Source organism: Haematobia irritans, chromosome 2 (assembly GCF_050003625.1).
Source record: "Haematobia irritans isolate KBUSLIRL chromosome 2, ASM5000362v1, whole genome shotgun sequence".
Lineage (NCBI taxonomy): Eukaryota > Metazoa > Arthropoda > Insecta > Diptera > Muscidae > Haematobia > Haematobia irritans.
In genome coordinates this window covers 125,732,154-125,854,049 of record NC_134398.1, presented here as the reverse complement: position 1 = coordinate 125,854,049, position 121,896 = coordinate 125,732,154, and the positions used below count along the sequence as shown (strand labels likewise).

The 121,896-nt window shown below is 34.7% G+C and overlaps 1 protein-coding gene across 1 annotated transcript; it reads right to left on the bottom strand.

Moving 5' to 3' along the window:
• Nucleotides 1-787: 787 nt before the first annotated feature.
• On the bottom strand, nt 788-73,292 carry LOC142226215 (uncharacterized). The gene is made up of 6 exons (XM_075296108.1): nt 72,523-73,292; nt 44,767-45,357; nt 19,894-20,229; nt 15,157-15,237; nt 12,687-15,080; nt 788-7,389 (listed from the first exon to the last, which is right to left on the bottom strand). Exons 2-6 carry the CDS (start codon nt 44,864-44,866, stop codon nt 5,513-5,515), a joined length of 4,788 nt encoding a protein of 1,595 aa, XP_075152223.1. The 5' UTR covers nt 44,867-45,357; nt 72,523-73,292; the 3' UTR covers nt 788-5,512.
• Nucleotides 73,293-121,896: the final 48,604 nt, after the last annotated feature.

The window sequence follows — 121,896 nt, the reverse complement described above, 5'->3', positions numbered from 1 at the left end:
TAATTACAGTTTCGAATCATTTCAGCAATCTATACTTTTATAGTATAGTGCTGAACTTTTAGACTTTATAGTTATTGAATAGCTAAGTGAGAACTGTTCCATAAATTGAAAAGGCGTCATCCTGTAGACATTTAAAAAATGGGTTTTAAGACTTCATAATTTTCTAACTTTTCTTCATCATCTACCTTTTTTATTCTCTCTCGCTCTCTCTGACGTTTCTAAACATATATATGTTTATACGAAATTTTTAAATTAATATATGTTTGCATCCAGAGATGTTATATTTAATAACATGTGGTGTTACAAACATAATATGTTCTAACATATTTACCTATGTGCACAAAACATGTTATACTTATTTATGAACATTATGTGCTTGCACATAAAAATAATGTGCTAAAATTTAGAGTTCCAAACATATAATTTTTATAACCAAACATATGAAAAACAGTCTTTTTTCATCCGCGTGGTGATGATCATTCATGATTCGGGCTGGCCGAACTTTCGGTTCTATATACATGTACCGTTTTTATTTATCTTCGATAGCACTGTGGATATTCGTTAGTTTTGCGTAACGAAGGTTCCGGGTCCATTTTTCGTAAACAAATTAACGAGTGAAATGAAACAACATATTTAAAAATTATTATTTTATTTATTTTTGATCGAACTTAGAAAATAAGTATAAAAAATATTTAAAATTTACATCTTAATAATTATATTGAATTTCTTCTATAGTTTTATTTTCGTATATATAAAACTATCAAATTGATTTGAGATTGATGCATTGAGATATTAAGAACTTATAAGTTCCAAAGCATGAAAATAGTAATGTCTAAATAGAATAATATTAAAATAATTTAATTAAATCACTTAGAATATTTGTTTCACAAAAATTATTTAGGTTTCCGACAAATCAATAATTGTAATTAATTTCATACTTATTGCTAATTTTCATCGAACTATAAATGCATATCACTAACATAATCTATTCTATTCTACTTTGTAATATAAATATTATATTAATTCTTAAAGCATTCGTATTCAATAACTTAAAATAGCAATATCCGCCTGCATCAAAAACCCCCTCTCCTATTTCAAATGTTTGATAATACTTGGTGGATGGAATCTCTGCACTTTGCAGAATATCAATGGTTCTTATTTATAGAGTATAAAAAAATGTTAACTTAGAGTGAAAATGGTATACGTCTCATTTTAATAAATATGTGTTTGGGATGAAGTTTTCAAATCGATAGTAAACCTATATAATATTTAAAGATGATATTCCATATGAACCCTAATAATTAATTAACCATTAGATTTGAAGGGTATCATTGAAGAGATTTAAATATGTGAAGATTTAAAAATTGGTTTCAAAAGAGTATTCTACACAGAAAAAAGTAGTAAAAAAAGAACTTACTGACGGTAAAGTTGTCTTAAGGGCCAAATCATGATCATTTTTACTACAATTTAAAAAAAATTATCAATAAGTTTTATAAAATTGAACTGACTGGTTTGAAATAAAATTTGTAATACGTGTAAGTAAAAATTTCGTTACTGGCGGGAAAAAATAACCAAATCTTTGTAATTTCATATTATATCGGAGTACACAAATATAATAATTATTACGAGATTTTCATAAAATTTTAGAAATTTGAACTAATTGGTTAGAAATGCGCTTACCTAAATTGAAGTTCAAAATTTGCAATAAATTACGATGTACTTTTATTCAGTGTATGTGGTACCTTGTGCCACATAATATACTGAAAGCAAACGCTTGCCCGGCTCCAAAGATTTTGTCATTACACTAATGATTTGGATCGTGGTGAAATTCTGAGTTGATCTAGCTATGTCCGTCCGTCTGTGGAAATCACGCTGACTTCCGAACGAAACAAGTTATCGACTTGAAACTTGGCACAAGTAGTTGTTGTTTATGTAGGTCGGATGGTATTACAAATGGGTCGGATACGTATAGCCCCCATATAAACCGATACGCAGATTTGGCTTGCGGACGCTCTACGAGGAGCAAATTTCATCAGATCTGGTTGAAAGTTTGTACGTGGTGTTAGTATATGACCTCTAACACCCATGCAAAAATTGGTCTATATCGGTCTGTTATTATATATATAATAATACCGATCCTTAGATTTTGATTGCGGATCTTCTAGGAGGAGCACATTTCATTCGATCCGGTTGAAATATGGTACATGGTGTTAGTCTGTGATCTATAACATTCATGCTAAAATTGGTCAATATAAGTACATACTTATTTATAGCCCTCATATAAACCGATCCCAAAACCTCCGGAACTTCTTGGTGGAGCAAAATTCATATACGATCCGGTTGATATTAGTTACGTGGTGTTAGTATATGGTCTCTAACAACCATGCAAAAATTTATTCATATCGGTCCATAGTTATATATAGCCCCTATATAAACCGATCCCCAAATTTGACCTCCGGGGCCTCTTGGAGGAGAAAATTTCATTCCATCCGGTTGAAATTTGGTACGTGGTTATAGTATATGGTCTCTAACAACCATGAAAAAATTGGTCCATATCGGACTATAATTATATATAGGTCCCATATAAACCGATTCCCAAATTTGTCTTCGGGAGGCTCTTGAAGGATCAAATTTCTTCGAGGCGCAAATTTCATCCGATTCGGCTGAAATTTGGTATTTTGTGTTAGTATATGGTCATATATAGCCCACAGATAAGCCGATCCCCAGATTTTACAGATATGATCTTGTTAAAATTTGGTACTAATCACACAAAAATGGTTCATAATTGTGTATAGCCCTCGTATAAAACGACCCCCATTTTCACCTCTGCCTCTTTTTTACCACGCAAAATTTCATACCGGTCAAGAACTGAATTGTATAGGTTTTTACTCTGGCCTTTTTGCCCGTATAGGCTAACTTCCAATTTAGAAGACGATGTTTAGGAGTTTTAAGATACCTTTCCAACGGCGAGTATTACCACAACCCAAGTAATTCGAGTGTGGATGACAGTCGTTAGTAGAAGTTTCTACGCAATCCATCGTAGAGGGTACATAAGATCCTGCTTGTTTTATACCAGATAGATACCAATTTAAACTAGAAGTTTCTGACCACAAGGGCGACTTTTGGCATTTTCCCTATTAACTTATGGAACAAAAAATAGGAAATGTTTTATTGCAATGACGATGTATTTTGACTTTGTGAGAAGAGGTTTCTGCCAGAGAAATTATATGGTGGCAATGAGCATTTAAATGGTCCTCAAATTAGACAAACATGTTCCTTTATATAAATGACAGAATTAGAGACCATTACATGGTCGGGAAATTCATGGACACGCTTTTCGTTACAATTCATTTATTATGATCATTTATTTTTTTCGAATTGTTTGAAATTTTTTAATACTTTGAATACACGCAAATTGCAGAATTCGTCAGCCAGAAAATTCTGTGATCATACAAGCTGCTGAGTCGCTGTTGGTGAGACTGACATTCAGAAGCCATATCAGCTTCTGTACCGACAGTCTAGCATCTATAAAAGCCTTGGGCAATGCGGACATGAGGTCCGCATAAACTGCAATAGCGGGAAATGAAGAAGCAGATGTGCTGGGTAAGAAGGGCGCTTGTGGAACGAATAATGTCCCTGCGGACGTTTTTCTTCCACTGTTTCATATCTTTACAGGATAAACATTCTCTTCGGAAGGTTTCGACCAAACAAAGTTAATATGGGACGCAAAGAACCGTTCACACAAAAAAAATTTTTCTGATTCAATCACGAAATTAATTGATCCAATTAATTTTTAATTGAAAAGTCTTCAATCACAGAAATGATAGTATCAATTAAAAACTAATTGAAGGTCAATTAAAAAGTTAATTGATCCAATTAAAAAATTAAATGATATTATTATTTTTGTGATTGATTTTTGTTTCAATTAAAAAATTTGTTGAATCAATTAAATTTTTAATTGAATATTTTTTCAAAATCAATTAAAATTTTAATTGGAGAAATTTTCGTGAAATTTTTGTGTGTGTAGGAATTGGAAAATTATGATGGACGGACAGAAATTGCAGTCTTTAATTGCCATTATAACTGGACATAGCACACTTGGGAAACATATGGTAAGAATATACCCTGAAGATAATCTACACAGACGCCTACCTCTTCTTGTGCCAGTGTCCAGCATTATCCTTTAGAAGAAACAAGATATTGGGCTCCTTTTTCATTCAGGCTCTCACCGATCTGCGGGAGTGTAGCTTAAAGAACATATTCGCCTTCACCAGGGCCTCAGGCTGGATGTTTTATGCTATTTAAATGAAGACGGCAAATGGAAGTTTTCGAGAGACTTTAAAGGAGACCACAACAGGAGAAAGAAGTTGAAAAAATTACATCGAGGTAGTCTAAGTGGAAATCAATTAAATTTAAAAATGTATGTCATCCTCTACAACCTAACCTACATTGTAAAATCCCTGATCTCGCCATATGTCTCATGAATCCGTCTAAAACATGGTGATCATTCCGATGGATAACATAAAAGGTAATGGTGATTTCGATTGGTAAAAAATATGTTGCATATTTTACACCTTACCCCCATAAATCAAAAATTGTTGTTCGATTGGAAAATTCAGAGCAGCCTACCCAAAATGTGCACGTTCGATTGACGAGGTGTTACCCATCGCAAGAGCAAAAGTGCAACCCATTTTACACCGCTGGTCTACGGTGCAGATGGTTACACTTTTAATCAGATGTTGAAGACGTTTTTATTCTTCGACCTAAATAATAGCGTTGTTGCAAATACATAAGAAAGTGCGTGATGCGTGTATTGTGGTTGCTTTTAAATTTCTTCAACACAGCTTTTTACTAAGAAGAAGCATATCAAAAATTCGATATTAAATATTTTTAATATAATAGAAAACTGCAAAAAGCAAATGTGTTTTTTTTAGTAGTTCGTCTGACGATGATGAAGAAGTTACAACATCATTGCTTGGGCGAAATGACCAACGGCGAGTTAAAAACTTTGTTGAGGATGCAATTAATTTGTACTCTGAAGTAGAAGTAAGATCATTAAAAGTATATAAAATCAAAAGTTTGAACAATTTCCCTTAGTTCTAGAAAAATGTGCGTGTTAGTCGAGATTCTAATAAAAGCTGTTAATAATAATCGAAATATTTCCGCCAAATTTCTTTTGTTTTGATTTTATATCAGTGTTGCATCTTTTTTGTTCATTTTCACACGCAAACGTTGTTGTCATTGCAAGGGGTTTCGGCAACACTGTAGTAACACTATAAAATGTTGTACCATTTGTATGCAACACTTTTTTTCCCAATCGAAATCACCATAAGATATATTTCCCCCTGTACCACAAAAGGGATTCGAAAGTAATGCAATTTTGAAAAATATTTTTAGTTGAATTATCCTGGCAGAGTTTGTCGCCAAACTGTACATTCTTATCAATGGACTTATCACCTTTTCACTCTCAGCTAACGTGGATCGCAGTCGCATAAAACTTCAATGTTTACCACTAACAGTCTAATGGTGCACATTTCACACCAATCTCAGTGCATCGACACTCCTGACAGGCGGAGGACAATTCCAGAATGATGCGCCCAACACGATACATTCGCCCATAAATATTACAACCGGCTAATTTTAAAATACCGGTGGGATCAATTAACGTATTCAGCATCGAATGCTGTTGTTGTTGTTGTTGCTGCTGCTGGTGCTGATTCTGTAGACGTGGTGGTGACGAAGACGATGTTGACACCTCGATAGTGTGACCATGTACACCAGAGGAGTGATGTTGAGGTTGGTGCTTTTGCTGTGAGGAGATGGAGGATAGATCGCCAGACAGTGTAGATGGGTGTGAATGCATATCCACTAATTTGACATGGTTACCAGATGAGGCGGGATCATACGAAATGGAGGAGGAGGAGGAAGCAGAGGGCGTTTCGTGCATAGATTGCGTTAACGAATACGGAAGAGACAATGACCCCGAATTTTCATATCCTGTGGCCACAACAAACTTTTGTTGGCTGGGTGTAACATATAGAGGTGTTGTTGAATTACGTTTCACCTCAAAGCTGGCATCCATGAAGGGCAATTTGTCAAAAGGTGACATTAAAAATGGATTTGCAGTCGTTGATATGGGTAATGAGGATGTTGGTGATGTCGATGATGTTGTAACAGGGCTGGATGAAGATATTGTGGATGGTGATGTCGTCTGCATTATTGTTGTAGGCATTTGTGTTGTTGTTGTTGTTGTGGTTGTAGTTGCCCTTGTCGTTGTTGTTGCTGCTGTGTGATTCACTGGTACATTCATTGTGGGTTTTTTATTTTGGACATTCGTTTTGGGCCGATTGCCTCCAGGACGTTTTATTGTCTTACTGGGGGTCGATTCAATATTTGTCCCAGTTATTCGATGAGCTGTTGACGATGGTGGTCCCTTAACCGTAGTATTAGTCTTAGTGATTGTTGGTATCTTTGTTGTTGTTGTCGTTGTAGATATTGCAACAGCGCCTTTTGGCCTAAAGGTTGGCTTATAAAGCCTTGTCGGTTTGGGACTTGTTACACGTCGTGTTGCACTGACTTTTGTCTTCGTCGTTGTTGATGATGATGGGAATGTCTTTGTTTCCGTTGTCGTTGCATTTGGATGCCCATGACTGGTTGCCACTTTGTTTTTGGTCAGTTTCAATTGTGGCTGCCTTAGACCATGGCCCACTATGGACGATGTTCCAATGGTCAGTGTCTTATTGCGATTATTTTTTATCGGCCTTTTACTGGACGTTGTGCTGATTGTTGACATTTTCAGTGATGACTGTTTGTTCTTGGTTGCCAACGAATTCTCAGTGGATGCTGACATTGACAATGGACTATCAGTGGCCATTGTAGATGTTACGGATTCCGTTGCCATGTGTTGGATCACTGCCTGTGGCAATGATTTAAATGGTGGAATTGTCACCGATATCATCTCGTCAGAATGATGATGATGATGTTCTTCAATTTGCACGGGATTATTCTCGCCATTAGTCATTGCATTTTGGGATGCATTGTCTTGTGTCTCCATTGCTATGCTATCATCACCATCATCATCTTTTCGCTGTTGCATAGATTTTAATGGAACTTCCTCTTCCTCTTGAACTTTTGTGTTCCCGTTTTGTATGTCAGTCATCATTGTATGCTGGTCATCAATTGCAGCTTTATGGAAATTAACCGTTGTTGAGGACTTCTTGTCATTGATGTTCATGTCAAAGGAATTTTGTGTTTTATTGTTTGTCGTCTGTTCGTTGCTGGAATTGGCTTTGGCTATCAAATTTTTTAATTTGTCCTCTATCAGTGATGTTAGATCTGGTGGTAATTCAGTGCGGATTACATCTTTGAATGGATCCGGTGTGGTGAGATCTAGAAAGAGAGACAAAAGGGAAAATGTCAGCATAGAAATCGAATATATTTACAATCGCGGATCACTCTGTACTGCTCTGAAGCAGGGACGTACGCGGAATTCAAAAATTTGCTCTGAACTCTGGCTACACATGTTTCCATGGGGTGAAAGAAATTACCAGGCTTCCAATCTGCGTACGTTACCACTCTTAACCATTCTGAGTATTTCATCGTTATAAAAACGTCTCTGAAAATAGTTTGCAATATTGGGATGATTATAGAATACGGAAGATGTCATTGATATGAGAGAAAATTCCTTTGGCAGTATGAGAAGTACATTGGTCTTCCATATCAATGAGAGAGCTGAGAAAGTGTTGGACATTATCCAGAAGAGAGATTGGCTCGAAATGTAACTTGAACCAAAATACGACATGCGGTATGTTGACTATAGCTTTGGTAGCTATCCTGCACGGTTGTGAAAAGGTTAGAAGAAAAAAACTGAAATATGAACAAGTATATACGGCCGTAAGTTCGGCCAGGCCGAATCCACCATGGATTGCGTAGAAACTTCTACTAAAGACGGTCATCCACAATTAAATTACTTGGGTTGCGGCCGATGGCAAGGCATCTTAAAACTTCTTATCACCATCTTCTAAATTGTAAGTTAGTCTATGCGGGTATATATAGGGAAGAAATAATTACGAACCGATATAAACTTTTGTGCTGTAATTATAGAGCCAGAATTAAAATATGGGGGTCGTTTTATATACAATTATAAACACGAGTCTTTAAAAGAATGACAGATTTTTTACTGTTTGGTACATTGGTAGAATTCTTGATGTCTTGGAAGATTTTGCAATATATTCCTCCACAACAATGAAATGCTTAAAAAATTTTCTATAGAAATAACATTTTGACAAAATTTTATACAGAAATAAAATTCTGACAAAATTTTCTATAGAAATTATATTTTGACAAAATTTCCTAAAGACATAAAATGTTGACAAAAATTTTCCATAGAAATAAAATTTTAGCAAAATTTTCTATAGAAATATAAAATTTTGACAAAATTTTCTATGGCAATAAAATTTTGGTAGATAATTTGTGGTTCGAGTGGCAATCGTAATTTTTCTGTTATTGGGGATAGGTTTATTTGGGGGCTATATATAATTATGATATGGACAAATTTTTGCATGGTTATTAGTGACCATATACTAACACCATGTACCAAATTTCAGCCGGATCGGATGAAATATGCTTCTCTTAGAGGCTACGTAGGTCAAATCTGGGTATCGGTTTATATAAGGGCTATATATAATTATTGACCGATATGGACCAATTCTGGCATGGTTGTTAGAGACCATATACTAATACCACGTACAAAATTTCAACCGGATCGGATGAAATTTGCTTCTCTTAGAGGCTCCGCAAGCCCACGTACAAAATTTCAACCGGATCGGATGAAATTTGCTTCTCTTAGAGGCTCCGCAAGCTTAGTCTTGGGATCGGTTTATATGGGGGCTATGATGTGGACCAATTTTTGCATGGTTGTTAGAGACTATATACCAACATCATGTACCAAATTTCTGCCGGATCGGATGAAATTTGCTTCTCTTAGAGGTTCCGCAAGCCAAATCTTGGGATCGGTTTATATGGGGGCTATATTATATTATTATTGACCGATATGGACCAATTCTAGCGTGGTTGTTAGAGACCACATACTAATACCACGTACAAAATTTCAACCGGATCGGATGAAATTTGCTTCTCTTAGAGGCTCTGCAAGCCCAATCTTGGGATCGGTTTATATGGGGGCTATATATAATTAAGGACCGATGTGGACCAATTTTTGCATGGTTATTAGAGACCATGATGTACCAAATTTCAGCTGGATCGGATGGCATTTGCTTCTCTTAGAGGCTCCGGGGGTCCGTTTATATGGGGGCTATACGTAAAAGTGAACCCACATGGCCCATTTGCAATACCATCCGACCTACATCAATAGCAACTACTTGTGCCAAGTTTCAAGTCGATAGCTTGTTTCGTTCGGAAGTTAGCGTGATTTCAGACGGACGGACGGTCATGGTTAGATCGAATCAGAATTTCACCAAGACCCAGAATATATATATACTTTATGGGGTCTTAGAGCAATATTTCGATGTGTTACAAACAAAACTCCCTATGAGCATTAACATTCACTGAAATGTATTCACGAAATCAACATATATATATATATATATATATATATATATATATATATATATATATATATATATATATATATATATATAATATATATATATATATATATATATATATATATATATATATATATATATATATATATATATATATATATATATATATATATATATATATATATATATATATATATATATATATATATATATATATATATATATATATATATATATATATATATATATATATATATATATATATAAAATGCGAAATATGTTTGTTAATTTTGTTTGTTTGTATGTTACGGGTGAACCGGCTGAGGGTGATTATGTGGTGAAAATAAGGTACCTTATTATCTGGTCGGGGTGTGGGATCTTCTCCCAACCTGAGGTTTTGGACCAACAGTTATTCGATTTGCTTGAAAGGAAACGTTGAAGGAGGCATCTAGACAAAGATTCGCTATTTTAGATTCGCTAGATTCGATATTTTTCGATATTTGGTAGGGGAGGGTAGGTAGGGTCACGGCCTGAGGCAAAAAAAAAAGTTGATGCAGTCACCCCCAGTTTTGTAGCATATTTGAAGACAATTTCAGAACACGAAAACTTTTTTTTTTTCGTGCACCCTACGACTCCCCGAAATACAATTTACTGTGCTGTGTCGTCATTTGAAGTCCGATCGAAAAGAAACGCATATCGTTGTTCATGGTTGATCAGGGGCTATATTTCGTGCATTGGTCATTTTTGACTCCGACGTCAAATTTGATTTTTAATTTTTTTATTTCGCTTCGTATACACCTATGATGCCCATTTCTTATAACCATTATAAAGATCTTATCAAAATATGAAACTTTTGCTTTGGAAGTATTTAATTATATTCATAAACAAAAAAGTTACAGAGATTTTAAAAAGTCAATAGGTCACCCTACACCATCAAATAGCTTTTGCTGTGTTGTCATGATATCCGATCGAAACCACATGCACATCGTTATTCACATCTACGAAATTAATTTGAAAGGTATTTAATATACACAAACTGTTTATCTGTAAATTTCTAACCGTATCATTGTATACATACTCGTTGTGTGCACTACGGCATTTTCTGCGTTATGCAAAGTGCATGTGTTTTTGCTAGAACAATTTGAGAGCCAACTAACAAACACTTTCGCTACATGATTTCTTAAGTCTGTCCATATTTTTGTGAGAGAAGGCTGTTGATAGTATTTGAAAAAAGTGAAAACAAAATGAAATTCGAAGCTCGGGTTATCGACAAAACTAAATTACCAACAAATCATCAAGTTATTGAATTCCTTTTATATTTAAAGAAAGCAGGCACCGCAAGTGTTAAAAATGAATCTACTAGTCATGTTACAGACGATAAACGATTGGGTTATATAATATCCAAAATTAAGACAGGATTTGTTATAAATTAATTCTAAAAAGTTGTTAGCCGCATAATAAAATTGTACAATTAATAAACATGAAATGTACTCAAATCAAATACAAATCTAATCTAATATTTTCTTGTTTAAAGTATTTACTCATGTGACAACATTGCTCACCATTGTGAAGATGACAAGAAAACGCAAAAAAATACGGCGTAGTCAGATGTTGAAAGGCAGAAATTTAACCAATATGTAAGCAGCATAACGATCTTCGTAATTTTCCACAATTCCGTTACCACTTACTTTTATTGTTAGATTGATTGTTAGATTTTAAAACAGTAGGCTCTCAAGTTGTTCAAGCAAAAACACAAGAACTTTGCATAACGCAGAAAATGCCGTAGTGCACACAACGAGTATGTATACAATGATACGGTTAGAAATTTACAGATAAATAGTTTGTGTATATTAAATACCTTTCAAATTAATTTCGTAGATGTGAATAACGATGTGCATGTGGTTTCGATCGGATATCATGACAACACAGCAAAAGCTATTTGATGGTGTAGGGTGACCTATTGACTTTTTAAAATCTCTGTAACTTTTTTGTTTATGAATATAATTAAATACTTCCAAAGCAAAAGTTTCATATTTTGATAAGATCTTTATAATGGTTAAAAGAAATGGGCATCATAGGGGTATACGAAGCGAAATAAAAAAATTAAAAATCAAATTTGACGTCGGAGTCAAAAATGACCAATGCACGAAATATAGCCCCTGATCAACCATGAACAACGATATGCGTTTCTTTTCGATCGGACTTCAAATGACGACACAGTACAGTAGATTGCATTTCGGGGGGTCGTAGGGTGCACGGAAAAAAACAAGTTTTAGTGTTCTGAAATTGTCTTCAAATATGCTACAAAACTGGGGGGTGACTGCATGAACTTTTTTTCGCGACCCTATCTAGGGGAGGGGTACCTCCTCTTTGCCTAGTTTTCCTCCGAAATTAATTATTTCACATATTATTACAATTTTTATATTTTTTTTTTTGAAATTTACAGAAGACATGTGGGGAAGTTATAAAATTAATATAAAATACCAGACTTTTCACATTGGGAAGGAGAGGAGGACTTCCCCTTGTCCTTCTTCTTGAAAATTGGGCATATGTTCTCTAAGTTATTTGAAATTTTCAGAGAAGGAGGAGCATACATCAAAATCCAATACTTCAATTTTCGATATTTTTTCAGCGAGAGGGTTCTCAACTTTGCCCGCCATTTTTGAGTATTGTATAGTAGAATTCTGCGATTTACTTGAAATTTTTAAAGGACGAGGGGAGAGGTTATGACATTATTATACACACAAGTGGTGTCAAACGGAGAACAGACGGTGTTAACCTAACAAAGATAAAATGAAACCAACGCAAAACAACAACCAGCGTTCAATGGTTACGAATTTATAAACAAAATTTAAAAAAAAAGATTTGTCTGCACCATACGCGTTAACAGTCGCCTTAGCACATAGCACCACCGACAGAGTTGCCATAACAATGTCTAACGATAATTTTAAGACTTTTCATAGCCAAAGACAAACGAATGGCGTTCATGAAATCGTGAACGCCCGTAGAAGAAACCATGAACATTCAGTTTTGATTTTTCGTTATCGTGTCGGTTTCATTTTCTTACTTTACTCGTCAATTTTTCGTCATTTTATGGTTAAGGACACATAGAATACTTACCAATGATTTTTGTAGTATTGAGTAAATCACCAGATGTGGTTATGTCAATAATATGCTGCGTAACTTGATAGCTATCACCAACTTTAACACTGACATTATCATGATCGTCATCCAACATCAATGGGTCTTTGGGTACAAATCCTCCTTCGGTTTTTGTTGGAGGCGAGAAGCCTTTTGGCGGTTGTCTTCCAGCAGCAACAAAATCATATTTCACAAAAGCTGGGGAGCCTAAAGTACCATCAAATTTGCCCGCCGTTGAAGAAACCAAAGAATCCGGACCTTCAACATTGAATTTGTAAATATACTCCGCTTTGCTACCATCCTCAATATCAGGATATAAGGGATATTTCTCAGTTATCGAAGGATATATATTGGCATCGTCGTATTGGTCATAATCAATTCGGGAAGTGGGACCGGCACCATGATGATAATAATCATAGGAAGGTGGCTTACTATGATCAGCTTTTACTGCATCAGTAGGTAAAAATGGTATAATTTTGAGATTGGGTAAACTTGGAGGCAGGGTGTGATCAGCCGAGGTGTCCAATGGATCAGCTTCTAAGATGGTAGGATTTGTTTTGATTACCAGAGGTTTTATTGTTGTGGAAGTTGTAGCTGGTAATTGTGTTGTAGGTGCAGAGGTGGTGGTACTTGGCGATGCTATTGTCTTGTTCGTATTTGAGGATTTTGTAGGTTTGGTACTTGATGTTGTCGTAGTGTATAGACTTTCCGATATTGGTATAATGGGATTTTTACTAAGATGCTGTGGTAAAGGCCTAAATGTGGTATTCACCAAATCTTTGGTCAAAATCATGGGAGGCTTTACGGTTAAATTTGCTATCTTGGAATTGATACGATTGTGTGGCTTCTCCGTGGGTAAAGGTTTGAAGAATGGCATTGGTTTGGCAGTAGGAATGTGAGGAGTAGTTATAGAGGTGGTAGAGGTGGTTGAATTTTTTCCTGGTTTATCACTAGCCAGGATACCACTCAAACCATCTAAGAGGACACTGAGGAAATCAGGTTCTTTACTAGGTTCCACAGTTGATGGTGTAGTTTCCTCTCCTAGAGATACCGGCTCCGTTTTATAAGCCACCTCCGGTTGATCTGTGGTAACTGCTGGGTTAGTGATAACTGGATTTTCGGAATCTTTTTTACTATTTTGGGCTTCATCCTTTGACGTGGGTCTAGTGCTACTGCTTACCTCTGTTCTGATGGGTTCAGTTGATTTCGTCCCTTCTGTGGTTTCAGTTAATGTTGTTGGCAGGGTTTGTGTGGTATCATCTGCTGTTATGGGTTCTGTTGTATCCTCCATTTCCATGGTGGTCGAAAAATCTTTATCTTGATCCTCAGCATTCAATACCCCCTCACTCTCCTCAAGATCATAGAATTTATTTTTATCCACTCTATCTATGGAAATGGTACTATCAAAATCTGTAAGATCTTGTACAGTGGATGTTTCTCCTACATCAATTTTATCCGATAGTGAAGCACTACTACTCGTCTCCTCTTCATCGGGAGCCAAGAGTAAATCGACCCATGATAAACCTGAATCAGTTGTGGACACCGTTTTGTTCTCAGGTTGAGATTCTTCAGAGGAATTATCTCCAGTATTTGCTTCCGAAGGACCCAGCAGTAAATCCAGAAAACTTATTTCAGTTGTTGTACTTGGCTTCTCTACCAAACTCAAGGGAATGGGTGTGGGTGATGGTTGTAATCCCACCAAATCGATATTGTCCTTCAACATTTGATTGTTGTTATTGTCAATGAACTCTAGACCTTCTCGTAGGGTATCGAAGAGACTCTTCTCCGTAGTAGGATGATTTGGTGAGGAAGTAGGTTTTATTTTTAGCGCTTGCTCCACAACTTCTGGATGTCTATCGTGAGGATATTCCACAGCAATTTCTGAAGCAGCACTAGGTTCTTGATCTTCATCATTTCCAAAGAGCATAGAGAAAAGATTAAATTGTCGGGAGTTTTGTGATCTCCTATAATCCCTCTGGCTACCACAATCATAGCTAGAAGGGCAACATTGACCCTTGGGTACTACTGGTATGCAATTGCGAAGAGCTGGAGCACATTTCTTCGGTGCACATTTCCTTTGGCCCCTTATACAGAAACAAATGTCGCACGGTTTATCCTTATCCGATTTCATTTTTTGTCCTTCAGCATAGAATTGTTGACCCACTGTGCATCCACGATTTCTTTGTAAACGTTGTGACATTCGCATATAATGTTTATTGGAAGTCTTACGATATCTTACTTCTTGTGAAGATTTGCCTGTTTGTTTGGTACTGCAATCATAACGTACCGGACAGCAGGTGGAATCCACAAAGATGGGTTTACATCCTTCAAGGGGAAGCATACATTTTGGTTTAACGCATTTTTCTGTGCCACCTGAAATGAAAGGAGAAGAAAATTATACCATATTTTACAATTAATGGGAGGAAAATCTCTGAAGGCAAATACTTACCGATACAGTAACAATAGCTGCAAAGATTTGAGGAGGACATTGCTGAGCCCGATTTGTACACAGTACCATTTTTAACGCAAACTGAAAGTAAAAAAATTATATGATGTATTCGTCTTCCAAAATCTTCAAATAAGGAAAGTCTAAAGTAGGGCGGGACCGACTATATTATACCCTGCACCACTCTGTAGATCTAAATTTTCGATACCATATCACATCCGTCAAATGTGTTGGGTGCTATATATAAAGGTTTATCCGAAATACATACATTTAAATATCACTCGATCTGGACAGAATTTGATAGACTTTTACAAAATCTATAGACTCAAAATGTAAGTTGGCTAACGCACTAGGGTGGAACACAATTTTAGTAAAGAAATATGGGAAACATTTAAATCTAAAGCAAATTTAAGGAAACTTCGCAAAAGTTTATTTATGATTTATCGCTCGATATATATGTATTAGAAGTTTTGGAAAATTAGAGTCATTTGTACAACTTTTCGACGAAGCAGTGGCGATTTAACAAGGAAAATGTTTGTATTTTGACTATTCTTGTCGAAATCAGAAAAACATATATATGGGAGCTATATCTAAATCTGAACCGATTTCAACCAAATTTGGCACGCATAGCTAGAATGCTAATTCTACTCCCTGTGCAAAATTTCATCTCAATCGGAGTTAAAAATTGGCCTCTGTGGTCATATGAGTGTAAATCGGGCGAAAAATATATATGCGAGCTATATCTAAATCTGAACTGATTTCAACCGAATTTGGTACAATTACCGATACTATTAAACGTACTCTTTGTGCAAAATGTGAAGCAAGTCAGGGCAAAACTTTGGCTTTTGAGGCTATATAAGTCCAAATCGGACGAAAGATATATATGGGAGCTATATCTAAATCTGCACCGATTTCAATCAAATTTGGCACACATGAATATACTACCAATTGTACTCCTTGTGCACAATTGCAAGCTAAAACTCTGGCTTCTGGGTCCATACAAGTGCATATCGGGCGAAAGATATATATGGGAGCTATATCTAAATCTGAACCGATTTCAATCAAATTTGTCACGCATAGCTACAATGCTAAATCTACTCCCTGTGCAAAATTTCAACGAAATTGGGCCAAAACTCTAGCTTTTAGGACCATATTAGTTCAAATCGGGCGAAAGATATATATGGGAGCTATATCTAAATCTGAACCGATTTCAATCAAATTTTGCACACTTGACTATAATACTAATTGTACTTCTAGTGCAAAATTTCAACCAAATTCGGCCAAAAATCTGGCTTCTGGGGCCATATAAGTCCATATCGGGCGAAAGATATATATGGGAGCTATATCTAAATCTGAACCGATTTCAATCAAATTTTGCACACCTGAATATACGACTAAGTGTTATGTTTGTACAAAATTGCAAGCAAATCGGTATAAAACTCTGGCTGCTGGGTCCATATTAGTGCATATCGGACGAAAGATATATATGGGAGCTATATCTAAATCTGAACCGATTTCTTCCAAAATCAATAGGGTTCTATTCTGTCCCAAATTAAGAACATGTGCCAAATTTGAAGGCGATTTGACTTAAATTGCGACCTAGATTTTGATCACAAAAATGTGTTCACAGACAGACGGACGGACGGATGGACAGACGGACATGGTTATATCGACTCAGGGACGCACCCTGAGCATTATTGCCAAAGACACCATGTGTCTATCTCGTCTCCTTCTGGGTGTTACAAACATATGTACTAACTTATAATATCCTGTTCCACAGTGTGGCGCAGGGTATAATAAGAAAATGTTGAGTTACATGGAAATGTGAGGGTATGGCGATTCAAAATAACGAAGATTATTTTCGAATTAAAAGTTGGTTACCATGGACCTTATAAGTGTATTGGGTGAGGGTGCAGGTATTACCTGAAAAAAAAAACGCCACTGTAACATATATATTACTCCAAAACATACTCTGCTTGAAAGATATAAATTGTCAAAATTCACTCAAGTAAAAAAATTGTTTGAATTGAAAACATATTATATTTCATTCTAAGCATATCTTTTCTTAAGGCCCTAAATAGTTAATTCATCATTCCAATTTTATACCCTCCACCATTGGATGGGTACATCGACATGTTGGTCTCAGACCCCATAAGATACTAAAAGTATGTTTCTGTTAAATAAAGTTTGTTACTCGGCTGGTGTGCGCCGAAAACTATGCTACATAAATATAACTGTTTACGTTGCTTGTGTGTTGGTGGCTATAGCGATAATTGTCTGTGTTATTGCAATAATAGCTACGTAGCCCAGTTCGATTCTCCGTCCAGGTGAAAGGGAAAATTTCAAAAAAAAAATTATAAAATCGAATAATTTCTTCTACATCGTTTGTATTACAGAAAAAGGTGCTAAAATTAAAAAACTCGTGGAAGTGAGAAAGATGTGAGTTAGTCTTTATGAAATTACATCCTAGAAAAGAATAAACGTTTATCACAAAATGTACAGACTTTTCTTCCAAATAAACTTCCTTACAGCGAAAAGCAAATAAGAAACAATCTTTGTTTGTCTAAAATTTCGTTTGGGAGGAAAAAATTATTATACCTTAACCACATAGTGGTCAGGGTATAATAAGTTTCATCTGCCCAGGGTATAATAAGTTTGATCTGCGCGTGGTGTCCGTCCGTCCGTCAGTCCATGTATTTGTTGTTCAGGGGATTCCGGTCGCAATTTTTAACCGATTTTGATGAAATTTGGTACATGATATTTTGTTGGCACAAGGACGAACGCTATTGAATTTTGAAGAAATCGGATCAAATTTAGATATAGCTCCCATATATATGGGGTCACGTTACACTTTTTTACTAACCGATCGTCATCAAATTTGGTACAAAGTAATCTTCTGTATCACCCATTAAGTTTGCCAAATATTGTTCAAATCGGTTCAGATTTAGATATAGCTCTCATATATGTATGTATCGCCCGATTGTGCAAAATTATGTCATAAAACCCTTATTTAATAACTGATCTTACTCAAACTTGGCTTAGTCTAATATTTTATAGTGCTAACAACATTTCCAAAAAATCATTGAAATCGGTTCAGATTTAGCTATAGTTCCATATATATGTATCGCCCGATTTTGCAAAATTGGACCGTAAAACTCTTATTTATCAACCGATTGTACTCAAATTTGGCTAAATAAAATATTCTATAGCATTAACTGTATGTGCAAAATTTCATCGAAATCAGTTCAGATTTAGATATAGCTCACATATATACGAGTATGTATCCCCGATTTTGCCAAATTTGGCCCTAATAACCTTATTTTTGACCATAGAGGCCTCATTTATTAACTGATCGTACTCAAATTTTGCACAAGGTAACCGTCTGTGGTATCAATCATACCTGCAAAATATTATACAAATTGGTTCAGATTTACATATAGCTCCCATATATATGCATCGCTCGATTTTCCCAAATTTTACCATAATACTCTTATTTATTAATAAATGATACTCAAATTTTGATATACTAGCCGATCGTATTTAGACTTACATATAGCTCTTACAAAATAATATTGCCCGATTTTTACAAATTTGAATTTATTACCCACAACTAATTGAGCGATTTCCTCTTTTTTAATAATGGACTCAATATTAGTAGCATACTAACTCTGTAGGTGCAAAATCAACTATAGCTCCTAATATTGTACATTTATGTTCAGATTGTGACAAGACTCCCATAAACATGTACCCTTCTATGTTCTTAAATATGAAAATGCAGTGTATCACCCAAACCTATACCATTGATACCTCACAAACAATGTCTACTAATTCAGTAGGGATGGTTTAGGGTATGATATAGTCGGCCCCGCCCGACTTTCTACTTTACTCACTTGTTTAATAATGGGCTCAATATTAGTAGCATACTAACTCTGTAGGAGCAAAATCAGCTATAGCTCCTAATATCGGACATTTCTGCTCAGCTTGTGACAATACTCCCATAAACATGTACCCCTTTATGTTCTTAAATATGAAAATGCGATTTATTACCCAAAACTATACCATTGATACCCCACAAACAATGTCTACTAATTCAGTAGGAATGGTTTAGGGTAGAACATAGTCGGTTCCGCCCGACTTTCTACTTTACTCACTTGTTTTTAACGTGTAGTTAATATTTGTGTCTAATTTGTGTATAATTTTTTTTAATTAACTAACGTACGCACACTTTTTTTAAAATTTAATAATTCCACGAACTAAAATAGAATTAAATCGACTTTAGTGAAATATAGAGGTCAGTTTTTTTGAGTGTATTTGTTTCTTAAAACGCATCGTAGTGTTCAATTTGTGGCAATTCATCAATTTAATAACCAAAGTTTTGTTTTCATAAAATAAAACAAATTTGATATTGACCTATTTCCATTATCTACCCATCCCTGTCTCACACTTCATCTGAAGCTTGCCAACCAACCAACCAAACAGTCATACAAAGTAATCATTAATTTAATACCAAACATGGCTAGATTTAATTAATGATTAACCATTTTGCAACTGCCAGATCAACACATTGCTAAAGAGGCTTCCTCCTTCGATGGGAAAGCACCACCAAAGTAGTTATCGCGATGCAATGCAGTCCAATTAAAATAACCATCACCGTTTAAGGTTAATCCAGACAGCCGGCTAGCCAGCCAGCCCTCTGCAAGAGGCAACAAGGAAGACCACTGAATGGGGGCAAAAACTTACCGTACAAGTCCACTTCATTATCGTCCGATCGCCGTTGCAGCATATTGTCATTGACTACACGATCAATTGATTCACGCTCATAATGATCCAAATAAGCGATAATACGTCGCGTGGCCGGTATCTTGTAGAAGGCATCTAAACGTGCGCACGACAGATACGGACAACATGTGTTCTTCTTTTGAACGACGACACAGCCCCGTGGTGGTGGCATCGGCATCTCGGGACAAACTTTTAGGCGACACACCAACGTCTTCTTGGTACATTGACAGTTGAGACACTTCTCGGTAGTGGGAACCAATGATTTGTCTGCATACCAAGTGCCATTGTGACGGCAACCTGCAAGAGGAGGAGGGAAGAAGAAGAAGTTGAGACAAATTAAAACTATGGTCATCATCTTTGCTTAAAATGGAAGCCAACGATGGCAATCAGCGTAATACACAATGAAGCTGGATGGGAAATAAAAATTAGTTTTGAATTGTAAAGGAAATTGCTGTAAGTTTTTTGCTTTTGCTTAATTCCCTACCCACTCTCCCACCATAGTGAGTCAATGGCGATGAAGATATTAAGACAATAAATACTTCCAACTTTTCAGTAAATATAAAGCTGTTTTACCTATGGTCGGAAATGACACTTGGCCCTGGGAATCCGACTTTATAATGAATCTTCGTGGGAGATATGGAATTTGATGGAAGATTGTGCATTACAAAATGATGTGTGTTAATTTCGTTTCAGTTATTTAAAGCATATACGTTTTGATTTTTCCACAGCTAAAGTGTTCAGACATTTCAATCATTTTAAAAGACGCCTATTTTAATGTCGATTCTTCTAAGTCTAAGATCACAAAGCCTTTTTTATGTTTGTGGGATTTTTATCATGGCGACAAACTTTGAAACAAGCTATAACAACACAAGTAGGTCAGATCGTATTACCAATGGGCTATATCAGACCAGGTACACTGAAAAAAATATTTACGTGATATTAAAGATTACTCAACCTCAATTTTAGGATACGCAATTTACACACTATTAAGGACAAATTTCTTTAAAATAAAGATATTTTAATTAAAAGAAAGTTTATAATCTTTGCTTCAAAATTTTTTTATTAAGTTTAGGACACACATTTTGAAAATTTACGTCCCTTCGTTAAAGTTGCATGTCTTTAAACTAAGGCAAATTTTCAAATAAAGGCTAAGACATATTTTGAGGATTTAGTTTCTTTGGTTTTAAAGTTTTTTTGGAATTAAGAAAATGTTTTTTACTTCGAAGTATCCGTCATAATTTGGATTTTTAAACTGGCATTTGTTTGTACGTGAATAGCTTTATTAATATAACGGAAAATAGAATGAAAATGAGATCTGTATCCTAATTTTAATTTTATTGGTCCTGGATTTAAAGCCAGATAGGGCGCAAAAAAACTTATGTTAAAGTACCCGCATCTTTGGATCGGAATCAATACCAAAATCCTTAATGGAAGGTCAAAATCCTTGCATCCACATAAACTTTTTTTGAGTGTTAGACCTCATATAAGCCGACCCACAGATTTGGCTTGCGGAGGCTCTTTTGGTCTATGGTCTCTAACCACCATGCAAAAATTGGTCCATATCGGCCTATAATTATATATAGCCCCCATATAAACCGATCCAGATTAGAGTTGCGTATTTTCTAGGAGGAAGAACGCTTCCTCTCGGGTGCTAATTTTATTAGTACGCGATGTCAGTATATGCTTTCAACAAATTGTGTACAAATGAGTCCACATCCATTCATAATTATATATAGCTCCATATAAATCGATTCCCAAATTTGACTTTCATACGATTCGGTTGAAATTTGGCTCTCTAATTACCGTGCGAGTATATATAAAACGATTAAGAAGTTTTAGGATACCTTACCATTGACAAGTATTACCACAACCCAAGTAATTCGATTGTAGGCTAGGTTAGGTTCAAGTGGCAGCCCGATTAAGTTTCAGGTTCATTTAGGCTATTCAGCCAATTGTGATACCACATATGGGCACTTCTAGTTTTAACCGTTGAACCTTCTCAATTATTTTCTTCTGTTGAACCAACCAAATTGTTCCAAAAATATTAGCAGACTGCTTAAGTTAACGTTTTCCAGGTCCGCCAGTAATCTAAAGCTAATATTCGTTTACGCCTTACACAAAAACCATGATACTCACACAAGAGGTGTTTAATTGATTCCTTTTCCTCCCCATCACGACAGCTCATACAATAGTCATTATACTTCGCGCCAATAGTTTTTGCAAAATAGCCTATCAGGCAGCGACCCGTTAGAGCAGAGATCAGGAGTGATATCTGATGTCTCGGGAACACTAGCATATCTAGTGTGCGGTTTAGGTTTAAATGGGGTCATATTTGCTTGGTATCATTACAACCCTTGCAATTCTCCCATCGAACATTTGCCATCATAACAGCCTTCTCACGCAGTAGGGTTAGGTTAGGTATCACAATGGACTGAATAGTCTAAGTGAGCCTGATACATCGGGCTGCCACATAGCCTAACCTAACCTAACCTAACAGCCTTCTCACGCAGTAAGAACCTTCAGGTAGCCAGGGGCATATCAACACATTCTAGTTCCCCTGGAATATGTAAGGTAGTCCCTAGCCTTGCTAACCCCCCCGGTATGTTCCTATGGCCAGGCACACATATTAGGTGAATATTGTGCTGGTCAGCCATCTCATTGAGAGATTTGCGGCAGTCGATGGCCGTTTTCGAGTTAAGGAACACAGAATCCAATGATTTTATTGCAGATTGACTGTCTGAGTATATATTAATGGCAACATTTGTTGGAACATTACTTCTCAGCCAATTCGCCACCTCTTATTGCTAATATTTCAGCCTGAAAAGCACTACCGTAATTAGGTAATCTTTTCGCTATTCTAAGTTCCATCTTTAGAATATACTACGAAACCACTTGTTCAGCCAATTTGGAGCCATCCGTGTAGAAATTCCCCGGGGCCTGGCCTCACTGTTGGGAATTAGAGTTTCAAACTTTTTGTCGAAAAGTGTTCTCGCCAACGTGTAATCCACTAAGTTAGGCACATCTGACATTATTTTGAGGACCGAACTGTGACCTTAACTTTTTCCGACCACAGCGATAGCTCGCGCAACCGCACAGCCGTTGTTGCAGCTGACTGTTTGGCCAAAATGTCTAAAGGCAATAGATGCAGCATGACATTAAGGGAATCTGTTTCTGTCTTACTGAATGCGTCTGAGATACACAAGCACGCTATACGCTGAACTTTGTCTAAACTTGTTGGCTGGTGAAGTTCCGGCCACCAGATTACAACACCATATAGCATTATAGATCTAACCACTGCCGTGTGTAGCCAATGCACAATTTTTGGTTTTAGTCCCCACTTTTTATACCCTCCATCATAGGATGGGGGTATATTAACTTTGTCATTCCGTTTGTAACACATCGAAATATTGCTCTAAGACCCCATAAAGTATATATATTCTGGATCGTGGTGAAATTCTGAGTCGATCTAAGCATGTCCGTCCGTCCGTCCGTCTGTTGAAATCACGCTAACTTCCGAACGAAACAAGCTATCGACTTGAAACTTGGCACAAGTAGTTGTTATCGATGTAGGTCGGATGGTATTGAAAATGGGCCATATCGGTCCACATTTTCGTATAGCCCCCATATAAAGGGACCCTCAGATTTGGCTTGAGGAGCCTCTAACAGAAGCATATTTCATCCGATCCGGCTGAAATTTGGTATATGGTGTTGGTATATGGCTTCTAACAACCATGCAAAAATTGGTCCACATCGGTCCATAATTATATATAGCCCCCATATAAACCGATCTCCAGATTTGGCTTGCGGAGCCTAAAATAGAAGCAAATTTCATCCGATCCGGCTGAAATTTGGTACATGATGTTGGTATATGGTCTCTAATAACCATGCAAAAATTGGTCCATATCGGTCCTTAATTATATATAGCCCCCATATAAACCGATCCCCAGATTTGGCTTGTGGAGCCTCTAAGAGAAGCATATTTCATCCGATCCGGCTGAAATTTGGTATATGGTGTTGGTATATGGTCTCTAACAATCATGCAAAAATCTGTCCACATCGGTCCAATTTTATATATAGCCCCCATATAAACCTATACCCAGATTTGGCTTGCAGAGCCTCAAAGAGAAGCAAATTTCATCCGATCCGGCTGAAATTTGGTACATGATGTTGGTATATGGTCTCTAACAACCATGCAAAAATTGGTCCACATCGGTCCATAATTATATATAGACCCCATATAAACCGATCTCCAGATTTGACTTGCGAAGCCTCAAAGAGGAGCAAATTGCATCCGATCCGGCTGAAATTTGGTACATGGTATTGGTATATGGTCTCTAACAACCGTGCAAAAATGGGTCCACATCGGTCCTTAATTATATATGGCGTCCATATAAACCGATCCCCAGATTTGGGTTGCGGAGCCTCAAAGAGAAGCAAATTTCATCCAATCCGGTTGTAATTTGGAACATGGTGTTAGTATATGATCTTTAACAACCGTGCCAGAATTGGTCCATATCGGTCCATAATTATATATAGCCCCCATATAAAATATTCTCCAGATTTGATCTCCGGAGCCTCTTGGAGGAGCACAATTCATCCAATCCGGTTCAAATTAGGCACGTGGTGTTAGTATATGGTCGCTAACAACCATACCAAAATTGGTCCAATCACACAAAAATTGGTCCATATCGGTTCATTTCTATAGACAATTTTGTTAAAATGTTATTTCTGTAGAAAATTTTGTCAAAATTTTATGTCTACTTTGTCAAACTGAATTATATACGTATTTAATCGATCTTTTTTGATTTAATATATACCACGTATGGACTTACATACAATTTAGAAGATGGTGCTAGGAGGTTTTAAGATACCTTGCCATCGGCAAGCGTTACCGCAACTTAAGTAATTCGATTGTGGATGGCAGTGTTTAGATGAAGTTTCTACGCAATCCATGATGGAGGGTACATAAGCTTCGGCCTGGCCGAACTTACGGCCGTATATACTTGTTTCCTATTGCATTTTTGCACGAGTACAAAGCTACCGTTGCTTTTCTCGCCCTTCCTTCAATATTAAGCTTAAAGTTCAGCTTCCTGTCCAAAATAACGCCAAGGTATTTTGCACAACTCACTGAAGGGAATTTCAATACCCCCTAAGGATATGGGCTTACCAGTGGGAGTTTTGCGATCTTTGCAGTACATGATTAATTCTGTCATTGCAGAATTTACTCCAAGTCCTTTCTCTTTCACTCATTTCTCAGTCATCCGGAGGGCTCTCTGTATAACATCTCTGATTGTGGATGAGAATTTTCCTCTGGCTGCTAGAGCCACATCATCTATGTATGGCACCACTTTTATCTTTTTCTAGGGAAACCAGAGGGTTGTTTATAGCAACACTCCAAAGAAGAGATGATAGAACTCCTCCCTGGGGAGTGCCTCTGATCACATACTTTTGTATGCGTGCTTGTCCTAGTGTGGCTGAAATACGTCTCCTCATTAGAAGTTCGTCTAACAGCCTAAGTATACCTGGATCAACATTCAGAGTTCCCAGTTCATTTAATATCGAGCTCTGATAGACGTTATTGAATGCCCCCTCGATGTCTAGAAACGCCACGATTGTGTATTGATTGGCAGATAGTGAGCTTTCGATAAAGCTGACTAGTTCATGTAATGCGGTCTCACTAGGCCTGCCCTTCGAGTATGCATGTTGTCGTTTCGAGAGCAAACTTGAATCGACGCTAGTTCTAAGATAAATATCTATCATCCTCTCCAGAGTCTTAAGTAGGAATGATGATAAGCTGATTGGTCGGAAATCCTTCGCATTCGAGTGAGAGGCTTTTCCCGCTTTAGGTATGAAAACGACTTTTGATTCATCCTATAAATATCGCCGACAACCAGGGGATAATTCTGTCCGCCGGAGTAATTCCATCAGGTCCGGGGGATTTGAATGATCCAAAGCTATTTAACGCCCATTTTATTCTAGATTCTGATACAATTTCCTCGATAGGAAACGACCGCTGAATCACTGTGGTACCGCCAGTACATGGTTCAACCGTCTGATTTCCGGGAAAATGTGTGTCCAATAGTACCTCCAGCGTCTCCTCACTGGACGTTGTTCAATTGCCCTCCAATGTTTTAATAAAACCTGGAGCGGAGCTCGTGGATGCTAGCACCTTCGTAGTCTGGAAGCCTCTGACGTATTCTCAATGCTGTTGCAGTAATCATACCAAGAGTTATGCTGAGCCTTTCTCAGTTCTCGCTTGTATCCTCTCAGATTCTTCTTGTAAGCGTCCCAATCCACAGGAGCTCTGGTGGACTTTGCTTTGTTAAAGAGCTTCCTGCACGATTTCCTCATATTACCTAACTCCGTAGACCACCATGGTGGTCGATTTTCCCCCCTTGGCTTCCCTTTAGGGCATGCAGTTTTCAGTGAGATGTTGAAGGCCTTAGTAATCCGCTCCACTGCGTTTTCGATATCTTGCACAGTGATCATATTTGTCTCTGGTATTTCCGGTATCATCATATTGAACGATTCCATACACCTATTCCAATCAGCTTTCCTAACATTTGGCGGAAATATGGTCTTGGTCGTATGAACATCAACTTTGAAACCGATGTTGCGATGATCCTAGAAGCTATGTTCACTTAAAACGTGCCAATCAGATATCATTTCATTCAGTTCTTACGAGACCAAGGTGACGTCCAAAAACTCTTGCCTGTTTTTAGTGGAAACGGTTGGGGCATCAAACTACCAAATTAGTACGCAAAATAAACTCTAGGAGTGACTCTCCTCTTGTATTAATGTCACCACTTCCCCATATACTATGATGTGCATTTGCGTCGCATCCCATAATGACTTTTGTTTTTGGTTTCAATGACTCCTCAACTAAGGTGTTAACGGCACATGCAGTGAAAAAAATATTGTCGTGAGGTCAAAGATTTCATGTCTTTAAAATACGAATGCAAATTTTGATTAGCATAGAAGACGCATTTCTCTAATATAAAGTTTTTTTCCTTGTCCAAAAGTCAATAAACTTTTCAACGAAGTCGTATTGTTCTTATAATTGGATTTGACTTAAAAATGGGTATCATAACATGAAAGAAAAAATTTTTGGGCTAAGGTCACTTGACTTTAATAATTCAGAAAAAATCTTTAAAATTAATGAAATTGTCTTTAAATTTGTTGTCTTTTTGCATCTTGACTATAAAGCAAAAAATCGTTCAAATATAGGACATGTTTAACACTTTATTTAAAAGAGGTTTTTTACTTGAAACATAGCATAATTTCTACTGAAAGTCGAGTCTGAATTTGGAAAATAAAATTTTCGTTAACTCGTTTTTAAAGGCCTTTGATAGCATATGAAGAAAAAAGCTGAAAAAACAAAAAATTAATATTTGCTTCCTAGAAGCAAGTACACAAAACCCAAATTTAAAAGAGAATTGTGTCTTAAAAGTATACTTACTTGTATTCTCCGCTTCTTTGGCTCGGAATCAATACCAAAATTTTTAAAGTAAAGACCAAATCTTTGGAACCGGGCATGCTTTTTTTCAGTGTGGAGGCATCTCCCCATCATGTCCCATGTAGACCGAAGATACACAATATTTGCATTCGGCTATTTCTAAACTGGCAACGACAGTGTCTGCATTGCACATTGATAGAAGCAGAAAGAAGTTAAGCTCATTTTTAGCAATTATGCAGGCTCGATTTACATCATTACCACTATAATGCAATAGTTTGAACCCCGGAGTACTTAATTCACATATTTTTCTTCTATAAACATATGGTTCTTGAATAAGAACAATATCTACGATCGATTGTAGATGACAGTCTTCGTAGAACTTTCTACCCTCCATGATGTTGGGGGTACATAAGACTCGGCCTGGACGAACTTACGGCCTTATAATATTGTTGTCAATAATAGTATAAGTCGTCTTTAAAATAGAGTGTTAAAGAACGTCTCTTATTTTTAAACGTTTTTCTAATTTGTTTTAAAGATGGAAAAGACAACAAACTTAAAGACAATTTCTTTAATATTGAATAACTTTTCGCAACTATTAAGGACAAGTTGACCTTAATCAAATAAATTTTCTTTCATTTTAACATACCCATTTTTAATTCGGACAAGGAAAAAACATCAGCGAAATTCGTCTTCTATGCTAAGCAAAAAAAGTATTTGTATTTTAAGGACATGAAATCTTTGGCCTCACGACAATATTTTTTTTCAGTCTATGCTTTGTATGTGGTCAAGAAGTTATAGCGGTCAATCTAAGCAATTAAATAATTTAAACCATGTTTATAACATCTGATTTTGAATTACATATTCAGGAATTTCCAATATGTTGGCCAAAAGGAAAATTTTTTTATTCGTGTAAGTGAAATTAGATATTATAAAAAATATTTACCGTAATAATGTTTGCCGTAAGTTTATAATAAGTTTTTTTTAATATTTGCCGTAAGTTTGGCCAGGCCGATTCTTATGTGCTCTCCACCATGAAACTTCTACTAAATACTGTAATCCACAATCAAATTAGTTGCACTGAAAAAAAATATTGTCGTGAGGTCAAAGATTTCATGTCTTTAATCAGGGATCCGGAGCGGAGCGGAGCGTGGAGCGGAGCGGAGCAAGCCCTTTTTTTGCCGGAGCGGGAGCGGAGCGGGAGCGGCATTTCTAAAATCCGGAGCGGAGCGGGAGCGGAGCGGTTTCCAAATGAAAAACCGCTCCGCTCCGAATAAAATATTACTTGAATGAAATGTGTATCTTTGAAATTACACTGTGTAGGTAATTTCAAATTTAGCTAGTACTTAGCGTAGTGTGAGTAAACGTTTAAAATGTACGATATGTATTTTTGTACGTACGTACATTGGGGAAAACACAACGTGTTTTTTAGTAATTGTTTTCAAAAACGGCAAATGTCAAAATATATATCTAGTATGTGTTGTAAAAGTAACAACAGTACTTTCGATCAATTTCATCCCGTATTACTACAAAGATGTTTGTAATGAACGTAAAATAAATGCAATTAAACGATCTTATTTATATTTAATTTTTTAGTTTTCTACACTGAAAAAAATATTGTCGTGAATCAAAGATTCCATGTCCTTAGAATAAGAATGCAAATTTTGCTTAACATGGAAGACGCATTTCTCTAAAATAAAGTTTTTTTTCTTGTCCAAAAGGCAATAAACTTTTGAATGAAGTTGTAATGTCCTTATAATTAAGTGATTTTACTTAAAAATGTGTATCATAACATGAAAGATAAAATTTTTGAGGTAAGGTCAACGTGACTTTAATAATTAAGAAAAATTCTTTAAAATTAATAAAATTGTCTTTAAATTTGTTTCCTTTTTGCATCTTGCCTACAAAGCAAAAAATCGTAAAAAATAAGACATGTTTTTCAACACTTTATTTTAAAGACGCTTTTTACTTGAAACATAGCATAATTTCTACTGGAAGTCGAGTCTTAATATGGAAAAAAATAACTCGTTAACTCGTTTTTAAAGGATTTTGATAACAACTGACGAAAAAAAATCTAAAAAAATTAAAAATTAACATTTGCTTCCTAGAAGCAAGTACATAACCCCCAAATTTAAAAGAGAATTACGTCTTTAAAGTATCCTTACTTGTATTCTCCGCTTCTTTGGCTCGGAATTAATACCCAAACTGTTAAAGTAAAGACAAAATCTTTGGAACCGGGCATGCTTTTTTTCATTCACATTTGCTTTACTATTGTACTATATCCTAGCATTCTCTTATTTCTGATATTAATTCTCGAAAATTTAATTAAAATTATGGATAGTTTAAATTTTGGTTGAAAAATGTGCGCATATACATTTATTATACAACAAAGGGGAAAAAAGCGAAATTAGGTAACACTAGATCTGAGTAAGAATATTCGTAGGTATACCACGGACTGATGTCGATGGTGGTTGTTGCAAACATAAACATACACACACACATTACAAATATAACAAAACCTCTTCTCTACGTCTGTTGCAAAACAAAAAAAAAACTTTCGGAGAGTAGTTACTTATACTCTGTGTATAGACTTTCAATTCCAATCAGCGTTGCCGTTTTGGTCCGATCGGACCAAAATTGGTCCAAAAGATTTCTAATTTTTAAATTTAGTCCGATGGTCAGACCAAACAGAATTTGGTCCATTTTGGTCCATTTTAATAAATTTGGTTTCTATCACATATTAAATAGTAGATGGTGCACCGCAAAGAATATTGTCGGTAGGCCAAATATTTCACATGCTTAAAATACGAATTTTGCTTAGAATAGAAGACGTATTTCTTTGAAAAAAAGTTTTTCCTTGTTTAAAAGTCTCTAAACTTTTCAATGAAGTCTGTTTGTCCTTATAGCTAAGTGATTCGACATAAAAATGTGTATCCTAACATGAATGCAAATTTCGTTTTAATGAAGTCAAAATGGATTTAATATTTCTGAAAAAATCTTCAAAATTAATAAAATATTTCAACACATTGTTTTAAAGTCATTATACCCTAAACCACATAGTGGTTAGGGTATAATAAGTATGATCTGCCAAAAAATGTGCCTACAAGAAATATTGATTTTAGACCCCATAAAATATATACCGATCGACTCAGAATCACCTCCTGAGTCGATCTAGCGCTTGGCGTCCGTCCGTCCATCCGTCCGTCTGTCCATGTATTTGTTGTTCACAGGATTTCGGTCGCAATTATTAACCGATTTTGATGAAATTTGGTACAGGGAGTTTTTTGGGCACAAGGACGAACGTTATTGAATTTGGAAGAAATCGGATCAAATTTAGATATAGCATCTGTTTGTCCTTATAGCTAAGTGATTCGACATAAAAATGTGTATCCTAACATGAATGCAAATTTCGTTTTAATGAAGTCAAAATGGATTTAATATTTCTGAAAAAAATCTTCAAAATTAATAAAATATTTCAACACATTGTTTTAAAGTCATTATACCCTAAACCACATAGTGGTTAGGGTATAATAAGTATGATCTGCCAAAAAATGTGCCTACAAGAAATATTGATTTTAGACCCCATAAAATATATACCGATCGACTCAGAATCACCTCCTGAGTCGATCTAGCGCTTGGCGTCCGTCCGTCCATCCGTCCGTCTGTCCATGTATTTGTTGTTCACAGGATTTCGGTCGCAATTATTAACCGATTTTGATGAAATTTGGTACAGGGATTTTTTTTTGGGCACAAGGACGAACGTTATTGAATTTGGAAGAAATCTGATCAAATTTAGATATATGTATTGCCCGATTTCGACAAATGGGGTCACGTTGCACTTTTTTTACTAACCGATCGTCGTTAAATTTAGCACATAATAATCTTCTGTATCACCCTTTAAGTCTGAAAATTTCATCGAAATCGGTTCAGATTTAGATATAGGTCCCATATATATATCGCCCGATTTTGTCAAATTAGGTCATAAAACCCTTATTTATCAACCGATCTTACTCAAAGTTGGCGAAATGTAATCTTCTATAGCACTAACTATATGTGCAAAAAATCATCGAAATCGGTTCAGATTTAGCTATAGCTCCCATAAATAAAATAAAACTCAATTGAACAAATAATACAATGTTTGTACTATAATTTTCTCGAAGAGGAGCGGAGCGGAGCGATTTTTTTTTTTCTCGGAGCGGAGCGAGGAGCGGAGCGGTTTTTTTTTCTCCGGAGCGGGAGCGGAGCGGAGCGAAAAAAATGGACCGCTCCGGAGCCCTGTCTTTAATATACGAATGCAAATTTTGCTTAGCATAGAAGACGCATTTCTCTAATATAAAGTTTTTTTTCCTTGTCCAAAGTCGATAAACTTTTCAATGAAGTCCTTTTGTCTTTATAATTAAGTGATTTGACTTAAAAATGGATATCATAACATGAAAGAATTTTTTTTGGGCTGAGGTCAACTTGACTTTAATAATTCAGAAAAATTCTTTAAATTTAATGAAATTGTCTTTTTGCATCTTGCAAAAATCGTTCAAATATAGGACAAGTTTTTCAAAACTTTATTTTAGAGATGTTTTTACTTGAAACATAATTCGTTTTTAAAGGACTTTGAAAGCATATGAAGAAAAAAAACTGATAACGCGGAAAATCAAAATTGGCTTCCTAGAAGAAAGTACACAAACCCCAAACTTAAAAGAGAATTGTGTCTTAAAAGTATCCTTTCTTGTATTCTTCTCCATCCGCTTCTTTGGATCGGAACCAATACCAAAATTTTTAAAGTAAAGACAAAATCTTTGGAACCGGAAATGCTTTTTTTCAGTGTGGGTTGTGGTAATACTTGACAGTGGGAAGATATCATAGAATTTATTCACATAGTCGTCTAAGTCGTCGGAAGTTATCCCTTATGGGGTTAATGTTAGACCAAAAAAACAAAAAGTATATACGGCCATAAGTTCGGCCAGGCCGAAGCTTATGTACCCTCCACCATGGATTACGTAGAAACTTCTTCTAAACACTGCCATCCACAATCGAATTACTTGGGTTGAGGTAACGCTTGCCGATGGCAAGGTATCTTAAAACCTCTAACACCGTCTTCTAAATTGTAAGTAAGTCCACACGTGGTACATATTAAATTTAAAAAAGACCGATTAAATACGTATATAATTCAGTTTGACAAAATTTTCTATAGAAATAAAATTTTGACAAAATTTCTATAGAAATAACATTTTAACAACATTTTCTATAGAAATAGAATTTTGAAAAATTTTTCTATAAAAATAACATTTTTACAAAATTTTCTATAGAAATAAAATTTTGATAAAATTTTCTAGAGAAATAAAATTTTGACAAAATTTTCTACAGAAATAAAGTTTTAACAAAATTTTCTTTAGAAATCTTAAAACCTCCTAACACCGTCTTCTAAATTGTAAGTACGTCCATACGTGGTATATATTAAATTAAATAATACCGATTAAATACGTATATAATTCAGTTTGACAAAATTTTCTATAGAAATAAAATTTTGACAAAATTTCTATAGAAATAAAATTTTAACAAAATTTTGTTGTTTTTTTTTTTTTATTTCAGCTTAAAACCATACATTGACTAAACTACAAGTGTAGCTTAACCAACTGAGGAAAAGAATGTTTGTTAAATTTATTTGGGCAAAGCCCTATAGACTGCAAGATGGTTGGATGGACGTACGTTTCGGAATTACCGCATTCCTCATCAGCATCCTCTACTTGCAGCAAAACTATCAACCAATTATCAGAATAAATTCAGGCAGTTCATTAAACCCAACAATGAACCACACTTGAACCTTCCGAAAAAAGGTTTTGTATGATAGCCGGCTTATGCCGAAATAAATTCGAAACAAATATATCTCTTTTCCTAAGCCACTGTCATCATCGATTTGAACAATGCTTAAATAACAAAACCAACAACAACAAAACAAAACGAAATAAATTTTTGACAAAAATTTTTTTTTTTTGAAATAAAATGTTTTTTCAAAATTTTTTATAGAAATAAAATTTTGATACAATTTTCTATAGAAATAAAATTTTAACAAAATTTTCTATAGCAATAAAATGGACTAATTTTTGTGTAATTGGATCGGTTATATAAAACTATAGACCGATATGGACCAATTTTGGTATGGGGGCCATGAATTTTGCTCCTCCAAGAGGCTCCGCAGGTCAAATCTGGATAACGGTTTATATGGGAGCTATATGTAATTATGGACCGATATGGACCAATTCTGGCACGGTTGTTAGAGACCATATACTAACACTATGTTTCAAATTTCAACCGGATCGGGTGAAATTTGCTCCTCCAAGAGGCTCCGCAGGTCAAATCTGGACAACGGTTTATATGGGGGCTATATATAATTATGGACCGATATGGACCAATTCTGGCACGGTTGTTAGAAACCATATACTAACACTATGTTCCAAGTTTCAACCGGATCGGGTGAAATTTGCTTCTCTTAGAGGCTCCGCAAGCCAAACCTGGGGATCGGTTTATATAGGGGCTATATATAATTACGAACCGATGCGGACCAATTTTTGCATGGATGTTAGAGACCATAACCAACACCATGTACGAAATTTCAGCCGGATCGGATGAAATATGCTTCTCTTAGAGGCTCCGCAAGCCAAATCTGAGGGTCCGTTTAATGGGGGCTATACGTGAAAGTTGACCAATATGGCCCATTTGCAATACCATCCGACCTACATCAATAACAACTAAATGTGCTAAGTTTCAAGTCGATAGCTTGTTTCGTTCGGAAGTTAGCGTGATTTCAACAGACGGACGGACATGCTTAGATCGACTCAGAATTTATCCACGACCCAGAATATATATACTTTATGGGGTCTTAGAGCAGTATTTCGATGTGTTACAAACGGAATGACAAAGTTAATAAACCCCCCATCCTATGGTGGAGGGTGTAAAAAGGCAGATTATATACCTATATAATTCAGTTCTTGACGTTGATATGTATAGGGGAGTGAATAAACAATTACGAACCGATATGGACCAAGTTTAGTAATTAGATAGCCAGAGGTGAAATATGGGGGTGGTTTACATGAGGGTAGGACAAGATGAAATTTGCTTATCCAGGAGGCTCAAGTAGTTATATGGCGGCTATATATAATTATGGACCGATATGGATGAATATTTGCGTGACCATATACTAACACCACGTACTAAATTTCAACGGGATCGGATGAAATTTGCCTGTCTAAGTTTCAAGTCGATCACTTGTTTTGTGTGGAAGTTAGCGTGATTTCAACAGATGGACGGACATAGCTAGACCAACTCAGAATTCCACCACTACCCAAAATATATATACCAATATTTCGATGTGTTACAAACGGAATGACAAAGTTAATATAGGGTATAAAAGGAATAGGAAAATTCTATTTCCTAAAATTTCGATGACGAGTAAAGAACCGAGCGCAGATTCTTTAGTTCTTTACTTTACTTCTTCAAAAAAAAAAAAAATACACCGAGTAAGACACCGTAATATAGAGATACATTTACTAACCAAGGCTTAACTAATTTCAAACTCATTATTATGACTACCATAATTAATTTATTTAACAAAATGTACGTTAACTTAAATAGCATTTTAGTCGGTAAATTAGCAGAAAAAAAATAGGGCTAATGGCTTACATAAAGTAAATATCCAAATTAATTTATCTGAGATCTTTGGTTTTCACAAAACAATAGAAAATAAACAAATGAATAGAAATAAACCCAAAGGAATATTTTGCAAAATAATGTTATACGCCAGCAATCAAATGCCATTATTATTCGATTTCATGAAATCATCGATGTCGATGGTGAAAGTACTGGTAACTCGTTCATTACTAAGTCCCCTTAGCTTAAGCATATCGAACAAAAAATGACAATTTAAGAATGCCCCAAAAAGTCAGTCACTTTATTAAACCTTCTGAGGCGATTCTGATGACGAAGTCGTTCAAAAGACATTAACTTAAATAGTCATTAGATGGGCAGAGAAAATCAGCCACCAATGGTAGCTGCCACGGTAATCCGATACAGTGAGTGAAGATTTGACTTTAGCCGCATGATGTGGGGTGGATGTGGAGGAAAAGCCTTTCACAAAACAATGCGCAATGAAGTCTAGCACAATTTGCCTTGGATCGACTTAGGGATTTAAGTGTGAAAAAATGTAGTATTAATGTTTGGTTGAAAATGTGGTTATTGGCTATTATTTGGGAAATAAATTTTAAGAAAAAAGTAGCACAAAAAATTTAGATCCTGATTTTATATTGCCCTATCTAGCTTGGTCGCAAGAAAAGCTCAACTTGGGAAGGTGAGGGAGATGTCAAAAAATCAGACATCGCTATAAAATTCTATCGAACGATACTCGCGATATAAAGTGAAGTTATCCTTAAGATTGTGGGAAAATTGATCGATTTTTGTGGCGGATTATTTTTCATGTTCTCCATCCAAAAATAGCACTCTGCGTGTTTAACACAAATCATATAAATTTCTTAGACGATATTTTTAGATGTGAAAATATCCCTAATGGTATCCCTAATGTTGGGTTCTTTTGCTTACATATTTTCTTTTTGGATTTTTTTTACAAATGGACTAGATTATCTCTGGTTAAAAAGACTATTATTGTTGTTGTTTCGGTTTTTACGAATTTTCATGGTGCTTGTTTTCCTTTTTTGTTTTTGCTTTTATGCCAATATTATTGACATTTTAAAGCGAATGGTCGCTTTTTTGTGAGTTCTTTGATTTCTCTACAGCTTCATTTCATTTAGCTTCTTAAACCTTTGGTATAAGAACTTGTGCCAAATTGCAAAATAATGTCAAGACTAGAGGTGGTCATTCTTTTTCTTTGACATCGTGTTGGTGGTGACTTGTAGAGGCTTTAGCGATTATCTTGCTTCCAAGCAAACGAGCTCTAAATAAAGGTACTATATTATTAAACCAGGGTTATTCCATTATCTATCACACACTCACTTGGATCCAAAGATTTTAACTTTCCCTTAAGGTTTTTGGTATTGATTTCGACCCAAAGATGCGGCTTCTTTAAAATGAAGACAATTTTTAACGACCTATCTGGCTTTAAATCTAGGACCAATAAAATAAAAAATTAGGATACAGATCTCATTTATCGAATTTTCATTCTCTTTTCGCGTTATATTGTTATTCGCGTACAAACATATGTCAATTTAAAACTTCAAATTATAACGACTACTTCAAAGTAAAACATGTATTCTTATTTCAAAAGAAAAAAGAAACTTTAAACCAAATATGCTAATTCCTCAAAATAAGTCTTAGCCTATAATATGAGCGTTTTTATAATAAATTTGAAGATTCAATATTTCAATTAATTTATGGACGATTTCTTTAAATCAGAAATGTGTTTCTGTACTTTAAGGAAGAGACACAAAATTCCAAAATGTGTGACCTAATTTTAATAAAAAAAAAATTTAAGCAAGGATTATAAACTTTATTTTAATTCAAATTTCATAATTTGAAAGAAATTTTTGCTTAACATTTTGTAAATTGCGCATCCTAAAATTTAGGTTGTGTATTTTTTTTTTCAAAGTCAACAATATTTTCATTTCATTTCAAGAAGCTTTAAATCAAGGATCCAACATCTTCATAATAAATCTTATCATATATTTGATATATCTTTAAAATAATGAAATTTTAATTAGAAGAAAGTTTAAGATCTTTGCTTCAAAAATTGTTTTCATTAAAGTTAGGTCTTTGAAATTTGCGTGTCTCCGTTAAAGAAGTATGTCTTTAAACTAAGGAAAATTTTCCTTCAAATAAAGAAAGAACCAAAAGCATAATAAATTGCACACAGTTTCGTCTATTCTCCTTTGGGGTATTATCGATAATTTCATTTCGTCTCATATTGGAATAAAATCGGTAAATCGCGCGATTTTTTTCTTGCAACTACTAAATTGCACACAGTTTCGCACGCAACTGAGTGCATCTTTGTAGTTGGCAAGCAACAAATCGCGGGAATTTTCTTGTTTTAGCTTAGGTATTTATCAAATCTCAAGTTTTAGACATCGCTTATCACTCAATGTCTATATACAACGTAATATTTAGCTTTACAGGGTTTCCAAATTTATATGGGTTTGCATGACTTTCATCTGCATTCGTATTTCGATATTGCGCCCCAAATTTTTATGTACGTAGTTCGTTGCTCTTTTTGCACCCGAAGTTATGTCGTAATTCATGGGTTTTGAAACATCAGCGGCCGAATACAATTGCAAATTGACTAGCTTATTCATTATATATCCATCACTGTGTAGGGCGTTTTGTATTTCAAACGGTAAAAATCTTGTAATTTTCGGTCAATTGCAAATTTACGTAAAATCAAATAACACCCCTAAATATAATATTGGGGTACTATTTATTTTTTTATTTTGAGGCTTTATTTCATTATGAAATAAAATCCCAATCTTAAAAATTAAATAAAGCCCAAAGAAAATTAAATAAAGTTCCAAAAAATGGGTTTTTTTGTTATATTTATGTATAAATGTTTGGGGTGTTATTTCATTTTCTCTTTGGGAGCTTTATTTCATTGGGGCGTTATTTCGTAGAGCCTAAATTAGTTCAATCTTCGCACGAGGTAGTTCATCCTTGCTATAAAACAGTTCACTTTTTTTCTGTGTATACTGACAAGCCCGCTTCAATTGGCGCATAGGAAGACAACATTGAAAAATTTATTCGAGAGATATCGGCCGAAATGTTGGAAAGAGTACGAGGGCAGTTCGGAAACAAAAAGCGCGGCATAAACAGAAAAAAAGTTAAGTGTTTTGGAAACCTACATCTCTGTTATGAACACATGTTAAATTTTGTTCGATCTGGCAACTCCTTCATATAGAAACAGGTGTTCAAAAAAGACACATCCGCAATTTTTTTACAATGGAAGAATTAGAAATGCGTGTTGTCATTAAATATTTACATAAAAAGGTTTATCGGGGCAAGAAATTCATAATGATATGGAAAGTGCTCCTTCTAGAGGTGCGCGCGTGAGTGAAATTTCACTCACACTCACGCACATTCACGAAGTCAAATATTTATTCACGCACGCTCAGGCACGATAAGTGTCGTGGCCACTCACACTCACGCACATTCACGAGATGAAAAGCAGTACTCACGCACGCTCACGCACGCTCACGCACGAACTTTCACAGACTCACGCACGATCTTGATTTTTATCGTGAGCGTGATTTTGCAGAAATTGTATTCACGCACATTCACGAACCTATTTTATTACTCACGCGCGCTCACGCACGACATATTTATTTTAGTCCCATTCACGAGAGTTGCTTCTGATTTTATTCACGACAATTTCGTGTCACGCGCACACCTCTAGCAACAACAACAGAAATTGTAGCCAAAGGGCATGATATGGTATTAAATGATCGACGAATAAAAGTGTGTGAAATTGCTAATATCATGGACATCTCAAATGATCGAGTCCATTTAATTTTGCATGAAGAACTACAGATGAAAAATGGATTTTAAGCGTCGTTTCATAACTGTTGATGAGACATGGATCCACCACTATACTCCAGAGACAAAAGAACAATCCAAACAATGGACTGAAGCTGGAGGAAGTGCCCCAAAGAAGGCAAAAACAATTCAATCGGCTGGTAAGGTTATGGCAACGGTTTTTTGGGACTTTAAAGGTATTTTATTGATTGACTATCTGCAAAAGGGTAGAACAATAAATTCAGAGTACTATTGCAACCTTTTGGATCGATTAAATGTACAAATTCGAGAAAAACGTCCTGGCTTACAACACAAAAAAAATATTTTGTCATCAAGACAACGTATCAGCGCACGAGAGTGTTTTAACAATGGCCAAAATCAACGAATTAAAGTTCGAGTTGCTTGACCACCCACCTTATTCTCCTGATTTAGCTCTCAGTGACTTTAACTTGTTCCCAAATCTAAAAAAAAATTCTTGCTGGCAAGCGTTTTACCTCAAATGAAGGTGCAATTACAGTTGTAAACCACTATTTTGAGGACCTTGAGGAAAACTTTTTTAATCAAGTGATGGAATTGCTAGAAAAGCGTTGGACTAAGTGTATTGAAGTTTCAGGAGATTATATTGAAAAATAAAAATATTTTTGAAAAACTAACTATTCTCTTTCATTCATAGGCTAAGAAGTTTCCGAACCGCCCTCGTGTGCCAAAATTAGACTAAGCGGATGAACAGCTTAATTCAGGCGCTGTCACGGTCAACATTTCCATGAAATAGTCTCCAAAAATAATTTATATGAATCGTACTATCTATTTACATAAAGATTTCATGCATTTTCTGAATTTTATGTGGTGCAAGGTGTAATAATTTTGTGCGTTTGTATGTAACGCTAAGAAGGACCGGTCTTAGACCCATCGTTTAGTTAAGTTTAGTTAAGTTAATCGTTAAGTTCGATCGTTCTCAACTTTGGCATAGGGTCTTACTTCAGCTCAAAGACAATCCCTATTGATTTTTGAAAAAAAAAAAAAAATCGGCTAAGATTTAGATATAGCTGCCGTAGTCAGCTGTTCACAGCTGAGTACATCCAACTGCAAAAAAACAAATCGTGTTACTATTGGTTACATTTTACATTCCACAGGTTACTATTGTCAAAAACATGTATGGTTACTATTGGTTACATAGGGAACTATTGGTTACATAGGTAACTATTGGTGACATAAGTTATTATAGGTTACGTAGGTTCTATTGGTTACATTTTACATGCCACAGAATATTATTGTCAAAATCATGTCTGGTTACTACTGGTTTCATAGGTTACTATCACAATGGACTGAATAGTCTAAGTGAGCCTGGGCTGCCACCTAACCTAACCTAGGTTACTATTGGTAACTGACATTAAAATGTAAACAAAACAAATTGAAAATATTTAATATCTTTTGTTTACTAACATTACATTTGTAAACAAAACTGACATCGGGATGTACTTGAATATTGTTGTTTTTATTGTTTTTGTACTACTGCAACTACCTGGAAAGTATTTAACCATGTTAACGACCACCTAAATTTCCAAATTCTGGCTCGACTTCAAGTAAAAAATTTTACATCAGAGAAATGCGTTTTCTATGCTAAGCAAAATCGCATTCGTATTCTAAGGGCATGAAATCTTTGAACTCACAACAATATATTTTTAGTGAAATTAGAACGCTAAATTTAAAATATTCTTATTGGTAATTAAATTTTATTATTTTTTGCGAAATTATCCACAGCCCAATGAATTTTTCGTTTTTTTAAGTATGTCTCAAACATTTTATGAACTAAACGTGAGTATAAAGTTCAGTGACCGTACACATAAGTTCAATATGAAATAAAGCAAATGAAAATTTTCGTACGATTCCCAAAAATAGTATGAATGAACTACTGTATGGTTAAAATGGTTATAATTTTACGCCAATGATTTTCTTCTTTAAGTTTAGTTAATTTCTTCTTCTATGAGAGGGCGAAATTTCGTGAATTGCAGTTAAAAAGCACAATAGGGCATTAACAACGCTTTGTGGAAATGTCAAAATATGTAGTAAAATTTAGTTCAATTTTCGTACGAGTTAGTTTATTCTCCCTATAAACAAGTTTACTTTTTTCGGTGTATTTCTTTACTAACATTGTATTTCATCCGAATTTTATATTTGAAATGTCGAGATTTTGTAGAAGTGCAAAAAATATTGTTCAAATCCCTTCACATGTAAATACATGTATATGCCGAAGATTTTTATTTACGAATCCAGTTTATCGTGGAATGACGCATATGAGGATTTAGAGGTCCCCAGGGTATATTCTCTAAGCAATGGCCAAATGTCATTTGTCAATTTATGTTGTTCTCTTCTTCGTTCCTACATACAACGAATCAAATCGGCGTAAATATTCTATCTTAAAGCTATTCACTATCGTTAAGCTAATTTGGTTAATCATGTTATCATGATGGCTCATATGACAAATGATTCCATCCTATATGAGGCCATAACATTTAGAAAAATATAACTGTCACATTACGATGTTCATAATTTGAATAGTTTTGAATGACAATAGAGGGGTTTTCTTTGTTCTGCAAATGTGATGAAAGTGAAATTTTGCCCAAACGTAAAAGAGAAATTTCCTAATGACTTTTAATTCACTTTTTGTATAACTGTCATTCATTCTGATTGACTTTAATAGAAGACAGACATTTTCTTAGACGACAGATGATGTCTTGTGTCGCAGTAGTTGGTGGAATTAATAAGCTAAGGGTATGGTCACACCAGGCAAATATTTGACCAAAATGAGTGTCAAACTTTTTTTCCAAGATAATTTTCGAAATATTTGGATGTCGTTGTAGGATTATCGTATGTTATACATTCAATATGAGACAAAAGGGTTTGCTGCTTTGGCTGTGGTGACGACTTCTTGTCCGATTTATATTTGTCCAGTGTGAACTACTGTAATGCTTTTCAGTAAAATCCTAAATATGTAACGTTTCAAACCTGGCTGAAAATGTTGGTCACATACCTGATGAAGAGTTTTATAATTTTGAAAGTGATTTTCAATATGAGTCGATATAGCTCTGGGTCACCATCTGTATTTATTGTATGCAAATGGAGACCGCAATCTTTATGTGATCTGATATGGAGAATTTTTTATACAAGTATGCTCTAGGGATCTTTAGGGTAATCCACTAATTAATTGTTAAACTCTTTGATTATTGATTTCAAAGCAAAAATCAGTATTTTTCATATTAGAATTCCATAGAAATAATAAGTATACGTACAAGCTATTCAATATTACGAAATCCTTTTTTGTACCTTTACGAGCAGTATTCACAACTGTTGAAATGCCAACATTGGTAAAAATATTTTATTTTTTAATTTTTTGGGAGCCACCATGGTGCAAAGGGTCATGGGTTCAAACCCAGTTTTGACCAAACACCAAAAATCCCTCTCAGTAATGCTGGCGACATTTCTGCATGTTTTAAAGCTTTTCTAAGTGGTTCACCGCAATGTGGAACGCCGTTTGGACTCCGCTATAAAAAAGGGATCACTTGTCATTGAGCCAAACAAAGAATCGGGCAGCACTCAGTGATAAGAGAGAAGTTCACCATTGTGGTATCACAATACAATGAATAGTCCAAGTAAGCCTGAAACGTCGGGCTGCCACTATACCTAAACTAACTTAACTTTTATTTTGATAAATATAGTATAAACTCTCTAATGCGGACACTCGCTAGTCGGACCTATGATGTAGTCTGGAAATCTCAATTTTTCTGACACTTTTTAATTTTGTTCTTCGTAATACGGACAACAATTGTTCGTTATTTTATCGTTTGTTTACACGGAAAAAATATTGTTTTCATATGTTCTGATGTAAACAAAAATTTTTCGGGCTGAATTTCACAATATAATTAACAGCAAAAATATAATGTTCCTATATTGTTGCGATATCTTATTCAGAGAGCGAGAGAGAGAGAGAGAGTAAAGACGAGAGGGTAAAGAGAGAGAGGAGTCCAAAATTTTGCTCTAGAAGTTGATCTGGGTGTAATACAGTGATGGCAAATATTAAAAGCCGTACGAATTAGTGGAACGAATGCCCTATGTATAAAATGAACGATATATCCAAATCAGTACTGTGAACGATTTTCCCCAAGGCAAATTGTGAACGGACGGTAATAAAATGAGACAAAATCGTTCGTGACAATTCTATTTTCCATCAAAGGGTTCAGTCCATTCAGCTTCGTTCCATTTAGTACCTTTGGATTTGGATATCCAAATCAGTACTGTGAACGATTTTCCCCAAGACAAATTGTGAACGGACGGTAACAAAATGAGACAAAATCGTTCATGACAATTCTATTTTCCATCAAAGGGTTCAGTCCTTTCAGCTGCGTTCCATTTAGTTCCTTTGGATAAAGTCAATCATTCAGTTGCTGACACTCAGTCTCTGATGGTGCCAAAGAGCTGAGCAAAGTGTAAAGGGATATTAGAAATGAACCGTAACTGAGGAATTATAGTAGTGCAAGTGACGGAACTAGTACCGATCGTTCCGTTTGTTGAATCGTCTATGAGAACAAGTTCGTTACGGAACGACACAAGACTTAATGATTTTGGAACGCCTTTTTTACCCTCCACCATAAGATGGGGGTATACAAACTTTACCATTCCGTGTGAAACACCGCGAAAAAGTGGTCTCAGACTTCATAAAATATAAATATTCTGGGTCGTGGTGAAATTCTGAGTCGATCTAGCGATGTCCGTCCGTCCACCCGTCTGTCTATTGAAATCACGCAAACTTTTGAACTAAGCAAAATAGTAGTAACAAGTAATTATTATTGATGTCGGTCGAATGGTATTGGAAATGGACCCTTTCTGACCACTTTTAGGTATAGCCCTCATATAAACCGACCCCCAATTAAGCTTGTGGAGCCCCCTGGAAGTGTAAACTTGGTACGCGATGTTACCTCTCTTTTTATCTAACATAGATTCCATCTAGTCTAATAGAAAGGTTTAAGGATATACCTTGCAGTCGGAATCTGTTACCACAATCCAAGTAATTCTATTGTGGATAATAGTATTTAGTGAGGGGTACATCAGATCCAGTCTGGCTGAGCTTTCAAAGTATTTATTTGGAAACACTCAAATGGGAAGTCATACTCCACCCGCCGTACAGCCAAGACATTGCACCTTCTGATTATCGATGATGCATGACCTGCCTGATCAGCACTTTCATCCTTTCATTGAGTCGATTTGCAGATTGAATCAAAGACGAATCGGGTTTTCGTCGCGGTATCCAAATGTTGCCATAAATATGGCAAAAATTTGTGGCTTGCGATGGATAATAATTCGATTGTTCAGTTGTTACCATTTTTTGGGGATAACTTCTCAAACATGTGAAAAAAATGTCGCATTTTCATTTTACACTCCCAGTCTCAATTTAGAAATTTAGAAAACAAAAGTTTCCTACCATAGAAACTTTTTAAGCGGATATTGCTCATTAAAATCTAAATAGTGAAATTACTTTCGTTAGCTGTAGAATAACGAATAATCAATTAGAAGATGATGAAGAGAAGAGATTACGATTAACACAATTTCTTAAGTATTTGGCACAAAACAAGACAAGTGAAAATTGAGGTAACCAATCCAAAACGATATATGCGGTTTCAAATAACTTAATTACCCAAATTTTCAATGAAATAAATTTAACAAATCCAAACACATAGCCATCATCATTAACAGCTACTTACAGGCAAAATCCCACAATGATAGTAAAAAATTCCCTTAGGGGGAATCAACCCAAAGAGTAATTCAAAATTTTTATTGTTTTAAGCAAATGAGTTAAGGTTTTTTTTAACAAATTGACCAAGACTTACCTGCGTTCTGTGTGTAATATGCTTCCAACTGCGTTGGTAAGATAAACACTATGACCGCTGTGGCCAATGTTAGAATGGTCATAAAATGAAGTGATGCCATGCTGAGCAAAATATCGCACAACGGGTATATGGGTCTTGGTGAAATGGGTTGTGTGCCAAACCCAAGTTTTCTGTTTTGTGTCCAAACAAATTTATGATTAATGAGAACTTAATTTGATGAAATTCCAAAACACAATTGTGCGCATGCGCACACGCTACCGATTTGAGGGAAATGAATATTTAACTAATAGCTTTTCGTGTTGTTGATGCTACTGTTCATAGGATTGTTGTTGCTAATTTAGATGTTGTGGTTGTTGGTAAATCTTTGGCTTAAATGTGTCAGGAGGTTACGCATGTGCAAATGACAGGCACGGATGCCCTAGTACGTATCCAAGATAAGCTAAAATACTTAGTCGCTGGTATTTCTTTCTGCATAAATCTCTATTCACCGTAAAATATGCATACTTTTCCACGGGTTTGTAGTCATATTTCAGGGAAGCTATTATCTCTTTAATTACAGGAATATATGTGTTCGTTATAAAATCACGTCATCTGAAAAACAAAGAAGAATAGAATAGTTAAATAAATATTTATGAATGTGATATATGCATTTAGCCTGAAATATTGTAGATTGCGGATTGATATAGAGTGGGGAGCAATGCTGAGTGCATGTTTTTTGTTTAATAGAAACGTCTATAGAGTCCAATTGCTATAAAATTTATTTTATTTTTACTTTATTTCAAGAAAACAAAAATAGTATATTCAGATAAATTATATACCTATACTACTGCATTTATTAAAATGAAATACAAATAAGCCTGCATCCAGTTTTGTACTTTGTACACAAGGATAGATTAGGTTAGGTGGCAGCCCGATATTTCAGTTGGAAACGTCTCTCTTATTATTGAGTGCTGCCCGATTCCATATTTAGCTCAATGACTAGGCACCTCCATTTTATAGCAGAGTCCGAACGGCGTTACACATTGCTGTGACCCCACTTAGAGAAGCTTGGAAACACTCAAAAATGTCACCAGCATTACTGAGAGGTGATAATTCACCGCTGAAAAACTTTTTGGTGTTCGGTCGATGAAGGAATCGAACCCAGAACGCTTCGTATGCAATGCGGGCATGCAAACCATTGCACCATGGTGGCTCCCTATAAAATCAAATGTTTTAGTATTTTGCCCTTATGCCAGTTTTTCTAATTAATCTCGTCTTGACTCGTCTTGACATACTTTCTACTAATTATTACACTTTCCACTATTATTCCTTTCGGAAAATCCAACGACTTATTGTTCCATATTTGGAACAATAAGTCGTTTGTGTCTACCTACTCTCTCTATTTTCAACTATATTTTCATCTACTCAACCATTAGACAACTGTTATAACAGATTTTCCTTCGTGTTTTACGATAAATAGTTGTAGCAACCAAATGTATCTATTTTGAAATTGGTTGGTACAACTTTCCTTAATAGAATTTCATGGCTGTAATTTAGAAATTATAATGTACATATGGTTGCCACAGCCGAATGTAAATTGAATATTTTCAAATGTCAATATTAAAATTTCTTAAGTCGAGAAAAGACATATGTTTATAAATAGAAAAATATAACGACGAATTTTCTGCCAGGCCTTATTTTTTCGGCATTTACTATGGATCTCATTAAAAAAAATATATTACTGATAATCCCAGGAATTGGCTTATATTATGTCAAATGGATTAATTTAATGTAATACACAAAATTTCATGGATCCGGCGAAGAACTCAAAAGTGAACTTCAGTATCTAATTTTATAAGGACCTAATGAAAAATCCACCCTAATGAATGTATAGAAAACTTGCAAGAAGTTAACAGTGGAAGCAAATTGGGTAAGTTTAATTTGTTTTTATGTATTTGTTCATTTTTGCACCAGTTTTGGTCAGAGTATAAATACATTTATTCTCAATAAAATCTGGCTACACGAAGTATCGTTTCTGACATGTTGAGATAGACTCTCTAGCGATCTAGCTCTTCCTACCATTTATTCCCTTGGGAAGATCATGCTAATCATGAATGGAAACTTTGGTTCCCATTTATGTATATCACACAGATTTCAGATTACGATTAATTTACTTAACATATATATAGCCCCCATATAAACCGATCCCCCGATTTGGCTTGCGGTGCCTCTAAGAGAAGTAAATTTCATCCGATTCGGCTAAGATTTGGTACATGGTGTTAATATATGGTCTCTAACAACCATGCAAAAATTGGTTCACATCGGTCCATAATTATATATAGCCCCCATATAAACCGATCCCCAGATTTGAAGAGCAAAATTCACCCGACGCGGTTGACATATATATGGTCGCTAACAACCATGCCAAAATTGGTCCATATCGGTCTTTAGTTATATACAGCCGATCTCCAAAAATAATCTACCAAAATTTTATTTCTATAGAAAATTTTGTCAAAATTTTTTTACTATAGAAAATTTTGTCAAAAATTTATTAATATACCCAACAAAACTTATGAAAATTTTATTTCTATAGAAAATGTTGTCAAACTGAATTATTTACGTATTTAATCGGCCTTTTTGATTTAATATATACCCCGTATGGACTAACTTACAATTGAGAAGACGGTGTTAAGAAGTTGTAAGATACCTTGCAGGTGTTACCGCAACCCAAGTAATTCGATTGTGGATGACAGTCTTTAGTACAAGTTTCTATGCAATCCATGGTGGAGGGTACATAAGATTCGGCCTGGCCGAACTTACGGCCGTATATACTGGTTTCGTGTTGAATTTTTTTAATTTCGAGCTAGATCTTGATTTTGGAGTTGAAGATGATAAAATAATCAATTAAGAATTTATAAAAATTACATATGTTTTTTAATTAAGCCAATTAGTTTTTTACTTCGATCGATTTTTGATTGGTCAAAGATTACATAAGATTCGGCCTGGACTTACACCATGGAGTGGGTGTAAGTTATATTGAATATTGTATCCACAATCGACATAGTTGGTTTGTGGCAAGAGTTTTGTAAGACAAGTTAACTTAAAACTTATTAACATTGCCTTCTACATTTTAAATACGGAGTCTACGTTAGCTAAATAAGGTAAATTAAATAACTATATAAGCCCTTTTTGTTCTTGACCGGTTTATATTGAGGAGTGGTATCACAATGGAATGAATAGTGTAAGTGAGCCTGAAACTTAATCGGGCTGCCACTTTAACCTAACCTAACCTATATTGAGGAGTTTTTAAATTGACATCTAAAAACAAATTAAACCGAATTGGAGAAAATTTCAAATTTCAGCTGAGGGTAGATTTACATCGTGGCGCGTATATAGCGCAGAGAAGGTATATGATCACTCCAAACATGTTCTATGAGCATAAAGTTACTTTTTCAACAAATAAATACTTTTTGTGGTCTGACACCAATATTTCAATGTGTTACTAACGGAATGCCAAAGTTAGTTTACCCCCTATCGTATGGCGGAGGTTATTATAATTTCACAGTATGAATACAATTGATACAAGGTACTAATTAACATCACTACCCTTTTGTAATGGAAATTAGATATAAACGGCTTAATGCTTAAGAGGATTAATAGCTAATTATTTCACACATTTTCCATTAAGAGAGAAAAACTTGTTTCGGACACCCGGTGAGTTGCATACAAATGCAGCATCCAAACGTCTTTTAGCGGCAAATTTGAATTTCATCTTTGAACAATGGTTGTATCAAGATGATTGAAATAAATTAACGTTTGTTAATAGCAGCTGTGGAAAAGGTTGGGTTCCTGGTTGTCGATATTAGTTGAAAATGTATTTTGTTCATAGACTTAATGAAATACTTGTATGCACTGTAGTCCCTTGCTCTATTTTCAATATATATCCTTAAATAAATGAAGGGAATCTTCATACGAGAGCAATTCGAGAAAATAATGCACGCAAAGAAAAAAACACGTTTGGAAAACGTGTACCGAAAACATTTTTCTTTTGTTAGAGTTGTTTGAATTTCTTCGAAAATTTTAAACTTTTATCACCAAAAAAAATTCTTTTATTACTAAATTTTTGTTTTTTCAAAAAAATAATACTTTTGAACCAACAACACAGTCCATTTATTTTATATTGAGCAATGTCATTTTCTGACTTTAAATCTTTAATAAGACACATTTTAGAGTTTCATAGTAAAAATTTAATATAGTAGTATGTAATGTTGAATAAATTTTCGGAATCTTCTTCGGAATCTGGAATATATGTAAAAAAAACAAAAAAAGATTTTGGTGTTCGGTTGAAGCAGGGATCGAACCCACGACCCTTGGTATGCAAGGCGGACGTACTTACCATTTCTCCACGGTGCCCAAATAAATGTATGTTTCTGTTAAATAAAGTGTGTTTGATCGGCTCGTGGGCGCCGAAAACGATGCTATATAAATATAACTGTTTGATTGTTGATCTCAATAATAGCTACGTAGCCCAGTGGATAGTGTGTTGGCTTAAAAGTAGTATGGTCCGCGGTTCGATTCTCCGTCCAGGCGAAAGGTAAAATTTAACAAGTGTATACGGCCGTAAGTTCGGCCAGGCCGAATCTTATGTACCCTCCACCATGGATTGCGTAGAAACTCCAACGAAAGACTGTCATCCACAATCGAATTACTTGGGTTGTGGTGTCTTAAAACTTCTTAACATCGTTTTCTAAATTGTGAGTTAGTCCATACGTGGTATATATTAGACAAAAAAGTTATGTATAGTTAAGTCTACAAATAATTACGAATCGATATGGACTTTTAGCACGGTACGTAGAGAGCCAGAATTGAAATATGGGGGTCGCTTATATGGGGGTATATACAATTATGAACTTGATATGGACCAATTTTTGTGTGATTGGAAATCGCTTTATCTGAGGGATATATATAACTATAGACCGATATGGCCATATACTAGCACAATGTACCAAATTTCAACTGACTCGGATGAAATTTGCTCCTCCAAGAGGCTCCAAAACCAAATCTCAAATTATGGACCTATTTGGACCAATTTTTACGTGGTTGTTAGAGACCATATACTAACACTATATACCAAATTTCAGCCGGATCGGATGAAATTTGCTTCTCTTAGAGGCCTTGCAAGCCAAATCGGGGGATCGGTTTATATGGGGGCTATATATAATTATGAACCGATGTGGACCAATTTTCGCATGGTTGTTAGAGACCATATACTGACACCATGTACCAAATTTCAGCCGGATCGGATGAAATTTGCTTCTCTTAGAGGCCTCGCAAGCCAAATCGGGGGATCGGTTTATATGGGGGCTATATATAATTATGGACCTATTTGGACCAATTTTTACATGGTTGTTAGAGACCATATACTAACACCATGTACCAAATTTCAGCCGGATCGGATGAAATTTGCTTCTCTTAGAGGCCTCGCCAGCCAAATTTGGGGGTTCGTTTATATAGGGGCTATACGTAAAAGTGGACCGATATGGCCCATTTGCTATACCATCCGACCTACATCAATAACAACTACTTGTGCCAAGTTTCAAGTCGATAGCTTGTTTCGTTCGGAAGATAGCGTGATTTCAACAGACGGACGGACGGACGGACGGACATGCTCAGATCGACTCAGAATTTCACCACGACCCAGAATATATATATACTTTATGGGGTCTTAGAGCAATATTTCGATGTGTTACAAACGGAATGACAAAGTTAATATACCCCCCATCCTATGGTGGAGGGTATAAAAAAAACTTATAAAACAGGATAATTTCTTCTACATTGTTTGTATTACAGAAAAAGGTGCTAAGAACTAAAAAACCTAGTGGAAGTGAGAAACATGTGATGGAGTTAGTCTTTATGAAATTAATAAAAACAAATAGTTTTTTGACCAATTGCAAAACAAGTATTGCACATTTGACATACTCATATTTGATAAGATTTTAAAAATGTGTTTTTATCTACAATTCGTATTCAACTCCACAAAATAATCTACACTAAACGGCCATCTAATTTATACAATAGTCTTTAGTGAGAGCTGGCTGGGTGAGATGATTTAATTTGGGTATTTTAGGAGAATTATTCATCCCAAATTGAACAATTTTTAACCCACCATTATGCATCATCTTTTCGTATAACTTTCAAACCCTTAGTCTTGTTTTATACCCACCACCATAGAATGGTGACGGGGGTATAATAAGTTTGTCATTCCGTTTGTAACACATCGAAATATCGATTTCGATATTCTTGATCAGGGAGAAATTCTAAAACGATATAACCATGTCCGTCTGGCTGTCTGTCTGGCTGTCTGTCTGGCTGTCTGTTGTAATTTCGCTACAGTCTTCAATAATGAAGCAATCGTGCAGGAATTTTGCACAAACTCGTATTTTTTCTGCAGGCAGGTCAAGTTCGAAGATGGGCTATATCGGTTCAGGTTTTGATATAGTCCCCATATAAACCGACCTCCCGAATTAAGGTCTTGGGCTTATAGATATCGTAGTTTTTATCAGATTTGCCTGAAATTTGAAATCTAGATGTATTTTATGACCATAAAGATGTGTGCCAAAAATTGTGAGTATCGGTCCATGTTTTGGTATAGCGCCCATATAGACCGATCTCCAGATTTTATTTCTTGGGCTTATAGAAACCGTAGTTTTGATCCAATTTACCTGAAATTGGAAATCTAGAGGTATTTTAGGACCATAAAGAGGTGTGTCAAAAATGGTGAGTATCGGTCCATGTTTTGGTATAGCCCCATATAGACCGATTTCCCGATTTTACTTCTTGGACTTCTAGAAATCATAGTTTTCATCCAATTTGCCTGAAATTTGGAATCTAGAGGTATTTTCGGGTCATAAGGAGGTGTGCTGAAAACGGTGAGTATCGGTCCATATTTTAGTATAGCCCCATAAGAACGATCTCCCGATTTAACTCCTTGGTTTTCTAGAAACCGTACACACAGAGAATAGAATGGGTGGAAATCGGTTGTAATAATTTAAATTCCATAGTTGGAACAATAAGTCGTTTGTGTTTACCTACTCTCTCTATTTTCAACTATATTTTCATCTACTCAATCATTAGACAACTGTTATAACAGATTTTCCTTCGTGTTTTACGATAAATAGTTGTAGCAACCAAATGTATCTATTTTGAAATTGTTTGCATGAAATTGGTTGGTACAACCTTTCTTAATAGAATTTCATGGCTGTAATTTACTAATTATAATTTACATACGGTTGCCACAGCCGAATATAAATTGAATATATTCAAATGTCAATATTAAAATTTCTTAAGTCGAGAAAAGACATATGTTTATAAATAGAAAAATATAACGATGAATTTTCTGCCTGGCCTTTCCGGCATTTACTATGGATCTCATTGAAAAATATTACTGATAATCCACGGAATTTGCTTATATTATGTCAAATGGATTAATTTAATGTAATACACAAAACTTCATGGAACCGGCGAAGAACTCAAAAGTGAACTTCAGTATCTAATTTTATGAGGACCTAATGAAAAATACGCCCTAATGAATGTATAGAAGAATTTGCAAGGAGTTAACAGTGGAAGCAAATTGGGTAAGTTTAATTTGTTTTTATGTATTTGTCCATTTTAATGCAATGCACCAGTTTTGGTCAGAGTATAAATTCTTTTATTCTCAAAAAAATCTGGATACACGTAGTATCGTTTCTGACATGTTGAGATAGATTCTCTAGCGATCTATCTCTTCCTACCGTTTATTCCTTTGGGAAGATCCTGCTAATCATGAATGGAAACTTTGGTTCCCATTTATGTATATCACACAGATTTCAGATACGATTAATTTACTTATGTCCCAGCAAAAAAATACTTCCGCAGTAAGACTTTAGTTGCGCTTTTTTGCATACAATAACACGCTGCATGAATCGGTGGCAATAACGTAAACGAGTAATCAAAGTAGGTTATGATCATTCGTTTACGTTATTACAACCAATTCATGCAGTATAGATGCATGAAAGATGCTTCACGCCTTCAATGCTATACTCAATATTTTATATCACTTCTGACCAATATTTCTATTAAAATGAGCAATTATATCAGCGCTATGTAGAAGCTGCTCTAAATCGGGACATGCCCCACAAAAATCAGCGCTGATTCAGTTGTTTTTTATGCAGTTGGTTCTGCCTATCTCCCTTACAATCCTGCTGAAATAGTGCTCCATTTTTTGCTGGGGTGGCATAATAATGGTCTAATATTTCACCATTTTATTCCAGATTAAAGTTTTTCCTCAATGTATATATGTACTATGTTTTATTTTTTTTATTTTAGAAAATTATCTGCGGAGATGCTGATGACTCCTATCCCTGCTGGGTGGTATATATGGCACACTTTCTCAATAACAATTTTAATTTAGACTTTAACAGATGTAAAATATTATATAATAGTATAATATGTGTGTATATTTATTTATATTCTAAAATAAATATATTTAAACTAAGTGTAATATTTTAATAAAATAAAATATAATATTTAACTGGGTCAAAATTGGTTTTTAATTTGGTAACGAGCACTATTAAGGTCGGGCAGCACCATCGAATGATGAAGGTAGCAACAACCGATATCGTCGGCAGACCCAACCAACACCATATGAGATATTGGTTGTGTCGACCGAATCAGTCGGGTGGCACAACTGCCAACTGGTAGTTGTTACAACTGCCAAAAGGAGGTTGGCAATAAATTCGATTGTCACAACCAATCTGTATTCTCTGTGTAGTTTTTGTCCGATTTGCCTGAAGTTGTAAATAATATGGTATTTTAGGTTCAAAAACGTATGTCGGATTAAGTTTTTATCGATCCTTTGGTAAGGCCTCCATATAGGCCGATTTCACTTCTTGAGGGTATAGAAAGCGCACTGATCATGAAAATTGCTTGAAACTCAATGTAAAATTTCCAGATTTTACTTCTCGGGTGAAAATCTACAGATTTAAAATTAAAATCAAGACGTTATTTTATAATATTCTTGCACCCTTACAAGAGATGTTAATGATTCCTCTTAAACTCAAACAAAAATGGTTCTTATAAATCCAGAATCTGATGTAGTCTTCATAGGTAAAATCTTTAAATTTATCTTCGTGAAGTGTACTGGTTGAACTGCTCTGCTTGATCTGTTCTCAAACCCCCCTGAAATTTCAAAGGAAACCCTAATATTTGATTCATGGTGGTGGGTATTAAAAATTCGGCCCGACCGAACTTACTGCTGTATATACTTGTTCGATTTTGGTTTGTTACTACACTAATGCAACAACAAATCGAAATCTATTTTTAAAACATTGCTGCATTCACTTGATTGGCGAACTATTACAAAATGCCTCTCTTCTAATCGATAATTACTGTGATAACTATATGAAACTGGTTTGAAGGATCCAACAACAATATTATAGTTGAAAAGTATAACATGTTATTATTTTGTCGTTGTGATAACAAAGAATGTTGGAAATCTCAAAAAAAAAAAATGGAGTACAATTGAATTCAAATAGTTTACTTTTTCTGTGTGGTCTCAAACCCCATAATTTTGAGACGATCTAGCGATGTCAATGCATCCGTCTGTCTGTTGAATTCACCGAACTTGCAAACGAAACAAGCTATTATAAGCTGAGTACTATTAAGTTTTCAAGCTGAAAACCAGCTTGTTTTCACGGTTACTTTTTTATTTAATTAATTTAGAAATATAAAATTATTTGCAATCGATTTCTTGGATCTTTTCCATCCATTATTTGGCAAGACTTGAGCAAAATATAAACGTCTTCACAAATATATTTGTACTTTAATTTAGAGTTTTGGTAAAAACCCCGACCATAGTACTCACCAATAAGGATTATTTTAAAAAAATTTCCGTTTAATTGACATGTCAGTAACAAAATGAATTTATTATATTTTGTCACAATCATTCATAAATCATAATTTTAAAATAATTCTCTGGGCTTGTTTTTTTCCAAAAATAGTATTTAAAATATTTTTATTATATAAAGTGCCTACACTATGGACCTGAAGTTATTATATAAGTCAGATAATATTGCAAATGGGCCACTTTTAGGTAAAGCCCCCGTATAAACCAATCACAAGATTTAACATTTTGAGCTTCTTGGAGAAGCAAATATCATCTGATCCGGTTGAAATTTGGTACTTGCTGCACTGAAAAAAAAGCATACCCGGTTCCAAAGATTTTGTCTTTACTTTAAAAAATTTGGTATTGATTCCGAGCCAAAGAAGCGGATAATACAAGTAAGGATACTTTTAAGACACAATTCTCTTTTAAAATCGGGTTTTGTGTACTTGCTTCTAGGAAGCAAATTTTAATTATCCGCTTTTTCAGCTTTTTTTCTCCATATGCTATCAAAGTCCTTTAAAAACAAGTTAACGACGACTTTATTTTCCAAATTAAGACTAAACTTCTAGTAGAAATTATGCTGTGTTTCAAGTACAAAACGTCTTTAAAATAAAGTGTTGAAAAACATGTCCTATATTTGAAAGATTTTTTGCTTTGTTGTCAAGATGCAAAAAGACAACAAATTTAAAGACAATTTCATTGAATTTAAAAATTTTTTCTAAATTATTAAAGTCAAGTTGACCTTAGCCCAAACATTTTTTCTTTCATGTTATGATATCCATTTTTAAATCAAATCACTTAATTATAAGGACTTCATTGAAAAGTTTATCGACCTTTGGTCAAAGAAAAAAACTTTATTCTATGCTAAGCAAAATTTGCATTCGTATTTTAAAGACATGAAATCTTTAACCTCACGACAATATTTTTTTTCAGTGTGTCAATAAATACTTTGTAATAAACATTAAAATTGGTCCCTATCGATTGATAACTATCTATAGCCCCAGAGTTTACTTCATAAACCAATCCTGAGGTTTGACTTCCGGAGCCTCTTGGAGAAACAAATTTCATCAATCATATAGAGTTTTATATATAAACCGATCAAGATTATTTCTTAGTGGCTTCTATAGGAATTTAATCTGTCCTTTTTATCTAACATTGATTTCATATGCATAAGATTCGGTCTGGACGAACTTTTGTCCGTACACACAAAAAAAAAATTCTGATTCAATCACAAAATTAATTGATCACATTAATTTTTTAATTGAAATGTCTTCAATCACGAAAATGATAGAATTTTTTAATTAAAAATGTTTAAACAATCTATCATTTTTTATGCGACTTAGTCTTCCGAGTTAGATTAAAAAGTTAATTGTATCAATTAATTTTTCAATCAAAAATTTTGAAATTTTCCTTTATTGACTTAATTAACTTGATGTTTCTATATTGATTAAAAAGTTAATTGTATCAATTAATTTATTAATTGAAGAAATTTTCAACTTTAATTGGAAATATTTTGAAGATATTTTTTCTGTGTATGTACACTGAAAAAAATCTCGTGAGGCCAAGATTTCATGTCCTTAAAATACGAATGCGAATTTTGTTTAGCATAGAAGACGCATTTCTCTGATATAAAGCTTTTTTCCTTAACCAAAAGTTGATAAACAATTGAGTCGTTTTGTCCTTATAGTTAAGAGATTCGACTAAAAATTGGGTATCTTAACATGAAAGAATATTTTGTTTTACTAAGGTGAATTTTTAATAATTCTGAAAAATCTTCAAAATTAATGAAATCGCCTTTAAATTTGTTGAGTTTTACATCAGGACAAAAGCGTAAAAACATAGTTAAGTTTTTTAACACTTCATTTTAACAAAATTTTTTACTTGAAATATAGAATAATTTTTACTTATAGTCGAGTCGAATTTGTCGTTAGCACGTTTTAAAACAGATGTATCGTGACTATGGGCACTAAGAAATCCACATGTCACACTATATACAAAGCATTGTTCCAAAGAATTGAGAACACAAGAAATTTCCTTTAAAAAACATTTTTTTTTGTAATTACATACTAATGTCGAAAAAAGAAATGTACTATATAGTTTTCTATTATATGCAATAAGATATAAAATAAAATGGCACATCAAATGAAAAGCTTCTATTGTGTGATAATCATTCATAGCCAAGTAATTTGCTAAGGTTTTTCCATTGTCATTATTTTCGCTTTTGCAAACCAAAGGGCATTTGCTTAAGCAGTAGCTATTACTATTATTTCCGCTTTTTAAAGTTACGGCAAGGCAAACAAAAGAACATACCTTTATTGAGATCTTCAAAGAAAGAAAATCCCTCATAGCATTCGGCTTTCTATCCATGATAACGTGACTAAAGCACATTTCTTATGAATATAATTGCGAAGATGTTTTAATTATAACAACATGAAGCAACATATGCGCATGCGCTTTTATCAGCCAAAGACAGATAGACATACTTATGAATGAACATTGGCCACAAAACCTTATGATGGTTCTTTTATTAGGGTTAATCTATTCAGTCAAAGACGTGTTGCCCACTGAATTAAGTCTTTGGACAAAGTTCCAGAAGAAACGAAAGACTTAAGACAGCAACGCGATTTAATGGAAAGCGCTTAGCTTGTCAGCCTTTGGTATGCTGAGTATATACACTCGTACACACACACGCACACACAAACATTTTGGTATAAAGAGAATTGCAAAAATATTACATCTTTTTCGCTATAACTAACTGCTGTTACTTCGTCTAAGTAGTTTTAATAAAAGTGTGTGTACGTGTGTGTGTGTATTTATCTTGAGGAACACAGCTATTCATATTCGTTCATGATTAGTCCTATCATGGTATTATGAGCTCTATTACCGTTAGTTAATTAGAATTTTTGCAATTAATAACCATTTCTCTAAGTAGTTTGTTTTAGCTTTATGTGAACTATTTATGATGCTGCCTAACTATAAAAGCACTAAAATTTTCGTTGTCTGTTTCTTGGTCGTTTTTCATCTGCTCTCAAGTAGCATTTGAATATCTTGAACAAGATTTTTCTAACGGTCTTTTACTTAGTTTATTTTTAATGGTAATAGACGAAAGGGTAATACATAGATGCGTTATACATTCTGAGGGAATACTTAACAAATAAGCACATCCATCAAAACATTATATACGTTTAGTTGGTGATGTGTGGTACATTTTTGGGGAGTTACAAAAGAACAAGGTACATTAATAGAAACAATTTCGTTCCAAAATCATGTACGAACGGTAACAAAATGAAACGGAAACATTCACGAAAAATCAAAACGAAATGTTCAACGTTTCGTCCATGGGCGTTCACGTCTTTAATTTTTCTTAGGCACGGTAGCGGATTTTTTTTATAAATTCATAACCTTTACGTTTCTAAATCATGAAAGCTGGTTCTTGTTTTGAGAACGCATGGTGTCATTTTATCGTTGTCAAATGGACACAGTCTGTTCTCCGTTTGAAATGAATACCATCATCATTAGTGTAAAGACAGTGTAAAGGTATACCACATGTTCCAAAATTCGGAATCGCAAATCGCAAGAACTTATTTTTCTTGTAACGAAAAAATAGAGATACTCACGGACTCACGTACAATTTTAATTTAAACTTCTCATTAAAGAGAATATATATTGCCAAGATTTAAGTATAAAAGTTTTAGGGTTAAGAAATTATGGGCAAACGAAAATTTTGCATTTTGCCACTACAAATTTCGGAGCATGGGGGATAATCTTTGGAACCGGGCAAGCTTTTTATACCCCCCAACTACATACTCAGAAAAAAAAATATTGTATTAAAAATGAGATTATACTTGAATTGGATATTGTCAAACAATTGTTTCCGACTGAAAAAAAAACATTACAGTGTGAGAGTAATTACAACAAGAGACTTACACTGGAGATGTTGCACATTCTCAATACACCAACACAGAAGCGAATAAACTATAAGACAGACACTGACAATTTGGCGCAAAGCTACAGAAATCTCATTAGAAAAAGCAAAGCGCAGCAGAGTAAGCGTTAGTAATGCAACAGACACCGTCGTTAGCTATTTACTCTACAGTTGGTGTATTATTTTTGTTCTTTTCGTGAGTGTTTTTAATGTAACATGCAATTTGTACGTATTTAAATGTATTGTGTATATATTTTCTTTTCTATTTGTATACGCAGAAAAATTTTCCCGATGAAGTCTTTCAATGAAAAGACGAAATATTGAATAAATAAAATTTAATCATCCAGACCTCGAGCTCGTTTTTAACAACAATTATCAATTGGAAAAGCATTTCAAGTATGTTGAATTTTTTTTGTATTATAACACAAAAAAATCGCTTCATCTATCTCCATGTAACTTCTGGTTATTCAGCGAAGCCAAGCGACCGCACCAGAGAAATTAGGGATACTAAAGTCGAAAATTGTCACTCGATCAATCGAATTTTTGTCAAAACTGTCGAAGTTTATTTTTTTTTTTTTGTAATATTCAGATTCGAATAATTGACTTTTGATTTTTTCGTGGAAATTTGGTCAAATCGACTAATCGAGCATACACTGGAAAAAAGCATGCCCAGTTCCAAAGATTTAGTCTTTACTCTAAGGTCTTTGGTATTGATTCCGAGCTAATGATGCGGAGAATTTAAGTAAGGACAAATTTAACACACAATTCTCTTTTAATTTTGAGTTTTATGCACTTGATTCTAGGAAGCAAATTTTAATTGTCCGTTTTTTCGAGTGTTTTTCTTTATACGCTATCAAAGTTCTTTACAAACGTGTTAACAACAACATAAATTTTGAAATTCAGACCCGACTTCCAGTCGAAATTATGCTATGTTTCAAGTTGAAAACGTCTTTAAAATAAAGTGTTAAAAAACATGTCCTATTCTTGAACACTTTCTTGCTTTGTAGAAAATATGCAAAAAGACAACAGACAACAAGTTTAAATACAATTTCATTAATTTTAAGGAATTTTTCTGAATTATTAAAGTCAAGGTGACTTTAGTCCAATAAATTTTTCTTTCATGTTAACCCATTTTTAATTCGAATCACTTAATTATAAGGAAAAAAAACGACTTCATTGAAAAGTTTATCAACTTTCGGACAAGGAAAAAAGCTTTATATCTGAGAAACGTGCCTTCTTTGCTAAGCAAAATTCGTATTCGTATTTTAAGGACATGAAATCTTTGGCCTCACGAAAATATTTTTTTCAGTGTATGTTAATCAAACTTGATTATTATACATATAGGACGACGTTTTAATCTTCGAAAATTTTCGAAAATTCGGCTTTTGCAAAAATCGTATAGTTGATATTCGACATTTCCAAATTTGAGAAAAAATTCTAAAAGTTAACATTTCCAATTTCAAAAATTCAAGAAGTCGACCTTATGATTCTCTAGCACACATTCTTCAGCGTCTTTAAAATAAATTCTTGAAAGACACCACCTATTTTTTATATTTTTCGGCTCAAGTTAAAACCATCAAAATTAATGACGATTTCATATTGTAGATTTGTTCCCACTTTGTTAATACAAATTGAACTCAGTTCACATAGAAAAAAGGTTAACTGTTTTATAGCAAGAATAAACTATAAAGCAAGAATAAACTATAAACCATAAATCGTCATTAAAACCAGGAAAATTTAATGACCAGATGTATTTTTATCTGCAATTAACGAAATTACAGCCTCTCATAGAAAAAACAATGAACTAAAATTAAAGAAAAAATCATCTGTGCCAAATAATGACCATATTAACCAAACAGTAGTTTATTTTTACTATTTTTTGGAATCATACGAAAGTTTTCTTCTGATGTAGTCCCTTGTCGGCGAGCTATATATAAAATCAGGCAGCACTCATTGATGAAAGAGAAGCTCACCACATGTGGTATCACAATGTACTGACTAGTCTAAGTAAGCCGGAAGTATCGGAAAAGGGACTTGTAGTTATATGAAAAGATGATGTACAATGGGAATAAAGATGATTCAATTTGTAAGAGGAAAATTCCTAGATGTTTTCTCCGTAAGCAGTTAGCATAAAGGGCCCACAATTGAGTTATCTATCCCAGCCAGATCTATACTAAGGGCTGTGGAAAGGTTCATTCGAACCGAAACATGTACAGTTTAGGCGTGTATAGGTTTGTATCTGGCATTTTCTTTTCAATGACTGCATTAATCAAATTCTTTAATCTAATTTAGTCCATAAAAGCTCGAATAATAATTGTAAAATTAAAAATCATGCATTTGGACGTTAAGTGCCTGTTTCGGCTTTTGGGCAAGGAAAAAACTTTATATCAGGAGCAATAATCCCACTGTCTAATTGTATCCTCATACGTGTCATTAAGATTATTTTTCTTATGACTTTAAATATATTATGTTGGGACTCCTTGCAATAGGTTTCACCACAATCCTAAGTAATTTGCTGTTCTCAGTATTATGAAAAATTCTCGGGAAAAACTCTTTATTTGAAAGATTTTTATCAATTTGGAGCAGGTCCAATTAAATTAATAACGATCATTTAGAAACGACTCGACAACATTGTCGCTTCAAAACTGCAAACTCCAAAACAAACACAATTTGCGACTAGACTAAATGTATCGTGAGTAGAAGTTTCCCATTTCTTGTTTATGAAGTTTTCAATGAAAATGTCCACAAAAAAAAAAACCGAATAACAAACACAAATATGAAATAGCTCATATTTCACTTGCTGTGCGAAAATAACCACATCCATATGATACACAATAGCTTCGTATTCCTGATGCTATCATCATCGATCCCATACCAAATGAAAAAAGAATGAAACATAAAAAATATGCCAAGGAAGGTAGAACATAACAAAAACAATAAAACGAAAGATTTAAGACACAAACTAGATTTTTTCATATGCCAGCCACACTGCAAATATACAACAATGAAGCCCCAAGACACTCCCGACACTATCCACCTCCCTTTTGCTGCACCACACACACGAAATACGTGTCCAGTGACTGTTGTAAATAATAACTGTAGAACGTAACCCATTACACTTCAAATAAATAAAAGTAAACACTATAAATATGTGAATGTTTTCGAAGAACAAAATGGTAAAAAAGTATCCAAAGTTATCCACTCAAAAAAAAAAAAAATAGAAAGAAATGCAGCTATAGGCTGTGAAATAGGAGAATGTGCTCATAAATTTCATCGAGGACGTTATAACAAGTGCAGTTGAGCATTCAAAGTTTCTTTGAAATTGTCAGTCGGTCCTTCTGTAACTGGATGAAATTTAACTAACAAACAAACAAAGAAAACAATGCCATTAATATAATCAATCCCAATAATTAACTGAATCAATTAAATCAATTTTAATTGGAACTATTCTAATTTTTATGTGGCGTTTGTGATTTATATTGCCATTTGCTTGATTGAAGAAATTTAAAATAAAAATGTATTGCTTTAAATAATTCCGTGATTGAATGTACTTCAAAAAGTTCAGAAAAATATTTTTATGAAGGATCTCACTTTCTTGTCAGCGGATAGTTAAGTAATTGAATGACAGTACAAATAATTTCAATGTGAATTAAAAAAAGTGAATTGCATTTGTTAACGAAGTAGCAGTGAGCAATTATAATAAATGGGAGTTATATCTAAATTTGAACGGAATAGCGGTGTCCGATTTTTTCCTTCAATCTACGAAATTTTCTTTAACCAGAGAAAAAAATAAAATTTGTCTGATAAGTTTTTCTGAGTTTGTCGAAATATATTTGCTTATTTTTATGAAATCGGCGTAGAGTTTGTAAGGCTTGAGATCATGTTGTAATAAAACAAAATAAAATCTTAGTTTTTTATAGTGGTTTATTTTTAATTTTTTTCCAATATTTCGAACACCATCGTTGTCCGTCCTCAGGGAAATTAACTTTAACAAAAGAAAATAAACACAAATTAACCAAACAGAAAGATAAATATTTAAAAAATATGTTACAATTTTTTTTTTTCAAAATTTTCTAAAATTAATCAAAATTTTCCATACTGGTGGTTTCTTCTCCAGGATGCTCCGGAAATCAAATCCGAGGATCGGTTTATAAGGAGGCTATATATAATTATAGATCGATATGCACCAATTTTTCCAAAGTTGTTAGAAGACATATACTAACATCACTTATCAAATTTCAACTGAATCGGACGCAATTTTATCTTCCAAGAAGCTGCAGAAATCAAATCCGGGAATCGGTTTATATGGCGTCTATACCTTAAAGGTATCCGATACGGTCCATTTGCAATAACATCCTTTCTACATCAATATGTCGAGAGCTTCTTTCGTTCAGAAGTTGAATGATTTCAACCGATGGACGGACGGACCGGCAGGCTAGATTGACTCAAAATTTCACTACGACCAATAATATGTATATTTTATGGGACCAGATACCAATACTTCGATGCGTTACAAACAGAATATGGAAGTAAGTATACCCCATCCCCCTACATAACCCATCCTTTTGTGGAGGGTATAAAAAAAAACAAACAAAAATTATGAAACAAATTTTCTTTGGAAAATTTGAACATTTTCCATTTGTTTATAGATATAAAGGGTGATTTTTTTTAAGAGCTATAAGAAAAATTAAAAAAAAAAAACAAGTATATAGGGCCGTAAGTTCGGCCAGGCCGAATCTTATGTACCCTCCACCATGGATTGCGTAGAAACTTCCACAAAAGACTGTCGTCCACAATCGAATTACTTGGGTTGTGGTATCTTAAAACTTCTTAACATCGTTTTCTAAGTTGTGAGTTAGTCCATACGTGGTATATATTAGACCAAAAAGGTATGTATAGGTAAGTCTACAAATAATAACGAATCGATATGGACTTTTTCACGGTACGTAGAGAGCCAGAATTGAAATATGGGGGTCGCTTACATGGGGCCTATATACAATTATGAACTTGATATGGACCAATTTTTTGTGATTGGGGATCGATTTATCTGAGGGCTATAAATAACTATAGACCGATATGGACCTAGTTAGGCATGGTTGTTATTGGCCATATACTAGCACAATGTAGCAAATTTCAACTGACTCGGATGAAATTTGCTCCTCCAAGTGGCTCCAAAACCAAATATCGGGATCGGTTTATATGGCGCCTATATTTGGTTATGGACTGTTATCGACCACTTTTGGCATGGTTGTTAAATATCATAACATATACTACCACCACGTACCAATTTTCAACCAGACCGGATGAATTTTGCTTATCCAAAAGGCACCGGAGGTCAAATCTGGGGATCGGTTTATATTGGGGCTATTTATAATTATGGACTGATATGAACCAATTCCTGCATGGTTGTTGGATACCATATACTAACATCACGTACCAAATTTCAACCGAATCGGATGAATTTTGCTCTTCCAAGGGGCTCCGGAGGACAAATCTGGGGATCGATTTATATGGGGGCTATATATAATTATGGACCGATTTCGACGTATTTGTGCATGGGTGTTTGAGGCCATATATTAATACCACGTACCAAATTTCAACTGAATCAGATGCATTTTGGTCTTCCAAGAGACTCCGGAGGTCAAATCTGGTGATCGGGTTGTGTGGGGGCTATATATAATTATGGACGGATGTGGACCAATTTTTATGTGGTCATTAGAGACCATATACTAACACCATGTACCAAATTTCAGACGGATCGGATGAAAGTTGCTTCTCTTAGAGGCAAAGTTGCTATATATAATTATAGACTGATGTGGACCAATTTTTGCATGGTTCTTAGAGACCATATACTAACACCATGTACCAAATTTCAGCCGGATCGGATGAAATTTGCTTCTCTTAGAGGCTCCGCAAGCCAAATCGGGGGATCGGTTTATATGGGGGCTATATATAATTATGGACCGATGTGGACCAATTTTCGCATGGTTGTTAGAGACCATATCCGCATGTATCAAATTTCAGACGGATCGGATGAAATTTGCTTCTCTTAGAGGCTCCGCAAGCTAAATCAGGGGATCGGTTTATATGGGGGCTATATATAATTAGGGACCTATGTGGACCATTTTTTGCATGATTATTAGAGACCATATACTAACACCATGTACCAAATTTCAGCCAGATCGGATGAAATTTGCTTCTCTTAGAGGATCTGCAAGCCAAATTTGGGGGTCCGTTTATATGGGGGCCGATATGGCCCATTTGCAATACCATCCGACTTACATCAATAACAAGTACTTGTACCAAGTTTCAAGTCGATAGCTTGTTTCGTTCGGAAGTTAGCGTGATTTCAACAGACGGACGGACGGACATGCTCAGATCGACTTAGAATTTCACCACGATCCAGAATATATACACTTTATGGGGCCTTAGAGCAATATTTCGATGTGTTGCAAACGGAATGACAAAGTTAATATAACCCATCCTATGGTGGAGGGTATAAAAAAACATAACCCAGCGAAAAATGGAGCACTATTTCAGAAGGATTGTAAGGGAGAGGGGTAGTACCAAGTGCTTACAAAACAACCGAATCAGCGCTGATTTTGTAGGCGATGTCCCGATTTAAAGCAGCTTCTAAATAGCGTTGATATAATTTCTCATTTTAATAGAAATATTGCTCAGAAGTGGTATATAATCTTGAGTATAGCATTGTTGGCGTTAGGGAAAACAGCACTACCTTTGATGCATCTATACTGCATGAATTGGTTGCAATAACGTAAAGGAATGGTCATAAACTAGTTTGATTACTCGTTTACGTTATTGCCACCGATTCATGCAGTATGGATGCACTGCCTACTTTATTTTATACCAAAAAGTGCAACTAAACTATTACTGCAGAAGTATTTTTTGCTGGGATATTTCAGAAAAATGTATGACATCTTAATTTATCGGTAGTACGGTCCCTATAATTTAAATCCCATCCCCCTATATACCCCATCCTATTGTGGAGGGTATAAAAAACAAAAAAAAAAATTATGAAACAAATTTTCTTTGTAAAAATTGAATATTTTCCATTTGTCTATAAATAATATATAAAGGTTGATGTTTTCGAGTATAAGAATTAAAAATTTTACAAAGATGGAATTATTGTAATCTTTTGCACATGGAGAGTAACTTTTGGAAAATTTTATATACTCCGAAGCTGGAATTGAAAAATTTGAAAGCTCTGGAAATAAAGGAACAAACTGGAGATGTTCGACAGTGAAATAAAACGCGAAACATGCGTCAGCAGTTTAAATCAGTGTTGTCAAACAGTTAATAGTTCAAAAACACCCTTTAATCTCACAGTTTTACTGGAAGCTTATATTTCGATAATATTTTATAATAACATCAATTCTTTATAATTTTCTGCGAGGATATAACAATATAAAATTAAGAATAGTACTAAAATATTCCTGCACATTTCATACCATCTACTACAGAAGACCCCTGGAGAATGTTAAATCGTAGCTAGGTTGCTGGGTTAATTCTCAAACGCAAAAGTTGTAAGACAACAATGTAACACGTTTCCGCCAATATTCAGGGAAAAAGTCAACGAGTATGTACTTTCAACAGCCTAGGAGGTAAAGGAACAAACAAAAACAAAAATAACTACAACGAGTGTCAGGCAAAATAACTCTGACATGCAAATGCATGTTAGACAAGGAGACATGCAATGAAACGTCAAACAACGCCAGAAAGAATAAAATAAACGATAAGCAAAAAGAAGGTTAAAACTAAATCTTTTACCAAAGGGAAAAATCAAATTAAAAATGAATCGGAGTATACTACTCCATTCACAAATGAGATAAGAGTTTGGGAATGAATTTACTAAATAGTATAGAAAAAGTATATTTATATTGAATACGAAAACAAAAAATTGAAGATGTCTTCTTTTGGATTTCAGCTGATATGAAAATAACCCTAAATGAATATCCCATATGAGGTTATACTAAAACAAAAGACTTAAGCAACAAACTGCAAGAAAAACCTTATCCTAAGCTGTTTATAATGAATCATTCTTCATAGAGCATTGTACAGATACAACCCCACACTGTAGTATTTTACCTATCCATCCACCATGGCCTAAGGCTTAAGAGACTAAACTAAAGACCTCACAGATTCTCAAGAAGAGGGCACTACCTTAAAAACCTTTCAATCAGCTCGTATTTACGCCAGCCAAATAAGCCAATGGTACTTAACCATGGCATAGTGCTAGTGAGCGTGTGGCTGTTACCAGGAATGATGTCGACGATAAATGCTTTCGGTCAGCTATTGTGCAGAAGCTTGTAATTAATATCGATGTAAGCGCATCTATAAAAAATGTTTGCTCAACATTTGATGCTGTTAATAGTTCTTTAAGCAGGACACGCAACCTGGTATTTAGAAGTTATGCTGGTCATCGCATTGCTGCTTGAGTAAATTGATTTGCCATGATTGTTGGCAACACTTAGTATTAATCAAAAACGCATTATCATCGATTATCATAATGTCAGAGTAACAAATTGCCTATATTCTCCACTTACTATACAGCTTAACTTATTAATATAATATTGATGAAGGAGGCGTGGTTGGTTCTGTCATTAAAAAGGGGGCTGTTATTGAACGCATGATACCAATGAATGAAATGTAAGATTGAGGCTATTAAAGAGTTATTTATAGGGCTCATTTGTGGCTCTTATCTAGAAGTTTAGGCAAAAGTTCAGAAACCATATTGCCATTCGAAAAGTAACTAAAGGGTGGTTAAATTGTGGTTAAAAAGGGCCGATGTTGAATATGAACCACACCTAAACGCCAAGTTTTTTCCGAATTTTATTTGGCATTTCTCTATTTCAGACTTACTCAATTTGAACCATGGACGTTGTGAATGGGTAGAATGGTTCCACGAAATGGCAACAGTGGATGATCAATTTTCGAAGAAAATCATCTTCATTTTCACCTCAGTGGATTCGTCAATAAACAGAATTGCCGCATTTGGGCGAATGAGAATCCAAGAGTGATTGTCGAAAAACCAATGCATCCACAAAGAGTGACTGTTTGGTGCGGTTTATGGGCTGGCGGCATCATCGGGCCTTTTTTTCCAAAATGAGGCAGGTCAGTCAGTTACTGTGAATGGTGTTCGCTATCGTGAGATGATAACAAACTTTTTATGGCCCGAATTGGAAGATATGGATGTGGACGATATGTGGTTTCACCAGGACGGTGCCACTTGCCACACAGCTAACGAAACAATGGCTCTTTTGCGCAACAAATGCAATGGCCGTGTTATCTCACGTAATAGCGATGTCAAGTGGCCGCCAAGATCATGTGATTTGACACCGTTGGACTTTTTTCTTTGGGGTTATTTGAAAGAAAAGGTGTACGTCGACAAGCCAGCAACAATTCAAGAGCTAAAGGATGAGATAATTCGGCATATTAACGGCATAGAATCTCCATTATGCCTCAGCGTCATCGAAAATTTGGACCATCGGATGAAGGTGTGCCACCGAGGTCGCGGCGCCCATTTGCCCGATATTTTGTTCCATACATAATTGAGTAATGCCAATATATCATAATAAAATGAAAGTACAATAATTTCCTAAATAGTTTGTGTTTTATTCAAAATCCACATCGGCCCTTGAAATTTTAACCACCCTTTAGCATTCAGTACACAGACTTGTTTGATAATATAACTAGATTAGTTGATCCAATCAATTTTTTAAGTGAAATTGCTTCAAAAATGAAATATATAATACCCTACACTAACTAAGATGAAAACAACTCTAAAGTCCAATTAAAAAATATATCATTAAGTATTGGAATGGGACCCTTGAAAAATATATTATCGTCGTCTCAGAATATTGGTGACAATTATTAAGCAGTATTCACAAAATTTAGTATTTAGTGGATACTCAAAATGCATACATTTTGTCCACTTTTGGGAGTCTCAAGTTATAAGAGGTTAATTTGTATGTGTTTATATAGAAAACATCTCACTACAATTGTCCACTTTTGACAGGTAGTCGATTTTCAAAGGGTCCAAGTTTGGGAGGTTTCATTGTAGTATTTTTTAAGATTGTCCAGAAATTTAGCAAAAGGTTATATTTTGCACACATGTTAGGATAGGGTGTATAGTAGCAGTTCAATATTTAAAGTTCACTTAGGCGTTGCCTCAGGCGATGAATGAGTGGTGATATCACTTAGAGAAGATTTGCTATGCTCTGAAATGTCACCAGCATTATTGAGAGTGGATAAAGCAAAGCTAAACACTTTTAGTGCTCGGTCGAAACTGGGATTGAAGTTTGGGAGGTTTCATTGTAGTATTTTTTAAGATTGTCCAGAAATTTAGCAAAAGGTTATATTTTGCACACATGTTAGGATAGGGTGTATAGTAGCAGTTCAATATTTAAAGTTCACTTAGGCGTTGCCTCAGGCGATGAATGAGTGGTGATATCACTTAGAGAAGATTTGCTATGCTCTGAAATGTCACCAGCATTATTGAGAGTGGATAAAGCAAAGCTAAACACTTTTAGTGCTCGGTCGAAACTGGGATTGAACCCAGAACTAGTTGTATGCAAGGCTGGCATGCTAACTATTGCACCATGGTTTAGTTTTGGATAGGGAGACACCTTGCTGGTGCAATTGTTAGCATACCCGCCTTACGTACAACGTATCTGGGTTCCATTCCAATTTTAACGAAATAATGAATTTTTTTTACCTGTGGATAATCTCCTCTCACAAATTTGATAAGCGACACAGAATGGAATATTGTGTCGACAGACCTAGAAAAAAATGTAACATTTGCATGTTCTTGCAAACTCTGTGTGGAGGATGAATATGAGAAATCCAAATCCATTAGACCGAAACTGTCGAAATCAGTTTATTTTAGTACGCACTCAACAAGAGTGGAAATTTTGGTTAATTTTAAGTTTATGTTAGTTCATGAAAACAAGTTGATTATTCTTAAATTTTCTCTAATGTGGATACAAATTTTATAATATACTTATTTTTGGTTTACTACACTGAAAAAAAAAAAACATGCCCGCTTCCAAAGGCTTTGTCCTTACACTAATGATTTTGGTACTGATTCCAAGCCAAAGAAGTGGAGAAAGGATACATATAAGATACTATTCACTTTTGAATTTAAGTTTTGCGTATTGACGTATTTCTTTCAATTTTGCATTTAAAAAACCTGAAAACCTGTAGAATGTTGCTCCTATTTTGATTTTGGAATTCACTCTTCAGTTGTCAAAATGCCGTCCAAGCAAGAAGAGCAGCGTATCAAAATTTTGATCGCGCATCGCGAAAATCCGAGCTACTCGCACGCAAAGCTGGCAAAATCGCTAAAAGTTGCCAAATCAAATGTAATTAAAGTGTTTGGGGAACGTTTGTCGACAGCCAGGAAGTCTGGATCGGGGGGAAATCGAAAACCGGAAGCCGCTGAGACGACAAAGGGAGTTGGCGGTAGTTTCAAGCAAAACCCTAACCTCTACAACCGTGCATCGAGCCAAAAAACGAGCCGGACTATCGACTTACAAGAAGGTAGTGACTCCAAATCGCGATGATAAACAAAATACGACGGCCAAAGCGCGATCCCGGAGGCTGTACACGACGATGCTGACGAAGTTTGACTGCGTGGTAATGGACGACGAAACCTACGTCAAAGCCGACTACAAGCAGTTTCCGGAACAGGAGTTTTATACGGCAAAAGGAAGGGGAAAGGTAGTAGATATTTTCAAGCACATAAAACTGTCAAAGTTCGCAAAGAAATATCTGGTTTGGCAAGCCATCTGTACCTGTGGCTTGAAAAGCAGCATTTTCATAGCTTCCGGGACTGTCAACCAAGAAATTTACGTGAAAGAGTGTTTGAATAAACGTCTGCTGCCTTTCCTGAAGAAACACGGTTGTTCCGTACTGTTTTGGCCGGATTTGGCAAGATGCCATACGGTAAAAAGGCCATGGAGTGGTACGCCGCCAACAACGTGCAGGTGGTTTCCAAGGACAAGAACCCTCCCAACACACCAGAGCTTCGCCCAATTGAGAAATACTGGGCTATTGTCAAGCGGAACCTAAAGAAGACCGAAAAAACTACTAAGGGCGAGCAGACGTTCAAGGCAAACTGGCTTTCTGCGGCGAAGAAGGTGGACAAGGTGGCTGTACAAAATCTGATGACAGGTGTCAAGCGTGAGGCCCGGCAATTCGGATTTGGAAAAGCGAAAGCCTAACTGAATATTTGTCCTGAATTTTATTCTAATTGAACTTAAAAAAGAAATTTAATTTGATTTTTTAAATAAACGATTTCACCGATGTACACGCGTTTTCCCTTGACCAAATTTTGACCGTATCACCCTTTAATTCACTTTGGGTTTAGTCAATTACCCTACAATTTTGGCGAGTACATTTAATTTTTGTTTATTTTTTATTTCTATTATTTCTACTTTATAACCCGTTTTTTAATTAATTTGATTTAAAAAATTTATTCATTGAATTATTTTGTTTTGCCTGCTTTTCTCAGGGACAAATTTTAGAAAAACGAAATTCTCTTTTGTTATAAAGTATTTTCTTAAGCAAATCTAATCTAATGATTTTTGTTTACTTCAAAATACCATATTTTAGCATCAAAAGAAAATTAAGTTTTTCTAAAATCTCGTTTCTCAGAAAAGAAAACTCTTCTCTCTCTCTCTCTCTCTCTCTATATATATATATATATATATATATATATATATATATATATATATATATATATATATATATATATATATATATATATATATATATATATATATATATATATATATATATATATATATATATATATATATATATATATATATATATATATATATATATATATATATATATATATATATATATATATATATATATATATATATATATATATTTGTGTTAAATTTAATTTTTAAAATTTCTAACTACAAGATTTTTTCACGAAATTTTGGACCCCTTTTTGTACTATTTACATTCCTAAAATGTCTAGACCAATTTTTTTTTTCTTAAGATTTGGGGAGAAGAATCAAAAATCACTTGGCAACGCTGCCATCCAACCAACTTGCAGTCTATACGGCTTTGCCCAAATAAATTTGACAAATATACTTTTCCTCTGTTGGTTAAGCTACTCTTGCTTTTTCCTTAATTTTTAAACGCAATCCTATATACTGAAATATGTTAGCATCACATCTGAAGAACTACTGAGAAATCGTTGCAGCGGATGCTTAAACACATAACTTCCCGCTTATGACAAGCCAAAGACTAAAGCCAATTTATCTTAAAATTTAAATTTTATAAATTTTACAGAAAATGCGGCCATATGAAGCTTTCGACATCACATTGAATGAAAAGATGTTTAGTGTTGATTCGTTAGAAAACTTGGATGAAAAATTGTAAAGGCATTGAATGCGTACAATTTTCTATTTTAAAATTAATTGATTCAAAAAGGTAACCGAGAACACCACATTTATGGATGGAAAATCGAATATAGTTCCCACCTTAAGGACAAAAAGCCCTCAAAGGAAAGGTTGTCAACTTTTGGGCAAATAAAACAATCTTTGTATCGGCGAAATGAGTCCTCTATACTACGAAAAAATAGCAATCGTCTTTTAAAGACATTAACCCTTTTGTTTCTAAAAAAAATATAGGGGGTTTGAATATACAGACCATAGATTTCTAGTTGGGTTGTTTTATAAACATCTCTTTATTTTAAAGAAGCGGCAACTTTAGCTTGGGTACCATAATGCTTAAGTGAAGGTCAACATTTTTATATAAGTAAATTTTTGTTTGTGTTTATTCAAGGCGGTTGGCATAGCTTTAATTCCTAACCTTGTGAGAAGAACACAAGATCTTAATAACCTTAATCATAAAGGATAACAGCAGACTTTTAATACAAACTACTTACAATTATATTTTTCCAAACTTCACATAGGCGATCGTAATGAATTTTGTAAGGACTGTGTAAGTGTCCAAGTAATCAAGGTTTGTTTTCATGCACACACACACATACACTGTCATTCACTTTTCAAATTCAAACACTGACTTCAGTTGAAACTCTCAACAAGCACTTTTTCTCACTTAAAAATTGCACATTAACACTGATGTTGATGGTTTCTTTTTTGTATTCTGCTTTCTTTCAAGGTTTTGTTAAATAATCATCGTTCTTTTTTCGATTTATGTAATCCCTTATGTAGAAGCATTTAATGCCATTAAAACAATTTTCACGGCGGTATAATTCACGCTAGCTTTCATTTTGAGCGTTCAACACAAAGAGACCGGGAAGCTTCAACGATGAATGCAGGAATTATTGTGGGGTTTGTTTTAGACAAACCGACTATCTCACAGATGCACATAAGACACGTGAGTTGTTCGTTTCGCTTCGATGACTTTTCTTCGAAATCAAAAACAAAAACCTTTTTAAGAATTTTGTTATTAACGATTCTTGCTTTGATCTTATGCTTCACCTGATCCGAGATTCTTAATAATTTTTTTTGTTATGTTGGGGCAGATACTTTTCTTCTGTGTGTTTGTGTATTAGCTTTTTCTTCTCTGTGCCACAGACAATAACGATTCTTTAGGTTTTAAATTTCTACCGTTTGTATTTTTGTTTCGCTTTTTTCTTTCTTTTTTATTGTCAAAGACTTGTCGTTGTCCGTTCGTTCTTCGTAACTCGATCTTAACCCGTCTTGTTCTTGTAGGCAACTAAACTTCGAAGTCGGAGCTGCAAAAGTTTTAAAAGAAGACTCGCATCGCTGTCGAGTGTTTGCTGTTGGAGTGTCTGGTGATGGTCATGGCCATGGCTCCGGGTAACATTGCACATTGGGCGCGATATTTTTATAATCAGTATGTCAATTTGTACAAAAACAACTGATCAGTTATGCAGAGGAACTTTTTTGACTCCAGCGGAGATCTAAGAGTTTGAAAGTGTTATGCAAAATATGATGTTTTAATCAGGATAGCATATAAAAATATAAAAAAAGACCCACATAGAAAAAATATTGACCTTATATGAAAAATTATAGAACTTAAATTTTAGGACACGCAATATACACAATATTAAGGACAAATTTCTTTGAAATAATTTACTTCACAAATTTTATTCTTTAAATTTAGGACAAGAATCTTTGAAATTTTCCTTCCACTGTTAAAGTCGAACGTCGTTGAAGTAAACAAATGTTCCTTAAAGTAAAGAACAACATTTTTGATTTAAAGAAATCGTCTTTAAATAAACTGATATATTGAATGTCTAGATTTAAGACAAAAAGGCTTCAAACATAGGATAAGACTTATTTTGAAAATTTTGAATCTTCGATTTAATGTTTTTATGAAATTTAGAAAATATTTGTTTTTTACTTTGAAGCATGACTTATAATTTGGATTTTTAAACTATTATTTATTTGTACATATGTCGCATAAATAGAATGAAATATATATCCCAATTTTAATTTTATATAACCTTGATTTAAAGTTAGTTAGTTCCCTAAAAATGTCTTTATTTTAAAGTATCAGCATCTTTGGCTCGGAACCAAAAATCCTTAAGGGAAGTTGGCAACCCTGTGAGAGATCGGACGTGTATTTAGCAATTGTCTACAGCAGTCGAATTTAATAAACAAATTTTGATATTTCAAATCCAATTCGTCGGATATAATTTCAACAACCATATTATTTCCAACAAACTTTTTCGAAGGAAATAGAAATATGGCCGGGAAAAAGCGACGAAGTTTAATAATAAATAAAATTTTTTGTGGGCAATGTAAAATGGAAGTTATGGAGAGTGACAGCTCAATTCAGTGCGACAGCTGTGAGAGAACGTACCACGCGCAGTGTACGCAAAAAGATAAAAGAGAATTTGAAGAACTAATAAAAGACAATTCGATCGATTATGTTTGTCACATGTGTAACAAAACAAAATATGAAAATGACTTATCTGAAATTAAGAGAAAAGTAAATCAACTGGATGACATTATGGTATCTCTTAAGCATATGTCATCGCAGTATGATGAAATTTTAAAGGGAATAAAAACAAACACGAAAAAAATTGAGAAACTAGAAAAAGAAAATAAATTACTTAAAGAAGAATTAGCAGAAACGAAATCTTCAGTGAAATATTTAAATGATGTTCGAGTGCAAAACAATTGCATTATAAGAGGTATAATGTCAAAAGAGACTGCAGTAAATACTGTTCTCAATATCGCAGAAAAAATTGGTTCTTCAACAACTGAAAAAGAAATAGAAGATGCGTATTTCATAGGCAAAGGAAACGAAGTGCAACAACGCAAAACTATTGTTGTGAAATTTTCCAACCAGAAGAACAAAAAACATTTTATGGAGAAGAAAAGTAAACTTAAAGATTGTGAAGAATTGAAAAATGTTTACATCAATGACTATTTGTCTAAGGAAACGCAAGAACTTTTTAATTATGCGAGATCTACCAAATCAGTTGGATATCAATTTGTATACTACAAAGGAAGTAACGTGTTTGTGAAGAAACATGATAAATCCAATCAAATCATTAAAACAAAGGAGGATGTTGATAAACTGTTAAAGAAATCAACCGTAGAAGGAATGCGACGTTCCAGAGTAATTGTGCCTGCTGATGATAGTTCCAGTGAAGATGATGATAATGCAGATGAAGGAGTCATGTAATAGCAAAGCTGTTTTTGAATCAAATCTACATTTTTATTTGATTGATTTTTGTCACTCATTCACAATATGTATTTTTCTGATATAGAATGTTTTAATGAAATGTATAAAAATTTAAATTATAACTTTATCAATATATTATCCATTAACACAAGAAGTGTTTCATCATTGTTGAAATTTAATAGATTTAAATCTGAATTAAATAAGTTTAGGGAATTACCGAAAATTCTAGCAATTCAAGAGTCTTGGTTTGATGAAAATGTTACTAGGCTATATAATATTGCTGGTTATTCAGCGATACACTGTTGCCGAAGCGATGGTTATGGAGGAGCATCTGTATACGTATCTGAAGTGTTGAAATATGAAGTTCTGTATAAAAAAAGCGAGTACTTTGTAGATATGATAGTTGTTTCATTCCCGGAAATCAAATTTGGTGGCAAGCAACTTCATCTTATTAATATATACAGGTCTCAAAAATGTAATTTAATTACTTTTCTCAAAAGTATTGAAATTATACTACAGAAGTTTTCTTGGGGTGAGTGTCTATTTGTTGGAGATTTCAATATAGATATTAAAAGTGAATCGACGCATTCCATTGCCCTGAAGAATATATTTGCCGAATATAATTTGAATTCTCTACACAATATGGTTACTAGACCAAGTAGCAAATCCTCCATAGATGGTGTTTTTGGGAATTTACAAAACTTTGTACAGATTTGTTCTATTGAAAATGGTCTGACGGATCATAATTATATTAATTGTATACTACGCACAGAGAAGACCTGGGATATAAGAATTGAAAAAGAATTAAGCATTGTGGATTATGACATGGTTGGAAGATATTTGGACGAAAATCTGGAAATGAATTTAAGCATTTGTGACCCAGCGGAACAATGTAATGATTTTGTTGAGTGTTTTAAAAATGCAATATCGTTTGGTACGAAAATGCGTAATTACAAAACCGACATTCGCAAAGAAATAACACCCTGGATGACAGAAAACTTAATGGCTTTAATAAGATATAAACAAAAATTGATAAAAAGAAGAAAAAAGTGCAAACAAAAACAAGATTTAAATGACCAAATTTCAAGATTAAGTAAAATTGTAAAACATTCCAAAAAATATTTAATTGATCAATTTTATAAGAAGTCAATAAGAAACTGTAATGGTGATACGAAAAAGATATGGCGTTTCTTAAACCAAGAAATGGGTAGCAAATCAAATATAAACTATGGTCTTAAAGATGTAAATGGGGAGTTACTGTCTAGTGATTCCGAGAAAGCAAATGCCTTTAATCAATTCTTTGATGAGACGATACATATTATTCGCAATAACATTCCAGTACATCCAGATGATAACATTAACAATTTTGGTACTCTTTGGCTCTCTCAAACAATATTTAACTTGAATAAAATTGATAATAGTGCTTTAGAAAATATCTTAGAAAATATGCCTCTAAACAAAGGCTCTGGTCATGATGGCATTACAGTTAAGTCATTATTAATCAGAAAGCGTTTAACAACAATATTTTTAACAAGAATTTTTAATAGCATTATACAAAAGTCGATATATCCAGATAAATTAAAGATACATAAAATTATCCCGATTCCTAAAAGCACTCCCTCGCAAGACATCGCATTGTTTCGCCCGATTTCAATGCTATCAAATATTAGCAAAATCTTTGAGAAATTAATTTACAACCAAATCTCTGATTATTTGGAAAAGAATCAAATGATGTTTAGAAGGCAGTATGGATTTCAAAAAGGTATTGGAACTGACACAGCATTAATAAACGTTATAAACGATATATGTAACGGTTTGGATAAAGGATATAGTGGTGTTGCGGCCGTATTCTTCGATTTAAGTAAAGCCTTTGATCTTGTTGATCACAGGATACTTTTAAGCAAATTGAGATTCTATGGCATACAAACCCCTACTATTAAATTATTGGAGAGCTACTTATGTAATAGAAAGCAATGTGTTAATATTGGGCAAAGCAATAGCAATTTTAAACAAATAGTTTGTGGCGTCCCACAAGGCAGTGTGTTAGGTCCACTGCTGTTTAAAATTTATATAAATGATCTGCAAAATCTTGATTTAAAGGGCAAAATTTACATGTATGCGGATGATATTTGCATTTTATATTATTACAAACATCCTTCAGTTTTGAAAACTGAGATTGAATACGATGCTTCACTAATATGCGAGTTCATACGGCTGAATAAGCTAACTCTCAACGCAGCTAAAACACAGTTCATACGGTTTAGACCGCATGCATTAAAAAAAGATGAGGATATGTTTATTTATGTTGATGGCAACCCTATTTTTGAACAAAAAATTTTAAAGTATCTTGGTGCAAGTCTGCAGTATAATCTTAATTGGGACACACACATAGAAAAACTGAAAGAAAAAGTATGTAGAGCAACAGGAGTATTAAGGAAATTCAAACACAAATTATCAGCAGATACTAAGTTGCGATTATACCAAGCCCTAATCCACAGTCATTTTCTTTATGCACCAACAATCTATGGTCACAAGAAGAGTAATGCTTTAAAATCTTTACAATCAGCGCAGAATAAAGCCTTGAAAATTGTTTTTAACTTACCAAATGATTTTTCTACATTAAACATATTCAAAAACTACGCAACCAATATACTTCCTATAAAAGGTATATATCAAAATCACATATTGATTTATATGTTTAAAGCTGTGACAAATAATGGATTTTCGCTTGTACAATTTAAAAGAAACAGAAATCAACACAACATCAACACAAGACAAGAGGATAATTTAATATCTGTTAGATGCAGAACAGAGCTAACAAAACAAAGGATTGAATACGCGGGACCTCAAGAATATAATGCACTACCACAAACTCTAAAAATAATTGCTAGAATTTCGGTATTCAAATCTTCATTGAAAAAATATATACTAGGAAAAATTGAAACACTAATTTAATACTAATCATTACACATTTTTTATTGTCAAGTTGAATTTTAATATAATTTTAATATGAATTTATTTTTGAATTAATTATGAGAAGTAATTGATAATACGATAGATATATGTTTTTGCCAACTAGTCTCTATATAAGCCTACTCGGCGCAGAGACTTCTATTATATTGTAAACATATTTAATGGAATAAAATAAATTTAAAAAAAAAAAAAAAAAAAAGTTAAAAATCTTGGGATCCAAGAAAGCTTTTTTTGAGTGTATGTAACTTATAAAAACTAAAATAATTGATATTTTATTTTTTACCAATATTCAGGTAGATTCAATAGAGAATAGTTTATTAATACTGCTCAAATAGATGTGCATCTTATAAGAATTTATAGGTTAAAGCGTAGTACCTCTTATTATTCCACTTTCTATTTATCATTGAATTTGAGAGCGATTACGATAATATTGAAGACCTTCTAGGACAAAATGTCCAGGGTTCAAAAGAATTTACTTTAGTGTAAAGATACCAATATTCTTTTTATTTGCTAAATTATTATGAATACTCTCTATGATTAGTCATCCAAAAAAAATTATGACAAATATGGTGCAAATTTTAGCCAAGCAGTGAGACGGTTTAAAAATAGGTCATTTAATGCCCAGAGCTCAATAACGAAATTTCTGAATTTGAATATTTTTTTCTGACATTGATATTATATGTGTATTGGGAACCTGATTTAGGAATTTGACACCAGAGTCACTTGTTGGACTAAATGGATACAATGTATGGAGGGAGGACAGACCTAGTTGCGGAGGGGGAAATGCGATATATGTCTGAGACCACATTTGATCCAATTTATGTATGAAATCTGGGAATGGTCAACCAAGTGAATTTTTTTTTTGTGGATATTGCTTCCGCCGATAAGAAGGTTCTGATTGGAGGTGTCTATAGACCTAACAACTAAATACGCATGATGTTGTTCTTTGAAGCGCTTGATATTATAATAATTCCTTAAAGTGATATCGTAAACTCTGGCTGTATTAACTCTAATATTAATAAAAAGTACACCGAGGCATACAATTTTCCAGGCTTTAATGACGATTTGTGGAAATCTCAAAATGTGGAATATAATTTAGTTGAATATTCTCCCAAGGTAGTTCATTCTCGCTACAAAACAATTTACTTTTGTTTTGTTTCTTAACAAACGGACATGACATTTGAAAATTTCGAAAAAAATAATAGAATCTAACTAGAAATAAATAATATTTCCAATAAAAATACGTTAAATTTAGCGTTAGTTTAACTACGGATTTTTGTTTTAGTGTAGATATTTGCTTCGTTAGTGAGCCCATTAAAATTTTACTAACGTATATCTTTAGGTTTTTTCTGATATTGGCAAGGTGATATAAAATGTCTTCAAAATATGGGCTTACCTTTGAAAACGCAGAGGAGTCTCTTCGAATTCGCAGCCATGGTTTAGTAACGATGCCGTTTTGCGATGGAAACGGCTTAGAACGTCTTCTCTGGTGGTAGATATCCTTCCTATGACAGTTTATATTACAGTCATCGCTTCTTCGCCAATTTTGCACCACTTCGAGACCCAAAAAGAACTTTTTCACTAGTGTTTTGGTGACGCTTTGTTGCAGCATTATAAATATGTGCATTTATGAAAGAATAGAAATAATATAAAATTTTTCTGGGGGGGTCTAAGCCCCCTCCCCAGAGGCCTTCCTACGCTTATGATTCTTTGTATAACACATTTTTTAGGCTTTGGGGTTTAATCATACATGGATGATAATACGAGAAATTGGAATAAGAAAGAATTCAAGAAACGGTAAAGTTTTTGACGTCGATGAACTTAACAGAAAGTTTTTTCAGAATCGTTGCAATCGAGCGCGATTTTTATGAATTTAATATAGACATATTGGCTTTTGGCGCATATGGTCACTCTAAAGTTTTCGACTCAGTTGATCATACACTTCGGTACACCAAACTTCCGATTGCTAAAAGTCTTTTTAGTTTAATATATTCCTTGATTGTAACAAATACTATTCAAGTGAGAGTGTTACCGGGGCAATTCTTATATACACGCAAAGAAGAAACATGATTGTCACAATCATATTCGAAGAGCAAAATAATATGATAGGAGCTATTTTTGCGGCGACCATGTAACATTTTAACCTGCAACCATGTTGGCTCAGTGAACATGGTTCTAAGAAAAATGTAATTGTCCTCATCTAAAATGTTATTATATTGATAAAAAGAATTTTGTTTGAATGAAAAGACAATGGTCACGATTTAAAATGTTATGGTATTAATTAAAAATGTTTTTCTCCTAGTTAAAAGAACATGGTCACAACCTAAAATGTTTTGATCTTTATGAAAAATCTTTTATCATCGTCGAAAAAAGGACGCCACTTGAGAAAAGGAAACACAAAATTAACTTTATTTGTTTGTTTTTATTTATTTATAAACTAATTCATTGTTTATTTGTATTTATAATGCCGTTCAAGAAAACATCATATATTTTTACACACTCTATTTTATTTCAATTTCAACAATAATTAATTATTCCATATTTACATCGTGCCCATCAAATGTACAAACGCAGACATCATGTAACTGCAAATAAAAATAAATACCATATAGCAAAATGCAGAACAAAAAAGCAGGTACATTTTTTCAATTACACTTTCCTTTTTTGTGTTCACATAAAACCACGTGCCACTCCTGAATATGTAAATAAATTAACACAAAACACAGTAAATCCGTATTCTCCGTCCATTCCAAGAAACAATCAACACACGACTGACGCGCAAAATGAAAATCGTGTGTACCTGCTCAATGTTTTTATAAAATTCTTTTCGCTGCAAACAAGTTAAAAATTAAATGGTCACGAAAAAATGTAAATGGTCTTTATGGCCATGTAATGGTTCTAGACATGTCTATACTTAACCTATAAAAATACTTTTTTCCCTGTAAAAAAGTAAACAAAATTGAATGGTCAGGTACATGATTTTCCCGACCATTTAATGGTCTCAAATTCTATCGTTTAAATGATAGAACATGTTTGCGGTATTTGAGAACCATTCAAATGCTTATTGCCACCATAAATTTTTCTCCGCTCGAAAACTGTTTTTACAAAGACAAAATACATGGTTTTCGCGGCAATTACATGCTCTAGATAAGCATTAAATGGATGCGGCAACCATGTCCAAACATGGTTTTTCTGTGCGTGTATGTATCTATAAAAATAATGGACATACTATCTTGAAAAAATCTGGACAAGGAGAAGATTGGAACATATAGATCTATTGCTTTCGACCTAGAGATACATTTCAAGAGAAAACTTGCTATAGGAAAATTTTCAAAACAAAAAAGAAACATAAAATTCAGAAAAATGCATGAACTCTATATTTGAATCGATATAATTTAATGTTTGAAAATTTTTTCATGTAAATGTTGACCGCGACTGTACCTCAAAAAGTCTATCCTCTTATTAGCATATTTCTACCCTTCACCACTACTGTGGTACAGGGTATAATAAGTTTGTGCATTTGTATGTAACGCCAAGAAGGAAAAGTCTGAGACCCATCGTTTAGTATACCGATCGTCTTAGAATTAAATTCTGAGTCGATTTAGCGATATCCGTCTGTCTGTCTGTTGGTGTATTTTTGTGTGCAAAGTACAGCTCGCAGTTTTAGTCCGATTGTCCTAAAATTTAGTATAGGGTCCTGTTTCGGCTCAAAGACGATCCCTATTTTGGAAAAAAATCGGTTCAGATTTAGATATAGCTGCCATATATATTTTTCACCGATCTGGTCATAATTGGCGTGTATATCAACCGATCTTCCTCAAATTCCGTACATCCGAATATTTTATGAGTCTCGAAAAACTTGCAAAATATCAGCCAAATCGGTTCAGATTTAGATATAGCTCCCATATATAGCTTTCGCCCGATTTATACTCATTTGCCCACAGAGACCAATTTTTTTGCTCCGATTTAGTTGAAATTTTGCATAGGGAGTAGAATTAGCATTGCAACTATGCGTGCCAAATTTGGTTGAAATTGGTTCAGATTTGGATAAATCATATATAGCTTTCGCCCGATTTACACTCATATGACCACAGAGGCCAATTTTTAACTCCGATTTAGTTGAAATTTTGCACAGGGAGTAGAATTAGTATTGTAGTTATGCGTGCCATATTTGGTTGACATCGGTTCAGATTTAGATATAGCTCCCATATATATGTTTTTCTGATTTCGACAAAAATGGTCAAAATACCAACATTTTCCTTGTTAAATCGCCACTGCTTAGTCGAAAAGTTGTAAAAACGACTCTAATTTTCCTAAACTTCTAATACATATATATCGAGCGATAAATCATAAATAAACTTTTGCGAAGTTTCCTTAAAAATGCTTCAGATTTAAATGTTTCCCATATTTTGTTACTAAAATTGTGTTCCACCCTAGTGCATTAGCCAACTTAAATTTTGAGTCTATAGATTTTGTAAAAGTCTATCAAATTCTGTCCAAATCGAGTGATATTTAAATGTATGTATCTGGGACAAACCTTTATATGGTATCGAAAATTTAGATCTACAAAGTGGTGCAGGCTATAATATAGTCGGCCCCGCCCGACTTTAGACTTTCCTTACTTGTTTTTCTCTGAAACATTTCGTCTGGTATCTCTCGAACAAATTGGAGTGATGATCAGAAATGCTTCTGGCCAAAAATGAGCGCGCGATGAACTTTCTTAATAGAACACTCATAAAGTTCAATAATTTGCAAGCGGAGCTCGTTTGCAAAACTATTCATGGTTAAATTATGGACCGAACTGAAGATGTTTGACAGTGAAAGAAGTGAACAAAACATGCGTCAGCTGCCTAAACAAGTGTTGCCAAAAATGTTTAGCTAAGAAATCACCGTTTATTAACATTGCCGCAAATAATCAGTTTAAATATCCATTTTATATAAGTTTTTCTTTCGGCAAATTCAAAAATTAGTCTCCATTGTGCCCAGTGTGCTCAAGTGGCTGTGGTAGTTGTAAGATGGCCTTATGTGTTGTTGTTGTTTGTGTGGTAGAAAGTAAAGTTTTTGCAGGTTGTTTGTGACCAGTTGTAAGCACAATGCATTCATTATTATTCGTTCTTACTGTGCTCTCTTACTCTCTTTCACACACGCACACATTGATCATCTACTTCTGGAGATTAGAGTTGTTATGCATTTTTATTTAACTCTTTTGTTGTTATTTGTGACGAAAAAGTAAGAGATCTTAGTTAAAGATAATTCACTCTTTCTTTTTTTTTGTTTCTCAATGTAGTGAGATTTTCTCCAGATTGATCTGTGTTTTTTTCTTATTATACTCACTCATCGATATAAACCGTGCAGTTTTTGCCGATCGACTCATTGAAGTCATCCGCACTTCCGAAATTCATTAATTTTGATATTTTTCTGTGCCACCCAATACTAAAGGGGAGATAGTGCATCAAAAGTGATCACAAAGATGTTACTGCACGTGAGCGAATGAGTTGGATTAAAAGGATGGCCAGATTGGAAACAGATAAAAACATTAACAGACAAATTGGAATGAGGCGACTAACATGAAGTGGAAATATATCTTCTTGAGGGTATCCTTTTGTAAAACTACCTCGCATATTGAAAAGCGGCAGATCTTTGATATCAGTACCACATTCAGCACTGTGCCATAGTTTATAAAAGGTTTGCGCAATTTTATGTGTTGCCCAGTATGCTATTAGTGTTGCGTATGGATGTTCTGAAATTATATAGAAACCTTTTGTTTGACGCCAAAGCCGATTTGGAAGTACCTGCCGCATGTACGTGGTACAGACATATTGCCGCTAACCATGCCGATCATATTCAATTATTATCTTACTTCCGAAGATAGCAATTTTGAATGCGTATAGGAACTAATACAATATATGAATGCCGCGGAGACCCGAAACACCCCCTATCATTCCACTCTGTTATATAAATATTAAACGACCACTTACGAGGCCTGCCTTTTATATTTGGGAATTAGAGAACAAAAACAAATATTTATCATAGAAAATAGATTTATTGGTTTTTAAAATATTCCCCATATTGAACCAATTGTCGAATAACTTTTGCCACTCTCATTAACGTAACTCCAAAATATGCATTCTGAAAGCATCAGTCTCTTCTTCATACGTTTTGGTCTCATACGTTAAAATCCACGGCCCATTACCTGTCACAATGTCATAGACATAGAGGTACCGCGACGGTATTTTTGGAGCAGTTCTTTCGGTCAATCGACGCGGGCCATTTTTGTGCGATTGAGAATTTGTATGGGATCCAACGCGAACAATTTTTTTGTTGTCTCAGTCTCACGATAGATCACATGGCGATCATACAATATCAGTTGGCAAACAACATCAACGGTTTCCGGAACAATAACGGATTTTGGATGACCTTCTACTAAAGGGTGTTTTTCTAAGAGCTTGCTGATTTGAAATTTAAATAAAACACATGCCAAATTATGAAATGACCAAAAATTTGATTTGGTAGATAATTTCTTCTCATTTAGTATTTAAATATAGTTTCGGGCGTATGACCACCACGACAAAGGTCATTTTAGATGTCCAATTTTCGACCACGTTTTTAAGCACTTGAGGGCGTATTTCAGCAATGAGACGGTAATATTGGTTTCCAAATCGTCAGTCGTTCGAAATTATGTTGTCGTTGAGATGTTCTTTCAATAATTTAATTGTTTCGGCCGCAGGATGACAAGTGGCACCATTCTGTTAAACCCACATTTCGGTTACATCCATATCTTGAAGTTTTGACAACAAAAATTTTTTGATCATGATTCTGTATCGATTTCCATTCAATATTTCCACGAATTGGAAGCGTAGTTCTGGAGTTAACTATTCATGATGATTTGCCAAACAATACTGAGTAGAGACTTCACTTTAAACTGTCAAAACAGCTGTCAGACCAAAAAAAAAAAACAAAAAAACTCATAAAACCTCACTTCACGGCTTCGGTTGAATTCTCCACACCATCGATAAAAACTGGTCTTTGACGGAGTTTCATTGGCAAAAATTTAATTAAGTTCATCGATGCACTGTTGTTGAGTTAATCCCCGTCGAAAGTTGTAAAAAATAATCACACACAAAAGTACACGATTTAACTAAAATTGTTACCATAGAAATATTTGAACCCAAACATGTCACAAGTCGAATTTGAAGATAGACTATACCTATCGTAATTTTATTTCAGGGTCGGGTGCCAAGTCACCCCGCCCCGATAGATCGAGCTCTATTTCTCAACATACCCAAAAACACGGTTCGATATATTTTTCTATCTTATATCCTTTTCTTTTCTTGTAAAATATGACTCACACAGTGGCAAATTGTGGGCATTTGCATCACTGCCGAAAAACGTTTATCATGTTTACTCCTCATGCTCAGACAAATTCAAGACAAACACAACTTACAACTCACGCCAAATGTGTAGATTAACGAAAACTTTCGTGACTCACGAGAAATATCTTCTTTCAAGAAAATATTAGGGACTCCGCATTGAGTCCCATGTAAAATTAATTGGATCAACTAATTTCGTGATTTCGTGTGTAGTCTTTGTCCAATTATATACATCAGGCTTGAGTCTGGCTATAATGTCAAAGGTACTACCAACATGACCGCTCAAAAAACCTGAACGTCATCAGTATACATGACAGTTTGGCAATACTCTAACTGTAGGTGGAGATCGTTGGCATATAGGGAGAATAATAACGGGCCAATAATTGAACCCTGTGGAACGCCCTTAAGTACAGGTAAAGATCTCGACTTATCACCTCCAATATAAACAGATTGAAACCTGTCCCTAAGGTACGACATCATCAGATCTAATGCAGTCGATGAGAATTTAAAGAATCGTCTTAAGTTCATGGCCAGATTTTAATGATCAACAGAGTAAAACGCTTTAGAGTGGTCTAAAAGTACAAGAAATCCAACTTTATTGCCATCAATATCTCTTCTCATCGATTCTGAAACCTACGCTAGAGCAGGTTTCTGAAACCTACGCTAGAGCAGTGATGCAACTATGGTTCGGACGAAACCCAGACTGTCTACCAGACAACAGCAACCCTCGGTGAAGATATTCCGACATTTGGAAGTGCAATATCTTCTCAAAAACCTTAGACAGGTAGCAAAGTATTCATATGGGACGGAAATCCGAATTAGATTTGGAAACCGGAATGATTTTTGCATGTCTCCATATAGAGGGGAACGTACATGTGGTTAAAATCGTAAAAATGGCAAAAGCACAGGAAGTATAATCCTAATAAATTTTTGGATCAAGATCGATGGCGCTAGATTTCACCTTTGAGAAGCTATTAACCACCTCATCATGTGTGACACATCAAAATTCAAAAGATCCATCAATATCCGAGTTATTTATTTAGCTATGGTAAGCCAGTTCGAAGGTAAATTCATGAATACAATAAGTTTATATAGTTACGTTAGAGTTAAAATAATTACGGAGCAGAAAAAAAAAATTAAGGATATAAAAAAATTTGGTTTAAATGATCAAAATAAATTGAACTTCTTTAGAGTATAAAAAAGTGACTATTACAACCAAAAGAAAAGAAGGTGAGAAGAAAGAAAACTGGTGTACATTGGCATATCCGCATTTAAAATTTAATTTGCAGTGTGTAAGTACAAATAAGTACGATATGGACCAATCTTTACATAGCTGTTAGAGTGCATATACTACCATCGTGAACTAAATTTCAACTGGATCGAATGAAATTTGCTCTTCCAAGAGGATCCTCAAAGTCTAATCTGGTGGTCTGCTAAACCTAAAAGTAGTCCGAATTTATCCATTTACGATCCGACTCTTAACATCATAGGTGTCACTAAAAAGGTAAGAGAATTTAATTCGAAGCGTGATTATGTTCGTGAACGTATATTTCCAAAATTCGTTATTCATTCACACCTGCGTAGATATTATTTTCGTGACTGACTCTCACACTTAAGGCTTAAAGACGAATTTCTTCCTTCTGGACTCTTTTTTGTCCACAGAATAACTTCTAGGAAATGCGTCTCTCCGTCGATGTCGTCTTATTCTCTCATCCTGCTATGGTTACTATCCCAGTGTATACCCAGAGAAGGAATATGATCACCTCAAACATGTTTCAAGAGCAAAATGTTATTTTTGGATCGGACCATGTAACATGTTCGCTGCAACCATGTTTTTTTTCTCGGAAATTATGTATCTGTTTTCGGAAAGCATGTTATGTTTGCCGAGAAAACAACATTTTTGCGACAAACATGTTACATGGTGTAACGACCGGTTTTCCCTCCGTTGGCTGAGGTATGCCCTGAGGGCCAGGTAACGTCACAGAAAGATTCGATTTTGTGGGCAGCGAAGAGCGAGAAGGCAGACTTTAGGATTTAGTAGAATTAATAGCGTTTATTGGCTTATGGAGATGTACAAATAAGTGAAAAAAATTAAAGCCATTTGATGTCAGCGGGTTGTGGGGTTGGACCGTTCAACACGGTCAAAGGATTAAGGAGATCCAGCGGTCCTTAAACTTGTTGGTCGGCATATATTTCGGCTCTGTCTTGCGGTCGGGCTATGGGTTGTATGGCTTCGTGTCCTGAGCGACTAATCTTCTTAGGGAAAGGCAAGGTTAGGCACGGGATCGAGGAAGATCTAGCCACGGGAGAGATAACTTTCCTCTAGTATAAGAACGGAAACGTGTAGGTTAAAGGATTCGGCAGGAACCTCGTAACTAATGTAAGAAGGGAGAAAAAAGGAAAGGAAGACTTACGACTAGAGAGACAGCTCTCTTGAAGTGTAAGAAGGGAAAATGTGATGGAAAGCATGGTAGCAACGACTAACGGCTTGGAGGGGGAAAAACAATGAAGACTTGCGACTAGAGAGGCAACTCTCCTCCAGTGTAAGAAGAGGGAAAAGAAGGGAAAGGATGGTATCAAAGACTAACGACTAGGGAGACAACTCTCCCCTAGCTAACTACTATGAGGGTTGAGGAGGTGTGGAATGACTAGACAGACAACTATCCTCAAGCAAACTGCTATATACGGTCTTTAACCCTCTAATGCCCCAATTTTTTTGCCAGCTGATTAAAATTTCAATGTTAACGACACAAAAGCAAGAGAACTAAGCAAGAAAAATGTATACGGTAAAATTCAGCATATGCTGCAAAGCCTCTTGAATAGTTTCAAATAAATTCTCTTTTTATTTTGCCTATTTTTGCTGTCTTAAAGTGTGTTTTACTAAAAACTTCCTTATTAAATGGGCATTAGAGGGCTAATAATTATTAGTATACCACACTCTCCTCACCGTTCTGATGCTGCCTCCATGATTGCTGTCGCCCAACTGACCTCGACCTCACGCATTGCCGGCCTTTTATACTCTTCCTCAACATGCGTAATAGGTGATGGTCACCTGTTATATTATAACGGCAATTAGTTTAATTTAATTACTTACTCTAGATTGTAGGATACTAACTTAAAATCTAATTCATCGGTTTTAATTCAATTCAACATAACTTTAATTCATTTAAATATCTACATAGATAACAAAACAATTCAAATTCACAATATAATATATATAAACAAAACAGGTAGTAAAACAAATTCAAATTCATATGGGAAAAAGGACCAGCAAATCATGTGGGGTCGAAAACGATCTTTGTGATTTTCGGCGTCACAATGGTCACCATCCAAAAATAACATTTTGCTCTTGAAACATGTTTGGGGTGATCATATTCCTTCTCTGGGTGTACTTTGCGGCTTCACAGTTTGCTTCACTGTTGGTAAAGGTGATAGAACTCCACCTTGGGGAGTTTACCTCTTGAAATATTTTTGCAGCAATGCTTGCCCTAAAGAGACTAAAAATTTAACGGTCTAATACACAGCATCCCGTTTTTTGCAATGATTAAATTTAGAAAAACCATTTGTCAGACATTTTGCATTCAATACAAATGACCAGGAAATCGGTAATACAACAGGTATATAAAATTCAATCATTAGATATGATTGAATCAATTCCTACGGAAATCAATGACATTAAATAGTAGCAAATGAAGCAAAATATCGTTTGATTTGCAACCGCAATGTAAAGTGGTTTAAAACGAAAATCGTAAGAGTGAATGGCTCGACTGTGACATTAGAAAACATGTTTGGTGAAAATTTCCCCCATTCGCTAGACTTCATCTTTTGGAACCAACTTAACTGGTCTATGTTCTCATAAAATGAATGGCGAAGGTATTAAAAAAACTGAATTCTGATTCCATCCGCACATCAAATCTTGTTCTGAGTGTTAGAAATCACACGATGGTATTCTTTCGAGTAACAATCCCATTTGATAGAGTTGGCGGAAAAATCAATGGAGTGGCCAAGAAAGTCATTGGACAGGGAGATTCATTTATTGAATTTTAAGCAAATTCATGTTCTTCTTCATTTGAAGTGATAGACTTTAACATGATTCTTTATGATTGCTCATAATGGCCAAATGCTTGATATAAATGCCGGAGACGATTTGGCCACAATAGAAACATGGTCACACAATGATTCAAAATAATTTTTATTTGAGCTCTAATAAATTCTCCAAAGAAGAAAGTTATTATCCATGGTTCGAGAACAGCGTTTCAAATCCAACTACACATTGGAATGATGAAACAAATGGCATAGAATCTCATGTTTACACAAAAATATTTATGATTTTTAGATATTTGGGCTGGATGTACTAACGCCAACATTGAACAACCGCTGTGGGTGAAAGTCTTTTCTTACGTTCAAGAAGCTTCAAGAAAACAAAAACGACAATCTAATTTTAAATGAAACTAAAATTACCCACCAATATGGGCAGACTTTATTTTGTATGTCCGAATGTTGTTGGCTATTAGAATGAAATTCAGTTCAAACAAATAAACAAAACGCCACCATAACTGCTTCACCATCACTGATCAGTGAACATCTCCACCTTCTCCAGCAAAGCCCCATCTCTATCATCCTCCTCATCGTCACCGTCATCGTTCTTGTTCACGAATCTCAACTGAACTTTAGTTTGGTCTCAAGTTGGTTTTGATTACCAGCCGTGCTGGTTGTATGTTTGTCTTGCCAAAGAACTACGGCCATATGCCGGTGGTTGGGGTCTATTTGTCTGCCTGCCTAGGCGTTCGCCCATATACCGTGTTCTCTCCAGCATTGCACAGTAGGTTCTTTCTATCAAAACATTAATATGTAAACCAAGTCGATAGAATATTTCCCTCTCGATATGGAACAAAGTAAAAATAGCCTATGACCTAACATAAGATTTAAGTCAATCTCCAATTCTCGTAAAATAATACTTTGTTTTCAAATGAAAGAAAATAATTTCGGTTACACGCTTCGAATCTGGATATAGTATGAACAGACGGACGGATGGACATCGCTCGACCTTATTATAAAAACAAGTAAGGAAAGTCTAAAGTCGGGCGGGGCCGACTATATTATACCCTGCACCACTTTGTAGATCTAAATTTTCGATACCATATCGCATCCGTCAAATGTGTTGGGTGCTATATATAAAGGTTTGTCCCAAATACATACATTTAAATATCACTCGATTTGGACAGAATTTGATAGACTTTTACAAAATCTATAGACTCAAAATTTAAGTTGGCTAATGCACTAGGGTGGAACACAATATATATGTATTAGAAGTTTAGGAGAATTAGAGTCATTTTTACAACTTTTCGACTAAGCTGTGGCGATTTAACAAGGAAAATGTTGGTATTTTGACCATTTTTGTCGAAATCAGAAAAACATATATATGGGAACTATATCTAAATCTGAACCGATTTCACACATGACTCTATTACTAATTGTACTCCTAGTTCAAAATTTCAACCGAATTGGGCCAAAACTCTGGCCTCTGGGGTCATATAAGTCCATATCGGGCGAAAAATATATATGGAAGCTATATCTAAATCTGAACCGATTTCAATAAAATTTGGCAGACATGACTATACTACCAATTGTACTCCTTGTGCAAAATTTCAAGCTAATCTGGATAAAACTCTGGCTTCTGGGTCCATATAAGTGCATATCGGGCGAAGGATATATATGGGAGCTATATCGAAATCTGAATCAATTTCAATCAAATTTTGCACACTTGACAATACTACTAATTGTACTCCTAGTGCAAAATTTCAACCAAATTGGACCAAAACTCTGGCTTTTAGGACCATATTAGTCCATATCGGGCGAAAGATATATATGGGAGCTATATCTAAATCTGAACCAATTTCAATCAAATTTTGCACACTTGACAATACTACTAATTGTGCTCCTAGTGTAAAAATTTCAACCAAATTCGGCCAAAAATCTGGCTTCTGGGGCCATATAAGTCAATATCGGGCGAAAGATATATATGGGAGCTATATCTAAATCTGAACCGATTTCAATCAAATTCTGCACACTTGACTATACGACTATGTGTTATGTTTGTACAAAATTTCAAGCAAATCGGTATAAAACTCTGGCTGCTGGGTCCATATTATTGCATATCGGGCGAAAGATATATATGGGAGCTATATCTAAATCTGAACCGATTTCTTCCAAAATCAATAGGGTTCTATTCTGACCCAAAGTAGGAACATGTGCCAAATTTGAGGGCGATTGGACTTAAATTGCGACCTAGACTTTGATCACAAAAATGTGTTCACAGACAGACGGACGGACGGACAGATGGGCATGGTTATATCGACTCAGGGACCCACCCTGAGCATTATTGCCAAAGACACCATGTGTCTATCTCGTCTCCTTCTGGGTGTTACAAACATATGCACTAACTTATAATACCCTGTTCCACAGTGTGGCGCACGGTATAACAAGTGAGTAAATTGGAAAGTCGGTCGGGCCGACTATATCATACTTCTGTATTAGTCAACATAGGCATTTGTGGGCTATCATTTAAATAGGTTTGGAAAAAAGCGTGATTTCCTTATTTAAGAAAATTAAGTGGTAACCGATTCTCATGATTCGTTGCACATATAGTTAGCACTATAGAGGATCAAATTTAGCCAACTTTGAGTAAGATCGTTTAATAAGTAAGTGTTTTATGGCCAAATTTGGGCGATACTTATATATGTAAGCTATATCTACCAGGTATAACGATATGAAATGGGCGTTTTTTCATGTGTCAACCATTTTCCACACTTTCGGATCGTTCCTATAGCTTTTAAACGGTCAGAAATTGTTTGTTGTGCAAAAAAACGCCATATACCAAATTTCATCAAAATCGGTTAATAATTGCGACCGGAATATTGCGAACAACAATCGATCGACTTAGGCGGGAGCCACCGTGGTGCAATGGTTAGCATGCCCGCCTTGCATACACAAGGTCGTGGGTTCGATTCCGGCTTCGACCGAACACCAAAAAGTTTTTCTGCGGTGGATTATCCCACCTCAGTAATGCTGGTGACATTTCTGAGGGTTTCAAATCTTCTCTAAGTGGTTTCACTGCAATGTTGAACGCCGTTCGGACTCGGCTATAAAAAGGAGGTCCCTTGTCATTGAGTTTAACATTGAATCGGGCAGCACTCAGTGATAAGAGAGAAGTTCACCAATGTGGTATCACAATGGACTGAATAGTCTAAGTGAGCCTGATACATCGGGCTGCCACCTAACCTAACCTAATGGGTAATTTTAATTTTTTTTATGGGTTAAAAACAGAGTAATAAATAATAAAATGGTACAAATTAGTAAACTTTTGTCTACAAAAAATGCTAAATCCAATCCAGAAAAATAGCAAATTTTGAAAGTATTTGAGGCCAAACGTTTCAGACAAACGTTAGAATGCGTTAAAAATCATAAAAAAATATGAATACTATTTATTTGGCATAATATTACAATTTTTTTTAATTCACATCCAAAACACTGAATTTAAATCACACCTTAAGAAGTGATGCAAATGTAGTGCAACGGCTGCCGAAATGGTGGACATCCGTCCTATGACAATCCCATGTTAAATTCATCGATTCTGTGCCAATTTTGCACCACTTCCGGAACATGTTCACTACTTTTTTGGCGACCCTTTTTTTGCTGGGTATTCCATTGGTGGTTTATCCCCTCTCACAATAAAAAGTGGTAGTCAACAATCTTCATGAATTTCTCTTTGAAGAGCTTAATGTAGAGAATGTTTCTAATAGGCCCACTGTGAAGTGGTTAGCGGTTCCTTCAATTCATTGCTTGACTTACCTTTCACAATAATTGTAATGATATTGTACGATTTGTTTATTGTCTTTATTGTAGTTGTTGTTGTAGAGGTATAAATTTTTATGGTCAAAACAAAGCAAAAACAAAAACGAAACATCTTTGAATGACCAACAAAACAATAAAAATTTTGCCCAAAAGGGCATCAGCTTGTTAAGCTTGCGCCAACAACAACAAGCGAAAAGCAAAAATGGGAGTAGAAAAGAAAATAATCCCCCAGATTCGTTTGAAGTCACAGAATTGTGGCGACTATCAGAAAATTACTTCTAATGACATTATTTTGTAGAAAAGAGTAATTCAAATTTTTGGCGTGATAGATTTGCTTCATCTCAAAGCGAGTGTAGAATTTCTACGATATCAATATAATACACATGAAATAAGTTTCTAAATAGAATTATACCACCTTTAAGTAGCAATTTGGTCGTGTCTATAACAATAGTTTTACGGTATTGTGTAGTGTGCTGTAAATCCAAACACATAATTTTTTTTATGGCAATTTCGATTCTAATAGGTAATTCCAAATTTTGCTTTACAAATGCTTAAAAATTTAATCTGAGAACCAATTAACAAATCCCAGCAAAAGCGGCGTCACCAAAAAAGTAGTGAAAATGTTCTTTTTGCATCCGGAAGTGGTGCAAATTGGTGCAGAAGCGATGAATTTAACGTGGGCTTGTCATAAGATGGTTGTCTATAATTTCAGCAGCTGTTGCACTGAATTTGCATAACATCTTAAGGTGTAATTCGAATTCAGTGTTTTGGATGTGAATTAAAAATTTTTGTTATACTTTGCAAATAAATAATTCTTATAATTTTCTATTATTTTTAATGCATGTATGAAACGTTTGACCTCAAATATTTTGAAAAATTCGCAATTTTTCTAGATTGGATTTGGCATTTTTCGACAAAATTTTAATAATTTGTACCATCATTTTATTAATTCTTAATCTGTTTTTAAATCAAAAAGTTAAAACTATCCATTAAAAATATGAAAAAAGCGAGTTATAAACAAGTATATACGGCCGTAAGTTCGGCCAGGCCGAATCTTATGTACCTTTAGACATGGTTGTTAACGGCCATATACTAGCACAATGTACCAAATTTCAACTGACTCGTATGAAATTTGCTCCTCCAAGAGGCTCCAAAACCAAATCTCGGGATCGGTTTATATGGGGGCTATATATGATTATGGACTGATATGGAGCACTTTTGGCATGGTTGTTAAATATCATATACTACCACCACGTACCAAATTTGAACCAAATCGGATGAATTTTGCTTCTCCAAAAGGCACCGGAGGTCAAATCTGGGGATAGGTTTATATGGGAGCTATATATAGTTATGGACTGATATGGACCAATTTTTGAATGGTTCTTAGAGACTATATACTAATACCATGTACCAAATTTCAGCCGGATCGGATGAAATTTGCTTCTCTTTGAGGCTCCGCAAGCCAAATCTGGGAATCGGTTTATATGGGGGCTATATATAATTATGGACCGATATGGACCAATTTTTGCATGGTTGTTAGAGACCATATACTAACACTACGTACCAAATTTCAACCGGATCGGATGAAATTTGCTTCTCTTAGAGCAATCGCAAGCCAAATTTGGGGGTCCGTTTATATGGGGGCTATACGTAAAAGTGGACCGATATGGACCAATTTGTGCATGGTTGTTAGAGACCATATACTAACACTATGTACCAAATTTCAGGCGGATCGGATGAAATGTGCTTCTCTTAGAGCAATAGCAAGCCAAATTTGGGGTCCGTTAATATGGGGGCTATACGTAAAAGTGGACTGATATGGACCAATTTTTGCACGGTTATTAGAGACCATATACTAACACCATGTACCAAATTTCAGTCGGATCGGATGAAATTTGCTTCTCTTAGAGCAATCGCAAGCCAAATTTGGGGATCCGTTTATATGGGGGCTATACGTAAAAGTGGACCGATATGGCCCATTTGCAATACCATCCGACCTACATCAATAACAACTACTTGTGCCAAGTTTCAAGTCGATAGCTTGTTTCGTTCGGAAGTTAGCGTGATTTCAACAGACGGACGGACGGACGGACGGACATGCTCAGATCGACTCAGAATTTCACCACGACGCAGAATATATATACTTTATGGGGTCTTAGAGCAATATTTCGATGTGTTACAAACGGAATGACAAAGTTAATATACCCCCATCCTATGGTGGAGGGTATCAAACATATTTGTTTGTAGTTAAATTTTATAAATTTTTGCGAAATTTTCCACAGACCAATGAAATTGTCGTTTTTATACCCTAAACCACATAGTGGTCAGGGTATAATAAGTTTGATCGGCCAAAAAATGTGCCGATATTGAATTTAGGCCCCATAAAATATATACCGATGGACTCAGAATCACCTCCTGAGTCGATCTAGCGCTTGGTGTCTGTCCATGTATTTGTTGTTCACAGGATTCCGGTCGCAATTATTAACCGATTCTTGGTATAGCGAGTTTTTTGGGAACAAGGACGAACGCTATTGAATTTGGAAGAAATCGCATCAAATTTAGATATAGATCCCATATATATGTATCGCCCGATTTCGACAAATGGGGTCACGTTGCGTTTGTTTTCAAACGGATCGTCACCAAATTTGGAAAAAAGTAATCTTTTTCATCGTTCTTCAAGTCTGCAAAATTTCATCTAAATCGGTTCAGATTTAGATATAGCTCCCAAATATATGTATCGCCCGATTTTCCCAAATTTGGCCATAAAAACCTTATTTATAAAGCGATCTTACTCAAACTTGGCTTACTCTAATCTTTTATGATACTGACAATATGTGCCAAAAATAATCGAAATCGGTTCAGATTTAGATATAGCTCCCATATATATGTACCGCCCGATTTTTCTAAATTTGGCCATAAACCCCTTATTTATCAACCGATCTTACTCAAATTTGGTTAAATATAGTCTTCTATAGAACTTACTATATGTGCAAAAAATCATCGAAATCGGTTCAAATTTAGATATAGCTCCCATATATATGTATAGCCCGATTTTCCCAAATTTGGCCATAGAACCCTTATTTATTAACCAATCTTACTCAAAGTTGGCTAAATATAGTCTTCTATAGCACTAATTATATGTGCAAAAACTCATCGAAATCGGTTCAGATGTAGATATAGCTCCCATATATGTATCACCCGATTTTGAAAAATTCGCCCCTAATAACTTTATGTTTGACCATACAGGCCTCATTTCTTAACTGATCTTACTCAAATCTTGCACAAGGTAAGCTTTTGTGGTATTAATCAAACCCGCAAAATATTATGCAAATTGGTTCAGATTTAGATATAGCTTCCATATATATGCATCGCTCGATTTTCCCAAATTTGGCCATAATACTCTTATTTATTAACCAATGTTACTCAAATTTAAAATTTTGATGTACTAGCCGATCATACTTATACATATATGTAGCTCTTACATAAGAATATTGCTCGATTTTTACAAATTTGTAATTATTACCCACACTAATTTAACGATTTTCTCTTTTTTAATAATGGGCTCAATATTTGTGGTGCAATATCAACTACAGCCAGTGTTGCGAGAAGTAGGGGAAATTCCCTATATGTAGGTTTTTTCTAATATTTAGCGTCTTATAGGGACGTAGGGCCACAATGTAGTGAAATTTTCACTCAACACAATTTGTAATAATTTTTACATTTTGGTGGCTCTAGAGGAGGAAATTAGAAGCCGGCAAGGCTTGATCTTTAACAAGGTGTGATAACAACAGTTACCACTCGTACAAAAAAAATTTAACAAAATTTGAAGATTACCACAAATCTACCAAACAAATATTTCTATAGAAATTTTTGTCAAAACTTTATTCCTGTAGAAAATTTTGTCAACATTTGATTTCTATAGAAAATTTTGTCAAAATTGTATTTCTATAGAAATTTTTTTTCACAATATTATTTCTATAAAAAAATTTTCTCAAAATTTTATTTCTATGGAATTTTTTCTCAAAATTTTATTTCTATAGAACTTAGTGTCAAAATTTTATTTCTATACAGAAATTTCTCACAAAAATTTGTTCCAAAATTTTATTTTTATATAGATTTAACAAAAAAAAATTACTGTTTTGGTTAGAATTCTACCAACTGTGGCAACCGTGGTGGTAATACAAATTTATATTCTAAGTTATATGTTATACGTTGCATATTCATGTTTTAGGATAATAAAGTATTTGGAACCATTTTTGTTTTGTAAAATTTGTTTAAATTTAACAAGAAATATTGTAGGGAAAATTGTTTGGGAATGTATGGGAAAGTAGGGAACTTTTTTTGTCCTTGTAGGGTAAACCGAACATTTTCCCTGGCAACACTGACTATGAGCTATAGTCAGATTGATACAAAGCACCCATAAACATGTACCCCTTAATTTTCTTAAATATGCAACTGCGGTTTATCTCCCATACCTATATCAATGTTACCCCACAAAAGCTTATGTTTACTAATTCAGTAAGGGTGGTTTAGGGTATGATATAGTCGGCCCCGCCCGACTTTCTGCTTTACTTACTTGTTTTATGTATGTCTCAAATATTTTATGAATTAAACGTGAGTATAAAGTTCGATGACCGTACACATAAGTTCAATATGAACTAAAGCAAATGAACATTTTCGTACGATTCCCAAAATTAGTAAGAATGAACTACTGATTGGTTAAAATGGTCATGATTTTGCGCCAATGACTTTCTTCTTAAATTTTAGTTCATTTCTTCTTCTATAAGAGGGTAAAATTTAACTGCAGTTAAAAAGTACAATAGGGCATTAAATTTTCCTGGTTTTAACAACGCTTTGGGGAAATCTCAAAATGTGAAGTAAAATTTAGTTCAATTTTCGTACGAGTTAGTTTATTCTTCGTATAAAACAGTTTACTTTTTTTTCGGTGTGGTTGATATATGTATTAAATCTGCTTTTTCATATCCACCACCCGAGAATGGGAATATGATTATAATAAGTTTGCCATTCCGTTTCTAAGAGATCCGTTTCTAAGAGATCGACTATATAAAGTATATATTCTTGATCAGGGATTTATCTGCATTTCAACCTTTCTGGCGTCATGTGACTTTTTTAAAATATGCAAAATGTGAGACTTTTAGCACAAGCCAGAGAAGGTCTATCGTAAACTGTAAGGTATTTGACATACATTTGGGACGAATTTTACCATACGTCAAAAACGTTGTAAACCTCCGTAAAATACTTAGTTTTTGACAATATTGGAGTATCTCAGCAAAAGAGGCTTCACCAAAAAAGTAGTGAAAGTGTTCGTTTTGGATCCGGAAATGATACAAAATTGGCGCCGAAGCGATGAATTTAATATAGGGTTGTCATAGAACGGATGTCCACCATTTCAACAGGTGTTGCACACAATTTGTATCGCTTCTTACACACAAAATAATATTATAATTTTTGAACTTACAATAAATTGTTGTTAAAGAAAAATTTTAAGTTCAACAAAATTTTTGTTTATATAAGAAAATTGGTTGCTAATCTGACAAAGTATCATTAAAATCGTTATTGTATTTTCAAATTAAGTTATTAGCTTAAATTTAAACATAATTTTATTGTATTGACAAGAAAATTAATTGATATTTTTTTGTGTGTAAGGTGTGATCCGACTTCAGTGTTTTTGGATGTAAATTAAAAAATTTTGTGATATTTTGACAAATAATCGGATAACAATAGACGGCGCTATTGTTATCCGATTTTCATGAAATTGGAAATCTAAAGATATTTTAAGTCCATAGAGAGTTGTGCTAAGCACTTCTTAAAAAAAAAAACACCTTAAAATAAACACCCTTTCCACTGATTTGATAGCTTTGTCCCTAATAGCATCAACTGGAAAGCATTTTAAAATTTTTGCAAATTGTGGTCTTGTGCCTAATTTATGTCAATTTTCAAAGTTAAATGCAGAATTAAAGATAAATAATATTTTTTTCTCATCGTGCCATAGAGCTGAACTAAACATGGATGAGTAGACGACACTTCTTTAATTATGGGCAATTTATAATGTTCCCAATGAGCTGAGAATAATGTCAAAACGTTATTCCATAAAATTTAAAAATAAAAAAAATAACAGCTGAAATTAAATTCAAATTAAAATTTCGCAATGAACAAATAGCATTTACCGTTCGTTTAGTTGCACACAAAAAGAATACTCGACTTTAAAAGGTGCTCTTTCCATGCGAAATAGAAAAACAAATTCCCAAAGCATTTCTAATCAATTTCTCACCATGAAAAATCTCACGCAAAGAATCGTCATTGTTCCAGACGGAACGATGTCATCAACATCACCATGTGAAAGATGCAATGTCGGCCAAATTACGTAGTCTGCAGCAGTCAACTGAACTCTATATACTTCTCACTTCTGGTTGCAATGGCAACCGAGATTGAAATGGGGAAAAATCTAAGAAAAAAAAAAAACTGGCAGCCTTCATCCCACATTGAATTAGGAGGCTATCAGATCGGCTTTGCAATACCTTAGCGAAACTTGTCTCCACTGTTTTTTTTGTATAGCGAACAGTAAGTTGGCCATTGTTTGCTTTTGTTTCTGGGCTGATGCATCTTTACCTGGTGTGATGAGGAGGGGCAAGCCAGGGCATGGATATCTTACTGTATTCGATTATTACATTAGCAACACTCCACAAAAGGCACTTGTGGAGATGAGGAAATATAGCCTCCATAAACCTGTTACAATGTCACGTAAGAAGAAAAAGTGCAGCATTTAAATGTCTGTCACAGAATTCGAGACGATAAAATGTACCGCTAAATTTTCGTCCACATCCAGACTGTACACTCGAAGAAAAATGTATTATGTATTCATTAAAAGTTTAACTCACAGTTTTTTTATCTTTAAACTCGAAACCAGTCGATTCAAATAATTTTAATCCGATTAAAAAATAAATTGGTGCAATTGAATTCTGTACTTGATTTCTGACTTGAAAAGAAATTGCATCAATTAAATTTTAATCGATTATTTTTTAAACATCTATTAAAATTTTAATTGAAACAATTTTATATGGATGTACAAACGTCGTAATTTTTTATACCCTGCGCCACACTGTGGAACAGTTAGTGCATATGTTTGCAACACCCAGAAAGAGAAGAGATAAACATATGGTGCCTTTGGCAATATTGTTCAGGGTCGGCCCCTGAGTCGATCTAGCCATGTCCGTCTGTCTGTGAACACATTTTTGTAATCAAAGTCTAGGTCGCAATTTAAGTCAAATCGACTTCAAATTTGGCACAAGTATGTATTTTGGGTCAGAATATAACCCTATATATCTTTCGCCCGATATGCATTTATAAGGCCCCAGAAGCAAGAGTTTTGCTCTAATTTGCTTTAAATTTTGCACAGGGAGTAGAATTAATATTGTAGCTATGCATGCCAAATTTGGTTGAAATCGGTTCAGATTTAGATATAGCTCCCATATATATCTTTCGCCCGATATGCATTTATATGTCCCCAGAAGCCAGAGTTTTGCCCTAATTTACTTTAAATTTTGCACAGGAAGTAGAATTAATATTGTAGCTATGTGTGCCAAATTCGAGTCAGATTTAAATGCATGTATAGGGGAACAGAAATCTTTATATATAGCACCCAACACATGTGACGGATTTTAAATGTGGCTCTACAAAGTGGTGCAGGATAAATTATAGTCGTAAAATTAAAGTCGTCTTATACAGTACATTTTACGAATTTGTAATCTCTTCATAAAATAAGCCATCTTGCATTGGATTTGACACGTTTCTACATAAGTTATGAAATTTTGAAATGATCAATAGTTAGGCTTTAATAACTTCGATACCTCTTTGACAATTCGAGCTTTTCCTAAGCCAATGACATTAGCTAATGGTAACTCCTCAAGAGAGAGATTTTAGAAATATCAATTTCTTCGAATGGGCGTACAGAATTGTTGAAGTTGACAAAAGGCAACTATAGCTAAATGAAATGGAAGCATTTAAAAAGGATCGAAGATAAGTTCTATCAGTTGCTAAGAACAGCCATGCAATAGTTTTTACTAACAAAATAGAAGTGCATAGTATGGCAGAAGGGATATGCATTCAGAATGCAATGTCTGTCGTCTACTGACGAGTGCTTGAAAAGATTCCTGCAGGCTTAGCAGAACGGCCTACCTGCTAGACATAGAGAACGTGATTAGATAATAGTTTGAAAATTAAAAAAAATAATATTTTTGTTATGCCAATTTGCGTGTCACAATAAGGCTAAGATTTTAAACCACAAAATGATCAAACTATTATCCGGACACATCAGAATTAATTATAGGTATAAATAAAAATCATATAATTTTTATTTTATGCATATCTTCTGATGCAATAGTTAGCATACCCTCTTTGCATATAAAGGGTCGTGGGTTCAATCTCCGCTTCGACCGAACATTTTTTCAGCGGTGGATAAAGGGTGATACGGTCAAAATTTGGTCAATATAAACTTGACGTATTTCTTTCAATTTTGCATTTAAAACCTGAACACCCCTCATTTGAAGGTGTGTGTGTAGAATGTTGCTCCTATTTTGATTTTGGAATTCACTCTTCAGTTGTCAAAATGCCGTCCAAGCAAGAAGAGCAGCGTATCAAAATTTTGCTCGCGCATCACGAAAATCCGATCTACTCGCACGCAAAACTGGCAAAATCGCAAAAAGTTGCCAAATCAACCGTTACAAATGTAATTAAAGTGTTTGGGGAACGTTTGTCGACAGCCAGGAAGTCTGGATCGGGGGAAAATCGAAAACCGGAAGCCGCTGAGACGACAAAGAAAGTTGCCGGTAGTTTCAAGCGAAACCCTAACCTCTCTCTCCGAGATGCCGCAAATAAGCTGGGTGTATCGTCTACAACCGTGTATCGAGCCAAAAAACGAGCCGGACTATCGACTTACAAGAAGGTAGTGACTCCAAATCGCGATGATAAACAAAATACGACGGCCAAAGTTTGACTGCGTGGTAATGGACGACGAAACCTACGTCAAAGCCGACTACAAGCAGCTTCCGGGACAGGAGTTTTATACGGCAAAAGGAAGGGGAAAGGGAGCAGATATTTTCAAGCACATAAAACTGTCAAAGTTCGCAAAGAAATATCTGGTTTGGCAAGCCATCTGTACCTGTGGCTTGAAAAGCAGCATTTTCATAGCTTCCGGGACTATCAACCAAGAAATTTACGTGAAAGAGTGTTTGAATAAACGTCTACTGCCTTTCCTGAAGAAACACGGTTGTTCCGTACTGTTTTGGCCGGATTTGGCATCTTGCCATTACGGTAAAAAGGCCATGGAGTGGTACGCCGCCAACAACGTGCAGGTGGTTCCCAAGGACAAGAACCCTCCCAACACGCCAGAGCTCCGCCCAATTGAGAAATACTGGGCTATTGTCAAGCGGAACCTAAAGAAGACCAAAAAAACTACTAAGGACGTGCAGCAGTTCAAGGCAAACTGGCTTTCTGCGGCGAAGAAGGTGGACAAGGTGGCTGTACAAAATCTGATGGCAGGTGTCAAGCTTGAGGCCCGGCAATTCGGATTTGGAAAAGCGAAAGCCTAACTGAATATTTTCCCTGAATTTTATACTTATTGAACTTGAAAAAGAAATTTAATTTAATTTTTTAAATAAACGATTTCACCGATATACACGCGTTTTCCCTTGACCAAATTTTGACCGTATCACCCTTTACAGAGACAGTACAGGACAAGAACAATGTCAGTGGATAGTAAACAAGAATTGAGGATTATTTTATATTTCACATAGACATCTACGCATCCGATGATTTGGAACTTTAAAGAAATCCTCGAAACACAAAAACTATCAGGGAATTGCACAACCGCTAAGATGGAAAGAATGGGAATCCTTTTCACATTCTAGGGGAACTGACACCAGTTTAGTTTTCGTCAAGCTACTATTGCGTGAGGAGGCGATTTGTATGGCGTGTGACCCATGCGAATAGTGGATGTGATAAGACCTCTATGATCACTCCTGACATAACAGGTCGTAATCTGATACAAGTGTTTGCAACGAATATTTCAGGAACATCCACGAGGTAGAGGATGAAGAATCATTAAGCACCTCTTGTCGGATGTACAATGCGCTATTTGCATGGCGTAAATATATTTTTTGTAGACAATTAGTGAAGTAGAAAATTATTAGGGGTAAAATTTTGGTGCAATAGTTTGTTTATCCGGTTGCCGTTCAGTTCCAGTTTAGTTGATCAGTGGGGTTTTATCCGTCTCAGAAGTGTTGGTGTATTAGACACTTCACCTCAAACATATTTCAAGAGCAAAATATTATTTTTGCTTGGGGACCATGGAAAATGTCGCAACCATGTTATTTTCATGGAGATTATGTATCTGACTTTTGCAAATAGTTTATGTTTGGCGAGAAAACATCAAATTGTTCCATGAATTGAAAAATGAATTCGCAGCATTTTTCGAGCTATGGCCATACGAAATTTAAAAAAAAGTGCTCAAAATCGAATTTGGCGACAACAAATGACTGTCAAAAAGGGCTGTTAATTTATCCCAGCCGAAGAACGCGTCAATCATATTCCATCTTATTTATAATAGACATTTGTTACCTTCTTATCTTCCGGTGTGGATCTAAAAAATCGATTTAATAGTGCAAATCTATTTTTAATCTGGTGCCGTTTTCTACATAACAATAAAATCATCAGATAAAAATTACACAATATAGGCCAATCATTAATAGTTTCAACCTCAAAATCTAGAATCACTCATACAAATGGCAATAGAGGCAAGTTTTTATGATAGAATCTCACAGCTTATAGTGATAAAAAATAAATCTAACAATGTCGTTAGAATAATGCAATAATAAACGCATTAACACAAACAAAAGAATAAAAGACACTAAACGTTAAATAGTGCAATAAAAAACAATGAAAAGAAATCAAATTAATTGGCTTCATAACAACACTCGCACAGAAAAGAAGAAGAAAAAACGGCGAAAGGAAATTTTCACACAGCGACTGCAAATGGAACTCGATTGCAGTAAAGTTACGCACACCTCGATTATGCTGCTAAGAACAACCAAGCTAGTCAGCTAACCTTGCAAATAACTGCTCGCTCTATGTGGCACAAATGTAAAAGCCTTGGAGACATTGGGAATACTTCCACATTTCTTGCAGAATGTTTATTTGTAAAGGCCATGCAAGAATATTAAAATAGAAAGAAGCGCGTTAAATATGTATATGGGGGTTTCCATTGGATTAATTAGCTATTTTTTATACCCTCCACCATAGGATGGATGGTATATTAACTTTGTCATTCCGTTTGTAACATATCGAAATATTGCTCTAAGACCCCATAAAGTATATATATTTTGGGTCGTGGTGAAATTCTGAGTCGATCTAAGATTGTCCGTCCGTCCGTCCATCTGTTCAAATCATGCTAACTTCCGAACAAAACTTGACATAGCAGGTTGGCTGATAAGTCCCCGGTCTAACAAAGAAAAACACATTTTTTTGTCAAAATTCGTTTTTATTATTCAACATATTTCCCTTCAAGAGCGATACAACGATTATAACGACCTTTCAATTTTTTTGATACCATTTCTCCTTCGATTTTGCCTCAAAATAGGCCTCAGTTTCGGCGATCACCTCTTCATTGCAGCCAAATTTTTTCCCTGCGAGCATCCTTTGAGGTCTGAGGCGCTGGGGGCCAAATCTGGATAATACGGTGGATGGGGAAGCAATTCGAAGCCCAATTCATGAATTGTTGTCATCGTTCTTAATGACTTGTGGCACGGTGCGTTCTCTTGGTGGAACAACACTTTTTTCTTCTTCATATGGTGCCATTTTGCCGCAATTTCGACCTTCAAACGCTCCAATAACGCCATATAATAGTCACTGTTCATGGTTTTTCCCTTCCCAAGATAATCGATAAAAATTATTCCATGCGCATTCCAAAAAACAGAGGCCATTACTTTGCCAGCGGACTTTTGAGCCTTTCCACGCTTCGGAGACGGTTCACCGGTCGCTGTCCACTCAGCCCACTGTCGATTGGACTCAGGAGTGTAGTGATGGAGCCATGTTTCATCCATTGTCACATATCGACGGAAAAACTCGGGTGTATTACGTATTAACAGCTGCTGCGTTGTTGTTTTTGGTCAAATGTGAGCTCGCGCGACAGAGCTTCCGCATATCCAAATATTGATGAATGATTTGACCAACACGTTCCTTTGATATTTTTAAGGCCTCTGCTATCTCGATCAACTTCATTTTTCGGTCATTCAAAATCATTTTGTGGATTTTTTGATGTTTTCGTCGGTAACCACCTCTTTCGGGCGTCCACTGCGTTCACCGTCCTCCGTGCTCATTTCACCATGCTTGAATTTTGCATACCAATCAATTATTGTTGATTTCCCTGGGGCATTTTTTTCCATTTTTTTTTCATAATAACAAAAGTTGCTTCACAAAAGACGCTCTATCTCACAAACTAATTGACTTACAGACGTCAAATTTTGACACGAATCATTTGAAGGTTGGTACTATATAAAAACAAGTATATACGGCCGTAAGTTCGGCCAGGCCGAAGCTTATGTACCCTCCATCATGGATTGCGTAGAAACTTCTTCTAAACACTGCCATCCACAATCGAATTACTTAAGTTGCGGTAACGCTTGCCGATGGCAAGGAATCTTAAAACCTCCTAACACCATCTTCGAAATTGTATGTAAGTCCATACGTGGTATATATTAAATCAAAAAAGATCGATCCAATACGTATATAATCCAGTTGCCAATGTAGATATAAAATTTTGATAAAAAAATTTATACAGAAATAAAATTTTAACAAAATTTTCTATCGAAATAAAATTTTCACAAAATTTTCTATAGAAATAAAAATTTTGACAAAATTTTCTATAGAAAGAAAATTTTGACAAAATTTTCTATATGAATAAAATTTGGACAAAATTTTCTATAGAAATAAAATTTTGACAAAATATTCTATAGAAATAAAATCTTGGTAGATTATTTTTGGCTCTAGTGGCAACCATGATTATGAACCGAATAAAATTTGAACAAAATTTTCTATAGAAATAAAATTTTGACAAAATTTTCTATAGAAATAAAATTTTGACAATGATGAAAATTTTATTGTGAACCGAATAAAATTTGAACAAAATTTTCTCTAGAAATAAAATTTTGACAAAATTTTCTATAGAAATAAAATTTTGGTAGATTATTTTTGGCTCTAGTGCCAAGCATGATTATGAACCGATATGGACCAATTTTTGTGTGATTGGACCAATTTTGGTATGGTTGTTAGCGACCATATACTAACACCACGTTCCTAATTTGAACCGGATCGGATGAATTTTGCTCCTCCAAGAGGCTCCGGAGGTCAAATCTGGAGAACGTTTTATATGGGGGCTATATATAAAATTGTACCGATATGGACCAATTCTGGCACGGTTGTTAAAGATCATATACTAACACCATGTTCCAAATTACAACCGGATTGGATGAAATTTGCTTCTCTTGCAGACTTCGCAAGCCAAATCTGGGGATCGGTCTATATATAATTAAGGACCGATGTGGACCAATTTTTGCATGGTTGTTAGAGACCATATACCAACACCATATACCAAATTTCAGCCGGATCGGATGAAATATGCTTCTGTTAGAGGCTCCACAAGCCAAATATGAGGGTCCCTTTATATGGGGGCTATACGTAAAAGTGGACCGATATGACCCATTTTCAATAACGTCCGACCTACATCGATAACAACTACTTGTGCCAAGATGGTAACAAGTTTTAAGATACCTTGCCATCGGCAAGTATTACCACAACCCTAATAATTCTGTTGTGGTTGACAGTCTTTAGTAGAACTTTGTACGCAATCCATGGTTCACCGTCTATACGGACGAAATAGAATGTTTCGGTGTAAAAATTATATGTTTGGTACTCCAATTTATAAGAATGCTCATAGCCTTTTTATACTTCTGTTCGTTCCCCGTAAATATTCTTTTTCGGGGAGCAAACAGAAAATATCGATAAATGAAATATTGCATTTATATGTTCAACATTTACATTTTACATCTTTCAATTTGAAGCTTCTGTTGTGAAACAATAAATGCTGCATTTCAATAATTAAAAACTATTAATCTTAAAGAACTAATTGTTCTGGTATTGGCACTTTCAACTAATTAACAGTAACAAGAACTTTTGTAGTTGACAGAATTAAGAACATGAGGATGGACTAATTTTAACAGCCACTTTATATTCTCTGAAGAGTTGATCAAATAAAATAAATAGAAATACTTTAATGACAAATTTGTTTATTTAATTTGTTTTTATCTACAGATTGGTGCCATTTTTCCTTTGAATAACGCGTACTATCAATTTAAAATTTTTATTTAAAAATTCATTTCGTAGGAATATATTTCGTGATAATAAAGCTATTTACGTACAAACAAATGTCACTTTTAAAATCAAAATTATAACAGATACTGCAAGGTAAAAACTATTACTTTAATTCAACAAAAATGTTAACCAAAGATGCAAAATTTTCAAAATAAATCTCAGTCTGTATTTGAAGTTTTTTTTATCTTAAATCTAAAAATTCAATATATCTGTTAAAGAAAACATATTATTGCTTTTTTATACCCTCCACCATAGGATGATATTAACTTTGTCATCCCGTTTGTAACACATCGAAATATTGCTCTAAGACCCCATTCTGGGTCGTGGTGAAATTCTGAGTCGATCTGAGCATGTCCATCCGTCCGTCTGTTGAAATCACGCTAACTTCCGAACGAAACAAGCTATCGACTTGAAACTTGGCACAAGTAGTTGTTATTTATGTAGGTCGGATGGTATTGCAAATGGACCATATCGGTCCACTTTTGCGTATAGCCCTCATATAAACGGACCCCCAAATTTGGCTTGCGGGGCCTCTAAGAGAAGCAAATTTCATCCGATCCGGCTGAAATTCGGTACATGGTGTTAGTATATGGTCTCTAACAACCATGCAAAAATTGGTTCACATCGACCCATAATTATATATAGCCCCCATATAAAGTGATCCCCCGATTTGGCTTGCGGAGTCTCTAAGAGAATCAAATTTCATCCGATCCGGCTGAAATTCGGTATATGGTGTTAGTATATGGTCTCTAACAAGCATGCAAAAATTGGTCCATATCGGTCCATAATTATTTATAGCCCCCATATAAAACGATCACCAGATTTGACCTCCGGAGCCTATTGGAAGACCAAATTTCGTCTGATTCAGTTGAAATTTGGTACGTGATGTTAATATATGGCCTCAAACACCCATGCAAAAATTGGTCGATATCAGTCCATAATTGTATATAGGCCCCATATAAACCGATCCCCAGATTTGACCTACGGAGCACCTTGGAAGAGAAAAATTCTTCCCATTCGGTTGAAATTTGGTACGTAATGTTAGTATATGGTATCCAACAACCATGCAGGAATTGGTTCCTATCAGTCCATAATTATACCCTGCTCCACACTGTGGAACAGGGTATTATAAGTTAGTACATATGTTTGCAACACCCAGAAGGAGACGAGATAGACACATGGTGTCTTTGGCAAAAATGCTCAGGGTGGGCTCTTGAGTCGATATAGCGATGTCCGTCTGTCCGAAGCCAGAAGCCAGAGTTTTACCCCAATTTGGTTGAAATTTTGCACAGGGAGTAGAATTAGCATTGTAGCTATGCGTGCCAAATTTGGTTGAAATCGGTTCAGATTTGGATATAGCTCCCATATATAGTTTTCGGCCGATTTACACTCATAGCTCCCATATATAGTTTTCGGCCGATTTACACTCAATTTTTTTGCTCCGATTTAGTTGAAATTTTGCACAGGGAGTAGAATTAGCATTGTAGCTATGCGTGCCAAATTTGGTTGAAATCGGTTCAGATTTAGATATATGTCCCATATATAGCTTTCGCCCGATTTACACTCATATGACCACAGAGGGCTATTTTTAACTCCGATTTAGTTGCAATTTTGCACAGGGAGTAGAATTAGCATTATTGCTATGCGTGTCAAATTTGGTTGAAATCGGTTCAGATTTAGATATAGCTCCCATATATATCTTTCGTCCGATTTACACTCATATGACCACAGAGGCCAATTTTTAACTCCGATTTAGTTGAAATTTTGTACAGGGAGTAGAATTAGCATTGAAGCTATGCGTGCAAAATTTGGTTGAAATCGGTTCAGATTTAGATTTAGCTCCCATATATATGTTGTTCTGATTTCGACCAACATTTTCCTTGTAAAATCGTCACTGCTTAGTCGAAAAGTTGTAAAAATGACTCTAATTTTCCTAAACTTCTAATACATTTATATCGAGCGATAAATCATAAATAAACTTTTTCGAAGTTTCCTTAAAATTGCTTCAGATTTAAACGTTTCCCATATTTTTTTACTAAAATTGTGTTCCACCCTAGTGCATTAGCCGACTTAAATTTTGAGTCTATAGATTTTGTAGAAGTCTATCAAATTCTGTCCAGATCGAGTGATATTTAAATGTATGTATTTGGTACAAACCTTTATATATAGCCCCCAACACATTTGACGGATGTGATATGGTATCGAAAATTTAGATCTACAAAGTGGTGCAGGGTATAATATAGTCGGCCCGTCCGAATTTAGACTTTCCTTACTTGTTTTTTACTAAAATTGTGTTCCACCATAGTGCATTAAATTTTGAGTCTATAGATTTTGTAGAAGTCTATCAAATTCTGTCCAGATCGAGTGATATTTAAATGTATGTATTTGGTACAAACCTTTATATATAGCCCCCAACACATTTGACGGATGTGATATGGTATCGAAAATTTAGATCTACAAAGTGGTGCAGGGTATAATATAGTCGGCCCGTCCGAATTTAGACTTTCCTTACACGCAGAGAAGAAACATGATTGTCACAATCATATTCGAAGAGCAAAATAATATGATAGCAGCTATTTTTGCGGCGACCATGTAACATTTTAACCTGCAACCATGTTGGCTCAGTGAACATGGTTCTAAGAAAAATATAATTGTCCTCATCTAAAATGTTATTATATTGATAAAAAGAATTTTGTTTGAATGAAAAGACAATAGTCACGATTTAAAATGTTATGGTATTCATTAAAAATGTTTTTCTTCTAGTTAAAAGAACATGGTCACAACCTAAAATGTTTTGATCTTTATGAAAAAACTTTTTTCATCGTCGAAAAAAGGACGCCACTTGAGAAAAGAAAACACAAAATTAACTTAATTTGTTTGTTTTTATTTATTTATAAACTAATTCATTGTTTATTTGTATTTATAATGCCGTTCAAGCAAACATCTTATATTTTTACACACTCTATTTTATTTCAATTTCAACAATAAGTAATTATTCCATATTTACTTCGTGCCTATCAAATGTACAAACGCAGACATCATGTAACTGCAAATAAAAATAAATGATCCATATAGCAAAATGCAGAACAAAAAACAGGTACATACATTTTTTCAATTACACTTTCCTTTTTTGTTTTCACATAAAACCACGTGCCACTTCTGAATAAATAAATTAGCACAAAACAGTAAATCCGTATTCTCCGTCCATTCCAAGAAACAATCAACACACGACTGACGCGCAAAATGAAAATCGTGTGTACCTGCCCAATGTTTTTATAAAATTCTTTTCGCTGCAAAAAAGTTAAAAAATTAAATGGTCACGAAAACAATGTAAATGGTCTTTATTGCCATGTAATGGTTCTAGACATGTCTATACCTAACCTATAAAAATACTTTTTTCCCTGTAAAAAAGTAAAAAAATTGAATGGTCAGGTACATGATTTTCCCGACCATTTAATGGTCTCAAATTCTATCATTTAAATGATAGAACATGTTTGCGGTATTTGAGAACCATTTAAATGCTTATTGCCACCATACATTTTTCTCCGCACATGTTTAGTTCATAAAATATTTGAGACATACTTAAAAAAGTAAGATTTCATTAAGCTGTGGAAAATTTCAAAAAATATAATAAAATTTAACTACCATATTGAAAAAATGCTCACGACAATTTTTCCAATTAAAGTTTTAAACGAGTTTTTAAAAAAATTCAATTAAAAATTGAATCGATTAAACAAGTTTTTTAATTGAAACAAAAATTAATAGTATCAATTAATTTTTTAATTGATACTATCATTTCTCTGATTGAAGAAATTTCAATTAAAACATTAATTGAATTGGATTAATTTAACAAATAATTTTTTTTGCAATAAAAATAAGTTAAATTTAGCGTTAGCTGCGGAATTTTTTGTTTCTGTGTATGTGTAACGATATATAACAACTTTTGCATGGTTGTTAGAGGAAATATATATACGCATAGTACATTTTAATCGGATCGGATGAAATTTGCTCTTTAAAAAGGGCCAAGAATCGAAATCTGAGGATCGGTTTATATGGGGACTATATATAATTATAGACCAATGTGGACTATGTTTTGTTTTTGTGGTTAGGAGGTATATTTTAATATCATGCACCAAATTTCAACCGAACCAAATGAAATTTGCACTTCCAAGAGGCTCCGGAAGTCAAATCTTTGTCTCGGTTTATATGGGGGCTATACCTTAAAGTAGTCCGATATAGCCATTTGCAATACCATCCGACATACATACATCAATGACAAGTACTTGTGGCAAATTTCAAGTCGATAGCTTGTTATTGTATTTGTTCCATTCTCAACTAAATATAATCTTTTTATACACAGACAAAAAATGAAGCAAAATAAAAATCAATTATTGGCATAATTGAATGACAAAATTATATCAAATACCATTTTTATTAAGTCAAATACGAAAATAATTGGTTGAATGAAAAACTGTCAAAAATATCCAAATTCTCTGGTAATTGAATTCACAACACATCAATTACTATGTTCAATTGGACTAAGTGTAGAAGTTGTTGATTTAAGTATAATGTGTAATTGCCTGATAAAACTGTTTATGACGTTGCTACGTAATGAAAAAATAAATAAATACAAACAATAAAAAAATGACATTTATTGTTATTATTAAGAAACTTCTGAGGTATATGGTCGAATTTATCCAGCAAATAAACTGTGGCATCGGTAACGCGATTCGAAATGTTTACATTAACGACATTTTTTGCGCATCATATTTTATTTTTACCGCAGGTAAGTACCTTCATCTAAATACCAGTTCTTTTGTCAAGGGCATTTTTTGTGGAAACTACACTGAAATAATTCTCTTCGTAAAAATGAACATTTTCATTGTGAGTCTAACGTGTCACGTGTTGGAGGAACATATAACTAGAGGTGGGCGCGTGACACGAAATTCTCGTGACACGCGTGAATCACGTGAGTCATAAACAAAATCCAAAGCAGCTCTTGTAAATATGCGTGAATGGGAATAAAATAAATATGCCGTACGTAAGAAATAAAATCGGTTCGTGAATGTGCGTGAATAAAATTTCGTGCGTGAGTACTGGTTTTCATTTCGTGAATGTGCGTGAGTGGGATTGGCTACCACACGTATCGTGCGTAAATAAATGCTTCGTGAATGTGCGTGAGTGTGTGTGAAATTTCAGTCACGCGCACACCTCTAATATTTACGAAATTCTCGTGTACGTTCACGCAAACAGAACTTTTAGAGACGATTAACGATTCCCAACAATTTTTAGACTCACGAAAATTCTCGTGATTTCGACTAGTTGTCGGGATCACGACGAATCACGCATATTCCACAGCATGATCTTTTTACGGAAAGTTAATGTAATATATTTAGTATATATTTCGTATATTCGTAAAAAGTCGTTCGTAAATTTACAAAATTCGCTGAAAACTTTGATAAATATGTAAATGAATTCTCTTGTTGTATAAACTTACACACATCCTGAATTGGACCATTCAAAAACTTGGGAAAAAGCTTTGGAATATACATATAATTACACTCTTTCTATTTTGTTTTTACGATTAGGACGTCACACTGGTCTATATATTTTTTTTGTTTATGTGAAATTTAATTGTTCAAAATTTGCATTTAAAAAAGCCAAATTGCGTACTCTATAATAGTTGTCTAGAAGGACTGCATCGAAAGTAGAAAAAACAAGTAAGGAAAGTCTAAATTCGGACGGGGCCGACTATATTATACCCTGCACCACTTTGTAGATCTAAATTTTCGATACCATATCACATCAGTCAAATTTATTGGGGGCTATATATAAAGGTTTGTACCAAATACATACATTTAAATATCACGCGATCTGGGCAGAATTTGATAGACTTCTACAAAATCTATAGACTCAAAATTTAAGTCGGCTAATGCACTAGGGTGGAACACAATTTTAGTAAAAAACAAGTAAGGAAAGTCTAAATTCGGACGGGGCCGACTATATTATACCCTGCACCACTTTGTAGATCTAAATTTTCGATACCATATCACATCAGTCAAATTTATTGGGGGCTATATATAAAGGTTTGTACCAAATACATACATTTAAATATCACGCGATCTGGGCAGAATTTGATAGACTTCTACAAAATCTATAGACTCAAAATTTAAGTCGGCTAATGCACTAGGGTGGAACACAATTTTAGTAAAAAAATATGGGAAACGTTTAAATCTGAAGCAATTTTAAGGAAACTTCGAAAAAGTTTATTTATGATTTATCGCTCGATATACATGTATTAGAAGTTTAGGAAAATTAGAGTCATTTTTACAACTTTTCGACTAAGCAGTGACGATTTTACAAGGAAAATGTTGGTATTTTGACCATTTTTGTCGAAATCAGAACAACATATATATGGGAGCTATATCTAAATCTGAACCAATTTCAACCAAATTTGGCACGCATAGCTTCAATGCTAATTCTACTCCCTGTACAAAATTTCAACTAAATCGGAGTTAAAAATTGGCCTCTGTGGTCATATGAGTGTAAATCGGACGAAAGATATATATGGGAGCTATATATAAATCTGAACCGATTTCAACCAAATTTGACACGCATAGCAATAATGCTAATTCTACTCCCTGTGCAAAATTTCAACTAAATCGGAGTTAAAAATAGGCCTCTGTGGTGATATGAGTGTAAATCGGGCGAAAGCTATATATGGGACATATATCTAAATCTGAACCGATTTCAACCAAATTTGGCACGCATAGCTACAATGCTAATTCTACTCCCTGTGCAAAATTTCAACTAAATCGGAGCAAAAAATTGGTCTCTATGGTCAAATGAGTGTAAATCGGCCGAAAGCTATATATGGGAGCTATATCTAAATCTGAACCGATTTCTTTCAAAATCAATAGGGATCTATTCTGAGCCAAAACACATACTTGTGCCAAATTTGAATTCGATTGGACTAAAACTGCGACCTAGACTTTGATTACAAAAATGTATTCACGGACAGACGGACAGACGGACATCGCTATATCGACTCAAGAGCCCACCCTGAGCATTTTTGCCAAAGACACCATGTGTCTATCTCGTCTCCTTCTGGGTGTTGCAAACATATGCACTAACTTATAATACCCTGTTCCACAGTGTGGAGCAGGGTATAAAAATATGGGAAACGTTTAAATCTGAAGCAATTTTACGGAAACTTCGCAAAAGTTTATTTATGATCTATCGCTCGATATATATGTATTAGAAGTTTAGGAAAATTAGAGTCATTTTTACAACTTTTGGACTAAGCAGTGGCGATTTTACAAGGAAAATTTTGGTATTTTGACCATTTTTGTCGAAATCAGAAAAACATATATATGGGAGCTATATCTAAATCTGAACCGATTTCAACCAAATTTGGCACGCATAGCAACAATGCTAATTCTACTCTCTGTGCAAAATTTCAACTAAATCGGAGCAAAAATTTGGCCTCTGTGGTCATATGAGTGTAAATCGGGCGAAGGCTATATATGGGAGATATATCTAAATCTGAACCGATTTCAACCAAATTTGGAACGCATAGCTACAATGCTAATTCTACTCCCTGTGCAAAATTTCAACTAAATCGGAGCAAAAAATTGGCCTCTGTTGGCAAATGAGTGTAAATCGGGCGAAAGCTATATATGGGAGCTATATCTAAATCTAAACCGATTTGGTTGATATTTTGCAAGTTTTTCGAGACCCAAAAATATTCGCATGTACAGAATTTGAGGAAGATCGGTTGATATACACGCCAATTATGACCAGATCGGTGAAAAATATATATGGGAGCTATATCTAAATCTGAACCGATTTTTTTCAAAATCAATAGGGATCGTCTTTGAGCCGAAACAGGACCCTATACCAAATTTTAGAACAATCGGACTAAAACTGCGAGCTGTACTTTGCACACAAAAATACATCAACAGACAGACAGACAGACGGACATCGCTAAATCGACTCAGAATTTAATTCTGCACAGAAAAAAATATCACCAACATATTTCCAATTAAAAAGTTAATTGAAGTTGACAATTTTTTCAATTAATAAATTAATTGATACAATTAACTTTTTAATTATAATAGAAACATTAAGTTAATTAAGTCAATGATTGAAATTTTTAAAATGTTTAATTAAAAAATTAATTGATACAATTAACTTTTTAATCAAATTCGGAAGACTAATTCAGTTAAAAAAAGTGCTGATTTTTTTTTACTTTTTTAATTAAAAATGTATTTCAAACAATCAATTAATTTTTTAATCAAGAATTTTTTCTATGCCCAATTAAAACTATGATTGATACTATCATTTTCGTGATTGAAGACATTTCAATTAAAAAATTAATTGGATCAATTAATTTGGTGATTGAATCAGAGAAAAAATTTTTTGTGAATCAGAGAAAAAATTTTTTGTGTGTAAGCCGATCCGTATACTAAAAAGGTGGTCTATGATTACTCCTTCTCGGCGTTACATACAAATGCACAAACTTATTATACCCTGTACCACAGTAGTGGTGAAGGGTATAATCATGGGTGGGGATCCCAAGTTGCGATTTAGAAGAAATGTTTGTGGAGTTGTCCAAAAGGACTACATCGGAAGTGGAAAAAATCATTGGGCGATCCCACGATGCGATTTAGAAGAAATGTTTGTGGACTTGTCCGATGCAGTCCGTAAGTTGAAAAAAATCGATGGGGGATTCTGGGATGCGCTTTAAAAGAAATGTTTGTGGAACAACTTCCAATTTTTTTTTGCTGGGTAGTCTATGCCTTCTAGACTCCTGATTAGAAGTATTTAATCAGCCTTTTTTGTCTAACATAGACTCTAAATATATGGACTAACTTCCCAGCAAAAAAAGATCTTCCAAAAAAGTAGTTTGGATCCCCAATCTGTGATCCGGAAGTAGTGCAAACTTGGATCATCTCCAATGAATTTTACATGGGCTTGTTATAGGACGGAAGTACTCCCTTTTTGGATCCTTTGCATTGCTTTAGAAGTTGTGCCCTGGAAGTTAATTTGAATGAAGAAATTTAAAAAGCGAAAAAAAAATTTTTCGACCAATTTTACTTTTTTTCATCAATATGTTTTATTACACAATTATTTTCTTATTATCTAATTTTTACAATTTGAACCTGGGTTTGCTGGCACCATAACTGAACGCCTTAGCACACTCAGCCACAAACGCCATTGAACATAAAGCGTCGAAAGGTCAATTCAAAAGTTTGTGATATGATCGTAATACGACACCAAGGAATAACATTCAAATTGCTTCTCGAGATGTTCTTTATTAGTATGAACGAAAAAATAAGAAACGCAAGTTCAAATCTCACCAGCGGCAATTTTTTATCAAATATTTTTCTAAAAAATTATTTTTTTATGTCATGCATCGTTTTTATTTTTTATTTTCGGCATATATTTCCATATAAATATATTTTTCCATTAAAAATCAAAAAAAAATTAAAAATTCTCGTAATTTGCAAAACCTTCTCAAAAGAACTTCCATGGAAGCGAAAAAGTCGAACTGCACAGGTTCAAATCCCAGCGGGGATGAAATTAATTTTTTTTATTATTTTTTTACTTTTTTTATTAATTTCTATTTTTTTTTTTAGTTTTTTATTAGTTTTCTATTTTTTTTGTAAAATTTAATTATACAAAATTTGCACTTTAAATAGCCTGATTTCGTTCTTTCTAATACTTGTCCACAAGGACTGCATAGGAAGTAGAAAAAAATCATTGGGGGATTCCAAGATGCGCTTTAGAAGAAATGTTTGTGGACTTGTCCAAAAGGACTGCATCGGAAGTTGAAAAAACTCGATGGGGGATTCTGGGATGGGATTTAAAAGAAAAGTTTGTGGAACAACTTCCAATTTTTTTCCTGGGTTATAATTTATAAGACAATGTTAAAAATATTTAAGATACCTTGACTGCGGCTTGTGTTAACACAACCCAAATAATTCGATTGTTCCAGCCTTTAGTAGAGCTTTTACGCAGAAAAAAGGTAGATTGACTATTTACGACTTTGCATTGTGGTAGGAGTTGCCGATGGCAATATATAATTTTATTTTTTAACATTGTCTTCTAATTTGTAAGATAGTTTCTTTATTATAAGGTGAATTAAAAAATTTTGTGATATTTTCTCGAATAAAAATTTTTATAAGTTTTTATGATTTTTAATGCATTTTCATAAATTATTAAGATATTAAAATTTAGCATTTTTGCGTAAATTTTTTTTTAACTATTAAAAAAATACCCATTAAAAATACGAAATAACGAGTTATAAAAAATTGTATTAAAACAACTTCCTGCGTTGTTGAAATAATTAACTTCTTTATGAGAACATTTTTTGGAAGTGGTTTTAAAGTTGTGTCTTTAGAACATGCTCAAATTTTTTGATGGGAAAAAGTGTGGAACTACTTTTAGTTGTTTTTTTTTATAAATTAATTGTCTTTTTTTATTCATTTTTATAAAATAAAACATTAATCGAACCTATAACTTCAGTCTATTAAATTTTTGCAAGGAGGGCTATAGCCCCCCCCCCCCTACAAAATTGTCTAGCTACGCTAATGATTGTACATAAGATTATACGATACTTGCTCCTCTTTCCTTCTACATGCAACATGCTTCAACCGATTCCATAAAATTTTTAATGCTATTTTCTAAGACCCTTAAAAATTGCATCAAAAATAGTTGCTATCCTATATATATATATATAAAACTGAGGTCAAATACAAAGCATATCTAAAGTATGGAAATATCCATATCAAATTACAGATAAATAGACGTTTTTGCTCTTCGGGTTCCAAGTGAAATGTCAATAAAGCTAATGGAAAGCAAACTTCTCTATAAAACTAGAATTCTTAACATTCACTCGTCCCACCGCACCAACACCTGCCTCAATTGAGGAATTTCGAACGAGTTAATATTCACAAGTATGTCGTTTACTCCACTTTTTTTCTGCCTTTTATTTTCACCGTCGACCGGCAGTATGGTACATTGGATACATCTGAAAGAAAATGAGTCTAAGCTAGCTGTCATACCACTTGCCAATACCACTTTCATTAAGAACACGTTTAGAATAATCAATGATTTTCTATTAAGCCCACTCTCATTAGCACCATCATCTTGGCTATGGCCAACTAAACTAGCTGCGACCATGTAAAGATGCAAAAATTCGCTATGACTATTGTCCACATTCAAATAAATCTTCTCGTGATCACAAATAAGGATTTCCAAAAACAAACTTATAATTATTTATATTGGCCATAAAACTGAGCAAGTAAGACAATCGTTTACACTGTTCCGTTCAGTAATTTCATTGATTTTTTTTACAACGAAAATTTTTTTAGGAAAATCCAAAGCTACCCAACAAAAAACAGCTTCCAAAAAAGTAGTTTGGATCCCCAATTTGTTATCTGGAAGTAGTGCAAACTTGGACCATCTCCAATGATTTTACATGAGATTGTCATAGGACGGAATTACTCCATTTTTGGATCCTTTGCATTACTTTAGAAGTTGTGTCTGGAAAGTTCATTTGGATAAAAAAATTTTAAATACAAAAAAAAATTCCAATTTCACTTTTTTTTATACCTTCCACCATAGGATGGGGGTATATTAACTTTGTCATTCCGTTTGTAACACATCGAAATATTGCTCTAAGACACCATAAAGTATATATATTCTAGGTCGTGGTGAAATTCTGAGTCGATCTGAGCATGTCCGTCCGTCTGTTGAAATCACGCTAATTTCCGAAAGAAACAAGCTATCGACTTGAAATTTAGCACAAGTAGTTGTTATTGATGTAGGTTGGATGGTATTGCAAATGGGTCAAATTTGGCTTGCGATTTCTCTAAGAGAAGCAAATTTCATCCGATCCGGCTGAAATTTGGTACATTGCTTTAATATATGGTCTCTAACAACCATGCAAAAATTGGTCCACATCGGTAAATAGTTACATATAGCCCCCATATAAGCCGATCCCCCGATTTGCTTTGGGGAGTCACTAAGAGAAGCAAATTTCATCCGATCCGGTTGAAATTTGGTACATGGTATTAGTATATGGTCTCTAATAACCATGAAAAAAGTGGTCCACATCGGTCCATAATTATATATAGCCCCCATATAAACCGATCCCCCGATTTGGCTTGCGGAGCCTCTAAGAGAAGCAAATTTCATCCGATCCGGCTGAAATTTGGTACATGGTGTTGGTATATGGTCTCTACCAACCATGCAAAAATTGGTCCATATCGGTCCATAATTATATATAGCCCCCATATAAACCGATCACCAGATATGACCTCCGGTGCCTCTTGGAAGACCAAAATTCATCTGATTCAATTGAAATTTGGTATGTGGTGTTAATATATGGCCTCAAACACCAATGCAAAAATTGGTCGAAAACGGTCCATAATTATATATAGCCCCCATATAAACCGATCCCCAGATTTGACCCCCGGTGCCTTTCGGAGAAGCAAAATTCATCCGATCTGGTTGAAATTTGGTACGTGGTGGTAGTATATGATATTTAACAACCATGCCAAAAGGGTTCCATATCATTCCATAATCATATATAGCCCCCATATAAACCGATCCCGAGATTTGATTTTGGAGCCACTTGGAGGAGCAAATTTCATGCGAGTCAGTTGAAATTTGGTACATTGTGCTAGTATATGGCCGTTAACAACCATGCCTAACTAGGTCCATATCGGTATATAGTTATATATAGCCCTCAGATAAATCGATCCCCAATCACACAACAATTGGTCCATATCAAGTTCATAATTGTATATAGCCCACATATAAGCGACCCCCATATTTCAATTCTGGCTCTCTACGTACCGTGCAAAAGTCCATATCGATTCGTAATTATTTGTAGACTTACCTATACATACCTTTTTTGTCTAATATATACCACGTATGGACTAACTAACAATTAAGAAAACGATGTTAAGAAGTTTTAAGATACCACAACCCAATTAATTGGATTGTGGATGACAGTCTTTCGTAGAAGTTTCTACGCAATCCATGGTGGAGGGTACATAAGATTCAGCCTGGCCGAACTTACGGCCGTATATACTTGTTTTATTTGTAAAGAAAATTTCGTAGTTTGAAGGAAAAAATTGGAGTTAAAAATTGTTAGAATGTCTGCGCCATACACGCAAAAAATAATTCTTTCCTTCCAAACGAAAGTGCGAGCCCTCTCGTACTCCGCTACTTGGGATGATGGTATTTCAGTCACCTTTGGCGACGTGACAGTGACTGATCCGAAGAGGTGCGCCACATTATTCAACCGACTGTTTGTCGAGCACCCCGAGAGTGATAGAGCGAAAAGGAGAGCCATTCGTCGCATCCGTGGTATCCGAGCCGATGACACACCACAATTTACCACAGCCGAAGTTACAGAAGTCATCAACAGCGCAAACCCATTCAAAGCGCTGGGCCCTGACGGAATCTCTATGGTAATGCGGAAGCATCTGGGAATACTGGGTGTTGAGTACTTGACCAGACTCCTCAATTTGTCTTCAGAATCGCTCATTATACCTGATGTCTGGAAAATAAGTAGGGTGATTCCACTACTGAAACCAGGCAAAGTAGCCAAGCAAATTGCGGCACTACTCCTCCCTAGCCTTGTGGAGAATTTTCCAGCTGCTAATCATCAACATGGATTCCGCAAAGTACACAGTACGACAATGGCTTTGCATGCCATTACAGCATTTATAAATAGGGGACTCAATTAGCCCAGGGCGTGTCACAGGACGGTCCTCGTAGCGCTTGACCTATCGAAGGCATTCGATACGGTCAACCATGCCAGACTTTTCGAGGACATCGAGAATACGTCCCTACCGTCTGGAACCCAGCGTTGGGTTACTAATTATCTGTGCAGATGGCAGTCGTATGTGGAATTTAGGGATAGGAAATCCAGACCCCGTAGAGTGGAACAGGGAGTTCCCCAGAGTGGGGTGATA

Excerpts from the sequence above, each read along its gene's own strand:
- LOC142226215 (XM_075296108.1), bottom strand. The coding sequence starts at position 44,866 with ATGGCATCACTTCATTTTATGACCATTCTAACATTGGCCACAGCGGTC. Across the intron at positions 15,081-15,156 it reads CAGCTATTGTTACTGTATCG|GTGGCACAGAAAAATGCGTT; the intron begins GTAAGTATTTGC and ends CTTTCATTTCAG. Across the intron at positions 7,390-12,686 it reads CAATACTACAAAAATCATTG|ATCTCACCACACCGGATCCA; the intron begins GTAAGTATTCTA and ends CTCTCTTTCTAG.